Here is a 144179-nt window from a genome sequence, read left to right as displayed (position 1 = left end):
GCTTAATAATTTTCCCACGCCACGTCGGCGGCTACGACGACGAACGCATGCACGGGGCGTTTTTGCGTAGATCGGGTCCACGTGCGTATTGTCCGGCTGCGACCTAGCTGCTGACGTCACACCCACCTTGCCGAAGCAACGCGTTCTTCGAAGGGACGCGCGATTTGAAGGGCACTGATGATCTGCTGAAGTGAAACGCTCGGTCTTATCGTTGTCGTATTCCTTCTGAACAACCAAGCTCGACGAAGCCACAACGCGATTCGGAAATGTACGTGGAGATGCCTTCAATTGGCCAAGCCGGTTGTAGATGCAGTGTACGTGCTTAAAGTGTGCATTTGAATAAGCACGTCCCACGCCTCGGGAATGTGAGTGTACCTCCCAATTCTCAGCCAGTGTATCTAGCGTACACAAAAACACAGAGCATGAAAGCTTGGTGAGATGTCATTTGCGACTGGCGACATGTCCGCGTGACATTTGCCGTTCTTAGGGCCGCACTAATTAGGGGCGTAGCCAGAAGCATTTTTTAGAAGGGGTGGGGAGGGGCCAATTATTTTATGTAGGTTTGTGAGTACATTTTTATGTGTGCATGTGTACATATACATGCGAGATTGAAAATTTTCTGAGGGAGGACAGCTTGAACTTCTCCCAAAACATTGAGACACCCAAGAAATTAAAACAACAATGTCTTAAGAGAAAGTAAACGGCTTTACAAAACGCACACCGATATTGTTCGAAGAAAAATTAGCATATTAACATAGTTTTAAAGCTATAAGATATTGCTATACATAGCAACAAGCAGGACGAAAAGCAGGGATAATCGTTTTGTCAAGCCTCATTTATGCGCTTCCATCGGTCCCAAACGGTAGCACAGTTTGTCGATGTACATTGTGCTTATCTATGAATGCGCTACGTACTACGGCAACTAAAAAGTCCAAACTAAAAAAGCAACAAGTTTAGGGGAAGATAGAGGCTTGAAGTGGTGCCAAGTCATTGAACAAATTATGTCTCTGGAGCGAATGTTTCGACTAATAAAAAACCAGTTCACTTATCGAGACCATGGCTACAGCAACGTTTTCCGATCGAGGAAGTCTCATTATTAGAGCTACTAATTCTTTTATTTCTGTTATGAATGCCTATTACGGCCACTTGGCGCCGAGTGGGGAAATGAGAATGCATGTTCCAGAATACGACTTGAAATCGAGTTCTCATCGAATAGCTGCACTAAAAATCATTATAGAGGAAGCTTTCAAAAATATGTGGCGCAAGTTTATATAACTACTTCCCGTAGAACTAGACAGCCATATGCTATAGATAGTGAATGGTCCGTGGTCACGCAGCGTAGAATATTTTATCATCACCACATGATGGCTCTGTGGCTCCTTCATCGACCTCTATACTTTTCTATCATCGATCATACCGCATTTCTACGTTCCAAGTAGGCGTTAGCCAACTGAACATCTTCTCTTGTTACCCGCATTGCATTGCCTTTGTTATTCTATTTTTCTCCGAACACATACGCGGTTGAACACCTGGCCACCGCCTCGGACGTGCACAGAGCCTCCTCTTAGTTTCACTTTCCGGCCTCGTGATGTGGCGTGAAATTAAACCCGCGAAGCTACAGCCAAAGGCACGAAGACAGGCTTAGTATACGCCCGTTGTAAACGTACGGCGTGACGCGGCCTTGCGCGTTACCGACGCGCTTGCTTCTACGCGCCCCGAAAATAAGCGTGTGCGCGCGTATAAATGGCGCGTTCGCGCCAACAAAACAAAAAGTATTTCTCCGGTCTCGCACCAGACGCCATGCGGCCGAGCCGGTCCATGAACGACGCACACGTCCCCAAACGATTCTGCGTGGAAGATAGTTGCCGATGCCGAATTGTACGCGTAAACTATACACGCAGACGCACCAGTTGGGCACTTTCACGGTGTCGACGACCAACAAAGAAAGCGACGAGGTTGCTTTGGTCGTCGAGACATTCATTATGAGAGTTATGAGGGCCGTATACGCCATGTATATGGTGGCTTGCCGAGCTGCAAGGAGAAAGAAAAGAAATCGTTTCCTCTCGTAATTAAGCAAACAACAGTGCTCAAAGCGTGACGTATAGTGTTCTTTTTCCTCCCTCGAAGCCACCGCCATGGTTTGAGGTGTGCCGTAGGCGTCGAATTTAGCAACTCCCGTTTGACCCGCATTCTGTGGACAGCCCTCATTGTGATTGACAAGCGTGCCGGCATGCTGGAGGTGTGGGGTCTATCCAATTTTTTTCTGTGTACATGCGGTACACTACACATACCTCGCTATTGACATAGAGGCGAGAACAGGTTGTCCACTTTTGTTGCAGGCAAACAGTGCCACGCACTCTGAGAAATCTTCAACAGGTTTTCCTGTTTCGTTTCGGTCCTTCAAAATGTATTGTAGCTCGTAATAAGCAAGTCCCGTCTGATCGGAGCGAAAACTCGGACGGTTCCACACGTGTAGGGAAGTTGCAGTAGCATTGGCAAATCTTTTCAGCGGAAGCAGACTTGGGATGTAAGTTGGAGAGGTCCATTCGAGTGGAAGATAACTTTTATCCGAACGAAATGGGGATGAATGGATGTGTCACTTTATTCGTTAACGTTAAACCAAGTGAATTCTACAGACAACGACATGAAGGGCACTGTATCAAAAAATTTTTGCAGCTTTTCACTGCATTATAGCAGTTAAAACATGTAGGAAACTGAAATCGATGAGAAATCAGCTGGGCGTCGGTGAGTACGGAACCCAAAACTTTCAACTACGTACATCGCATAAGAGAGATAGTGAAATCTGAATGCAAAAGCAAATGAAAGACACTGAAGTTGACCAGAGGAGATCTTCAATTGACTACCTTTGGGGAAGGGAAAACGTGGATGAAGAAATAACAGAGGAGACAAGTCTTTGACGACACTATATAAGGTCATTATCACTGTCGCCGTGGCATATTATGTGCTTTAATGCCCCCGTAAATGTGATAATGCCGATGCCACAACGTAAATGCCCTCGTGACATTTACTTCCAGATAGCTGTCTACTTTCTTGATAAAGTTGATCAGTCACTGCAGACGTCGTTTCATTTATTTAACAACATCGCTAACTGCTATGTTCTGAGCGTATTCCGGAGTAAATTGGCCACACGTGACGCAAAAGAAGCACATCTAATCACGATGAGCTTCGGGGTCTGCATACCTTATCTCAGGTGTGATCACTCGTAGCCAGAAGATCACAAGTAGAGCAGGTTTTCGATCAGTAAGCAAAAGATAAGGAAATTATGCACGAAGGGTCGAGTAGAAAGCACACGTGGGACTAAACCTGCATTTGCTGCATTGGCCAATCCGGCAGAGACGAACTTAACTCAAGTTGGTGTCGTAAAAACCGCAAGCCTTTTAACTGTGCGTCATGCGACGTTCCATTCGCGAGTTGGTCATTCTTTCTATATTTCTGGGTACTTTCCCCCCTCCCCCCGGCTGTGCATACATGGTGTCTTAGTTTCCTCGTGCATTTTCCCCTTACTCAACTGTACGCCTGCTTCTGGATAGCCACGAAAAATGGTAAAATAAACTAAGCGCTAAACCAATTAGCGTCGCCAAGGTCCCGCCGCACTTAGCGTAAGTCGGGACCCACGCTGCGTATGAGTCGTTAGCTCGGCTGACCCATTTCTGGACTAGAAAAGCGCGGATAAGATCAATATCATTGTTTGTTCGTTTTATGACCCTTGTTTTATTTGCTGTTTCTGTCTTTTCTCAGCTGTGTAACCAAGGCGGACTGAGCCGGTTCCAGCGTTCTGGTGAAGGTCGCCTTGACGTGCGCCAAGCAACAAAAAGAACAAAACCGATGGGCTTCAAGAAAATCGAGGTGAGGTGCAAGAAATGATAATAGCAGAAAAGATAAAAGAGCAGCGTTGATTTTTTTGTTGGCTTCTCGATTAATTAGGCTACCCAACGTGCGAGTGGTAAAATCCTCAGGAGGTGACCAACGGTTAGCCAAGAAGGCATTCTTAATAACGCGATAGCCTTACATGCCACATCGAACGCGAAACTGTATCGTCTCGGCGCCATGGCGACGTTAACACGGGCGATGTAAAAAAAAATTATCACGTGATGGCGTCTCCATATGGTGTCATAATGTTGTAAAGGTCCCCTCAATTTGTGTCGTCTTCGAGTCGTCTTAAGTGGTGCGTAAAGGATACCGCGAAATTACCAGCTCTTACCAACTATGGAGTATATATACTTTTATAGTAGCAGGAGTAGTAGTAACATTAGGTGTCGTCCTCCTCCACCGTTTCTTCTTCCTCTCCTTCTGCTTTCTCTTCATCTAGCTTCTTCTCTTTTTTTTCCGATTTGAGGTTACAAGAGGGAATGTACACAGAGGGAATGTATCATTTCCCCGTTGTTGAATCTTGACTCTCGCGCACCCCAGGGGGCACTGTATACTTTGCATGCATGGGTGTGGCCGAAGTCTACCGAAGCAGTTAATCAATGTTGCGCAGCGCACGTAAGCAAGCCTCTCTCGAATATCTGGCCATAAGAATAGATTGATGATGGTGAAGTGCATCACTTTCCTGTACAACCAAGCCAGTTCGGCATATCTATACATCTTATAACATCTTCCACTGTTTACAAACACGCGCCCTTGTTGACATCCGGTTTCCTTCACCGATGTGCCTTAATAGCATCAGTTCGCAAGAAAAAGCTTCGGAGATTAGCCCGCTAGTTTTTTTTTTTTCGTCCTCTATTTGACACTTTTCGTCCTCTATTTGACAAAATATATACGAATAAATGTTCTTTTGAGCTCCTCCAAAACTATAAGAGGTTCCCCTGAACTTTACGCTCATTCTTTTTATCTAAAAGAACTAGAAAAGTATTTTCTTTACTCTTTAACAAAACTTGAAAACGTGCCTTCATCTTCGACGTTAGGAGCTCGTAAAGGAGGACCGGAAGTTTGCTGGGGTGCAATGCTTGCAATCTTTAAGTAGCTGTGCGTGCGGCCACGGCTTTCTCGTGCTCATCAGCAGCCACCGGGCTTTGCCACCTGCCCCAAATGTCACTTTCCGAAAATGTCACAATGGAAACACAAAGTGAAACCCTCAAAAAATAATGACGCGCTTACATTCGGATTAATGTACACGTGTCGCATGATACATATGAGCTCGAAGCTCACTTCAGCTATCACGTGTCATACACCCACTGAGGTTCTGTACATTGTTACTGTCTCACAAATTCCGACGATCGATATCCACAACATTTTCTCGCTCAAAAGTGATTAATCGTACTCGCGAACGAGGTTCGTGCAAGCGCAAAGTTCTCCTCGCATTCTATCGCGGCTTGCAGAACAAACAAAAACACGATTGTCTACCATCTCGGACGCCGTTGTCGGATAAATTGCTTTCCCGTTGTAACAGCCGGGACGGAACGCCCCGCCAATAAAACTACCGCGTTACATTGTCCTTCAATCTCGATCACGTGCGTGCCACTGTATGTGCGTGTTCGTTGCAAAATATGTGGGGCGAGTACGCCCGTAGCGTTGGCGCCACAGGGTACGCCTCCGGCACCGACACAGAGCCCGCGTGGAGCCGCTTTTTGTGTATCCGCATTTACGCCTCAACCACCTGCCTTTAAAAGCCCTCGGTGTTCCCGATAGCATTTCGAGAAAGAGTGCTAAAGTGAACGAGCTGCTGAGTGCCACATTAGGTTTCACATTGTCGTCGTCTATTCAAAGATTCCTTCTCTTTAGACGCGTTTTCGAAGGCTTTTTTTTTTCTTTCCCTTTCTCTTTTTTCTTTCTTTCTTTCTTTCTTTCTTTCTCTACTAACTCGATTTCCGCCTTCTTTTATGTTTTCCTCGCTCCACATGATTACTTGGTGTTATGCTTGTTGGTTCTTTTTCATTGACGAGCGAAATATTACTCTACAAAATCACTTCTACACGCAGCGGAGTAGTCAGCCGGTTTCTTTAGTTCTCTAGGCCTATACTGCCTCGCTTTAATAAAAAAAAGTTAGAAGCTTGTACCAATATATGCTCAAGCCGGAAATGCTCCGTAAGTGGTGCTTTCAAAACGCTTCAGTTTATACAAGACTCAACAAAACAGGAAACAGTATTATATGATACCTTCCTGCCCAGATGCGATGCACAGACGCGGAAACGACCACGGAATTGTGAAGGTGGCGGCCTGCTGAAAAGAGAGAGAGAGAGAGAATCGGTCAAGTAGGAGACGCCTTCTCGGCCTCACTTTCTGACTTTCACATTCTGAATCTTCTATTTCGATTTGCTTTGTTCCCCAGAATTTTTTCTTCTTTTTTGTTTTTGCGAGACTTTGAATGCGTGCGCCACCTCGATAGCTTCGTTCCGATAATGTGTGATTCACTCGGATCTTTATTTTTCTCAATTGTGATGGCGTAAGCCGATGATCACGTGAAAGCGGCGACGCGTTATTGAGGATGTTTTGAGGATGTTGTTGAAGAGGTCTTGAGGATGTTCTTGGGGATAAGTATGCTGCTGAAGGGGCATAGTGGATGTTCTTGAAGATGTGGCTGTAGAGGTCTTGAGGATGTTCCTGAGAATGTAGATGTAGAAGTCTTCTTCTTGAGGATGTTGTTGTAGAGGTCTTGAGAATGTTCTTGAGAATTTTGTTGAAGAGGTCCACAGGATTTCTCGAGTATGTTGTTAAAGATGTCTTGAGGATGTTCTTGTGGGTGTTCATGTAGAGGTCTTGGGGATGTTCTTCAGGAAGTTGTTTAGAAGAGGTCTTGAGGGTGTTCCTGAGAATGTTGTTGGAGAGGTCTTGAGGATGTTCTTGGGGATAAGGATGCTGCTGAAGGGGTATTGTGGATGTTTTTGAAGATGTGACTGTAGAGGTCTTGAGGATGTTCCTGAGAATGTAGAGGTCTTCTTCTTGAGGATGTTGTTGTAAGGGTCTTGAGATTGTTCTTGAGGATTTCGTTGAAGAGGTCCAGAGGATCTCTTGAGTATGTCGCTAAAGAGGTCTTGAGGATGTTCTTGTGGATGTTCTTGAGAATGTTGTTGAAGAGGTCTTGAGGATGTTGTTTAGGACGTTGTTGTAGGAGTTCCTGTAAAACGAAGCGCGTGGCATGCGCTTCCGTCTCTGAGGTGATAAGGTGTAGAACCCAAGGCGACGGGTAGGTGCCAGCACCGTGTCATCTTAGCAAAGCGTTGGAAACACTTGCCTTTTCGTGCAAGCATTGCATGGTCAGCGCAGCGTGATAAACGTTATGGTCCTAAGAATTACTTATGTGTGCCTTCTATAGTAAAAAGACACACATACAGAATATTGACGTGTTGTTATGGTGCCTCAGATATGCGCATATTTCATCTTTAATTGACAATCACACAAGTATGAATGCTGAAGCTTGAGCAACATTGGTGGGCCCTGCGGATGTGGTCAACCGTTCGAAGTATCGTTTGGCCACTTAAGTGTCGTTTACGGTACCATTAATGTGGGATAAACAGACAAATGTACCAACCGACAGGCAGGCTGGCAGGCAGACGAAAATTTTTGCGTCGAAGGTCCTCAAGGAAGACTATCGTCTTTAAAAAAGCAATGATGCTGCCTATATCATCAAAACGAACCTCCGGCCTGCACAGGTTCATTATGAGTCTCATGGATGTTCTTGAAGATGTGGTTGCAGAGGTCTTGAGGATGTTCTTGAAGATGTTGATGTAGAGGTCTTCTTCTTGAGGATGTTGTTTTAGAAGTCTTGAGGATATTCTTGAGGATTTCGTTGAAGAGGTCTAAAGGATGTTCTTCAGTATATTGTTGAAGAGGTCTTGAGAATTCTTGTGGATGTTGTAATGCTATTGAGGATGTTCTTGAGGATGTTAAAGAGGTGTTGAGGATGTTTTTGAGAATGTTGTTGAAGAGTTCTTGAGGATGTTCTTGAGAATGTCGTTGTAGGGGTCTTGAGGATGTTGTTGAAGAGATCTTGAGGATGTTCTTTAGGATGTTGTTGTAGATGTCTTGGGGATGTTCTTGAGGCTGTTTTTAAAGAGGGAAGCTTTTGACACCGTGACATCTACAAGAACCGCGCGGATGGCTTCCCGCAATCTTTTACCTGTACAAGTGTGGGCCTCTTAGTTTGTTCGGTGCAGAACAGACTATCCCATCTTCATCGTCACTATCATCGTAAATAGCAGAATAAGCATCTGCGCGCCTCTGGAAGTACTCACGAGACAGCTTCACGCTACCACTATGAGACCAACGATCTCAGAGAAAAATTTCATCGAACCCTTGCTAACATGGTAGTCGTTTATGTCCAACCAGACCACAAAAACTGGAATACTCTTCTACCATTCCTGACTTACGCCTACAACAATGTCGTTCTGCTAACAACTGGCATCTCACCGTTTTACCTCATCTATGGACGTCCCCCTACTACTTTTCTCGACGTCTCCTTCCTTAACAGCCATATAAAGTCATGTCAGCCTTTTAGTGAATATTACATTTCCCGCCTGGCCCAATCTCACCACAAGGCTCGCATAAATACTGAAGTAAAACAGCACGAGTGGAAGAACATCTATGGCACATCTCGTCGCGTTGTGTCTTTCCGACCTGGCGACGAGGTGCTGCTTTAACGCATATACGCACTCCTGGGCTCTGTGACAAATTCTGACCACAATTCATCGGGCCACACATAATTTTGGAACAGACTTCGCCGATCAATTATGGTGTGACACCACTTGTCACCCCAACAAACCGCCGTTACCACAACACCGAGATTGTCCATGTTTTTCACATGAAACTTTTCACACGACGTTTCTCGCCACTTTGACTTACGGCGGCCGCGGTGTCTGCTTCCAAGTGGGAGAAATTAGTGTGGGTGTTTGTTATGTACATCTTCCTCATACCTGCATGATCATATTCACCATCATCCGCTTGTCTCCTCATCGCTCTGTGTGTCATCATCATCGTCACTGTCTGTGTTCAGCCTCTGCCCATTCGTTTTGCGAGATCTTCCCTCGAATAAACGCTGTCGCAACCAAGACATCATTATATATATATATATATATATATATATATATATATATATATATATATATATATATATAATTTTATACGGGCTCGCTTCACACCATTCTTGCATAATTCGTAAAATTTACACTTGTAAATTCGCAAATTCGGTCGGTAAGTGCTATAGCCTGCGCATGATTGTTCAATAGCATCAAACTCTCGTTAATCCGTATTTGGATGGGACGCAAACTGCTTAATTCAGACAATCCTCAAAACGCGCCGCCCACGAAACGCCGCAAAAGTGGGACGCAAGGGAAAGAAAATGGCGTTCGCGGACAGGCTAAACGGCCACAGACTTTTAGAAAGACGCGGTCGCCACCCACAATCACGTTGTCGGTGGGGAACGAGGTGTACGTTCGCAAGAAATTTTGGATTATTACTCCTTGATTAATACACGGGGATCAACTGAGCCTCATTCACACTGCGAACGACGTCGCAAATGACGAAGATTGAAGCTTTTGTATCAATTGTAAACAAAATAGTGACTGGATTTGCATATCTACAAAAAAAAATGAAAGCTTATCAATGTCATAGACAATGGGTTATTGTTCTTTCGCTGTTTTCTATAAGGTGGCAACTGGTCAATTCGAACAGTTTTAGTGGCCCCGCGATATCCGAATTAACGAGTTTCGATTGTAATGGCACGAAGGGAACAGGGAGGATTTAAAAAAATTGCTTGAGTGGAAATGATTGCGCAGAAGTGAAGCCGTTCCTGTAGCAAGATAGCGGTTGTGGGGCCATCTTACTAGGCGCATGATAAAGTATCACCGTTCAGCGATTTCGTTTTTCTCGCAAGCCCAGCAAGTTTAATGTGGGAACTCTTTCGGGCCACATATATTGCTCCAAGTGCGTCTTAAAGTTACTAGTTTTCCGTAGTGAGCCTCTAATTGGAGGCAAAGTTCTTTGAAGATTCAGTCATCCACACTTGTTTCTGTGTGTTACTTCATCGGGAACAACTATCCTTTAATATAGAACTAACGTAGCATTTACATAACGTATCAAAGCCACTTGATCTTTAAGTGGGCACTATCAGAAAAGAGCATGTTTTCGCCATCCTGGCAGTGGCTTCACTTCTGCTGGCAAGGCATTGCAAGAGCTTCCACTCCAGCAATTTTTCTTTAATCCTCCTTGGCTGGGAAGCACATGCTTCTTGGGCTCTGACGTGTCTTGAAAATAAGAAAAAGACGTTTTCGATTTCGCACTTAGCACACACGCCCGTGCTACAGCATTGTGATGGAAAGCTTATTTAAAAAGTCTGTGCCGAAGACAAAGCTTTCTGTCATAGTTTGATTATGGAGTTCAAAATTCTAGTAATCGCAATGTAATTGATTGCATGCCCGTCTGTAAAATTGGAGTATTCTTTACGGGTGTTTTTGTCAGACGCAGCTAGCACCCTTCCTCCTATTCGGCTCCGCTCGTACCGTGATGACATGGGTGGTGAATTCACACGTAAATATGTTCTTCGTTCACCATGTATTGTGCATATGTAGACATTGTTTTTGTAACAATTCCTGTTTAGTTGGGTAAGTTGTGTATGTTGTGTTCCGTTTACATATTGCCGCGCCCGAAACAAAGAACGAAGACGATGTGCGCGCCAACAGCCTCGTGAAAAGGAGGACTGAAGAAGACGACGTACTTTCGTTTTTGGCTCGCCTGCTCTTGGCTCCTGCATAAAAACACACGCCGTCTGTTCTCGGACTCAACGTCTCGGTGCACTGCTTACGTTGAACCGCGACACTGGTGGAGGTGCTTGGTTGTAAGCCTACTGATGCTCAACACCCCATCTGGGAGCCGTTCATCAAGTCCCGACACGCAGCCATCTGTTACGACACCAGTGCACCGCTTCAGTCAGCGGTTGCTAGGCCTATCTCCAGAGCTGACCTCCTTCGACGAACATTCTACCAGGCATTACGTACCTCTACCAATGGCCTCCGCTAGCCAGCCACAGTTGGTCCAAGGGATACAAGGCAGTCCCGTTTCCAATCCAGCCCAGGTAACACTTCTTCAGCCACTTGTGCCTAATCGCTTCAGTGGTGCCCCACACGAAGATGTTGAAGATTGGCTTGAGCATTACGAACGCGTTGCCGACATCAACCAGTGGAATGCTCAACAGAAGCTCGCCCGCACGTATTTCACTCTCGATGACGGCGCTCACACGTGGCTTGAGAATCGAGAAGGCCGTATATCCACATGGGATGACTTTCGTCAGCAGCTGACTGACACCTTTGCTAGCGTCGACCGTCGAGAGCGGGCTCAGCAGCTGCTCGAGTCAAGGCTTCAAAAACCTAACGAAACTGTGGCAATGTTTGCTGAAGACGTGACGCGCCTCTGTCGTCGGGCTGATCCCAACATGTCCGAGGAGAAGAAGTTGCGCTACCTTATGCGTGGCGTCAAAGAACAACTGTTCGCTGGACTTGTGCGCAATGCCCCAACTACCGTGGCCGATTTTATAAGAGAAGCCACTGCCATTGAGCGTGCTCTGCACCAAAGATCGAGGCAATATGATCGCTCGTCCACTACCACCCCAATCAACGCCGCTTCAGTGACTCTGGACAATCAGGGCTCCCTACGTGACCTTATCAGAGATATTGTCCGCGAAGAAATGCAGAAGCTTTGGACTCCTCCAGTGGATACACCAGTGACCGCCGTTGCCGCGGTCGTTCGTGACGAACTTAGGCACGCTTTTTCAGCAGCTGATCTCGATCGCGATCAGCGTCAAATGAGTTACGCCGACGCTGTCCGCCGACCACCACCCGTCCCGCCCATTACATCATACTACCAGCCACCTACAGCCGCACCTTCGTCGCAACCATTGCAGGAGGCTTTCAGACGCCAGCCCATGTCTCCGATGTCTCCATGCCACCAGCCACCACTTGCCGCGCCTTACTCACCACCACGAGAGGACATAAGACGCCCACAATTTCGCAGAACGGACGCTTGGCGCACCGTCGATCGGCGCCCTCTCTGCTTCAACTGTGGTGGTGCCGGCCATATAGCTCGCTATTGTTGGTACCGCGACACATCGCTTCGCCCGTCTCGGCTAGGGTACGACGGTCGCCGTGCCAATGACGACTACATTGTTCGCCATGACGACCCTGGTTTTCGAGGACCTTCAACAACGTGGTCTCCCTATCACGAGTCGCCTCCTCATCGCCAGCCCGATTCCGCCCACAGGTCACGCTCTCCATCCCCTGCTCAGACAACATCACCGAATCGACGTACTTTTGCTGACCTGCGGGGAACAAGGTCACCCAGCCCTTACCGGGGAAACTAAAGGCGGCTACCTCTCGGGGTAAGGTCGCAGCCCGACCACAAGACGATAAAAAGTCCCCAGTACTGCCGCGACAGAACGACTTGACGCCAACGAATATTAACAACGACGAAATGGTGAGCGCCGACCTCCATGTAATTATTGACGGAGAGCAAGTGACGGCCTTAGTCGATACGGGTGCTGATTTTTCCATAATAAGTCGCAAGCTGGCTGATCATCTTAGAAAAGTAAGAACGCCATGGACAGGACCACATATAAGAAGAGCGGGTGGTCAATTGCTGCTCCCTACTGAAAGATGCACAGCAAGAATCAGCATAGGGGACTCTTCTTTCGTCGCGACTTTCATTGTTCTCCCAGAGTGCTGCAAAGATTTAATTATAGGAATGGACTTTCTCAGGGAGCATGGCGCAATAATCAACATCCCGGACCGCGTGGTTTCATTTTACGAGAGTGCTCGTGTGACTGATCCTACATTACCAGAGCACAAATCCTTTCGTATCAAAGACCACAATGTAGTCGTGCCGCCTCGATCATGTATCCTCGTTTCAGTAGCATGTGACGTACCGTTCGACGGTGAAGGAGTCGCCGACCAAATAACCTCGCTGCTTTTCACTCACGGGATTTCCGTAGCACGAGGAATAGTCAATGTCACCGACGGCCGAACGAACTTGCTGTTGACCAATTTCACCTCCGAGCGACGGCACCTTCCAAAAGGCACAACGTTGGCACATTTCGACGAGATCGCAGATGTTCATGACTGCTTTTCAGCACTCAAAGCAACACCTGCACAAGACCCACGTGACCTAGCACCTAACCTTGACGTCAGCCCTACTTTAACTCAGCAACAGCGGGAACGCCTGCTTGTGCTGTTAGACGAGTTCCACGACTGTTTTGCGTCGACCTCGAAAGTTGGCCGGACGTCCTTGACCAAGCACCGAATCATCACAGAGGACACGGCTAGACCAATTCATCAAAATCCGTACCGTGTGGCTTCAAAAGAGCGAGAAGCGATAGAACAGCAGGTAACAAAAATGCTTGAAGACGACGTCATTCAACCGTCGAAAAGCCCCTGGGCATCACCTGTTGTTCTAGTGAAAAAGAAGGACGGCAGCCTGCGTTTCTGTGTGGACTATCGAAAGCTAAATCAGGTTACAAAAAAGGACGTGTACCCGCTTCCCCGCATAGATGATTCGATTGACACGCTTCGAAACGCACGTTACTTCTCTTCCATGGACTTAAAGAGCGGATATTGGCAAATTGAAGTAGACGCCAGGGATCGTGAAAAAACCGCTTTCGTGACGCCAGACGGACTCTACGAATTTAAGGTTTTACCATTTGGCTTGTGCTCCGCTCCTGCTACTTTCCAGCGTCTCATGGATACCGTTCTTTCTGGCCTTAAATGGAGAACCTGCCTAGTATACCTTGACGACGTCATTGTGTTTTCTACAACGTTTGACGAACACCTTGAACGATTGCAAATGGTCTTGCAGGCCATACGGGCCGCAGGCCTGACGCTCAAGCCGGAAAAATGTCACTTTTGCTTTGAGGAACTGCAGTTTCTCGGCCACGTCGTCAGTTATGCAGGAGTTCGTCCAGACCCCGAAAAAGTTGCCGCCGTCGCACAGTTTCCAACGCCATCAGATAAGAAGGGAGTGAGGCGTTTTCTGGGTCTCTGTGCATATTATCGGCGATTTATTCCAGATTTTGCACGCATTGCGTCACCTTTAACTCGTCTCACGAGGGATGACGTTGCATTTGTTTGGGGTGACGAACAGGAAGATGCTTTCAATGACTTGCGGCAACGTCTACAGACGACCCCCGTACTTGCCCATTTTGATGACACAGCCCCTACAGTGCTCCATACTGACGCCAGCAATGTTGGCCTCGGAGCTGTGCTCTTACAGCACCAGGATGACGAGGAAAGAGTGATTGCTTACGCAAGCAGAACTCTGTCACGCACAGAAGCAAATTACTCGACCACTGAAAAGGAATGCCTGGCCGTGGTGTGGGCAGTTATGAAATTTCACCCATACCTGTACGGCCGCCCAAGGTTATCAGTGACCACCATTCAAGGTTATCAGTGACCACCATTCGTTGTGTTGGTTGAAAGATCTTTCCGGGCGATTGGCACGCTGGAGCCTTAGACTACAGGAGTTTGACATAACGATGGTGTATAAGTCGGGAAAACGACACACGGACGCCGACTGCCTATCTCGATCACCAATAGAGTCGGCTGCTGCTTTTGATGAAGAAACAGCATTCCTCGGAATCCTCGACACGTCAACCATCGCAGATCACCAGCATGACGATCCTGAGCTACTTGGCTTGATTAATTATTTAGAAGGACGAAGCCAGAATGCACCCAAAGCCTTTACAAGAGGACTATCGTCGTTCTGTCTGCGAAACAATGTCGTTTACAAAACTTCTCGTCAGACGGGTCCACCTACCTGCTTGTCGTCCCTACCACTCTTCGATCTGAGGTGTTCCAAGCGTGCCACAACGAGGTAACATCTGGACATTTAGGCTACACGCGCACACTGAGCAGAGTTCGAGGGAGATATTACTGGCCTAGACTCACCGCTACCGTGAAGCATCATGTTCGGACCTGCCTCGATTGCCAGCGGCGCAAGTCACCTCCAACGAAACGAGCCGGTTTGCTACACCCTGTCCAGATCCCGACAACGCCGTTTCACCAGATCGGAATGGACCTTTTGGGCCCACTTCCCACCTCTAGTGTTGGTAACCGTTGGGTTATAGTGGCGACCGACTACCTTACTCGCTACGCCGAGACAAAAGCCATCCAGAGAGGCACAGCAGAGGAGGTAGCCCGGTTCTTCATAGAGAACATTGTGCTGAGACACGGTGCGCTATCGATCGTTATAACAGATCGCGGAACCGCATTCACGGCCGCGCTTTTAGATCATGTGTTGGTGCTCAGCGGTACTATTCATCGCAAATCGACAGCTTACCATCCACAAACCAACGGGTTCACCGAGCGACTTAACAAAACTCTAGAAGACATGCTTTCAATGTATGTGGACTTCGAACACAAAAACTGGGACGAGATTCTCCCTTACATAACGTTCGCATACAATACTGCGAAACAAGAAACCACACGGATGACCCCATTCAGCCTTGTTTACGGACGAGAAGTAAGAACGATGTTAGACGCGATGCTGCCACACGAATGCGATGACAACGAAACGAGTGCTGACGCGTTTACTCAACGCGCAGAGGAAGCCAGGCAGCTCGCACGTCTGCGAATATACAAACAGCAAGAGTACGACGCAGGCCGCTATAACCAACGTCATACACCTGTAACGTACGAAACCGGGGACAGGGTATGGGTGTGGACACCTGTACGAAGACGGGGACTATCCGAAAAATTGCTCAGAAGGTACTTCGGACCTTACCGAGTGCTGCGACGACTAAGTGACGTTACCTATGAAGTCGTTCCGGATAGCCCAAACTGTTCAAGGCGTCGCCAGCACCGACCTGAGCTTGTGCACGTAGTGCGCATTAAGCCATACGTCAGCGAGTGACTTTGCGAGGCACCGTCACTTCTACAAAGTGACTTCTTGCGCAAATTACTGTCTCAGCTATAGCATCGGGGCGATGCTCTTTTAAGGGGAGGCAAATGCCGCGCCCGAAACAAAGAACGAAGACGATGTGCGCGCCAACAGCCTCGTGAAAAGGAGGACTGAAGAAGACGACGTACTTTCGTTTTTGGCTCGCCTGCTCTTGGCTCCTGCATAAAAACACACGCCGTCTGTTCTCGGACTCAACGTCTCGGTGCACTGCTTACGTTGAACCGCGACAATATATACACATATCTTTTCGTAACAACTTTTGGTGTGTCTGTGGATGTTGTGTTCTGTCGCAATGTTCTGTTGGATTGTAATTGATGCTCACTGTCTGTGAAAATAAATTTCTCTAAACAACAATATGTGAATCTGTTCCGACTTGGTGCTTTTCGCGTTTCTTTTTGTCTTCGTTTTCTTGAGTGATTCATGTTCTATGATAATATTATGTGCTGTGTGTTACATCATGTCTATGTTGTGTTGTTTGTGCACGCCACTGAGGTGAATTTGTTGCAACAGACAGTTTCACTCACCTGAAATATTGGTACCAATTTGCAATAATTTCCCTGTCTTGCTCTGCTCACAGTAGAGTACCTAGGCTAGTGCTCTAAATTGTTAACCTCTGTTTCTAAACACACTGAACGAGTGTTTGCAAAGCTAAGCGCTTCACAATGTGCGATTTGACACGATCGAGTTATCGTACGCGTTATTTCCCCAAAGAATGCAATTTTGTCGACAGCATTCCACACCGTTCAGTTCAATACGTCTTGTTTTGTTTTTAAGCGAACTTTAGGAGCCCGGCTTATCGCTCATCAACGTCCGACTTCACATGGTCACGCAGTGGGCAGTACAGGCCCGAAACAGCGCCAACCATAGTCAAAACCAGTGCAAACTGAACTAGGAATGTCTAAAATTATATAAACTATAGAAATGTCCTAGAATTATTCGCTAAACTTCCCCAACAATGCAAAAACGCTCCCGGAACGGGTGGCTGATACCAATGCCAACCCCCCGTAGTGAGTGAGGGCCAATCGCGAAGGCCATGCAAGCAATGAAGCATCCGGTTTGCTACGCAGCAATTAGGATAAAAAATGGGCAATCAAGACGGTTTTCAGATGGAATGAAAAAGAGAAGCAGAAAAACTTACATACGCACAAGATAATAAATACATACGCACAGGATAATGAAAAACACCAGGCCTGCGCGGAAAGCGCAGCACAGTCAGAGTGAAGGCTAGAAAAGTGGCCTTTCAAAGCCTTTTCTAAACCCTCATTAGATTCTTTTCTAAACACTCATCATGGAATCACAAAAGGTTGAACAAGATGTGGTCGAATGGCTTCATTAACCAGAAAGCCTTATACAGATGAAGGAATTTTCAAAGGACTGTTAACTTTGACGCTTTTTAATTATTTTCTTTTGTTTATGTTTGTCCTTTGTTTGATGTATATTTGTTTCTAAATGTTGTAAGTACGCAGGCAATCTAGAAAGAAAAAAAGAGCGTAGCTCAGTGGTATAATACTGGGCTGGCACCCAGTGGACCTGGGTTTGAACCCCATGTGTCTTCGGTGCTAGGTTTGCCATCAAGTCACAAGAACCAGCGTAGCTCAGTGGTAGAATACTGAGCTGGCACCCAGCAGACCCGGGTTTCGAGCCCCACTGTGTCTTTGGTGCTAGGTTTTTTTTTTTTCTAATTTCGCCCAATGTGGTAGCGGACACCGGCGGTGGCGGCGGTGGACAACTGCGTGTGACCCGAGTTGTGATCTCACAACAGCTTTCACTGTAAAAACGGAGTAATACACACATGAAGAGTGTACTGATTACAGTCGATCAGTAAGGCCCCTCCAAACTGTGGTGTCTGACGACGCCATAAATTTCAGGGATCAGTGTGACGTCATGATGAGATTACACGATGAGGTACCACAACAAGCGGTTCCCTCACTACCCTGTTCTCTCTGGGTCACGTGGCTTTTTGTACCACTTCATTCGCCGGCCAAGTTTCGCTCAAGTTTCCCGCCAGCATCGAGACAACATATCCTAGCCGTTTCTTTGCAGCTCGTGTTTATATACAAAACTATGACGAGCCTACCGTGCATGAAAAAAGTTTTTAAGCATGCTACAGACACAATGTAAAGTTCCACCTATATGTACCGGACACACCACTGTCTGAAAGCCGTGGTTTAAGCACGCGTCAGGACTTACGATGGTTGAAGGTAAACCAACGCGTCCGAGCGCTAAAGCGTTGGTTAATCGCTCAGATGCTGAGAGATTAAACTGACCGACAATTTTACCGCCCGTGGTGCAGTACCCCCACCAGGGATTGTGCCGGTCTGCTATCGTTCCCTGCACTGCACAATTGTTCATTGTCCCGCGCTGGAAAAAAAAAACAGCTGTGCACAGAAAGGACAATCACCAGAGCCGAGCTTACGGTCATCGTTTTTTCGTTCTGAAGAATGGTCGTCGGTTATCAACTGCCCCACTTTTTACGCGCTCTGTCTGGCTATGCGGTCGTGGACAACTTTCTGTGGCAGCAAAGCGAAAGCTTCCGGCGTGGAGTAGTTGCGTTTTCCTTACTGCTTCCAGGCAGCCCAGTAGAGTTTCACAGCACTTGTTGCTTTTTAAAGCGTATACAATGAGTTATGATAGCTTTCACGGGTGAAAGTTCTCTGTTGTCGAGAATACTGTTGAGCATATGAAAGGAATCAGTTAAATTAATCGCCGAATGACGTACATCTTGTGTTTTAATAAACATTGCCGGAAGCTACAAAATGCATATGGCCTGCAGGTTAGTGTATTTGATTAGAAGCATGATCTTTTTAATCGAAATTGTTGAAACATGGTTACAATAAAGTAAGGAATTAATTGATTGATTGATTTGTGGGGTTTAACGTCCCAAAACCACCATATGATTATGAGAGACGCCCTAGTGGAGGGCTCCGAAAATTTCGACTACCTGGGGTTCTTTAACGTGCACCCAAATCTGAGCACACGGGCCTCGACATTTCCGCCTCCATCGGAAATGCAGCCGCCGCAGCCGGGATTTGAACCCGCGACCTGCGGGTCAGCAGCCGAGTACCTTAGCCACTAGACCACCGCGGCGGGGCAAGTAAGGAATTACAAATCCACAATAACTGACTGTATAAATTACGCACGCAGAAAGCTGAATGTTAGACAAGCAGTCCATTAGGATACGCAATTTGTTGAAAAGAACACGCTCGTTGCTCATTCTAGTAATACGTGCATGAAATTTTGTGTCATTGTAATTACCCATTAGCTCCAAATGACACCACCAATCACATCTCCATTGTTTACGTAAGACATAAAATGTAGCTAAGAAAAAATAGTTCTATAGAAATCAAAGCAAGAGCAGCATTTTTTTTCTGACGGGACATACATGCAAGTAGATTGATGAATTGTTAGGACCGTTCCAACAATCTTTTAGGTCCCTTCCTAAAACATTCACACGCGTAGATTGTGTGAAACCCTCGCAAACACTGAAGCTTAATATGCACGACCATACTGTGCACTGCCTTTCGAATAAACAAAAAAGGCACCCTGCAGGGGGTGGCCGCCCCTTCTCGTCACATATTGTGGGGAGAGGGGGGCGAAATGTGCCCTAATCTTTGGCTTTGCAGGGTGGGGCCATGCTGCAAAAAATATTGCATGTATTGCAGTCTGATAACAGTGCAGTGCAGTCTTTAACAGTTGAAAAGACTGCAGTGTATTGGAGTTTTGGTTTTAGGCCATGGCACGTTTTTTTTTTTTTTTCCCCTCTCCAAACCTTGCTGGTGTCTTAGATCTTTCTCTCTCTCTCTTATGAGCTGCAAGTGCGTCACTGCTGCCTCAATACGCAATCTGCTTTCGCCCAAGCCTTTCCAACCACACTTTTCGTTCACGCGCTCACGTTCGCAGTGCGCGCCAAGGAGCGTCGTAGTATAACCTCCTTGGGGTGTCCAAGGCCCTCACCTGCATCCTGCGGCGTTGTGCTGCTCTTATTGACTTTCTGCCGTCGGTTTTCTTTTCCGTTTTGCCATATTTATTTCCTGTTTTGCACGAGCTTTCTTTTTCTTCCGTCTCCTGCCGTGGCGACTACGTGTCACTCGCTATCGGCCGCTACGAAGCGCTCCCGGCGGAAACGGCGACAGCGGCGCCTAATTTCTCTCCTGTCGCATTTGCGATTCTTCTTTTGCCGTCGGTCCAGTTTTTCCAGGCTTCGACGCGGCAGGAAGAAAGGAGGTGCTTTACGAGGGCAGCGTGAGGGTCGGTGGAATGGATCGCACGGAGGAAACCCGGTTTTTCAGCTTTTTCGCAGCGGGTGGGGGCCCGCGCAATCTAGAGGAACCCGCCTGCGGTGGTGGCCTCTCGTTTCCTGCGCCGCTCATCAGCTGTTGCTACTCGTAGCCTCTCTTTTTCTTTTACTTTTTTTTACCAAACTGCGACAGAATAAACGCATGTCCGGCGATTACAAAGTGTAGGAAGACGTTTCTCGGCTGAAAACACACGAGCGGAGCACATAAACGTTTTTGGACGTTGAAAACTGCGATCAGCGCAGCGTTCGTTACAGGGACGAGAAAGTCACGCTGCTCGCGTTGGTTCGCTGCTCCCCATAGCTGGAAAACAAGACATTGAAATTGAGATTGCCAGCCATGCGAACGTATTTTTGCCGGTAAGACCGTTCGCCGGGGTGGAATGAAGGAGTGTTTGACTCCACACAATCATTGTAAATACGGTACTGGAAGGTGTGCGGAAGTTGTGCGAGGCAGGCATGTGGTCAATAAAGAGAAAGTACAATGGCAGTTCTCCTGACGTCTCAAACTTCTTGCGCCAACTGAGGTATTGGGAAAGAAATGAAAACATGGACTGTATTGAAAGTTGCATGCCCGATATATATATATATATATATATATATATATATATATATATATATATATATATATATATATATATATATATATTGGGCATTTGTTACAGCGTGTGCATTTTGTACAGCGAAGAGAAGAGGAGGAAGAGACAAATCGGGATGATGTATTTAAACAGAGCACAGAAAGTGCACACGCCATTTGCTGGGAACTTCTTACGTGTCGATTCACTGGCTGTGGGTTTCGAAGTCTAGCAGCATTTATAAAAATTTTTAAGAACGAACCCTGTGGAAGATCATAGGCAATGACTGACCCTAATAAATGTGCTCAAAACATATTTTTTGTATGAATAGCCTGTGCCTTTTGATGATAGTCAGAAATTATTTTCAAGAAGCATTTCCAGCTGTTTTTAAATTATATCGACCTTGTTTATATCGCATTCTGCCTAAAATTCACTCAATATGGCAGTAAGGAAAGTCTGCTGAGCCTTGAGAAAGCGCAATATGCGTTCGATACACGTTGACAAATGGGAAAAGAGCAGAAGGAGTGGCATGACATGTGGCTGCGTCTCTAAACTTGTTTGTGAATTGGCCCCGCTGCGGTAGTCTTATGGTTAAGGCACTCTGCTGCTGACCCGCAAGTCGCGGGATAAAATTCCGGCTGCGGCGGCTGCATTTCCGATGGAGGCGGAAATGTTGTAGGCCCATGTGCTCAGATTTAGGTGCACGTTAAAGAACCACAGGTGGTCGAAATTTCCGGAGCCCTCCACTACGGCGTCTCTCGTAATCATATGGTCGTTTTGGGACGTTAAACCCCACAAATCAATCAATCGTGAATTGTAACCGACTGTCAAGACCTATGATGAAACAAACGCAATGTATGAGAATAAAGAAACGTAGAAAAAGAACGTGAGTGGGTCTCTCGTGGCTTTCAGCAAAAATAAGTAAATAAAGGATTTTATTTGTTTAAAACTGTTGTAAAGTTGTCGCTATCGAACATTTTCCCCAAAAGTCTGGCACAGCTCATTCACACCAGTGCCTTTTTGCAGTGACAGTGAATCGCTATAACATTCCACTTTAGCACGCCGTGGTTCCCTAGCTCGTAAGAAGAAGTGTTTCAGCAGATACATATCGAAAGCTCATGAATTTGATTATTTCTGCAGCCTATTAATTGGTGCTATACCACACTGGGTTTCGTCCATAATAATTTTTGTGAATAGGCTTCACATTTAACCACTAACATTTGAGCTTAGATATTCAAGTTGTTAATATCGCTCCAGTTTATTTACGTAACCTCTTTTTTTTTATTTCTAAACCATTTGACCACGCCTTTTAGGGCTGACATTCCGGTGTGGATTTCTCCTTTGCACTGAAAAACTGATGAGAAACGACTAAATATATGAGTGCGTATGTTTTTGCTCATTTTTGCACACGGGCTTTCTTGGCGAACCAGTTAGAGCCGTACGCTTGCATGGTGTACACCTAGCCCGTGTACGTATGACCTTATATGCGAAGCTTACGAAATGTACGATATGTCTGTATTTATTTTTGTATCGATTAAATTAAGCAACTTTTCAAAACGTATGATAGTTCTCGGTGAAGTATCCAGAAACTACGCCAACCTCAAGAACGTCACGCAAAGCGTTTTTGATCCTACAGCTACGCCATCTGTCGAATAAACTTAAGCTTTATGGGCATCCTCTGAACCACTCATTTCACAGTACTTATAATCCAACAACGCATTCTCTGTGCGGTTCTCGTTTGACACACGACTAGCATCCAGCGTCATATTACTTCCGCGTGGACTGGTCCCTCCTGTGTTAGTATGGCCATACTTATTACAGGTTGTTTCTTGGTTCACTGCAAAGGCGTTGGTTTCTTTATGCAGTCAACCCTATAGGTTGGCGTGTATGCTACGATTGCATCGGGGCGTTCACACTCGGGCGTCGCCTACAGTAGCAGCTGCTATAGGATGCCCCTTGTGAACACACTGCGGTTTTAACTTCCAGGACCTCTCAATAGAGTTCTTGACTGACTGACTAACTTCCTTATACAGCCGACCTCCGTTATGCAGTCATTCGCATTTGTTCCCTGTGATACGTTCCGCGTTACATTTGTTGCTACGTTTTCATCATCATCATCATCATCATCATCATCATCATCATCATCAGCCTGACTACGTCCACTGCAGAACAAAGGCATCTCCTATGTTCCGCCATTTAACCCGGTCCTGTGCTTGCTGCTGCCAATTTATACCCGCAAACTTCTTAATCTCATCTGCCCACCTAACCTTCTGTCTCCCCCTAACCCGCTTCCCTTCTCTGGGAATCCAGTTAGTTACCCTTAATGACCAGTGGTTATCCTGTCTACGCGCTACATGCCCGGCCCTTGTCCATTTCTTCTTCTTTATTTCAACTATGATATTCTTAACCCCTGTTTGTCCCCTAATCCACTCTGCTCTCTTCTTGTCTCTTAAGGTTACACCTACCATTTTTCTTTCCATTGCTCACTACGTCGTCCTCAATTTAAGCTTAACCCTCTTTGTAAGTCTCCAGGTTTCTGCTCCGTAGCTAAGTACCGGCAAGATACAGCTGTTATATACCTTCCTCTTGAGGGATAGTGGCAATCTACCTGTCATAATTTGAGAGTGCTTGCCGAATGTGCTCCACCCCATTCTTATTCTTCTAGTTACTTCAATCTCGTGGTTAGGCTCTGCGGTTATTACCTGCCCTAAGTAGACATAGTCTTTTACAACTTCAGGTGCACTATTGCCTATCTCGAAGCGCTGCTCCTTTCCAAGGTTGTTGTACATTACTTTCGTTTTCTGCAGATTAATTTTAAGACCCACCTTTCTGCTCTCCTTGTCTAACTCCGTAATCATGAGTTGCAATTCGTCCCCTGAGTTACTCAGCAATGCAATGTCATCGGCGAAGCGCAGGTTACTAAGGTATTCTCCATTAACTCTTATCCCTAACTGTTCCCATTTTAGGCTTCTGAAAACCTCCTGTAAGCACGTGGTAAATAGCATTGGGGAGATTGTGTCCCCCTGCCTTACACCCTTCTTGATTGGTATTCTGTTCCTTTCTTAATGAAGCACTATGGTAGCAGTTGATCCCCTGTAGATTTCTTCCAGAATGTTTATATATACTTCGTCTACGCCCTGATTCCGCAGAGTCTGCATGACCGCTGATATTTCTACTGAATCAAACGCCTTCTCGTAATCTATGAAGGCTATGTATAGTGGTTGGTTATACTCTGAGCATTTCTGTATTACCTGATTGATAGTATGAATGTGGTCAATTGTTGAGTAGCCTGTTCGAAATCCTGCTTGTTCCTTTGGTTGACTGAATTCTAATGTTTTCTTTACTCTGTTAGCAATCACCTTTGTAAATAGCTTGTATACTACAGAGAGCAAGCTGATCGGCCTGTAATTCTTCAAGTCCTTGTCATCTCCTTTCTTATGTATTAAGATGATGTTAGCGTTCTTCCAAGACTCTGGTACCCTTCCCGTCAGGAGACACCTCGTAAACAGGGTGACTAGTTTTTCTAACACAATCTGTCCTCCATCTTTCAGCAGATCTGATGTTACCTGATCCTCACCAGCAGGTTTGCCTCTTTGCATGCTCTCCAAAGCTTTTCTGGCTTCTTCTATCATTACTGGTGGGGTGTCATCTGGGTTACTGCTAGTTCTTATAGTATTAAGGTCGTGGTTGTCTCGGCTACTGTACAGATCTCTGTAAAACTCCTCCGCTGTTTTAACTATCCTATTCATATTGGTAGTTATTTTGCCTTCTTTGTCCCTTAGTGCATACATCCTACGTTTGCCTATCCCAAGTTTCCTCTTCACTGCTTTGACGCTTCCTCCGTTTTTCAGAGCGTGTTCAATTCTCTCCATGTTGTCAACATGGACGTTTTCAACAACCACTATATAGGGAGATTCAGCGCCAGTGCTCCTCTCTATGTCCATATATTGTCATAAAGTTCGCGCTGCTCATTTGCACTATATAGTATCATGTATTTGTAGACATAAAACCAAATTCACACAGAATTACATCTGCAATTTTTCTTGTCAGTCATTGGCTTCCTTCGCCTATTTTTCCATCTCTATATATGATTGCCCGCAATTTATTTCGTCTCTCTTTGTCGAGAGGGGGTGGGGGGGCAGGGTAGAAGCTTGGGGGTTTTTTATCATTTTTTCTTTATATAACTCTTCTTCTCCTTCTGAAATATTGCCTGAAAACTTGCAATGGCTACCGAAGCTTGCAATCGAAGCAAACGAGATGCGAGCCCAGCTCTGAGCGATCCGGCAACGAAAGCGCGAGTACAACCGAAGGTGTTGCATAAGCCATTCGCTTTCACCCTCAAGGTTCGGCCCCGCTCAGCGCATCGGCATCCTTCTCCTTTCAACGTCGTCTTCATCGGCGGTCCTTGTTTTTCTTCTTCACCTTGGTTTATGTTTACGTAATCGCCCGTCAGGTACTACGTGCGCGCTTTACCGGCCAGCTGGGCATTCGCGCGCCCTTCGCATGTTGTACAAGCACACACGCTTGAGTTACGGGTGTAAATAGCGCGCGGCTGTGCGCGGCGATAGCTACGACGGCCCACGCACGGCCGCACCACGCCTGTGCGATGACTGGGCGCGGTGTATACGTGGTCGCTGCGTTACTTTACCCGTACGGCCCAGCGGCCGAAGCGTTAATAATGAGACGCTCACGAGTAGGTGCGTGTAGCAGCCGCCTGATAGACGATGAGCACGTGCTCTCATGGTCGTCGTTGAAATAGTGGAGGGAAAAGTCGTTGTCGGAGGACTAAGGTACGGGTGCCTCGGAGAAAGCAAACAGGCCTGTCATTCGGAAAAGATGAAATAACAGTGCGAGCTTTGACATTTTTTTGTCTATAGTTGTAGGATGCAAAGAAGCAGAAATGCTAATGGCTTGGTGCTTCTATTAGAGGTGCACTATTACTTCAAGTGGGAAAGGTTATCATTACAGAAGTGGGATGTTCATTGAAGAATGGCATTATCTAGGAGGTCGGTGAGTGTGCTGAACGAAGCAACTCATGTGATCAACGACAGACGCAACCTTGAAAGGATGAGAAGTTGTCGAAGAAGGCCGAAGCATGGGCATGCCCTTTTGTTGCTGAATGAAGCTGTCTTTCGAAGTGCGCTACTTCGTCCATGATAAACACGGAAAGTGGTTGGAGCCAGGGAAAGTCACAATTGTATTTCTTTGTTCAACGACCTCTTCTCGCTTTTGTATATAGCTATATTTGAAAGGTAATATGTGTTTTTCATAGGGCTTCGTCGCAATTTCTGTTGGCTGTTATTCCTGCTGCTGCTGCTTGGGTTCTGTTACTTCTGAACTTAATGGGGGTGAGAGTATTACAGCGAAAGCTGTTATGAGATCACTTTTCTGGTCACGCACGGCTGTTGTTGTTGTTGTTGTTGTTGTTGTTGTTGTTGTTGTTGTTGTTGTTGTTGTTGTTGTTGTTGTTGTTGTTGTTGTTGTTGTTGTCCTCTGACGATACCACCGCCTGTGTCCTTAACCACGTCACGCAAAATTAGAAGAAAAAAAAACCTTGCACGAGTGACACAGTGGGGCTCGAACCCGGCTCCGCTGAGTGCCAGCCCAGAATTCCGCAACTGAGCTATACCGGTTCTTGTGACTTGTCAAACTTGCCTTAGGCAGGCTTGGTATCGGGAAAGCAATCGTGTTATTTACGACCTATAAATAGATTTGAAACAACGAAAGAAATATTAACCAGTCGTCGCACAATGCGCATAGCCTAAAGAGTGGGTCGTCCAATGCTCCAAACCATCACAAAAGCTTGTTCTTGTTCCCTTATTAACCGTGGCGCATACCCATTTCAGCCATAATTGCTCATCGTCGTCAGCCACTGCATGGACAATTGGCACGAAATTCCTTGCAAGTGTTTAGTGGATACCATGCTTCTTAGAATAATGACGAAAAATATCATAGCGAGTGCCGACCTACAAACCAAAGGTTTATTATTAATGCCCTGGTGGGTACCAAGCAAGTGTGCTTGCGGTAGTTACCCAATGAGTGTTTTGAAAAGGCTCTGTAAAGCCGCTCTTCTAGCTTTCGCTGTGACTGTGCTGCGCATATACCGTGCAGGCCTGGCGTTTTTTTTTTTTTTACGTTGTCTTTACCTTCTGTGAACGGTTATTCCGAATCTATTATTTTGCTGTGCTAAAGTGCGCCGATCCCTTCGTTCAGTGCATTCAATAGCTTGAAAATACAGCTTGAATTGAGGCCACATTCTCGTTTAGTTCAAGCAGCCCACTTACATTGGGGTCGTCGTCACAAATTCCTAAACGCTGCAATCAGGAAAGCATCAGATCGTCGAATGTGAGGTTTAAAAGGATATGTATAGGTGGAAAATGTGTGTATGGTTTTGTTGTAATCCGAGCATCGCCGCGGTAGTCTAGTGGCTAAGGTACTCGGCTGCTGACCCGCAGGTCGCGGGATCGAATCCCGGCTGCGGCGGCAGCATTTTCAATGCAGACGAAAACGCTGTAGGCCCGTGTGCTCCGATTTGGGCGTACGCTAAAGAACCCCAGGTGGTTGAATTTTCCGGAGCCCTCCTCATCGGCGTCTTTCATTATCTTAAGGTGGTTTCGGGACGTTAAACCTCACAAATCAATCAATCAATTGTCGTAATCCAACCGCATGCACTGATCTTTTCAGTTTGAAATTCCACTAGGAGACATGTATATATTGCTTCGTTTGTATTAGACTTCAAGGCTAGAAAAATGCCTTCTTTTGTGAGCCGGATCACTGATTTGTGAGAAGCGATTCTGATATCTACTCTTACAAGGAACATCGGATATAACGAACTGCAACAAGGTCTACTGTGCCTGCACCCACACGCCCAATCTCATGCTTTCCTTATCTGCCCATTAGAGCAATTATCGTAGAAGTTCCCACGCATTATCGGCAATATCGCCAACCTCGTCAAACACTCTTTCTTTCCCAACGAAAACGAGCCCCATTCGTACCGTGTGACTCTATACGCGCGACATGCAACAAAAGCCTTCCGCTAACGGCTTCGAGTCACCATAAAGCCACGGTCATTTGTTGCGGAGGACTCGTTGCATAAGTGATTCCTTTGCGTCGTTGGCGCAACCTTCAAACGCACCGTGGTCGTTTCGAGCCCGCGTATGCTCCGTTTCGCCTTTTCGGCGTACGAGCTGTCGACAATGAAACACGCCGACGTACAAGCACGCGCTGTCGTACCGCTCGAAGACTTCTCGCCGTCTTTTGCCAAGGACGTCGACCCTGCGTTTCTTACCGCGGAGGCCGTTTCGATTCAATGCTCGGGACTTTATCGATATCGCGACTTCTATCGCAGCACCCCGCGTCCACTCTGTCGTCGGTGGCGGTCACGACTAACGTAATGGCGAGCACACGCTTCGGCGCCTTCACATGTATGTATACTTGGCTTGTATAGCTCCACCTGTGAGTCAATATATACATTCGTTTCTCACTGGAGGACACCATCCGTTATTCCTTGCCTCAGCGGTTCTTTTTCTTTCTTTCTCTTTTCTCACGCGAATAAAAAAAATTAGGTCTCTGTCAGCAAGTCCAACTTGTTAGGCGGAGTGAGACAAATGCGTGTCTCGTTGCAAGCTGCGCTTTAGTGTAGAAATGCTCACGCTATGTTTCCTCACCTTGTCACCACTCAATGTTGCCTGGTGCCATGGGAACGGAGGAAATGGAGCGCTTTCTTTAGTTGCTTTTCTCTTGAATACAGGCGCGAACGCACAGAATTTTCGCCGGCCTGCAGGTCAATCATGTGACACACTCAGTGCAAGGAGAACAAGGTCGTGTATTTCTGTGAGCCTCTTTTTTTTTCCTGTTTGAGTGCGTTGTGTTGTTTTACATATAGGTGCACCTCGAAGACACCTGTATTTTGTTGATGTCCTGTTTCTCTTCACGTGAACAGTGATTTAGGGAGATTAAGATCTTCCAATCATGGTTCGCCGTCACTTGTTTTCCTGTTCTTTTTTTTTCTTCCTCCGATAATGTTTTTTTTTTCTAGTCTTACGCAATACCTCCCCACAGGCAGTCAATTTTCGCCTAATATGTATGTGTCTGTGCTGCATAGCTCCTTGTACTCGCTTTTGCAGTCGGTGGTCAGCCAGCGATAGAACGAAGGGGTTGTTTTGATGTAATAACGGTGTGCACTATATATGTATACACCATAGAAAATAGCGAGGAATCCTGTTATTCATTATGAGAAAAGGTCATGTGACGCAGCAGTTTCGTGAGCATTGTTTGTCTGAGAATTGCGGCAGCTTATAGCGTACTGCTATATACGGTCAATGTCGCAGTAAAATAACAGTGCATTCAAGTGACGCTCGTTTCAAACTGTAGGCTGCCATGACCTAACCATGAATGAACTTTTGAGCCAATGATATTATCATTTTCAACAGCGCGTTGATGGAGTGCGTTGATGCGTCAAGTTAGGGGAGGGGGGGGGCGCTTGTCCAATGAATCTAACTAGCAATCGTGTAATCAATCAAGGCTATTTGCTCACTTTCGCAATTATAATCTGCTGATAGGGAGACAGAATACAAAATTACACTTCCTCCCCACAAAGAGTTCCTGAAGAGATGGCTTTGGCCAACGAGCACACTGGTGATACCGCGAACCAAAAATATCGAAACCCGAACATTCGCCGAAGCCTCTCGTTTAATTCGGGGATCGCGATAGGAATTTTCCTGTACACTGCTGATTTCTTATTCAATAAAGCCGTCTCTATAGATACACGTATCAGGCAGGAAGCAGAATGTTGTGCTCAAGCCTATACGTAGACTGTCTTGTCGGTGACGCACGAAGAGATAATCTGCTGAATTTTTCATTCATTTTATTCCACGGATCGAGGAACACTTATTTCCACCTAAAAGCCAGAAATATTTGCTGTGCATGGGTTTAATTTCCGACTCCCTTGAATGCGAGCAGCTCGCTATGCCTTGCTTATATATTACCAGGATGTGCTGTAATAAAGTGTCAATGCTATGGTGTTATACCTTTTAGAGAGAGCCTGTGGGTGGCTATTTTTGTACGCGTTTTTCCTGAGTGCCAACAAAAAAGTATGCGGCGCAGCAATCTTACGGTTCAGCTTAGTCTCCTTTACTTTCTGATAACTGTCACTGAAAAGTGGCTACTCGGTTTGTTGCACTCTGGCTTTCGTATCGGAAGCAGCAACTCCGTACACCTCATTTCAAATGTTTAGAAGTAAACTCACGTGCTGTAGATTCGTGTATCACCTCTGGTTCGATGAAATAATGTCAGCTGACAACGCGGTACACATGCCACCGCACACATTTCCTATCGATTTTTCGCGACTGCCATTTTCCTCGATCCGTATTGCACGCTGGACAGAGCCCTCCACCCCTATAGCAGAAATTTCCTGGAATGGGTGAGCGCCACTTTAAAATTAAGCGAGACAAGAGCAAACGTCTTAGGCGGAACACGAGGCTTACAAGGTACAGATTGCGTGTGCACCTTGATACAAGGCCTCCGCGAGGAAGCAGGAAAGTATTTCTACGTATGTGTAAATAGTGTCTTTTCTTACTTTCTCTCTTTTTCTTTATTTCCTAAAAGTCATATCGTGCTCGTTGTATCCTTACCTCGTGGTGGATATATATATATATATATATATATATATATATATATATATATATATATATATATATATATATATATATATATATATATATATATATATATATATATATATATATATATATATATATATATATATATATATATATATATATATATATATATATATATATATATATATATATATATATATATATATATATATATATATATATATATATATATATATACACGCGACTCGCTTTTGCCGCTCTTGTCAAGTTGGGGCAAGGCGGAAAACGTGTTTTGGTCTCTGGAAGGACTCAACGTATAGTGCATTGATACCTGTTTAAACACTGCTTATTCTTTACTGACTTCAGCACCGCTGCACACTATGTGGCTTCTCAGTGCACGATTCACACGCTGCGTTCCACATACTGCTCTAGCCAGCAACGTGCGATGGAAATGTTGAGTAGTTGCAACGTCGTTTTTTTTTAAAACCTCCTTGGTCGCAACGAATATTAGACGCGTGGACGAAGGAAAGAGGCGCGAAGACTCTGCTGAAGATGCAAGATCACCAACTAGCCCGGATGTAAACTAGTCTGATCGAAATCACCACTCGCAGTGAAGCTTGCAGACAATATATTAGTTCCGCGTGCGGTGTAAATTGGTATTGAGTGACTCTGTCCGCTAAGCCGGTATCCAGCAACTCTTGTATGTAGAGCTTGCTTGAAGATTCTCCGCACATCGTGCCATCACCTTCACTTTCTTTTAACGGAAGGGCAACCTTGGAATATGTACGAGCTTTCTGCATGTCTGATACCATTTTTAGTGAGTGAGTGAGTGAGTGAGTGAGTGAGTGAGTGAGTTGGGGAGTGAGTGTGTGAGTGAGTGAGAAGGAGGGAGCGAGCTAGCTACCTTGCTTGCTAGCTTTAGCTTCCGTTTTTTGAGTTTTTTGGAAGGTTCAGTTCGGATAAAGCTCACACGAGCGGAGAAGCTCAAAGACGCCATGTGTCACAAAGCGATGGAGAAACGAACAAGTACAAAATATGCAATGACACTTCACGACACGTTATTGGTGCCTACAGTTTAGGAAACAATGAAAAGAAAGGGACCATTTGTGCTTACAGAGCGTGCGTCGTGCTCAAGCTCACGTTGAAGCTAGAACAATTTCCTACTGTTTACGTTTTCTCTTCCTTTATTCAATGTCGCATTGTTGTTCTTCATTGAAATGAAAAGTAAATGGAGTTATTGTCTCCATTACAGAACAAACAATGAGGAAATAAAAATAATACATATACATATATAAAATCCTACACCAATGAGCCCAAAAGTTCTCTTTTGGGCACAGCAACCACATAGTCACGAGGCGCACATTCAGCCTAGTCCACCCAGTATTGATCTCAAAGCTTGGTGTCTTCAAAAAAAAAAAAAACGTTGAGGCACTTTGATAACTTTGTGGTTTATTCTAGGTGGTAGTTGGCCTTTATTTATTCGACCCAATGAATGCACTATAGGAACTGGGTGCCTGGGACGATTATCATTTGATCTTCACTAAGAAAATCACTGAGCCTTATGCTTATTAAAGTTGTCCCTCTCTGTTCTCAGAGAGTAACATTGTACGCAGATATGCAAATAACTTCAGTGTTTATGTTTTCGTTTTGTTTTTGTTTTTTTTTTTGTTTTTTTTTCAAATGTTCCGGGTCACACATAACAGTCTTGTGCTGGAAAACTTAAGTCGTGATTACCGACGTGGCTTGCCCGTGTTCATTTTGCGTGGATTATCTGAATTTACCTCATGGGATCCTACATACACGGGCCCCCGTTTCTTCCTTCCTCCAAGACCCGCGCGCCTCTGCATGCAGCCTGCGGCGGGGGACACAGGTAACGGAGTTGCGCCCATCCTCCTAGTTGATTACCGGCTGGCACGCAGTAAACGCGGCGCCGGCGGCCCAAGCTATTCACCTGCGGAGGCCCGGAGCCGCACCACTTGGGCCCTCGATCGCTAGAGGGCGCATTTTCACGTCTGACATACCGAAAACGACGCGTGACTGACACACGTCGGCACGCAGCTGCCATCTCCGCGGGAACGGCGCTTGCATCGGTTTGTGAACGCGCAGTCGTGCAGCCTGAACCGTTCGAAAGATCATTTCTGCAACTTCCATTTCGGCACGGACGTTCTGCCTGACGTAAGCCAACTGTTGGCTGTGTGCCTACACCAGGTGAGAATGTCGTAGGACTAAAAATTCTTGATGCTGATTGAGCTGCAGCATGTGGAAAAAAACAAAAAAAAAAACTTTGGGGAAGTCACTTATGAATGTCCGAGAGATGAAGTGCATAAAGCGGAATGTAACAGTAAGATATCAGTTTATGTTCAACGTTGAGGGACTTGGCTGATGTTGTTACGGTAAGGATACGAACTCGAAGGAGTAAACAAATATATTGACAACTGGTTAAGCGAGCAGCACTAACGATACTGATCAGCTAACGCCAGTCTTTACAACTAGTTGAGCGAGCAGCGCTAGTGATACTGATCAACTCACGCCAGTCTATCCCTCTTTCTCGTCCTTCTCTTCGTCTTCTTCGGCTCGATTCCTCTGGTGCGTAGCACTATCGAGGCTCTGATGAATAGAAAGTGTAGGTAGGTCATGTTGCTTTGATCTACCCGATATGGGTATCAAAAGAAAAACAATTGATGAAAGTGGAGCACTGAACCAGTGTGGCAAACTGAAATATTATTTTCTAGTTCACCTCTCTTCCTTTCAGAGAGGGAGAGATGATTAGTTTTCTTCCTTCGTCTCGGTAAACTGCAAGTCATAGTGTGCAGCTTAATGATGCCGAAAAACTGTGATTACATATACGTTCATCCTGCTTTGGGCGTAAAGTAGGGGTTTAATGTTCATTACCGTGATAACACTAATGAAGCCTAGTTCAGGTGGGACTTGATAAAATAAAGTAACTGATCTGAGCCAATGCAGCAGCCGGGCACGCCCGCGTCGCAATGTTCACATAACGAAGCACGTAACAATGCTCTTGGATTGCTTTCCTCGCTGTGTGCACAGTGGCAGCCACAACAAAGACCGAGACGCCCAGCAGCATCGGTGAGGAGCCCAGTCGGTGTGCCACCGCCCGACTTCCTCGCCGACGTTCACGGGTCAGGGGCGGTGCTCGGTCGAGCGGTGCCGGTCTCCTTTTCCGGAAAGCGCCTTGGGCGGCCACCCTCCCTGCTGTCGTGAACGCGTTCTTCAAACGCCGGCATCGTCTTCTGGGGCGCCTTCTTCGGGGCGCGCCCTGCATGCTGTGCCCGCAGGGCGGGCGCCTCACCAAGATGCCCTTACCTGCGAAGAAGAGGGAGGGAGACTGAAGCCTGTGGCGGCAGCTGCAATCAGCACAGACAGACCGACATGTACCCGAATCTCCTGGAGCGGGCAGGAGGACTAGACGCCGCATTTTTCTAGCTCTGTTTCTGTTTCCTTTTATCTTTTTGTTGTGTGTGTTCCCGGAGTGCTGATGCCGGAAATGGGCACCTGCCTGCCCACGGCGTTTGGATTGGCATGAGTAGCGAGTTTGTTTTGCGGCCATTTAGAGTTGTCCGTGAACCGTAAACTTCACAAAGGAATGGAACGGTGGGGCGCCGAATGTTTACGGGGTGTGGAATCGCCAGAACAAAAAAAAAAGCATAGACTTGATGCATTGTGAGCGATTGTCGATTGTGTGGGGTTTGGAAAATGCGATTTTGGACTCCTATGGGTAACCGACTTCGCTCGCTCATCACTTCCTGGCTGCGCGAACTTCAATCTTTTTTTTTTTTTAATTGGTTCTTCTGCCACGTATAACCTCTCTGGTCAGCAATGGTGTACGTGGCGTATGATTCAATTCAAGTAGTTAGACTATTCCATTTTAGTTAGGACCTCACCTTTCTGCATATCTGATGTATATGCTCTATTTAGAGGTGTAGCAAACTACATAGCTTCCTTTTGTCAGCTTAGGAGATGTGTAATTCGAATATAGGCTTCTCGAAAAGGCAAGGCAACTATTACTATATGTCATATTAGCTATACCCATGTACAGGTACTTTAACAATGCGACTCCCACTTCTGATTTTTTATCAAGAATTCTTAATTCGCTGCCATCCAACTAACCGAACGCTCACCTGATTAGCCACGTATTCTTTCATCAGCGGCAAACTTTCAGTGCGCTGAGCTTCAAACAAGACATTGAGGCATGAAACACTTCAGTTAGGACTCTGCGAACGCAATACGAACAAACTAACGAGAGAATAAAGACGCCGACACCGAAAAGCACAAAAAAAACTGAGGAGGTTAATACCGGTTTATTATGTAGCAAAAGCGAAGCGATATGCGAAAATGAACAAGGGCGCAACGATCATGCTGTATCACGCCTTCTTTTATTTATTGTTAATGTGCTGATAGTTTTCCATGGTCAATCGAGACTCGTTTCAAAAGAGTACTCAGACGAGTTTTAAATATTTATGGATGGTCGCTCTAAATAAGAACGTTGGTGTCCACAACTCTAAAAACATCAATGTGGCACCAGGGAATACATAGAATGTACTTTGAATACCACTACCTTTAAATAAAAATTTAGGTGTTCATGTCGATAACGAAGGGGCGCCTTCTCAGCGATGTATCATTTTAATGTCACCTCACTGGGGGACAGAAGCTCACGATGCTCTTGAGACCCGCAAACTACAATGAGTGGATTATCCCGCAGTGACCCCGAGAGTTAAATATGTGATTTAGGCAGCGCGCAGGATGCAAAGTTCTCAGACTCAGTGTAACTGTGTTGACTCGTCGAAATAATGTGCATTGCGGTGGCACTGGCTTGTAAATGCACAGTCATGAAAACTTTAAAATTAAAGTAAACTATTTTATAGCTGTTTTTCTGACTCCGGGGTGGAAACAGCATTAATGCCGCATATCAAGGAAACAAGAAACGTACTTTTGAGATCTCCCAAAATTGGTTGAGTACTTCTTTGAGCTTGGAAAAAATGAGTGACAGGTCATATAGATAGTTAATACAAGCAAGGCCCTCTTGAGTCTCATAGAAACTTGCGAAACAGGAAATGGAGAGTTCAGAACAGTCAACCCTGCAATTATCAAATAGAAATGACCATCAATTTGACAAGCGTACATGTACCATAGGCAATGTCAGCCCCCGTACAGAGATACAAGCACTTAGTTGACAGGCGCAGATGTATCGTGTTCCTTCAACACGTGTGTGGGCACCAAGTACCAAAGACAATGTTTACTTGGGTGTCAAGTCCCGACATACACCAAAGCAGGTCAAACACAATCATTCGCATGCCGTAGAAAAAGAAAAAAAATACAAGTCTGCTTGCTTAAACATTAGACCACAAAGAGGCCGAGGAAGTCACTCGTCTAGCACAGAGGCTGTCGTTTCTCGCTGCAAACGGTGTCAACGTCTCGCATTTGTCGAGGAGTGGCGCGTTTAACGAACCACCTATATGGACACGTCTTCAGCGAGAGGGCGTTTCCAAATTCGTCACCTCACGAGCGCCCGTCGCGAAAGCGATTAAGGAGAGAGGGAGTAAGAAACGGATAAACGGTCTAATCAAGAATGCGACGGGCCTGCGGTCGCCCTCCTTTTTCGTCCATCCAGCCGGTGCGACCTTGTTCTCATTTGCAGAGTGGAGTCGTGCGGCACACACGCACACGTACTACACACGCGACGCTGCAACGCTCCATTGGAACGCTAGAGTTCGCGTCACGCTATACATACACACCGCATTGGAGTCACTGGAGGCGTAACAGTTTGTTAAAGCAGGTACGCCTAAAGCTCCTAGAGTTGTAGGGACTTTAGGGGCACCAGCTGCCGCCGCCTCGATTGCCGATGGTGGCGGTGACCTTGACAGATGGGGGCGACCTTTGGAAGAGAAAAAAGTAAAGATGCTGCTGTCTCATACTGAGGAACTACCGAAGAGATCGTTAAAGCGAGGCCGTAATGCACCGTTAGTTCTTCCTCCTTTCCACACACGCTAGCAGAACGCCACCAGGACACTTGCTCGGCAAATGACTGCTGCTCTTAAGCGATTGCGTGAGCTGACTTTCGCTGAGCCGGCTCGCTAACTGCGGAGGAGTACACGTGCTCGTGGACAAAGCGAAATGACGTGACTGCCCATTCGTTATCGCGTGAGGCGTGCGGGTCTTCGTTTCGGAGAGGACAGGGTAACACTTTGTTTTTCCCAGAAAGACTGCCGCTTTTCAATATGACTCGAATGACGAATGCGGTATCTTTGTCGCTCTCAGAGGAATTAAGGAATCTTTGCGTTGCTAAAACACTGAATCCACTGACGACATGGGTCTGCGGAAGCAGTCTTATAAAGGAACTACCCTGAATCGACTTTAATTATATTTACAGCATTTAGAATGTGGAGACACTGTCATGCTTAACGCATGACATTACAGCATTTAGAATGTGGAGACACTGTCATGCTTAACGCAGTGACTGCGAGGATAAGATCCGTGGTGCATTCATTCTAAGTACGTTGTCTAAGCTTCCCCGCTGTCGGGAGAAGTGATCTTATAGGTCAGCGCCATGAGCTCTTCGCTGCGCTATATCGTAACGTGGCTAATGAAACATTAAAATTATTTCGCATCTAGCGGCACCACAAACGAATGAGAAAGGAGGTCCACAGATTTGAGTGCTTTGTCATGGAACTTTTTTTTTCCTTTAAGGTTCAGGACTTTCGGTAGGGATTTCTAACAACAAATTTTCTCAGAATAAAATTCCCTGCCGCACTAAAAAAGGGAGAGAGAAAGGTTATTGGAACGACAGACTATGGACGTCACCAGAGAGACTTCTTTCCCTCATCGCCCCTAACCGTTATTAGGCAATATTTAGCGCCAAGTGATAAGGACGAGAAGGGAGAAGACAACACGTGCGCCGAGATAACGTAAGTTTACCAATTCTTTGTTCATAACAGGTGTACGAGTTCACATGAATTGACATGGCTTCACCTGTAGTAATTTGCATGCGTATAGTTTCTCACTGCAATTTGGAGGAGGGGAGCAAAGCTTTAATTCAGTGTCTCCCCCCCCCCCCCGTTTAGTAAAGTCCATGAGACAACGTGCTTCACAATCAATAAAAGAATTAAAATGAAGCGTCGACGTGCTTCGCATAATAACCTTTGGTTCCTGCATTTCCTGAAGTGAACATAAGTGAACAGTTCTTGTAATGCTACATCAGCGGCCTTCGGTGGCTATTTTAGCCAGACTGATGCGTGGTCATAACCCTGCTCTTTGAACAATTACAGGACAAGTACTGCAGTGTAAAAGTACGAGGCGCCCCCCCCCCCCCCCCGGGTGATTTCGGGGCGTGGTCGCCTCCTGCCCTACCCCACCCTGTGAGAACCATGCGCAAGCCTACGTCTATAGCCAAGTGATAAAGGAAAGAATGCTTACGCTCTTTAGGAACATAACACGTCAATTAGTACCAAATCGCACGCTTGTGAATGGCACGTACTGGAAGTTAGGCTTACACCAACACCATAGTTTCGTATCAAAAAGCAACATGCAGTGATTTGATAACACGTTACCCTTTTCATGATTAGCTACCTGCAGTAACCATGCACGCATATTTTGAAGACGGTTCGTCTTACCTCAGGTAGGTCTGTCTACAATACAGCGACGTGTTGGCTTCAGGTTAATAAAAAAGCTATCCAGGGTTAGTTGCGTGTTATTCGTCTTCAACCATGCAGAACTTGACCAAGCACGCAATTGCGGAGAGTGTGGCTTGTGTAAAATGTCGCAAATCAGTGGGCAATTGTTATGGTTCTCAATTATGTAAGTCCAAGCTGAGCATAATTTTTAGCAAGCGTTTCTTCATTTGCATGTTAATTACGCAAGACATACAGCTTCACATGTAAATTTTCTCTTCTCAAAGCGTTCTTTCTTTAAAGCGTATAAACTTGAGCTGTTTGCTACTATGTTCCTTCTTTCTCGCAAGCTGCAATATTCCCAGACAATGAACCCTTTTCACGACAACTCTACCCATCGACGCCATCGAGGATTAGGTTACCAAGGGCAGCCAGAGCGTCGTACTCGTCTCAATCAAGAAATACTCATGAGCCATTTACCAGCATTCGATCACTCGTCGATGCCAGTAATTAGAATGACACCCTACACTCGTTAAACAGATCGCATGTCAAACCCGAGCGCTAAGTAAACGTAATCTGCCCCACCTTTGAGCTGCCCTTAAATCTGTTTAAATGCACCGCTCCTACTTATTCATTCCGGTCACGCTCCGCCGGCGTCGGGTCTCGCGTTTCAGTGACGTCACCAATGCGCGGCATTGTTGCGCCGTTCCCGATGGCTGCCCGCTAACTTCGTGGCGCGTATGGATGGCTGCGTGCGGGTGTGTGTTTGCTCTAGACAGCGAGAAGTGTACTTCAGACAATGCTGTTGTCCAGTGTACGGGTACGTTCATGCGTAAGTACGTGCGCGGTGTGTGTGTGTGTGTGTGTGTGTGTGCGTGCGTGTGTGTGTGTGTGCGTGCGTGTGTGTGTGCGTGTGTGTGTGTGTGTGTGTGTGTGTGTGTGTGCACACGTAAGGTTGTGTGAAAGTACGGATACGTGCACGCACTTTATCGTACTACATGTGTGATCATACGTTTACAAAGTCAACCACATGTAAGCCGAACACCTCTTCATTATTCGAAGTCAGTAAAACTAGAACACTTATTCTGCTTCGTGAGGAAATTTATGTCCGTTGTACAGCATCTAATAAAGGTGTCCATAAACATAAGAAGATTTTAAAGCAGAGCTCATATGCTCTTAGTTATGCCTTTACGCGTTTGCAAAAAAACTGTCATCATTATGAATGACCTCCATCTTTATATATCGTGTGGAACGATTGAGATGCGGGGTTTAACGGTCCGAAACCACCATGTGATTATGAGAGACGCAAACAGCGTGTGAAACGCGACAACCATAGCGAGGTGCACTGTCTTCGCCTTCTAATTTGTCTTCTGCTTTGCTCCCCGTAAACGTGCGCCCGGCACGAGCTCACCTGCTGCTGCGATTTGTCCGGAGTGGGATGCAATAACTCGGTTAGGCGAGGGAACGAGTACACAGTGAGAGAATAAAAAAATAGAAAGAGAAACAAAAGAAAAAAGTTGAAAAGAAGAAATATACAGGGAAAATGGAGGAAAAAGAAAAATATAGAATTGCAAAAAAACGGTTACACAGAGACAGAGTAAGAAAGAAACAGGTGAGAAAGATCGACAAAAAAAAAACTGAGCACGTAATAAAGAGCAAGAAATAGAAGGAAGAATGGAGTGAGAGAGAAAATGGAAAGTAGAAGAAAGATATGAAGATCAAGAAAAAACATAGATAGAAAAAGAATGAGAGAAAATAATTACAACATATAGATAAATAACGTTAGCTGCCCAGCTCTAACAATGCTCTTTCAGGCAGGGCGCCTCTTCTGTGAATTGTCATTAATTTTTTAAATAATTTACTCATCGTAGCTTTCTATGAAGTATTGAAAGCTAAACAAACGTTTCGCTTATATGGGGCCGACCCTGTACAAAGCTTACGTATTAAAACGCGACACAATTTTTTAGCATGACAATGTCTATGAGAGATTGCTCGGAGTGATTGCTCGAAGATTGCTCGAAATATTGCCGCTGAAGGAAATGCTGACTGTCATGTAAGTTTTCAAGCCAAAATCACGCCGATATGCCCCGAAATATATACGCTGAAAACTGCATTACACGCAGTACGTGCATTATACACAATAAACCAGACACTCCCAAGCGTGCTTCGCCGTGTTTCCAACACTCTACCATAGGAGTGTTTTGACAAATTGAAACACCCATGTCATGGGTGCTGTTACCTTAGGGTGTTGGTTCTACACCTGGCAAAGCACCCTTAAAGGTGCGAACTGGTTTACTGTGCATGGTCCTAAATTTCGTATTCATTACGTGTGCATTCATTATAATTGTATGTAGATTTAATATGTGTTGTACGTGTTTGTGCAGAGCATGAGGCTCATCCAATAGCGGAATACGTAACGGCCGTATTATGGGCTTATATCTATAGGGTATGTCTTCACCATGTAGGTATAGAGTATGTTTTCACAACATACTTTATAGATGTAAGCCTAGAATACGGCCGTTACGTATTCCGCTATTAGATGAGCCTCATGCTCTGCAGGAGTGTCCCACCTAACGTCTTCTTTGAAAATACAAACCCCGCCCGAAGTCGCGCGTCAAAATATTGTCGCGAGAGCAGGGTTTCGCGGAAAACCCTGTTCTTTTACGGCTCACAAGCGGAGCAGTCAAGGTCGGCCCCGTTCGGGATTAGAAGGGGAAAGCTTACTCGGAAAAGCGTCTAGCAAGAGGCAGGTCCGGCGCCACCGTCTGAGTTTAAGCCATTGTTGGCAGGCACGCGTGTCATTGAGAATGATATAGGGACGCAACCACTTAGCCTGACCGAGACATAGTGGCGGCAGGTAAACGACCATATTCTCCCGCGCTGTTGTTAGGATGTCGGGGCGCCTCGCTGTCGCATGTACACCTGGTAAGCGCAAGGAGCCCAATGGTGTATTCATCGCTCTTAAGGACTCTTCTAGGAAGCAACAGTTAATGAAAGAACTGACGCGGCCCGAGCATGGGAACGGCCGCCGACGGTAGTCGGCCGAAGGAGGCAGCACGAGTAATGTTGGGCAGCACGGCCTGGCATGGGAGAGAGTGTCACGTGAGGAGGACCTATCCCTTTGCGTGTTACATTTTGGGGACAAGGTTTTTACAAATGTAGTGCCTTTTATGAAAGTGTTTCTGTGATTGGTTGTGATGCTGCGAGTCCCAACATATGATTGGTTTTTGTGAAGACTCTTTGTTCGACCAAGGGTTAAAAAGAGGATGTTTGAATTTGAAAAGAGAGCGGAGTCGGGGTCAACAGCGGATCTCACCACCGGAGACCAGCTATGCAGGCCGTGGGGTATGTCACCATTTTCTATGTTTTGTCTTTGTGACCCAGTGCATTTTGTAAATTGAAGTTGTGTCAGCTAAATAAACCCCCAATGAGTGCTCCCCGAAATCATCGTGTTGACGTCTCATCGATTGCCTCCGCGGAGTTTCACGCACACTTTGAAGAACCCCGACGTTTCGCTACAATATCTACGCAAACGAAAACTGTTAGAGAGCGAACTCATTAGAGTTTAATACTCATTGTGAAAAGAACGCCAAATCTCAATGCTGCACTAGTGAACTGTGTCTTTTATGCAGATGCCCCGATCTACAAATAGCTTTCATGACGTGAGCAACAAACACATATTCCGGACCATTTACCCGGCTTTCCCATTCAGTGGCTATGAATTGATACCCGATGAAACTAAGCACTCAAGGTAATTAAGTTATTTCAATTTGAAAGAAAATTGAACAGGTGACCACCTGCACAGATCATCCTATACTGACATAATATTTCTCAATACTGAAAAATATAAGCAAAATACTCATAATGTTTCGTTGTTTCAGTGAAAGTCTAGAACATTTTTGTGTTGCACTACAGAGATGAAAGCGCAAAAAAATAAATCTTATTATTTAAGAAGTGGCCAGCCAAACAAGCACAGCGTGAAGCCCGTGGACGGACAGAGAACGCATGGTTACTTATGAGGAAATTACAAAATATTAGACTAGGAAGGGCTCGTTTTCCCCTGGCACAAATCTCGCTAAGCAAGCAGTAGGCGACAACATGAAAGCCTCTTACAGACGAACACGTTCCGGAATTCGGTCGCTTATCATTTTTACTACCCGAGCTATACTCATAAATACGCACATTTTGTCAGCAAACTTAAGGGTGGACCTAAATCATATACCGTGGGCTTGTGACAGAGACAAAAGGCGAAATAGAACAATCGGTAAAGAAAAAGAGTCGGAGACCGCACTGCTAAGCCCAGACCTTCAGGTGCAACTTCAAGTGCTTCGGCAAGCCGAGGATCCCGCCGGAGCCCAAAGACTCATAGCTACCAGCTAGGGAAGGAAGCCCATGCTTCCCACTCTTGCCGTTTTAAATATAAGTCATTTACTCCTCCTGATATTATTTAACACCGAAGTTATAAGCCGGGGGGTATGCTAATTTTTTCCGATGTACTATTCATTACTATTGGAGCTGAGGTATGTTTCGCGCCCTTTGCACGTGGCAGTCTTCTTTCCCAGTGCTTGCTCTGTGTAGTTGTTCTTTTGAAACACCATTTTTGAGGGCAATAACCATTACCTATAAGCTTTTTTTTTTCATTGCTGCACTTTTGGTGCTGTCTGAATATTAGTAGACAAAAAGTTGTTCAAAAACTTAGACTGTATCGTTCTCTTGGTAACGTCATTATGGTTCTATACGGTTCTTCTCCACATATCTAAGGCACACCTTGCTTGCGCTTTCAAGACTGTCTTAGCAATAATGCTTGTGTTCTGAACAGAGCGAATAACATAAAGCCCTCAGAGTATTACGAGCTGAATGCAGGAATCCACAAGAAATCTTATTCGTATGTACAAATCCTGCAGCTCAACCACACTAGATCACAAATAGTAAAAAAGGGTGTCTTTAAGTCGACAGTTTATTTCTGAACAAAATGTTCGCGAAGTTCTGCATCTGGCCCAGTTCTTCTCATGTTTCATTTAATCGAACTGGATGCTTTCGGTTAGATTTGTTTGCTTTTTTGGGCTTCAAGAAACACAACGCGCACTTTATTGGTAAAATTGTACTGTTCACGCCTGAACAAAATCTATATCACTAGAAGCATGCTACGAGTTTAATCGTACGCCTCACAGACTGTTTTCTAGAGTATGTAGGGATAAGCTGAACACGCCGTGCTTGTAGCTAACTCGCCGCGCAATGGGGAAAACCTAACTTGAGGAGCTATAGCTGTAGTCCAACGCTGAGTCCGTTGATACCTAACAGTGGTCTAGTTGAAGGCACGGTGACTTCTTGAGACGCCTGCTTGGCACTCCTCCGCTGACCACGCTGGGGGTCACCTGATCTACATCATCGCGGTGGCTTCGGAATGTAAACCTCACTGACTTCAAGGACTCGCTAGGCGATATTAGCTATCCAGTTTGCGTAACTTGGACGCAGCTTGCTTAATTTGCGAAGGCACCACCGAGCGCGGCTACCGAGGCGGATTGGTGTGCGCGCAAGCGAGCATTCGCGAGCACTCTCCCATCCCGTCGTCGTCGGTCCACTCACGCATTCTACAGCCGTGCGAGACGGAGATGGGCTTTCGTCCCTGGCACGGAGGCGTCCTCTCTGCCCACATCGCTTTAGAGGCGGTTACTGCAGCGGCAGACGAGTCGTCCTTGGCGCGCGCTTCTACGCCGTTACCGCATATGTGTGGCTCTAATCAGCTCGAATGAAAACGCGGATTTTCCGCTTGCAGCGTGGACACGCCAAGGCTGCTTGTAGCGATAGCGCTTTCTTTGGGCATGTTAATGAAACGACTGCCAGAAGCGGAGAATATGCATTCGCCGGTTTCTCTGGTAAAGAAAGAGCCAGACGGGCAGAAAAGGCGAATCAAACACCAGAAGGTTAGCCAGCTAGGTGGCACCTGGTTCGCTACTCATACACTGGTGGACGGGCATAGTGGAGCTGGCACAACGCCTCGTGGAAGTGGTGTCAATTGATTATGCCATTATGTAGAGTGCTTAAATACGGCGTATGGTTTACTGAATGCCTCTCTTATGCCAGATTCAAAAAGCTTAAATGTTGAGAACGCCAGCTGGTGTCCGTGCTCATGTCATGCAAGTTGAAATGTTCGAACCTAACACGTACAATTATCGGGCAAAAAATAATTTGGTGCTGGGATTTTAAATAAAGTAGATGGTATGGTCGCTCGAGCACTAAACAGCTCGATCATGGACGAAGTAAATTAAAATTTACCGAGTTTTGACTAAAGATCACACGCTCTAGGACTGTACTAAAAGACCACAGGTACTAGCTCCGGAACCCTTTCGTTGCGGTGGGCCGCTGTCTTGAGCAGCCCCAACGTCGGCGAGCAACATCGGGCCGTCCAACAGGGCCACGAGGTGGCGTTGAGGCAAGGTCTCTACGTCCAGGCGTGGGAGACCTAGCTATGGTCCAGCCGGCAAAATCAGGAATAACCACCAAGTTGTTATCCAACCAACCTTTGCTATACTTGTAGTTTCAGCAATTCGCCACGTTTCTTATGCAGCACGTTTAAAAAAAGAAGAGAAGACGTTAAATAATGCGTATTGCTAGAAAATATCCAAAGCTAGTTACGGTGACTCATGGAGTGATGCTGTGGAGGAGAGGTGTGTGTGGGAGGAGGGGGGACATCTTTGCTACCAGCGCTGAGCGAACCCACAATCTCGGTGGCCTAACGATTTCGAGTCTTCCATTAGACGACTATTTGAAACCATCGTTTAGAGGAAAACATGACGGCAGGTCATGCAACTAATCTTTGCGGAACCGGTTTCTGTGCGATTTCAACAAACGCCACAAGCATCAAGGACAGTCGACGAATCTTGTTTTCAGTATTTTCTCTGACGTCACGCAGCGTAAATGCGATTGACTTCGATCTAGTAACGATGTGTAAAGTGTTTGAAAAGGGGAATGCGAAATAAAAAAAAAAAATAACGGACGCCGGTGTTGTGCTCAGTACAACACTAGCGTCCATTTTTTGTCCTCTTACTTTGCCCCCCTCCAATGAGGCACCTCACACATCGTTACTATGTCACACCATCAAGGTCACACCATCAAGCCATCAGCTCTGGTTACTTCGATTGATATATTATTTAGAAGGTTGCTTCAGCGTTCAGCCTTCATGCCGCGTGGATGAAGCGCAGCGAAATGTGACTAAGCGGTAGAAACTGGAAAACACGACACGCACCTTCGCACTTAGGCCTTCCTGTGTGTATAGAAGAAGTGTTAAAAAATTTAGAGTACTTCGTACTCTACCATGGGAGAGCATACAGCAGTCACCGTTACGTTGCACATACTTGAATTTCAGAGTGGCAAGACTCAGCCACAAGGTATACTGTAATCAATCATCGATTCGCCCAACTTTCTACTTTCCTACGTCTATTAAACTTTGCCGCAGTCATATTCGCAGGGCGGGTGGCCTTGCACTCGCACTATCGGGGTGTGTATACGCGCACCATCCAATGGCGCATCGCGGGAACTCTTCGCTCAATTCACCGAGTGTTTCATTTTTATTCTCCAGCGCACGGGGCACGATTCAATTGCGCCAGCGGGGCGCCTGTTCCTCGTGCCTATTCTCACCCCGCTGTTTGTGTGAGCGCGTGTTTGCGTGGCCGTGCACACTCCAGGAGCAACTGGTATATGTCGTGCATGCGCAGTACATACGAATGTAGGGAGGAAACAAACCTTTGAGGCTAGAAACGCAGCTTGTTGGCCGGTTAAGCCGGCTATGGCGTGTGAAATGGAGCGAGTGCGCGCTCACGAATTAAGGAAGCACGCTATTTTTTCCACATACGAGCGCGGGACCGGAGGCGGGCTCCGCGGCGGCAGCGTTGACACCGAGCAACCTGTTTTCGCCTTCTGCTGGGTCAAGGGTGTTCACCCCCGGTGCCACGTCGGGAATGTCGAAGCGACGAAGGGTTCGGGAAACGAGGAAGGACAGCTGGGGGCAAAAACAAATCCAATAAACACCAAACGTATAATGAAAAGAAGAGAGGAATGCGCACGCACTCTCGGCGAGTTGTGACATGCACGCGTCGTCGCATTTCGCTCCCTGGCCTTGAATTGCTCGCTATCCACGGCTCAGCGCACGTTCACCATGTCTTAGTTTACTTCGCCAGATTTATACAGATTCGGGCCATTGAATAGGACCATAGAGGTGGCTGATAGGCATACCCTTGTGGAATATATTTACCCTTTCAGGTAACTCTCGGGTCGATAAAAACTTTATTTCTAATTTTGTTTGGTGATGAAAACATTGATTGCAAAGGTGTAAATTCCTGAAATAGTTGGCTTGCTGCCAATGCCATGACCACACAAAAGATGAAGGCGAAGCACTGGAATCGAACTCGTTCGCGGGCAAGTTGGTTAGCAGTATCTAAGAGCTTCAGACTGGGGTAAATAAGGAAAAAGTATATGAGCTAAAAAGATGACCAACAGGCCGGGAGCTAATGGTTTAGCGCCCTACCTGTTGCTTCCTTCTCTGTCTGCCTCATGAATTGAAGAATGCTAGTCGGTGTAAGCTTAGTCATGGCTGATGCGAGCTAGTGCTGGTCATTGATGTCTAAACTATTACTAATGCTGGGCATTGTTAGCTAATCAACTGCAATGGTCAGCCAGTTAAGCATTGTGTTGGTTATTATTAGATGATGAGTGGTGCTGCCTTAATAATGCTAAATGTTAGTTAATGTCGGCGAATGATGCGCATTGTCTGCCTTGTGGTAAAAAAAGGACAATTTTCATTATTTGTAAACAAAATTTAACCTCACGTTTCTTGGATGTCGTCAGCTATCCGTGTTATGACATCATCACTTCCAAGATGCTTTATTCTTCACCTACGGAACATTCAATGACAACATTGCATCTCCCTCACCACCAAGTACTGTGGTATTATGCTATCGTGGGCGATATTCCTGCTCTTGGTACATGTACTCCTAGGCAAGCATATCTCAGTAACGTACTTTACTGAGGATAAGATTGAACTTAAGGAATTCATCAAAGTATCTGCTTGTTAGGAGGGCTAAACCCACGCAACCAATCTATCGGCGTTTTGCATATCCGGTGCTAGGTGCACGCTTCCCTCAGCGAACTCCATAATAAATTTCGCACAATACACACAACTTTAAACTCACGGCTCTTTTTGAAATGCATATCCATTTGCAACGCACACTAATATTGTTCCATGGTATCGTTCGTTCGTACCTGTTGTTGATACCGTTGGTATCGTTCTATGGTACCGTTCCATGATTCCGCTATCTGGTATATTAGCGCATCATACCTTGTAAATTACCTGGTATATTACCCGATAGTTACATTATAAATTATTCAGAAACATCGTCAAAGGCTACGGGAATTTTTTTTTGTAATGTCCTCCTAACTTTCCCTTAGAAATGATTGAACAGCTCAAGGCAGGTATGTTCACCTTACTCATATAAGCTCCGCTGTTCTGGTCTTACCTATTTCTTCAACGTAACTACTCGGGCGAATGACATCATTACACCAGACGCGTGAAGAATAATAAAATATACCAGGAGAAGCGTTGGCATGAAGGTTTATCGGGGCATGAGATTATAGCGTCACTTTATCCAGCCAAAAAACAATATTCTAAAATTTCAGACATCTCCTCTTTATGTGTCAACGTTAGAAACGAAACAAAAAGTATACTCGCAGCAGTCTCTTTTATTTTTTTATTTATTTTTTTATTTTGGTGTAATTCTTAATAGTCTTTTTGCCAAGGGCCTTTAAAATACGTAGTCGGATTATATACTTTCGCCTGTATCTCGTAAATGAAATACATGACGAAAACCTTAGAAGTCATCAAGTTGGTGAACGATTTTTCACTTTTCTTGTGCGTTTTAAATAGCAAGAATCTTCATACTATATATCGACCATAGTATTCACTGAGTCTAAATAATCATTTGCGACTTTGTATATGATGTCTTCAACCGTTTTTTGCCGTGTGGAATAGGAATATTCCTGTACATGTGTTTTTCTTTTCCATAGGGAGGATGGCGGTGGCGGGGGGGGGGGGGGGTGGATGGTGAGAAAACTTGTTGGTGGTTGAGTATCGCTGGTGTGTGATTGTGGACTGGATCACAAGCAACGTGAGATGAAAAGAGAGGAATCTGGAGTATCACTCAGCTAAGGTTTGGAGGTGGAAAATGATATAGAATGCATTGAAAATTTTTGAAAAAATTCAAAGCCTACATTTCGTTCAACCCTAATATTTCTACCTAACATTAGAAAACCCACACATCTTGTGGCACGTTCATGCGGCACGTTCAGTGTCATTTTTAGAGTGCAGTGATATCATTAAACAACTTTTTTTTTCTCTTTTTTTGTGAGATCGGAGCTTACCGAGAGAGATGGTTGCTTCTTAGACTGCTCATTTGGTGTTTTGAGGATACATTTCAACTGGTAAAGCAACCTTTGTAAACAGGTATCTAAGAACTGTTGACGTACTTCAGCTCTCTGGATTGTACGACATCATCGATCCCTACCTTTTGCTTCTTCATGCATGGGTACGTCATTGTTGGTAGTGTCTTTAGGATGAGCGAATCTGCTAACTTCGTGTGGTCTGGTTTCTCTCTATCTGTGCCCTGCGGCTGTCGCGCATGTTCACTGCAAAACCCTAACACCAAGAACATGTTTGTTGCTGGTCTGCTGTCTGCGCAACTTCACTCAGAAACAAGAAATGGTAACCCGAGTCCAAAATGTGCGTAATGCAGAGCACTATTCCTTTAATTAAGCAAACCCTCTAGGTACGCCTTCTTCCCTAGAGTTTCTCATTTCAAACGCCTACTTGGTCAGTATGACCAGTAAGCGACAATTTGGTGTTACTAAATAGGAATCATTAAGGATAACTAACCGACAATGGTGCCAAGAGAAGTATAGAAGTACAGGGGATGTTATTAGAAGTTATTCTAATGTAAATTTGAAGAAAGAAAATTGGACGAAAAGATAACTTGCCACCAGCGTAATTCAAACCTGCGACCCTCTAACAACGCGTTCGATGCCAGTTCGTAATCGGTTTCCTTTGCAACGTTACGCCAACAGACAAAATAAGTGCTCCATACTTAACATAGTGGTAACAGGGGGTACTGACTGACGCTACCACGTTTAAATGCATATATATACATATATATATATATATATATATATATATATATAGCATCGAACGCGTAATTCGAAGGTCGTAGGTTCGATTCCTGCTTACAGTTGGTAATTTTTTCATCCACTTTTCTTTCTTCTTATTTACATTCCATTAATGTTAATAACTTCCCCTGTACATTCCTTGGCATTACTGTCTGTTATATCTCATTATTATTGTGTTAAAAACACGGAAAAACGAGCCCTTAGGTATACACTTCTTTCCCTTATATATATATATATATATATATATATATATATATATATATATATATATATATATATATATATATATATCCTAAGGAGGAGTGGATGCAGGGATGGCCATCACTGTAGCTCGGTGGTAGAGCATTGAATGCGTTATTGGAAGGTCGCAGGTGCGTCCCCTGCATGTGGCAAGTTACCTTTTCGTCCTGTTTTCGTTGTTCACTTTTACATGACAAGTACTTCTAACAACATCCCTTATTCTTCTGTTGGCATCATTCTCGGTTGATCCCCAATTATGCTGTGCCTAACAAAGAAAACGAGCTCATAAATTTACACTTCTTTCCTTCAACATATCGTCACTGACCCCTTAACATGCAGCTCGCCCATCTTGCATACGGTCTCATAGTGCTGTAAGCCAATGACCTAAACAGTATGGCACATTAATTTATGCGGTAGTTCCGCAAGCATCATGCTTGAGGTGGAGTGAGTATCCTGGTGCGTCCGTCACCGGACGAAAAATGTCATAGGTGTTCGAGACGGGTATGCAGTACGCATTTACTGCTCCATACGTGACCCGGGTACCACATTACTTCAAAGAAGTATATGACGTCATGTGTGTCGTTGCTTTACTAACATTCTTAATAGCCTTCTGAATAACATTCCAAATAGCCACTGCCTCATTAGACTATGGCTATTCGAGTGCACCCATAAAGTTGTCGATTCCTTCTGCATACTTTTTATCGAAAATCCTCTTACGTGGTGATCTAAGGGTTGTTGCACTACTAGGCTCGTCTACTAGTTAGATGCATGTTCAAGAACGCCAGATCGTCAGAATTTCTGGAGCCATCGACTTCAGCGTCCTTCACAATCCTACGTTACACCGCTTTAGGACCCATCAGTTATTCGGTATGACAACGCAATATTTATTTTGTATTGTGTGAGAAAGGTAGACGTTATCAATTTCCGGCAGATCACTGGGCTGGGCTCCCACCTAAAGGCTAACGGCCTGTTTTCTATTGGTTCATTTTCTTTACTCGGATTTGCTTGCGACTGCGTGGCCATTGCACTACAAGGGACCGCGACGAAGTCGCAGGGAGCGGCCATGTTTATATGTAGTATATCCAGTCACCTGTATCTCAAGCCGCTTACCGCGTAGTAAAATAAATCAGTCTGTCGACCAACAACAACGCTTCTTATCCTGCATCCAACGGAGCGTGTACGAGGCGCCTCTCAAGGCAAAAAAATAACCCAAAGCCGGTCCGCACCGACGACTTTTCATTTCCAGGAAGTGGCCTTGTGGCCGTGCTCGTCGTGACGTCATTGTCTGGTCTCACTGCAGACGACGACGACGATGGGCTTGCCGTGCACGAAGCCATCTTCCTCCTCCTCCTCCACGCGCCCTGCTACATCCGCCGGACCCTTCCCCTCGGCCCATTCTGTTCCCCGAAGCTGCAGTCTGTGCGATGCGACGAACGCGTCTTCCTCTTTTCTCGCAATATCGAATGGCTAACTGTAGCGCGTTTCACCACGCTTACTCCATTTTGTGGCATAACGGGTGGTGGGGCGTATCGAGATTAGGAACAAAGGCGACAGGACGACCTCTGAGCTTGCAATTTGAGCAATGCACTCGGCGACAACTTTTCTTGACAGCACTGTAGAAGCTGCAGAACCAAAGCACATGCCTGCTAGTGCGCCGAAAAAAAAATAGTACTTAAGTTTTACGTAAGTAAAATTGGGAACAATGGGACATGACACCCCCCTCCGTCTCCGCCCCTGTTCCTTAATACCCTGCGCACACCTATACCACCTCAAATTATGTTGAAGCCACAACCTTAAGTTAAAGAAGTCCAAGAAAGTGAAATCTTAAGCGCGCACATAAAAAGATGTATCTGTAATTTTAAAGTGGTATTTTTTCGAACAAGTGCATCAAGCGTTCCAGTGTAACCCGGTGACTGAACACTAACCGACATATACAGGGATTGGCAACGAAATCTTCGGCATATGAGGCAATCGGTAAGCGGTGCTATGAAATTACTTTTCACGAGTAGCCCAAGTAGGGAACTACAGTGGAAACATCGCACTTACAGAACAAAACACACTCTACCCGCACGGAACTTAACCTCGCCGAAAGGTTTTTTTTTTTTTTACTAAGACCAAACATCTATGGTTTCTTCAGGCAGCCATGAGATTGCAAAAGTTACCACCTGATGTACAGGCGGGTTGAACATCGAAGACGTCGTGGCGCTTTAGTGATACTGCGAAGGTCACTAGAAGCGTAAAGTATCACCTTTATACATGATAATCGGCAAGCCTGGCAGACCGCGATGTTTTGTGTAGTTCAAATCTCTGCCGTTCAAGTGCAAATTTAGTCGCGGGAGCAGCCTTTGCGTGACATCTGAGTCTTATTTTGCGTGCTTACAACGCAAACAGGATGCAGTACATCGATAAAATAACAGAGACACATAGTTACAGCGTCGAAACAGTTATCTGCATATCCTGCTGACATTTCACCACCCTCGGTAGGACACAGTGAGTAATTTTTTATGTAGCTATACTTCTAAGCGGCCATCGCAACGTTATCAGACGAAAACGTGTATACTTGAGGGGCATTATCCGCTAAAAATATCTTACCATCTTTTTTTCAACTCGAAGATCACCTAATAAGAAAAGCTCGCATGTATATGATGAAAATAATCGAGAACATTCAGTACGCCATTCTCAGATGCTGCTTCTCTCTACATCATTGTTGTTTCCCACTCAAAAAGGACAGAATGTTTTCCAGCGATGAGCATTCCTACGGAAACTGGGACTTTTTGAAGTACAGACGCTTCAATGTTATGGCAGCTTCAAACGAAATATACATGTAGGTCAAAGCCTACTGATGTTCTGAGTGGATATACACGAATATTAAAAGCTTTTTGCCTATTTCGATATAATCGTAACAGAGCAGTAAAGAAAATGCGTTTCTCGAAAATTTGAAATTGCAGCTTTCAAATGAACCAGCTTTATTAGAAAACAAAATATTGTAACGTCTCCAGAATGCGACACTGCGAAATATGGTTACACATATGACACTTCAGCAGTGATATTTTGCCCAATTCGTTACGATGCACTTATAATAATATTTTTTTATTGTGTGACCATTTGATGAGCTCTGCCCAACACTCACTCAAGAATGTTTGACACTGAAGCTCGAATAAATGTATAAAATATAAAGTGAGATTGTTCATTGCGATGAGATGAGAAACTGCATTTCTATAGGGACCGTCCCCTACCTAACGTCCTTGTTCGTTTTTATCTTGGTGTACTTAATTTAGGTGCGCGCTAAAGAACTTTTCAGAGCCGCCCCCCCCCCACACACACACACACTACGGCGTAACTTATAATATTACGATGGTTTTAGAACGTTAAACGGAAACAATCAATATTATATTCTCTTACTGCTGATCGGTGCTCTTGGAAGCCTATAAGCTGTGTGAACCAACTTGTCGAAGACGCAAAATCATTTTGAAGCCAAAGCCATACGCTCACCGTTGACCATACTTGCACAACGCTTTCGCAAAGCACTTCCTGAGATCGAATCTGGGGCCGAATTCACAAAGCTTTCTCTTTGGCTACGCATTTTCTTAGCCAAAAGTTCTCTTATCTGGAGGGATTACTATAGCGCGGGTATGAATTTAACTTATTCGGCACTTAAGAGGGCAAGGAGGACACACGATAGCTGATGAAACGACAAGGAAAGAAAGAAGTGTGTGCCGATAATATCAAGGTAGCACGCAAAGCGTCTAGCATCGAGAGTATACGATGACAGCCAATGATTTGCTGCATCTAAGTTTCAGTTCCGCGAGCGTCTGCTACAGCGCTTACGGGATGCCGCGTACGTTGTAATAGGCGTTTTGGCGGGCTGTGCAAAGCCAAGCACTCGCCTTTCATCAACGACTGTAGCTAAAAACGAAATTGCTCGATGGCCTTAAGTCATCGAGCAATCCATGCACTATCTCGCCAAGTACAAGTAAACAACACTCCAGGTGTACCACATAAATGAAACCACACATAAATCGATGCATGCAATGTTTGAAAATGTGCCTCGAATGTCTTCCCCTATTTAACGCGACCAGTTAACTTACATTTCATTGAAGCTGCGCTGCTACTTAACTAATTCGGTGCAATCTAGCACGGTGTAGTGGTGAACGTAAGGGTGTTTTGTACTTATAGTCAAAGGTAGCCTTTGTTACAATAATCTTATTACAAGACATATGAGCGACTTTGGTGCCTGCAGACAAATTGTGCGGAAATAGATAACAGCAGTAATCAAATGAAATTGTGAGCGCAATTTCGCTGGTTCCATGCACCGCAGCATTTTTATAAAGCCGGAATGCGAGAACGTGCATACGCTTACGCTTAGGTATATGTCTACGTAAAATGAGGGAGACTCGTCGGGAGGTGTCTCAGTGCTAATGCTTTTCACAAAACACGGTGCAAATATTTCGCCCAGCGTTGTTTGAGTGCGCAAAGCAAGGGACGTGTATACGAGTCTTGAGGTCGAGAGACGTTATCACACGTGCGAAAAGGATGAAAAGAGAGAGAGACTCTCGTTTCGGCTTCGCGAAAGCTTGAAATTGATAGATAATAAAGACAATTTTCTGGCCCAGCAGACGTCAGGGAAAGTCTCCGCAAAACAGGGTCAGATGCTCGGAGAGCATAAAAAAGTGGAGTACGCGTTATATGAGAGTGACAGCCACTCAGAAAGCGAGATGAAGTGTGACTGTCCTTAGGTGTGAGAATCAATGCTAATTAAGAGAGTTGAGTTAATGAGCCAAAACTTTCCTAAATAACGATAATGAAAGCAAACTGAGCATTCATCTAGTGAAAGTGACACTAGTGACAGTGAACTCATAATAGTTGATTAGCCTTGTCACAGGCCGATATATATTTTTATTTTCTTATCTATATTTGGAAAACTACGAGAAGGTAGCGTACGTTAGAGCCGGCTATCCCAACGTCATGACAGTAATGTACAAGAATAAATAGCGCACGGTTATACAATCACACGTGGCGGTTTATATCTTCTAGTAAGCTTGGGAAAACGCATTCTAACTATTTTTTCTATTTTTGACAAAGTTTCACGGGACGTTTTTGCATTTGGCTTCATTCGGAGGAATGACGATATATCAGCAATAAGGCGAACACAGGCACTGCTGCAGTGGACGAGCGGTTACAGCGCTCAACTACAATCTAGGAGGTACTTGGTTCGATTCGCAGAATCACTGAGCACTTTTTTTTTTCAAGAAGTTGCCCGGCCTGACATTATGCGTGGTGGCGGGTACTAAGTTTCTGAGAAGTAGGCTTTCGCACTTGCTTCTTTCGCTCCCCATTTGACCCAAAAGCGCTGTACTGTGCTCCTTCAAAAATTAAACAATTCAGGGTTCATAATTTTCTCCTCCATCCTCTCTTATTGCAAAAGTGTCCAGTGCTGAAATACCAATATCATACCTGGTATATTACTTTTCACGTGTTTGGATATTCGACCAGCAATCAGTCTTCACGGTGTTTTGAAGAAAATCTACACATGCAGTGAGCTAACTGCTTGCAGCCAAGTTGACTGCCTTTGTAGGGACACGCTTTCGTGCTAATTTGGTGGGCATCATCACATGCAGCAAGACCAAAGAGCACGGACAGTTAGAGCTGATGCAAACAGAGTGATTAGTTTGTGTCTTCTCTCCCGCTATTTGTCATGCTGCACGCTTCAGTGTAATGTCGCTGTCAATGGTTAAAATGAACTATAGCAGTTAATCGAGTTCTGCTGAGAGGGTCCCGTATTGTCCAGAATGGAACAGAACAATGGCAATTTGATTTGTGTGATAAAAAGATACCCTGCTTTTGGCTACTAGAATAAATTTCTAAACTGAAGTTTATTTTTTATTAACAACAGTTCCAGTGCAGATGAAAGGTGCATGGACAAAAATCGTGTATTCAGCTTGACTAGGTTTGTGACCTTAATTGTAATTGCGAACCGGTATCACAGTATGCATAAATATCACACACATATACAACCACGGGTGATAGCTTGCTTATTCTGATTAAAATTGAAAGGTTCAAATCGACATATTCAACCAACGCAATGTGTACGAGATATGCCATGTAGAGTAGCTATGCTCGAAACTAATCTTCGCAGGTTCGTTCCATTTTACCCAATTTCTTGCCCATGAGTGTAGGTTGGTAAATGAAACTTCTTTGAACACATATTCTGTGTAAGGTTACATTTATTTTTAGGCAGTACAAAACAAATTGAAATGTATAATGGCTCAAAAGAGAAATAACTAGAAACAAATTCAGCCAAATCATTACCAAACTTACTCACCAATGATAAACGAATTCTCATTTAAAAGATACATACATACATACATACATACATACATACATACATACATACATACATACATACATACATACATACATACATACATACATACATACATACATACATACATACATACATACATACATACATACATACATACATACATACATACATACATACATACATACATACATACATACATACATACATACATACATACATACATACATACATACATATACGCACGCACACATATACATATGTACACCCATACATACATACATACACTCAGGTGTAAATATTAAAATGAATGGCTATAAAACAACAATTCTAATACACTCATTTTGAATATACTACAGAAAGTAACTTACGAGAGATATCCACCGGCACTGTTATGTCTGAACACGGTGTTTCTCGAATTATCTCGTAAAAGCTTGATGCATAGTTTTCTGCTGCTGCCCAGTGACAAGCAGTTTTTATAAAATACACAAGAATAAAGCCCTTGACAATGTCATGCTAAAGAAAAGGGCTGTGCATCAATATTTTGTACATGTCTGCAATATCACTCTGTTTATTTACATAGCTTGGCTCATTCACAACCCACTAACAAAGCATGTTAGGACACTTGGGCTGAAAGTTGGCACAGCACGAGTAAATTCTAGACAAAACATGAATAATACAATTATAAGCTACTAAGCTCCTTGGTGCAAACAGTGTTTATATTGACAGCTATAGGTGCCATTTCGTTTCCCCAAAACACTTCTCAAAAGTAGAATACACTTTATTTAGCTAAAAGTTTCTATTCTGGCGCGTCGGGGTGGCTCAACGGTGGAAGCGACACTTTCGGCCAAGAAAACAAAGACCAATTATTTTTCCAGTTTGTGAATTCACCCCATGCTAACATTGAGGCAGCTGGTAAGAGTGCTTTTGGAGAGAGGAAACCACCACATTCCCACCAGTTGTGGCCTTGGGTGGCTACTTCACTTGGACAAAAATGATGAAAAACACTCGTCAAGAAGACTTCAAAGTTTGCACATCAACACAGTTCCCATACAGCTGTCTATTAGTCTGCTTGAAAAATATTGAGTTTACTGGTGGGCAAAGACTGTACACTATGTGAGGTGATGCTCCAGTGCACTGCATGTATGTCTTGCTGCTGGCCTCAACTGCGATGTTGCTCAGCACATAGGTGTAAAATAACAACTAATACTATGCCACTGCAAAGTAATTATGTGTCATTTGCATAAAACAGGGACCACAATAAAAGAACATAACATTTTCCTTCACAAAGTTAAAAAAATGTAAATAAATTTCCACAGAGTTTTCACAGTTCATCTCAGGATAGTAATATTGATTGTAAACACATTCTTACTTCCACTAACAAACTATTTTAAGATGCCAGATTCAATATTAGAGTATACCAGCACTTTTGTAGGGCTAAACAATTGTACAGGCACCTAGAAAAACACAAGTGAATGCATGGTATAGCTACATATAAAAATAAGTACTTTTACTTCTAGTCTGAGTAGAGCTGCATAGATGATAAGTCACTTGCATTACATTATGAACAAACCTATCCGAGCAAAGTATACATTTAAAAAGTTACACTTACACAGTAGATAAGTAGACTGTTGAAGGACGGACAAGCAATGGGATAATACCCAAGCACTAAAATCTTCTGTTAAGATATACTAGGAGTAGTGATGATCTACTTCCTTCCAAATAAAATAATCCACATAGATTCACTTCCCAGAGCTTATACACTCATGGCATCATTGGTGCTATACAAATGAGTGTACACTGAAGGATTACATCGACTAAGTACATGATTACTGCATCCATGGCTTTACTTCTTGTACTACAAAGAATGCAGACACAGTTACCATTGGCGACCATGGATGCTGTGATTTCTGGCATGTAAATGTAGAGGCACGCAGGCACTTAACACACATGTTAAAAACTTCAGCTCAAAAATATTTGCCTACTAACACTACAGCAGTCTTTAAATTAGTGTCATAGTTTGGTATCTTCCATGCAAAAATTAAATAATATTGAATGCAAGCAAATGAACATCTGAATAATGCACTGCTAAGAAGTTAAGCAGCAGCTGCTCCTGACATCACAATGTGCTTTCTGCTGTTGTAAACTTTGAGCAGAACAGTCACTGGCAGTCCCTTTATACTTGTTGGTCTTCTGTGCTCTGTTCTTGATACACTGTACATGACCGTGGAGCACCAAACCCCTTGTTACTGCTGGAACCTAGAAAAATACAGATCATTGTTACAACCATGCTACATGCAAGAGTGTATAGTTGTCAATTATGTGCTCATATTTACAGATATTGTATTTTCAGAAGCCAATGACAAGCCTCAACACACACACAAACAGTGAAGACTGAAAATATATTTAATATGATACAAGAGCAAAACTACAATGTTATAGATGAAGGCATGAAACTTCTGCCAGACATAAAAAGCCAATAAAGTTTCTTCTATTTTGACTTTACACTAGGTGCGAGAAGCAGACCACAAATAAGTTCACTAAGAAATACAAGTTAGACTGCATTACAACGCAACAGCCAATGTTCCTAACTTTGAGGCTGTCTAACATAGCCAGCTCACCGTACTGCGTATAGGAGCAAATGGGCAGTCTAGAAGACACAAAGAACTTGTGGATTATGAGTGTGCTTGTTGCTGACGTCTATTATTCTAAATGAAGAAAACCTTTAAAAAATGCACTTCATGAGGGGAAATAATCATACGCAACAAACACAACGGGCTCCTAGAGGTGCCACCAACACTCACCATTATTGTTGATACCAGTGTCTTGCCGGATGGATATGCTGCGTCCTGCACAGAACACCAAAGGAGCGCTCCATGACTTGGATTGCATGTGTGCTAGCTGCATCGCTCTGCTGCTGAAATAGGCTAGCAACAGACAGAGAAATGAGAAGCCATGGCTTTGAAACACACTGAACGTCACCTTTAGAGATCAACAATGCATACTTAGGTCAGGTACAATTTGTAGAAACATATATATCACTATGCAATCGTGGTGAACATGTTCGGCTGAAACATAAGCAACAGCACTGAGAGAGAAAAAGCTACATTAGGTAAAAGATTCAGTTACTGGCCCTATGTCATCTGAAGCTTCTTCAATAGGTCTTTCTCCTTACAAGTTGTGAACAGCCAGGCAATTTTCACCCACTTGCTATTTCCTTCCAGAGCACTTGATCCACAGAGGGAGTCACAAGCTCGAGAGCTCAATAAGGAATCAAAGTATTTGTGCTCGTTTCAAAGCACAAGCTTTTGAGCCTCGGATTATTGGAGTTTCATTCATAAGCTGCAGGCTTTCAGCTTTCAACATTCTAAATTATCTTGCAATTTAGTTCTATAAATGTTGAATAAGAATTATGTGTAAGAATATTACAGGTATCCACTGAAAGCAACCATGCTTGGGTTTTCAATTTGTGCACAGTAAGTGGTGTTCACGTAATCGTATGTATTAAAGAAAAACTAACCTTGCAGCCAGCCGTTAGGCAGTTTTGTGCGCTCGAAGCTCCCAAGCAGATCGCAGTCCTTCCAGATGAGGCTGCCATGCATGCTTCCACGCCCCATCCGCTGAATGATAACAGTCCCAGCAGTGACATAGGCTTGCATAGTTAGGGAGAACGCGTCCTTCCTATTTTTGTACAGGTGCTCCAAGTAATGATGAGGATTGATGGGCCAGAATGTTCAACCGTTGAATCACAGGACCTTAACGAACCAATCTCTGCGATCTGTGAAGAGCCAAAAACGAGATATTTTAAAACAATCATTAAAGCACTCACTTCTAATACTTATTTGAGGAAGCTATCACTTCGTTAATGTGACCAAAATCTGCTATAATCACTTTGAAATAAACTGAAGCCTCATGTAAAATTTACGTACCGCAATATATATGTCCTACTGAAGTATAGTACTAGCACAGTTTTAATCGTCTATAGAACTAATTTTCCAAAATAACATAAATTTTTTAAGTGCAACCTGGCTTCTGAAAAATGAATTCACATTAACTTTCCAACTATCAAACGTGGTCAATCGACAGGCCCAACCTCATAATCAAACAAGAGCTCACTTGTATCAAATCACAAAAAACTTTTTATGTATTTGCACCATAATATATGTATGTATATAACAGTAGTAGTATATTTTTCATGCTTCAACTTACCATAGAGAAACATTACATCTGATGGCCTTAAAAACTTGCACACGTTATAGAACTGCGTGAATTATAGTACTGGTGAAATTTAGTTCTGCAAGGTGAACTCACCGATGGCAGCATTTAGTAGCCGTCGGTGTCATGAGGAACCAAGTACGGCCAACAGGCAAAGGGCATCTGCAGACTGGAAGCTGCCAATGACAGCAATGAAGGGCTGGCCAGGCGTGCACGTCCATTGATAAAGTGTAAGAACTGGCCATGACCGGCTGTTGTCAAGGCTCTAGTGCCGTGAAAAACGATGGCCAGACGAACTCGGAAACCTGTAGTTAGGCGATACTGGCCTACAACTTCATCCAAAGCAAGGCACCGGTGAAATCTTTGCTTTTTCTGGGGGCCGAAGGGAAGCTTGACGTTCACGGGCTCTCGCTGCCACATAGAACTCTCAAGTTGTTACCGAAGAACAGTCTAGGCGCGCTTCCAAAGTAACACAATCCACAACAGAACGTAGCATCTCGCAGTTTTGGTTGATCACATCACAGCGCTAGGACTATGGTTATCACAAAAAGGAGAAGTGACGACTTAATAAACAAAAGCGCCAAGCTGCCCCACCACAACTTCGCCGGGCAAAACAGTTATCAACGCTGTCTTTCAATTTTCGGTCACACGAGCACAGCTTGTTCACAAGTCTTGGAACGTCAACACAGCACCACTGTTCACAACGAACATCGTTTCACTCCCGAACAGTACATTGCTCTCAAGTAAATAGAAGCGTACGGGCTAACTAGTGGCGAAGCAAGAACCGAGCGCGTAGTTCATACGTTTCCGTACGTACTTGGGGTCACTGAAGTAACTTGTCAAAACGCTGTCAATCCGAAATGTGGCACAGCACCCAACTGAGAGACTGGAAAGTCAAGCGAACGAACTGTTACCGGCACACAAACACACACTGCAGGCTTCTCGAGTGCTAGTTGCCATCGATACATCGACGCCGATCCCCGCTTGATAACCACACCAACGCACAGGCTTCGCTGCGCTTCACCGTACACCATTGCACTGCCACAGCTTTCCACACTGCTCACACGCACTGAAAGAGCTGCTGTAATCACAACACATCCGGTCAAACGCTGAAGTAACTCGTGCGAGAAGCATTTGCTGAAAGTCGCACCGACCGATATGCTGTTTACGACGCCATGTTGTTTTCGACAACTGCACCGCACGAAAGAGAGATCTTAGAAAGTACTTGCACTATTTTCACGGCGTGAAAAAAATTTCTCCTATGTGCGAGGAGGGTGATATGACGAACAGGACAGGCGTGCCAGATGAAAGAAGTGTTTTGGCAACGTCACGGAGTGAGCTGATGTGGAGGGTATTGCTTCACAATCAATCACAAGCTGTGCCTGTCGGCCAAGCCGTCGTCTGCTCGCGTTTGTCGTCTGCTTCGATCAGAGCATGCGACAGGGGATTCGCCTTCGCAACGCTATTATTCTCAGGTCAAGTGGCCGCTGCGTCGAACAAAATACATGTCAGTGGCTCGCTCTACCTTTGAATCATGTTCGTGCGCCAAGTTAAATGGCTGGTAATTGACGCAGGGATGAATTCAGCCAAGGTTTGCTCCAGAATCGTGAGGGTTTGCATATTTTCGGTGTCATACAAAGTTACTAGGGTCATTTTATTCCGATTGCTTGCCATATTATCATGGTCCATATCGGTGTCTGAACAGTGAGGGTGAAGATGCATGATTTGTTTGTAGTTCCATGCGTAATCACGCGCACCCCTAATAGGCTTTGGTTTACAAAGTACGCTTTGTTCCAGATCGTCCCAAAGTGTATCGACAGCTGTATTTCAGAGATCGCAACCATTGGACAGTTAGAGGCAATGAAAGTACACTAGAGCACAAACTTTATGAACCACTCACTGAAAACTTCCTCTCATTTTTATTTCCAATAGCGTGCAAAGAATGTGCTCCCATTAACCTCTTTGGTGGTAATTTCCACCAATGAGGCAAGGATCTTTAGTCGCACTTTTAATTGGATGAGATGGGGCGCAACACAACAACATAACAAATAAGGTTGATCCTATGTCATGTCGCGTTCGAATGCACCGACCATTCACGTATCACAGTGGTTTTCATCCAACCACAAATCTTTACATGCGTAGTTTTATGCCATTGACGCCCAATAGAATTCTTCAATTACTGCGACTTCGAACTTATTGGACGGTGGTGGTTGTCAACACCATCCACTGCGTACAAGGGAAACAACACGCGAAGCTCAAAGCGCCGAAAGAAATAAAAACGCACCAGCAGTCATCAGGCAGCCCTTAATGGGCGTGAATTAACTCAAAACCAGCCAGGGCACCAAAGTATACCGCTGCGGCAGCAGGTTCTAAGTAGCCACATTGTTCCTAAGAGTGGTCCGGACCACTCTTGGAATTTTCTCTCAGCCATGCTGTTTTTACGCACAATTTCGCTTCGTGAATCCACTTACGAGCACTTTTCAGTGACGTAAGCAAATATAGCAACTGCATCACCATCGCTGACATGTTCCCTGGCAGTCACAGCGCGCTTTATTTGCAGTGGCCGATGTGACAACTATGGCCTCTTACGATGTTTTTTCGTTTCGTGAATCGACTTACGCAACAAAATTTCTCTTTCGCAAAAATGTTTTCGTAAGTGAGTTTTGTGAATCCGGGCCCTGTTTCGGATAACCTGCCCGAAACTGCAGAAAACCTTCCTGAAAGCCAGTCAGGGCTTCTTTGAAACAGTAGGCAAGACGAACGAGGAACCGAGAGCAAGACCTGTCACGCTCACAATGACTCTACCACTTGAGCTGAGCAATTCGACACTGCAGGCTATTCCGTGGCGAAACAAAGCAGCTCGCGTCCGTTTTGAAGGAAGCGTTCGATTTTGAACCCGCTCATTGTCTTCTCACAAAGGGCGAAGTGCAGCTTCCCTTTCACGTTCGGGTCGCGCTCGCGCGATTCTCGGGGCCACGGCAGTTAGTTGCGTGCAGCCTCTTAAACGGGTAAGGTAGAGCTGCTGTATATGCTGCATACCTTTAAGTAGCAGAGCTGCGCGTAGCTCTGACTTTCGACTACAGCTATGCGGCGAAGCCGCTTTTTTGTTTTTCCAGGCGACGTGCTTTCCGTGTCGAAGATCGACATGTTTGGCACACCGAAGATTGGTGACGAAATTGACCGTCGATTACCAGAGTCAATCCAGTTCGCAGCAGTGGTCGCGTCAATACAAAGATTTGCCCGAGCGTCAGCTTCTGCGCTATCAACCATGCACAATACCCCATGGTTGCTAGAGGTATTTGCAAGACAGACATGTAACTACGCTGCGTAAAGAAGCCATACTGCAAATCTAGGGTCGGGCTTTCGACTGCTCTGTCTACTGACGAATAATGTTTCACTCTGCAGATTGTTATTTAAAACAGCACATAAATGGGAGACCAGTGAGGGAGGGCGGGAGGACCAAATAAAGGCAGGGAGGTTAACCACATGCACGTTCGATTCGCTACCCTGCACTGGAGTAGAGGAACAAATGGGTGATAAGGGATAAACAAGAGATAGATTGATAGAATCCCGCACACGCTTGGTTGTGTACACTCGAAGGAGTCTCCTGGACACTTACGGGGCTCACTTTGCTCTTCTTTTCCCTTTTATAACCACAATCTCCTGGTGGTCGCACAGATCGAGTGCCACGCTACACCGACGCTGACTTCAAGAGGTTTTATCTCATGAATGCGAAATATATAGCCAGAAAGTGACCCTGAATGCACGTAATGAATAAGGTCAAAATGAATGTCTAAAAGTTACATGCTACATTCAAAGCTACATGTAACCAGTGGTCTCACAAAAAACCATCAGGCTTTGGATGGGGCGTTAATCTTGCAAATATGTCATCAAAAGCTTGCAAACTTAAGCCATTCGTTCACCCTTGTTTATCATATATATTCCGTATATTCTTGTTTATATATTTTTATATATTCTTGTTCATATATATGCTGTATATTCCGCATTGCTAGTTTATACTGGTATTTATGCTCTCGTCCTTTATGTGTCAGAGGCTCACGGGACGGCCTAGTGCTCTCCCATAGTACAGTACCAAGTACTCTACATCGTTCACAAGTTTTTCTAAACACATTTAATTATGCTCTCTCCCATAGTACTGTACCTAGTACACTAAATCGTTAACCACATTAAGGGGCGAAGCTCCTTAAAGCGGCACCCATTCGTCCCTTTTCGTAGTCGTAGTGCGTAACCAGTCTTACGTTCTGACCTGCAAGGTGGTGCCGGTGGGAGATTTCTCCTGTGCGTTGTTGAAAATTAAAAATTTGCGTGTGCGCATTAACTACAAGCCGAATTCTCCTGTCTCTCGTTCCCCGTTAGCAGCTATTGGCATGTACATTGAGCACTATCGGACAAGAAAGAGTTGCTACGTTATACTCGCTGGGCGTAACCTTCTTGGTTTTAGAAAGGTTTAGAGAGTGTTGGGTCGCAGCGCCACGAATACAGTGAACTAGTATATACCATGAACTCGAGGTGGTTAAAGGTGAGAAGTAGACACGAAGCGCGAGCCGTAAGAAAGTGTGCGTGTACCACCTCTCGTTTAGTCCTTGGAATGTCCACTGGATGGCGGTGCTTCTATATGCGGAATATATCATGAAAAGAAGCGAGATGGTGGTACTTTGAGTGTTGACTACATGAACAAACGGACACACAGACAGATGCATGGATGGACGCATGGATGGCTGCACGGACGGATGGACGCATGGACGGACGCAGGGGCGGATGCAAGGACGAACGCAGGGATGGACGCTCGGATGCACGTGCAGACGCACGTATGGGTGGATGGACGCATGGACGGTCACACAGACCGACGCATGGATGGACAGAAGCAAGAACGAATCGACGGACGCATGCTTCGCCCCACTCTCCATCATTTACCCGGTGGATATGCTGCCTTTTAGATGCGGAAGCATCTTATACTCGCGCCTTGTAGTGCGCCGTCCGCGCCATCCGCGCCGTCCGCACCGCTTCTCGAACATTCGACAGCTGACGCGCGCGCATGCGCCGTCGCGCCGTCGCCCACTCTTCCACCATCTGTGCATCCCTTTCTCCTCTACACACCGCGCGCGCTTCACTCCTCCACCATCTGTGCACCCTTCCTCCTCTACACACCGCGTTCGACATCTACAATTCTCCTGATTCTCCAGTGGACGCGCATGTGGCGTCGCGCTTCGAGAACATTCAACAGCTGACAGTGCATGCGCCGTCGTGCTGTATATATACTCAAGGTCGGCGCTCGCTCGCTCAGTTGCCGCTCGTCGGTTGGTTTGTATGGCGCGTCGACGTCCAAGGTCGCGGTGAAATGAATTCCAACGAATCCACAAACACAATGATCGACGTCCCTTCGACCAGCGCCGCCCTTTCGCATACGTGTGTACGTGTTCACTCATTTAACACCCCCTCCTACAACCACGTTAACCAATTTAGCCATCGACCCAAGTAAGTCGCAATTTAACACCCCATTTCACAACCACGTTAACCAATTTAGCCATCGACCCAAGTAAGTCGCACTTTAACACCCCGTTAACCAATTATATGGTCCGCATCCTCCTCAGTGTTCCCCCGAGGGAAGCTGCGGGCAATTTTTTTTTCTACACACATTTATGCTTTCGTCGCAGAGTCTTTTCTTCAAACAGGTCATTTTTATTACCCACGGGACGGCTTTATCCTCTCCCAAAGTAGAGTACCTAGAACTCTAAATTGTTACCCACTATTCCTAAACACGCGTGCTCTCCTCCTTTGTGTATCAGAGGCCCAGGGGACATCCTAGTGCTCTCCCATAGTATAGAGTATACAAGTACCGAGTCTAAATCGTTCACAAGTTTCAAATGCGAAGCATTTCTTAGCGAAATTCGGTGACTTTGAGCGTATCTATCTATCTATCTATCTATCTATCTATCTATCTATCTATCTATCTATCTATCTATCTATCTATCTATCTATCTATCTAGCCGCCTACGACTTTTAGCTGTTCTGACCGTTTCGATAAGGGTATCGATAGAACTTGGTATGGCATAACATCACTATATGGAGAATATATTTGACTAGTCATAACGTGAAAATAATGACATGTATGTCATGAATGTCATGATTTACAGTTCATGGTCCTGTAGCTCTTGCGGTGGTTTCGTTCACGGGGCATGCTGCAAAACTGGTATGGTACGGCATGATTTCATGGCGAACACAAGCGACAGACCCTAACATGAAAATCATGACATGCGTGTGATGTAACAACATGACTACATGCCACGCTCATGATGCGCTCGCGGCCGTTTTGCTAGCGTCCCATATACCAAGTTTTGAATTACGGTACGTGAATGGATGACAAAAGCATGGAACTGGTGCAAGCATGATAATCATGAGATGCGTGTCACGTAACAACGTGACTACATGATGCGCTCGCGGCAGTTTAGCTAGCTTCACATAAGCCAAATTTTGCATTACGTGACGCCAATGGATGACGGAGGTATGTGACTGGTGCAAACATGATTATCATGAGATGCGTGTTATGTAAGAACATGACTACATGCCACAGTTTAGGTACCAATACATTTCGACGTGACGCGGTGCGCGTGCTCGCCGTGAGTCACCAGCGTTGATTTCGTCGCATTACACCGGCGTTGCCACGCCAGGCGCCGGTCCTGCCAAATACTCGCAGGAGCGCACCACGCTGCGTTGCTTTGAAGCATGCGTGTTTCAGCGCATCCAGCGTCCCACCATCGCGAAAAGGAGGAGACGCAGTGCTTTCTGTTTCGTAACGCATCGCTGCGAAATGCAGCATGTCGCATTTCGCACCGGTGGCCGTCGGGCCACGCCAACGGACGCTGGTCGCACCGATCGTGCCTGGCGATAAATTACAGAGTGCTCGGGTTTATTAACGTGGCGTCACTGTGCCTAGCGCACGCCCATCGTGCGCGCGAGTCAACGCTACAATCGAGTACATTGGGACCATCATGATGCGCTCGAGGCCGTTTAGCTAGCTCCACATATACCAAGTTTGGTGTTACGTGACGTCAACGCATGACGAAAGTATATGCCATCTAACAAGCGTGTCTTGTAAGAACATGACAACATACCGCGCTCATAGCGTGCTCGCGGCCGTTTCACTAGCTTCACATATACTAAATTTGGTATCACGTGACGTGAATAGATGAAGGTAAACGACACATCCAAACAAGATAATCATGACACGTAAGTCATGTACAGCATTATTTACCTCCTCCTCGTATCCTTGTGCTGATTTTAAAGTGACATATCAACTTTCCTCATTCGTGCTTCGCATATCATCGATTCCCACAGTACGTGGGATCTGCCAATTTTTTAAACACATTCATGCTCTCTCCCATAGTAGTGTACCTAGCACATTGAATCGTTACCCACTTTTTCTAAACACACGTCTGCTTAAAATGCGAAGCATTTCCTAGCGAACTTCGGCGACTTTGAGCGTATCTACCCATCTATCTATCTTGCCACCTGTGACTTTTAGCTCTCCTGGCCGTTTAGCTAATGGTATCGATACCAAACTTGGTACACCTTAAAATGACTGCGTCAAGAACATATTTGACTAGTCGTAACATGAAAATCATGACATGTATGCATGATTTACAGTTCATTGTCCTGTAGCTCTTGCGGTGCTTTCGTTCACGTGGCATGCTGCAAAACTGGTATGATACGGCATGATTGCATGGCGAACACAAGCGACAGACCCTAACATGAAAATCATGACATGCGTGTCATGTAACAACATGACTACATGCCACGCTCATGATGCGCTCGCGGCCGTTTCGCTAGCGTCAAATGTACCAAATTTGGTATTACAGTACGCGAATGGATGACGAAGGTATGTGACTGGTGCAAAAATGATAATCATGAGATGCGTGTCATGTAACAAGATGACTACATGCCACGCTCATGATGCGTTCGCGGCCGTTTCGATAGCGTCACATGTACCAAATTTGGTATTAGAGTGCGTGAACGGATGGCGAAAGTATGTGACTGGTGCAAACATGATAATCATGAGATGCGTGTCATGTGAGAACATGACTACATGCCACAGTCAAGGTGCCAATACATTTCGACGTGACGCGGTGCACGTGCTCACCGGCGTTCATTTCGTCGCGTGACGCCGGCGTTGCCATGCCAGGCGCCGGTCCTGACATACACTCGCAGGCACGCGCCGCGCAGCGTTGCTTTGAGTCATGCGCGTTTTAGCGCGTCCGGCGTCCCACCTTCACGAAAATGAATGGATGGATATGTGGGGCTTAACGTCCCAAAACCACCATATATAATTATGAGAGACGCCGTAGTGGAGGGCTCCGGAAATTTCGACCACCTGGAGTTCCTTCATCATCATCATCATCATCATCATCATCATCATCATCATCATCATCAGCCTGACTACGTCCACTGCAGGACAAAGGCCTCTCCCATGTTCCGCCAGTTAACCTGGTCCTGCGCTTGCTGCTGCCAATTCATACCCGCAAACTTCTTAATCTCATCTGCCCACCTAACCTTCTGTCTCCCCCTAACCCACTTGCCTTCTCTGGGAATCCAGTAAGTTACCCTAATGACCAGCGGTTATCCTGTCTACGCGCTACATGCCCGGCCCATGTCCATTTCTTCTTCTTTATTTCAACTATGATATCCTTAACCCCCGTTTGTCCCCTAACCCACTCTGCTCTCTTCTTGTCTCTTAAGGTTGCGCCAACCCTTTTTCTTTCCATTGCTCTGTACAGAGATCCGTACAGTAGCCGAGACAACCACGACCTTAATACTATAAGAACTAGCAGTAACCCAGATGACACCCCACTAGTAATGATAGAAGAAGTCAGAAAAGCTTTGGAGAGCATGCAAAGAGGCAAAGCTGCTGGTGAGGATCAGGTAACATCAAATCTGCTGAAAGATGGTGGACAGATTGTGTTAGAAAAACTAGCCACCCTGTTTACGAGTTGTCTCCTGACGGTAAGGGTACCAGAGTCTTGGAAGAACGCTAACATCATCTTAATACATAAGAAACGAGATGAGAAGGACTTGAAGAATTACAGGCCGATCAGCTTGTTCTCTGTAGTATACAAGCTATTTACAAAGGTAATTGCTAACAGAGTAAAGAAAACATTAAAATTCAATAAACCTAAGGAACAAGCAGGATTTTGAACAGGCTACTCAACAATTGACCACATTCATACTATCAATCAGGTAATAGAGAAATGCTAAGAGTATAACCAACCACTATACATAGCCTTCATAGATTACGAGAAGGCGTTTGATTCAGTAGAAATATCAGCCGTCATGCAGACACTGCGGAATCAGGGCGTAGATGAAGTATATATAAACATTCTGGAAGAAATCTACAGGGGATCAACTGCTACCATAGTGCTTCATAAAGAAAGCAACAGAATACCAATCAAGAAGGGTGTAAGGCAGGGGACACATCTCCCCAATGCTATTTACCGCGTGCTTACAGAAGGTTTTCAGAAGCCTAGAATGGGAACAGTTGGGGATAAGAGTTAATGGAGAATACCTTAGTAACTTGCGCTTCGCCGATGACATTGCATTGCTGAGTAACTCAGGGGACGAATCGCAACTCATGATTACGGAGTTAGACAAGGAGAGCAGAAAGGTGGGTCTTAAAATGAATCTGCAGAAAACGAAAGTAATGTACAACAACCTCGGAAAGGAGCAGCGCTTCGAGATAGGTAAAAGTGCACTTGAAGTTGTAAAAGACTATGTCTACTTAGGGCAGGTAATAACCGCGGAGCCGAACCACGAGATTGTAGTAACTAGAAGAATAAGAATAGGGTGGAGCACATTCGGCAAGCACTCTCAAATTATGACAGGTAGATTGCCATTATCCCTCAAGAGGAAGGTATATAACAGCTGTATGTTGCCGGTACTTAGCTATGGAGCAGAAACCTGGAGACTTACAAAGAGGGTTCAGCTTAAATTGAGGACGACGCAGCGAGCAATGGGGTTTTAACGTGTACCTAAATCTGGGCACACGAGCCTACAACATTTCCGCCTCCATCGGAAATGCAGCCGCCGCAGCCGGGATTCGATCCCGCGACCGACTGAGTACCTTAGCCACTAGACCACCGCCGCGGGGCTCCGTCACGAAAAGAGGGAGACGCAGTGTTTTCTGGGTAACGCATCTGTGCGAAATTCAGTGTGTCGCTTTTCGCGCCGGTTGCCGTCAGGCTGAGCCGACGGACGCTGGTCGCGCCTGGCGTCAGACTATAAAGTGCTCGCATTGTGCTAAAGTAGCGTCACTGTGCCCAGCGTGCGCGCTCGTCAATGCTACATTGGAGCACATCGGGCCTTTCATGATGTGCTCAAAGCCGTTTTTCAAGCTCCACATATACCAAATTTGGTGTTACGTTACGTCAATGGACGACGAAATATACGACTGGTGCAAACATGATAATCCTGACACGCGTATCATGTAAGAACTTGACAACATACCACGCTCACAGCGTGCTCGCAGCCATTTCGCTAGCGCCACATATACTAAGTTTGGCATCCCGTGACGTGAATAGATGACGTAGGTAAACTACACATTCAAACATGATAATCATGACACGGAAATTATGTACGGCATCATTTACCTCCACCTCGTAACGTTGTGCTGATTTTAAAGTGACATATCGACATTTCTCATTCGTGCGTCGCATATCATTGATTCCCTCTGTACGTGGGATCTGCCAATTTTTGTCATCATCGTTATTGTTTGTCTATAAGAAAATGCTTTTTTGAAAGTTATTGACGTTTGTGACAATAAATTTTTCTAAACAGGTGAGGAGGAATTCCTTCGACACTGGTCCTGCCCTTTTGTGTTGGTCTGCGAGGGACGTGTAAAGCTTGTTTTCAGGCCCATCTGGTTTTGCTAGGTTAATGTTTGTTTAGTTCTCACACAAAGTGATTGATATGTGGGGTTTAACGTCCCAAAACCACCATATGATTATGAGAGACGCCGTAGTGGAGGACTACGGAAATTTTGACCACCTGGGGTTCTTTAACGTGCACCCAAATCTGAGTACACGGGCCTACAACATTTCCGCCTCCATCGGAAATGCAACCGCCGCAGCCGGGATTCGAACCCGCGACCTGCGGGTCAGCAGCCGAGTACATTAGCCACTAGACCACCGCGGCGGTGCAGTTCTCACACAAATACCTTGTAAATGTTATATAAATACGTAACATATAGATATTTAAGCTTTATTTGTGTGTTTTTGTTTACCATGTACATATGCAAACATATCTTTTTATAACAATTTGGTGTGGATGTGTGTATTGTGTTCATAACATAAAAACATAAGCATTGTGTTCATAACATAAAAACAAAACATAACTTTTTGTAGCATTTTTTTGTGGGTCTGCAGATGTTGTGTTCCGTCGCGATGTTCTTTTGGATTGTAATTGATGTTCACTGTTCGTGAGAATAAATTTCTCCAAACGCACTTCGCTGAAGTCATGTACGACCTCGATGGCTTGCTGCTCTCCCATAGTATAGAGAACAAAGTACTCTGAATTGTAAAACACTCTTTTCTGAACACACATTTATTTCCCGCGAAATCCGCGTAACTGGGATGGCTTCCTGCTCTTCAATAGTAGAATACAATATACTCTGAATCATCAAACACACTTCTAAACACATCTAGTACCTCAGTGAGTGGCCGTGGTGGTACTGTGCCGATTCCCAATTAAGCGCTGCCTTAAATAACTCCCGCCAACGAGCACGCATAACAACCGTTTCGCTTTGCCTCTAGCTTTCAGGAGCTGCGAAGTTTTGCACCGCTGAAACTCCACGGTGTGGCGGCACTCTATAGAAGTGTAGCAGCTTGGGCTAGTTGGTATGGCATGACGATATAGTTATAGCGCGAGAACAAAACGACAACACAGAGACATTCGTGTCCTTCGTGTCCTTCTTGCCTCTGTGTCGTCGTTTTGTTCTCGCGCTATAACTATCGTCAGGCACTCTATAGTTTGACAACTATACTATGACCCAGCTGCTTCGTCCGCCAGATTTTATCGAAAAGCTGAACTACGGAGCGTCACCGCCGGCGTGTGTGCTGCGCTTCCTAAAAACCTCGGCCCACTTCGCTGGGACAAAGGGACGCGCGTACGGGGGTGGTAGAAGAGTGCGCGCACGAAATAGTACGCCTTTTGAAAGAAAAAAACGAAACAAAGAAGGAACGCAAGCGAGAGTTCGTTCCACGCTTTTGTCATTCTCGTGCGTGTGTCTGTGAAAGACCAACGCTGGAAGAAGGCTCATTGGCGGCGACGGCACCTGTGCCGCCTTGTTTGTCGCTCATCTGGACGAGACGCGTCTCGCGTGCTGTTTGGAGACGCTCATCGACAAGACGACCGTGGGAACTACTAAGGAAATGGCGCTCGCGTTCTCTTCGCGTTGCTTTGCTTTCTCGACTGTCTCTTACAGAGATGTAGGTGACGGGCCATTGTTGGACCCGCCGCCGCTTTCGCTTTCTCTTTGTTTGTCGCGTGAGGCCGGAGAGGAACCGGAATTACGCGCCAAGAGGACCTAGAGTGGTGCGGCGAGGACACGAAAGAAAATAAAACGGATGACAAAGAGTTTCGATTTCAGGATGATGACCTGGCCGAGGCGTGGAGGCGTGAGCTATAGCCAAATGGAATCAGCATAGGTCGGCAAAAAAAGTAATAAATATTGACATCCCAAAGCTGCAATATCATCATGGGGAACGCCGTGTAGTGTACGTCCCAAAACTGCGATATCATCATGAGGAATGCCGTGCAGTGGAAGACTACGGAAATTTCGACCACTTGGAATTCTCTAAGGTGCACCTAAATCTACACTGGCCTCAATCATTTTAGCCTTCATTGAAAATGCAGCTGACGCAGTAGGAAATTGGTCTCGCAAACTTCATATCAGTAATCGGATAGCCAGTAGACCACCGTAGTGTATCGGCGAATAAAAAAAAAGAATGGGGCTTAGTGGAACACCGACTCGCCGAGTTTTCTCCAACCACACCCGTAATCAGACTGGCTAAAATATTTCTCAACCGAGCTCATTCGGACTGGGAGTCACGAAATTGTTCCTAAACGTGACTATAACTTTTCCTCTGACTCATGGCTCCATCTCAGTCTGACTGGGTGGACTCGCGTGTGCGTTTTCCCACACGGGGGAATGAGTTGTCCATGCGTTTAGTCAAAAAATTGGCAGATTCTACGTACAGTGGAAATCGATGATATGCGAAGCACGAATGATAAAAGCTGATATGTCACTTTAAAAGCAGCCCAACGTTACGAGGTGGAGGTAAGTGATACCGTACATGCCTTGATGCCGTACATACTGTACATTGTGCGCATCCTGAAATGAGAAATGCTGGAAAAGGCGTCGCAGTTCACGTGAATTCCAAGAAGACCGACCTCAGTTAGGACCTTGTACATTGCTCTGGGTATTTATCACAGAGTTAAAACCTCCAAATAAAAATACGTAATATCCAACTCACTGGACCTGATACGTCCTTCTTCTTGCTCGCCTGAACACTGTGACTCACACCCACTGTAGAAGATTGGCTAGTAGTTTGGTGATGATGATGATGATGATGGTGATGATGATGATGATAATGTCCCAAATATTGTTCATACCGACCAAAGAAGATTGGCTAAAAATTGATTATATGAGTTAGTGAAAAATCTTCAGCATTGAATATTTATGAAAAAAATGAGCAGGTCCCACGTATACAGTGGGAATAGATGACATGCGAAGCATGAATGAGAAATGCTGAAATGTCTCTCTAAAATGTCTCTCTGCATGAAATGTCTCGCTAAAATCAGCACAACGTTACTAGGCGGAGGTAAATAATGCCGTACATGACTTCCGTGTCATAATTATCATGTTTGGATGTGTCGTTTACCTTCGTCATCTATTCACGTCACGTGATACTGAATTTAGTATATCTGGAGCTAGCGAAACAGCCGCGAGCACGCTATGAGCGTGGTATGTTGCCATGTTCTTACAAGACACGTGTGTCGGGATTATTATGTTTGCACCAGTCATGTATTTTGTCATCCATTGACGTCATGTAACACCCAATTTGATATATCTAGAGCTAGCAAAACGGCCGCGAGTGCATCATGAAGGGCCTAATATACTACAATGAAGCGCTGACACGCGCGCACGCTGGGCACAACGACGCGACGTTAGCAAAACGCGAGCACTCTATAGTGTGACGCCAGGCGTGACCATCGTTCATAGGCGCGGCCCGACGGCAACCGCCACACGAAATGCAACATGCTGCATTTCGCGCCGATGTGTTACCCAAACAACACTGCGTCTCCCTCTTTTCGTTACGGAGGGACGCCGGACGCGCTGGAACGCGCATGCGTGAAAGCAACGCAGCGCGGCGCGCATCTGCTATACATGGCAGGACCGGCGCCTGGCTTGGCAATGCCGGCATGACGCGACGAAATGAACGCCGGCGAGCACGTGCACCACGTCACGTCGAAATGTATTGCCGCCTTGACTCTGGCATGTAGTCATGCTCTCACATGACACGCGTCTCATGATTATCATGTTTGCACCAGTCATATACCTTCGTTATCCATTGGCGTCACGTAATACCAAATTTGGCATATGTGAAGCTAGCGAAACGGCCGCGAGCGCATCGTCAGTGTGGCATGTAGTCATGTTGTTACATGACACGCATCTCATGTTTGTCATGTTTGCATCAGTCACATACCTTCGTCATCCATTCACGTCCTGTAACACCAAATCTGGTATATGTGACGCTTGCGAAACGGCCGCGAGCGCATCATGAGCGTGGCATGAAGTCAAGTTGTTACATGACACGCATGTCATGATTTTCATCTCAGGGTCTGTCGCTTGTGTCTTACGCGCGAACGTGCACGAGGAAAGTTTCACTGCGTGAACTTCCCAGCCCTGACTTTGACGTTTGGAGCGCCTTCGTGTCGTGAATCCTTAAATTCTATAGCATCTCTTGATTGGAAGCGAAGCCCCAGATGACTTCTACGCGTCATTATTTGCGGTATTGGAATTTCACTGATGAGCGATTGCTCATTGAGTGATATCTTTACTGCTCTATTGATATATTAAGCACAGGTATAGCGTACTTGACATTCTTAATAGTTTTGCTGCCTGAGTCCTCGATTGGTTCCGCACGTTCTTGCGTCCGTTTTCCCATCTCTCCCCGCTTTCTTCTGTTCGACAACAAAAGCAGCACTAAAGGAGCACAAATCTAAACCAGGACATGCGAACTAAAACTTTGTACTAGATAGTTTCAGTTTTCAGTTAAGTTTTGGGTACGCTACGAACGTAACTTTGATGTACATAAGCAAGAACGCTGCATTTGTGGCCGTATATATATATATAGTGGGAACGCACTTAACTACTGTTCATTCCCACCATGCAAAAAGCGGTGCTATCAGGTACTCCACGACTTTATAGACTACACAGTATGTAGCATTCTAGACCCGGCCACACCAACCTCCCGCGATTAAGTCCAAACTTCGATCATGACTGATTTGCATTACGTACAGCACCCTTAGTACACGGACGTTCCGTAAGTCTGACTTTGCACATGCCAAAGGCACAACGAAATTGCGGAACTGGATAAGAATAAAGATAATTGTGTGGGTCTTACGTGCCAAAGCCACGATATGACTGCGAAGTACGCCGTAGTGGAGGGCTCCAGAAATGTTGATGACCTTGTATTATTCTTCTACGTGCACCCAAATCTAAGCACATGGGTCTCAGGCATTTCGTCTCCGTCAAAATGTGGTCGCCGTAGCGGGGAGACTGAATTTTAGATACAGAAAGCCGAATATTACATATGGGTAAATAATTAAGTTATCTTCAAGTGTAATGAGACCAGGATTAATTGGCACACAGAAATAAGAAAAGAAACAGCCTACTTTATCAGAGACCTCACGTGAACTTAATACTCGAGAGCACGCAAGGCATCCCACAACCTCCTCGGATTCCGGGTGATGTAAAGAAATAGCTCCTTGCCCATGCCAATGTCCCCGGGCAACTAAAAAATTGCCTACACGGTGACCCCACAACGGTGTCCTGCACCTCGCCTACGGCGTTGATATCGCGCCATAGACCGCACGCTGTTATTCTGAAAGCGTTGTTCCCGAGGCGAACGGCGGAAAGCATCTTGATGGGCGACATTGCGTTTCCACCACACAACTTTACCTCCGGGGTCAATACGATGGCTTCAACGATAAGGCTCCTTTCGCCGCCGATCGGGCAAGCCCAAGAGCATGTTAACGGTTGCGAGAGCTTCTTCCATGCTCCTTCCAGAGATCGGGAAGTCCAATCTGCCTTTGCCCCAGTTCCGGTTGCGTGAAACTGCAGAAGGAGAATACGAGACCGCAATGTTTACAAAACACGCAGACCGTGCCGTCTCTGCGACGCAATAGCGTCATGTCGTAAGTGAAATGAAAAAGTAAAGTAGAAAAAAAAGCAAGGCGCCACGTGTTGCGCACCCTCGCAAAATGTCATCACAGTCTCTTCCAAAGTGTGGTTTAGGATGTGGCGCACCAAGCAACCACCGCTGCACGCCTTAGCGCAGATGCACGCATCATAGACAGCGTAAGGGTAGAGCGCGCGTAAGAAAGGGAATAGAGGCCCCAGAAACTTGTTTCGAGTGACTTCCTAGGCGAGGACGACCACTTCATTTGAGATCGGCAAACCAGGGTCACGCGATCGTGGATAGAGGAGGCGATCATAAATTGAAGAAGCTCCTCCTGTATCTGATGCGCTGATAAATATTCCAGTGCAGCTTATCTGTTAAAAGTGCATCACTTTTCAACATGTTCGGCACGCAAGAAATACATGTGAAATACATATACGTAGGGGTTGAAAGACGTTCAATGCAAGGAGGAGGGTCGGAGCGACGAGAAATCGTCGAACAGGGAATTTCATTGCAGCCAACACGTCGACTAGCGTTGTTCGTCATACGTGGACTTGTCGTTCGAAGGCTTGTCTTTGTCAAGTTACTACGTTGACCAAGGAAAGCCCGCTTATCGAATAACAAGCCCGCAGTTGACGAAGACAAGTACGCATGTCGAAACGTGGTCTCCGGCGAGATCCCCTGTTCAACGGTTTCTCGTGCATCGGACTACGTAGTTTCGAGGATAAGTTGCATAAGCGAACGAAGATCCTAGGCGTGTCAGAAACGTTTTTTGGGAAGTTGGATGTGATATGGTATGGCGAAATGGCAAAGACTCGAAGCAGGTGTCATTCCATATAAGTATGGTAAGATAGACTGACAGACTCAGCTTAAGCGTGACAGAACAGATGGTTTGTGTATACTGCCTGGCAGTAGAACACTTGTCCACAGAATTCTCTTAGCCGAAAAAGTGGTGTACAGCTGAAGCTCTATCGCTTAACGCGACCTTTTAACATGACGCCTCTCATTCATCAAACCATAAAGCACAAATTACCCCTGACAACAAGAAATTGCGAAATCGAGCGAACCATGGGAATCCAACAGACACGCTAGCAAGTTGTGCGGTGGGCACACTTTCTGTAGCAACATCCAAGCGAGTCCGCCGGTTGGCCACGGTTTTTGAATACGTTTCCTAATCGTTCCGCTTTCTTGCGATTAAACGACTCCCGTTGACCCGCAGTGCCTCGTAGTTCATCGCGTGCATCCTTTTGCCCAGTCCTGCTAGCAGACTCGGGACACGGTCCGCGCCAGTAGCGGGTCAGCCCAAGGGGCCACTCACGAATCTGACCTCTCACGAACCGCGGAGCTGCGTGAGAGGACACGCGGAATTCCGGAACACGCGTACTCCACTTCCCGGCAATGTAGTAGACACACGGGCAGCATGCAGCGGTTTATGCGTCCTGAGTTCGTCGGAGCTCGCGGGATCGGGTGAAACGAGCACCCGCCGAAGAAGAGTTGCCAGAATCGCACTGTGTGGGGGCCACGAGGGACGCGCGGGCAATCCGGTTCTCATCCCTGCCACAGGAGAGCACTTATTTATCTTGTTGCTCGATCGCCTCCGCATCTGCCGCCGCCACGGTTTTCTCTTCTCTTGGACCACGCAGACTTGTTCGACCTTGCGGCATTGAGTGGCGCGATTAAGATGCGTCTTAGGAACCGAACCCGCGCAAAAGATGATTCGATTCGACGGCGCAGTCGACTGCGAGGAGAAGGCGTGCAAGGACGAAAGAGCTTTGAGAGAGGCTGTTTATTGTTCTGAGCTATACGACCGGATTTATATGATTGCATCGGTTCTCTGTGTGCCAATACTCTATCTAAAGGAAAACGTAAGCACAACTCTTTGACGAATGATGGTATTGTGCGATCATTTCTCGAAGCTCACTGTTTGAGGACTGGGCTTATTTCGGTATTATATCACAGAGAAAAGAAAATATAACATGCTGAGTTTGAAAAAAAGCTAGAAAGAGAGAAGAATAAGGAAAAGGCAAGGAACTTAAACGAAAGCGAAACTTCTGGTCTTGTTACCCTACGCTGGGGGATAGAACAGAACACAAAATGCTGATGGGCAAAAAACAAAAAAATGACTGTCCAAGCACTCCGTACATATGGTTAACGAGTGAAAGCTGAAACGTGCGGCCCGGTGTAGCATTGGGTCCAACTCGATGCTGAACAGAAGCCATTCGCCATTAGTTTGTGGTTATTAATGAGGCTAGACACACGTTTGGCTTGGGTTTACCACAGTGTTTATCTCTGCGCAGAAGCCATTCACTATTATCGGTTACATGTTTGTGGTTCTTAATGAGCCTCGACACACGCTTGGCTTGGGTTTACCGCAGCGTTTATCTCACATGCCGCACAAACGTCACAGCCGAAGTGTAAGTGCTGCTGGAGGAACTCCAGCCGAAAGCTGGCCTTAATTCGCCCCGGCGAACGCATTCCCGCAGTCATCACCTTGACGCTGTTGTGCCCGCAACGCCGCTTGTTTGGCCGTGCCGTTGTTGCAAGCGTGTGACATCGTGAGCTAACTCGGTGGCGTGGTTTACAGGATCCACCCGCTACCAGGGCATGCATAGTTGTTCGAGATTTAGCGTGGCTTGGGAGGCTGCCGAATCATCGGTACATGGTTGCTGCCGGCACTCGAACTCCAGGGCCTGTGTGGGTTTTTTCTTTTTTGCTAGCACCGGCCCGGCGAATGCGAACTCGCTCACGTTTTCCCTGTCGGACGGTAAACTTCTCCGTGGCTTAACCATGTCGAAGCTCTTAGTAGAAATCGATGTGTGCGTGCTTGGCGTATTGGCTGTGACGGGACGGACGACATCGCTCACAACGCAGCCAATGGCGCGCATGCTTGGGTACTACGCTAAGAACGACGTAACTGATAGTACAACCAATGGAGACCGCTCGTGACATCAATTCCGAATGCTTTTTCGTTTCTTCTAGCCATATAAAGCTTTTGCTGTAAAAAGATAAGCCAAGAACAAGACGCTAATGAAAGTTTTTCGATAAGATGTTTCACACTTTATTAACCTACAGCTGCTTTTCATGAAATGAACGCAGCAGCGAGGACTTTGGTAGGGCCACATCAGTAATCAGAGTTGCATGATAAAAAATTTAACAGTTGTTTTCTGTGGTTCCCGAGAAAAAAACGATAAAGCCCAGCAGCAGGTACTGAAGATTGTTTTTTTTTTCTTTCAATATACAATTTGGAAGCCTCGTGGATATGCCATTTCGAAGAGCCCATTTGTTTCCGCAACATTGCTTCTGAAATATGTGGTAAATATATGGACAATATTTCCGCTCTGAGCGGATTCCGTATGAAAAGATATGAGAGGAGTGTCAGAATGACATGTGGAATGTTTCGCTAGGTAGGGTATACGATACACAGAGCACAAGGTCTGGAACATGAGAGGTCGAAGAGTAAATGGATTGTTCAAAATAAGGCTTGACAAGTGGAAAACGCAATAAAAACGGATTTTGTGGTGTGGGGAAAGCCGACAGAAGACCACGATAATAAAGTCAAAAGAAATGATAATTTAGAGGTTTTCATGCAACATTCATCATGAGGATGCTGTCAAATCCAACATCCAACATTTGGAGCATACTACTCCAAACATCAGTTTGGAAATGAACTGAATTCATTCCGATGAATTGCCATCCGAAGGGCGGAAGCAGCTGCGCTGTCAGCGCTGCGAAACTTATTAGATTTTAGACACCAAAAACCACGATATCTTTATGATGGACGCTGTATGGATGACCCAGAAGTTTTGACAACCTGGGGTTCTTTAATGAGTACCTGATCCTAGATACAATGGCTTCAATGTTATTTTGCCTCCACCGAAAACGTGGCCGCCGCGGTCAGGATTCGATCCCGCTGTCTCCGTGTCAGCATTCGAGCAACATAGGAACAGCCACATACCATAAATTACCGAAGTACAGCCAGAATGATACTGTACCAAAAAGACCAAAGCCTTAGATGTGTCATGAGTTAAGATACTTCGCGAGATTGTGTGATACCTGACGACATATCGCAAGGCCTTGGCCAAAAACCTGGCATGACGTCGTCAATGGCGTCTTGTTGTGAAGTCACAGATCACAGATTTTTTACGACGACTTGCTTTGGTGTTATCACCTGGCATAGACGCTTCATCAGAGGTGTGCCGATGCAAGAGGTAGCGGGTGATGTGCAGAAAGCGTTAGTGGGGGAGAATGCCATTGAATGAGAGCGTCAAAGTAATTTAATGAGAGTCTCATAACAGCATACGCTTTCTCTTTGGCTCTCATAGTGTAAGCTGAACGGAGTGTCAGTTGTTCTGGACAAGTTTTTACTGGGATAATCAGTGTTTTTTTAGTACTAGAGGACAACATTCCTGCATCAGGTACGAACACAATCACGTTGCGCTATAACTGCATTAGTGTATTTCTTGTATTGAAATAAATACCAAAGAAGTTGGTCGGGTCAATTGAAACCAGTATTTAGGAATGTTAAGCGGAGAGTTTATATTGAATAAGAAAGCTAACATATGACATCTGGGCAGTCATTTATTTGCGCCATGTGCATCACTAGTGTGAGGTCTTCTCGACAAAGCCCCGTTACATGTGTTCTTCACTCGGAAGGTAGCAAGTATCAGCGAGATAGCTTCGGTGGGCCCTTTTGAAGGATAAATTTTCAGCTACAACCTCCCATTCTGTTGTCTCTCTTTGTGAACATACGTCCACTCAAATACTGACTAAAAATTGGTGGTATACTTCCCAAGCCCTATATTTAGGTATACGGCACAGTTCATTCACCCGTCGGCGAAACTAACATCCGGCTGTCGACGCGGTACGGAACACAGCGCTGTATACGGCCTGAGCATCCTTTCGAAAAGGGTTGCCTCGCCCGCATATTCGGTGTCCGCAAACGGTGCACTTAGCTTCTCTTTTTGAGAGACTCGATGGCCCGGCGAGAAATCTTCTCCAACACGCGTTTCACGGACCACAGACAACGTTTCTCTAAGACACGCTCAGTGTCGGCCCACGGCAGAGGCAGCCATCACGACGCGCTTTAGCGGACTTCCTCGTCTTCTCCTTCTTCGGGCCGGCGTCATTCTTAATGTTGCTCGCGAAGTTGGCAACTGCGCACGCCTCAGTCGTTACGCATGAGGCCGCCGCCTGCGTCAGCAGTAGCCCGCCAGGCGGCGCCTGCTTTGTCTCTCAAGCCGATCGCAACCATTAGGCCTAGGTCGAAGGCGCAGCGAGGGTTTGGCTTATAGCTCATCTCTCCATGACGGTGACGAAAGAAGAAGACCGAGAAAGGAGGAGGGAGAACGCGGACTTCCTACGCGCGGAATCGTTTTCTCATGATGCACGCTCCAAAAAACGCCGCCCAAGAACAAGATGTAACGCAGACACGTGAGGGTTTGTATCACGAACGAAGAATAAAAAGAGCGTCTTTTGAGCGAGCAAGCGGACCATCTGGTCGACGTCCGTCCGGTATACGCATAGAAAACGGTGCTTGTGCGTTTCGTAAGAGCCGCACCGGGTGGGCTGAGAGAATACACGCCTGTAGCTTCGCCATAAAAGACGACGGCCATGACTTCGCAATGAGGGCTGTGTAACGGCGTTGATTCGATATTTTCTGTTATCATCTCTTGTATTACTTGTTCTAAATTATCGTCGAGAAAATGACATAGGCATGCTGGAAACGCATTAAGCAGCATGTACGAGCACATGAAGGCAAGTGAATAAGCACGAGCACGCCACGAGCTCGACTTCATGCATGCGGCTACATAAATGCCTCATTCACAGGCATTATGCCCTGAAAGATTTCATAGGTGAACATTAAAGCACTGACATCTTTACTACCATGATGACAGTACATTTGCAAAATCACACGTGTTTCGCCACTTTGCTGACTTTCAAGCAAAAGCTTTAACGGTATTCTGGAGCGAAATGGGATTCCACAGTTCACTCATGGCCACACTTCGCTTACGACGAGGAGGAACGGAAAAACTTTATTCATCCCAAGAGGGAAGGATGCGGTGGTGGAGTGTCGGAGGAGCCTGCCCGGCGTAGGTCTCCGCTACCCTCTTGGCCCAATCCAAGATGGACACCAGCGCGTCGCCTGGCTCATCTGCCCCTGGCGAACGCAAACGCCGCAGTAAAGCAAGCAGCTCGCCGCTGCAAGGATCAGCGTTCGTCATCGCCGCACGGTGGATGACTGGAGTTCGCAGAATGAAACGGGATGCCGCCGAGTGAGCGCGTTCCATGCTCAGAATGACGCGCTTCGCCGGCTCTTTCCCGTGAATTCCACATACACCGGTGCGAGGGCCGTCCTGTCAGAGAAGACGATAAACAAGAAACATAACTATTCCCAATTTGATAATTGATTGATATGTGGGGTATAATGTCCCAAAACCACCATATGACTATGAGAGAGGCCATAGTGGAGGGCTCCGGAAATTTGGACCACCTGGGGTTCTTTGACGTGCACCCAAATCTGAGCACACGGGCCTACAACATTTCCGCCTCCATCGGACGCAACGACTCCCGATAGACAAAGCAGCAGCGTTGACGAATTATTAGCTTGCTGCCAGCTGCCGATTCGTTGCGATGCTTCCGTTCGACAACAGCTAGGCGATGCATTATACGTATCCATGTTTTAGGAGTGAAGCTAGTCCAACCTTGTCCCTCTTCAGGCGTAACCGGCAGTATCCCCCGAACAGTATGATAGATGGCGCTGTCTCATAGAAGTATTACGGCTTGGGGGCGCTAGCCACCGCCCGATCTAAAGGGTACAGCCATATCCATATATCCATCCATCCACACACCAACTGCAGTTGAGTGAGGATATTTTAAATAGCGCTCTCCGATAGGCTGCAGTGCGAGCTTGGCCTGAGTGAGCGGGAAACGAGTGCCTCTCTCTGTCTCCTGGATCGTCGCTGTACGTGTAGACTCGTTGGTGTGTCATGAACCAAGCGGAACGGCGGGCGCGGAGGGCCGTGGCGGCTCGTGCTCGTCGCCAGACAGACAAACACACAGACGAACGGACGCATGCACGGACGTATGGACAGACGGACGGGCGCATGCATAGAACGATGGATGGATACACTGGTGAATGCATGTACCGACGGACAGATGGACAGACGCTTTGCCCCATTCATCATCATTCACTCTATGAATATGCTGGGATTTTTTTTTCATTTGATTTTGACAGCAACCCCACGCAGCTGCCTTACTGCGGCGCGTGACTTTATTTAACAAGCGCTTCATTCCTGTCAGCCTGTGATGACCAAACGTAATCAAAGGCGCGCGAGGCCCAAAAAGAATGAGAGGATTGGTTTATTGATTGACCATCCACGATTGGGCGTTGATGTTTGAATCCGCGTCACCCAATTGGGTTCGTTCAACCATAACCTTTAATTGGTCCTTTCTGTATGGCCTCTGGCGTGGTATCGGGACGCTTCCGAGAGGGCCCGAAGGTGTCGCGCCGGAGGCACCAAAGAGCAGGTTGGAGCGAACGCTGCTTAGATTTGACAGTGTGTTATGTAGTGTACAAGCGTGTAAAACGTCTTATTAGGGAAACTTAAGCCAAATAAATCAACTTAGGAGAATGTCTGTGGATCTGCTCTGTATTCGTGTCATCTCTACGGCGGCTACCAATCAGCAACAAGAACGTTACTCTAGATTATAATTTAATAGAAATAACAATTTCGCGTTGTAAAATACGTTGTGTTGGTTGATTCATTTCCGCATATCTGAGTTACGATCGCGCCACAAGCTTCTGATTCACATTGCCTCGTGGTCAAAGGTGATGCCAAAGGTCAAGTCCTGGTTGCCACCTGATGAACACCACCTCAAAGACTACTACTACTACTACTACTACTACTACTACTACTAATACCAATACTAATACTACTCCCAGTAGTAGTAGTAGTAATAGTAGTAGTAGTACGAGCCCTACTGCTATTACTGCCACTACCACTGCTAACAACACTAACACCGAAAGGGCTCAAATACTTGTCAATGTTACCTCCTCAGTATGTAAACTCGCCTATCAGAAACAAAATCACATCCTCTTGTCTCAATACGGGTCATTTTAAGACAAATATAAGGACGACCATAGTGAGTCTGTTGTCAGTGTCTGTTATTGCAAAGGAGTGACGTCACGCACATAAACTGAGAACCGCCTTTCGTAGCATCTTCACACAGCCGAAGGCTGTTCAGGTTAATGCTAAAGATGAGAGTCCTGGCGCAATAAAAAGGCATTAAAGCTGCTTCGGCAATCGATGCCCTATGGACCGAACGACGATGGTAAATTATGCCAGAGCCAACAAACGCGAGTCGTTCCTCGCGAGCCCGTAAAACAGTCGGAATCAGCGCACTCCATCCGCGGCCAAGTTGTTTAAGAGCAAGAAAGCGGGATTGAGCACGGCAGAAAGTAAGATGGATTTACAGCCGACCCAATCGACCTCAGGCCGTCTTCCGTGTGTGCATATTCAGCGTGGGGAAAGGACACTGTACAAAGGCAGGTAGACAGACCAGGTGAAAGCTGAGAAGGAGAAGATAGAGAGAAAGCAATCCGGGGGGGGGGGGGGGGGTCATTTTAGGAGGCTTTTGGCGCGCAGCGCGTGTCGTACGTACGACCTTCGACACCTGGAGTGCTTTGCGTGCCTCCAGCTTCCTGGTCACGTTCGTCCGACCACGGCAGGTAGTGCACGCGTCCCCCTTTTTTTCACTACGAGAGCAGATGATGATTGTGAAGAAAAGAAGCCATCTCTTTTTCTCTCACACACATTATTTCATGCAGCAATAGGGGCCCTATCCCTCCGCCCGAGAGTAACGCGCACCGCATGCATAGACTCTGTTCAGCGTTTGCTTGTCTTTGAGCTAAGCCGGTGGTAGCTTCCCGTCCCTTATCCTCCTCTGTGCCTTCTCCGCGCGTGAAGAGCTGAGACACAGCCCGTACACCTCGTGTCCGCCTCTTCCTCATCCTCTTGTAACTCTCTCTCTCGCAAACCTTTATGCACGCTTTCTTGCGTCGTGAGTTTTTTTCAGAACCGCAGTGCCTCCTCGCTTTTTGGCTGGCGTAAAATGACCGAGGCACAGAGCATCGTGCGTCACCCAAGCAGCCACCCCCCGTTGTCGCCGTCGCGCCGCGCCAGCCAGCTTCCTCTCGTCGTGACAGCGTGTCATCGGGCGTAACGTTTTTTTTTTTTTCGCTGTTTTCTTGACGAGTGCGCAAACTTACCAGCATAAAAAGTGACGTAGAGGCTTTTAGCGAGCAAAAAATAAAAAATAAATAAATAAAAACAGTGAGAAAGATAGCGAAACACCGTGACACTTCATACTTCTTTCCGCGTCGTCGCGAACGTGCGGCAAGGGGGCGCACTTTCCCGCGCTTGGCATTTGCCTTCAGCGTTCACTCTAGGTAACACGAATAGCCTTGACAGAAAGTTTTTTACACACGAAGTGTGACTGGGCCGAAAAATGCAAGACAAGAGGACACCATTCGTTTAATCAGCTTTCGCATACAAGAAAAATCTCTTGTTGTCATTAGCTGCGTGAATTTATATGCAGCTCAGCCTGGCATAAAGTGTGACCAAAATTTTACAAAAGAAACATGAAACAAACTTGCTCTTCTTTCATCAGAGGCGGAAATGTTGTAGGCCTGTGTGCTCAGTTTTGGGCGCACGTTAAAGAACCCCAGGTGGCCAAAATTTCCGGAGCCCTCCTCTACGGCGTCTCTCATAATCGTATGGTGGTTTTGGGACGTTCAACCCAACATATTCATCATACTCTCAAAGGAAACGTTGATCTGCAACACGATATATTATCTGTAAATGGGGCTTACAATTTAAGGTTCATGCACAGCGACTTCAAATATGATCATTACAACACAATTGAAAGCGCTTGTCCTATGTTTCTTTGTGTTTCCTCGTGTGCGTGCTTAAACCGAATTTATAATATGATTATTAGTTACAGCATTTTTATCTTTTTTTTTCTGCAGGGAAGTAGAAGTTGATTTGTCCTCAAGGCCACTTTGATTGAGAACTTTCAGCGTCATAAATGTACGCGTCTCAGGCTAACAAAGTGACGCGAACACTGATACGTTTTCTTTTTTAATGAACCGAGTTAATAGATCACTTGTAGGCGTGCTCAATGGACAGGCGCACATGCAGCGTAAAAGTTCTTTCTTTCTTTCTTTCTTTCTTTCTTTCTTTCTTTCTTTCTTTCTTTCTTTCTTTCTTTCTTTCTTTTTCAGCCTTGCCGTGGTGGTCTAGTGGCTAAGGTACTCAGCTGCTGACACGCAGGTTGCGGGATCGAATCTCGGCTGCGGCGGCTGCATTTTCGAAAAGGCGAAAATGCCATAGGCTCATGTGCTCATATTTGGGCGCACGTTAAAGAACCCCAGGGAGTCGAAGTTTCTTGAGCCCTGCACTACGGCGCGTCTCAAAATCATATGGGGGTTTCGAGACGTTAAACCCCCACATATCAACTAATCCCTTCTTTATTTTAATACATTCATTTCTTCACCGCTGTAGGACAGCAAACAGCACGCACAAGCCATGTTCAAGATGTGCCTCTCACAGTGAGTACAAATAATACCTGAGGCACGTGTGAAGCAGAATTTGACTTGCAAAACCATCCTTAGTTGACGCAAGCACACACATTGGCATATTCAGGCCTGAGAAAAGTGCCGAACAACTAAACAAAAATCGAGCTGTGTAGAGGGCCCATGATGCCACGGTCGGGCTTGGCCTGACTGTCCCAACGTGGGTGGGGCTTATTACGCGTGGAGTAGTGCACCTCAAGACTTCTACTAAAGTTTCGCATTCATCCATTCAGCCGCCTTAATTTCTTGCAGTAAAACGTTCGTTCAAACTAGCTGCGTTCTGCGCTTTCTGTCTCTTAATTTTTTTCGTGCTCGTAGAACTTGTTAATAGTGGCCAAATTTGCCTAAACGTTTGCGTTAGTGACTCCAGCGAACCTTTAAGTGAATGTCAGCCGGCATCTGCCAAGTATCCCAACTACCCGTATACAACAAGCTGGGCTTATGCATCTAAAACACGAAAGAGTCTATTCCAAGAAAGGCACTTCCGACGCTGCTATACGGAAGTTCGCCGTGGATCTCAGATGCATAGGTGGGGAAATTACTTACCGAATACAAAACGAAAAGGGAAAAAAACGTGGAGCTTCGCGTGCGACGCGATAGACCAGCAAAACGACAAGACGAAAATGAGCGCATCGTCGGCTCATCTCACGCGGCAGCGCCCACGTCACCTTCCTTTACGCGGAAGAAGACGGCGTTTTACGCCGAGGAATGCGGACTATCTGAATGCGATCCATTCCTCACTTTGCCGAGTGTCAACTGGTGTTCCACATTCACAACGCGTGCCGGAGTACGGGCGCATAGGCGAGGATAGTCCCCGCATGGAACGCGCCTCGTTTCTTGCCATGGTGCGCGACGACGAGAGTGAATGGGAAAACAAAAATTAAGTATCTGTTTGGAGGACCCTCATATACCGCATCGTTTGCATTGCGGCGGCTAGTTTATTAATCGTTCAGCATCGTTTGCGAAGCAGAGAGCCAATTAAGTCCACGGTGAAGAGTGCTTAATTGGTTCGTCGCGTGCAACTTCGGATAGTGTACGATGTAAATAATGAAAAAAAAATCACACCCACAAACAGCAAACATAATGCCAAAGAATGAACAAGAATGCTTTCTTCCCTTGCTTGAACGTGGAAAATTGCACCGTTTTTAAGGTCAGTTATCCTGTTTTTTGTTCTTCTTTTGTTTGTCTCAGCCGGTCAACACCAAAGCCGAATCGATTAAGCGATTATATATATATATATATATATATATATATATATATATATATATATATATATATATATATATATATATATATATATATATATATATATATATATATATATATATATATATTATATATATATATATATATATATATATATATATATATATATATATATAAAGACTTATTTATTTATATATTTATATATTCACCGTTTGACCGCTAAAAATGGAGAAGGAAACACGGGTTGCAAACACCAATTAAGACTTCTGAACAGGCATAACCAATAACTAAGGATTACATTAATGAACCAATGGTATTCATTCATTGATAAACGCACGGGCACATGATTTCGTTAATTCGCTGGTTAAACATCTGTCCGGAGTGCTTCAGCAGTGATTTTCTTCGATACAAATCAGGCTGCCCACCGTAACACTGACACAACAATTTAGAAGTGATTCATCGGCAACATAGCAAAACTTTAGGCGAATAAGATCTACTGAAGAGGCCTTTTGATAGGCTCGGTTGATCAGCATTGCAGCGTGTGCTCAATATTTCCTGCCGGCGTCGTAGAGCAGCTATAGATAAATGTGGGATTCAGGTCATTATGCACCTTGTTTTCGATACCTTGCCAATTATTACGTGGAAACAGTCGTAAAGCTTTACTTGTTGTTTTATGCAAGTTTTGTTATTTTCATGCACATAATTATTCACTGGCCTGAAATAAAATGTTGTGATGTAGACAAGGGTTCCGTAGTGCGAATACTGTAGGAATTAAAGGGATAAATAATACAAGCAATCATAGAAGCAAGTAACGTGAAAGAAATAATCAATTGCTAAAGGCGAGAACTTGAAATGTCGCACTTGTCAAGGTGGCACCAATTAACAAGGTGGGCGAATAAGACAGTCTAGTGGCTAAGGTACTCGGCTGCTGACCCGCAGGTCGCGGGTTCGATTCCCGGCTGCGGCGGCTGCATTTCCGATGGAGGCGGAAATGTTGTAGGCCCGTGTGCTCAGATTTGGGTGCACGTTAAAGAACCCAAGGTGATCAAAATTTCCGGAGCCCTCCACTACGGCGTCTCTCATAATCAAATGGTGGTTTTGGGACGTGAAACCCCACAAATCAATCAACAATCAATCAATAAATCGGGCAAACAAGACAGTAAAAAATAAACTTAGAGTAATAAGACAAAACACTGTTGGTATGTGCTTATGAGTAAAGCTGAAAAGACCGTGTTTTGTTAGATTGTAATTTTTCTTAAACTCTTAATTATGGGAATTACAAGGGTTTTTCGTGCAATTGTTACGAAATGTTTCTTTAAGATATCAAGTATTCTCATCATCCTCGAGTTCTTCGAAGTGTTTCTACTACGTACAAAAAAGCATTAAGTCTTTTCTCGCGCAGCGAAGCACATTATATTCACTTTCACTTTATTAAATATAAAGAAAAGGTCAAGTAAGGTTCGGCATTTCATGATATATTGCACTGGAGAACAGTGCTTTTTTTTTTTTGCTCATACATTCGCCAGCCATGGAAGCGAGTTCTGCGGTCCCGGCGTCTTCGCGAAACTCAGTCCGCTTACAAATCAAGAGAAACGGAGACAGTGGACGACAGGTTACGACGCTTGTGCGCCAGCAGATCGCCACTTTTTCCTCTGGCTACACATTCGTACTTCAACCTACATCCTATCTGTACTTGGCACAGGATAAAATACGAGGAGGATTAGCTGTAAAATACAACGATAAAGGCGAAAACCACGCAAACAGAAGGCGAAGGAAAGGCAGCACTTAGCGGTGGTGACAAGCGTACGCACAGTTTAGCTAGAAGACAAACAGGACAACGCGACTCCAAAGAGACAAAGGGAGTGGGCGCGTAAGGGTATATAAGTTGATGTACCAGTGGTTTCCACGAATAGTTGCCCAGCGCGAAGGCTTGATTAAAGAGTATTCTCTGGCGCACGCGAACGACCTTATGGCCCGGCAGTACCTGTGTCGCTCGTTACGCGCCGCTGGCCTTCCATTATTTCCCTCTCCCTTTGATTGATTCTTATTCCAAAAGGAGCGGCGATGAAGACAGTCGCTCGGAGGAGCCCGTGTCTGCAAGCTGCCACTGCATCGTGATCAAGGAAAAAGGATGAAAGCAATCTTAGGTTGACATCGCCATCTTCATTGTGGTACCAGGAACGCGGAACGGGCAACCGCGTCGTGTGCAAATGCACGGGCGCCAAACATCGGCTGGTGTGCCGAATGGAATGACGGGACAGATATCTTGGGTACGACGCTCGGCCTTTATTTAGAAAGCCTACATGGTATAGGTCAAAGAATGTTCGCATACTAAGGCCGACGTGTCCCCACCAGTCGAATGCTGATAAGGAAAACATGGCCGGCCTGGTAATCTTGCCCCCCGAGTCTCGTTCACTGATCAATACGACGGGCGTTGAACACTCGGTTTGTTCACCTGCATTGCTGAAAGGGCAGATATAACATGAAACAGGTAGAGAACGTCGGAAAAAAATGGCCCCGTATCTGCATGTAATCTGCAAATGTCGCCGAAATAGTTTGGTATCGGGGCAGATTAAACAGAATGTTTCTTTGATGTTCTACGCAAGAAAATCGGTGAATGGTACTCTGGAGGCGCTGCGTTAGAGTGCCTCGAGCGTGCAGCGGAGGCGAATAAGCACACCAAGTCACGTCACACGTGAGACATGAGCGCTATCTGGCAGTTATCTTGGAAAACGAAGCGTGTGGCGTGCCCGCCTGTCGCTGATGAGGTGTAGAACGCAAGGTGACCGGTAGGTGCTACCACCGTGTCGTCTTAGCAAAGCGTTGGAAACACTTTCCTTTTCGTGCAAGCTCCACATGGTCAGCGCCGCGTAATAAACGCTGCGGACCTTAGAATAACTTCCGTATGCATTTGCTAGTAAAAGACACACATACAGACTATTGACGTGTTGTTATGGTGCCTCAGATATGCGCAATAATTGCTTTTTAATTGACAATCACACAATTAGGATCGCTGAACATTGAGCAACATTGGTGGTCGCTGCGGATGGGGTCGACCCTTTAAAAGATCATCTGCTGCAGTTTAGAATACCGTTAAGAGCAGACCGAAATTTTCGCGTCGAAGCCAGGTCACCAAAGAAGACTACAGTCTTTAATAATAATTACACTTTCGGGCTCGTGAGTGAGAATACAACCCATACCTATTGCGTGGCAAGTAGACGTTTTATTACCACACACAGCCACGCGTCTCCTTCAGTAAACAGGGAAAAAAATACTTCCTCTGCTTGGAAAGGCAGTGAAAATAACTTTCATGCTCTAGAAACACGCGCGTCCTGTACACGCGCGTTACAATAGAGCATGCATTATAGCAGCAACAATGAGTGGTACAGGCCTGCATTGCCATCGGGCATCAGAACATGCGATTATCATAACGACTTCGTGGTTTAGTGCAGGCCACCCATTCTATGTGACTGCACGTATCCTCTCAAGACCCCGTTGTGGGAACATAGCAAGCTAGAAAGCGTTTCACGCGCATAATTGCTCGTAGTTTAAAGCATGCGAGTCATAGCATAGAATGTAGCTAAAGCTTCACTGACACGAGCCACTCTCAACTTTTATCGATTACATTGTAGTAATCTAGAATTTAACCTCATCGAGTAACTTGGCCAGTGACATGGCCAGTGACTTCCCGAGTAACATGGCCAGTAACATGAAAAAGAAAACAAAAACGTACTGAAGTTCAGAAAAACTTGTTGTGAGTATGTAGCCAAAATACGAGAACAAAAGTGAAACGGTTGATATCCATGACGTCTCCTTGTATTGATGCCCAGAAATTCCAGCGTGAAAGTTTATGAAGTAATCTTCGTCCTTCAGTTTCTCGACACATAATAAGCCTCTGCTGGTAAACTACCGAGTGGAGAGTATTCAAAGAAAAATTTATCAGCTTTAATACTGTTTCTCTTTGTTATTCATTTAAGCCACATTGATGAGTGCTAACGTATGTTGAAAGTGTATTGCTGCATATTTTGAAAGTATATTGCTCATTGGATGAGAAAAAAATTCTTGTCTAAGGTATTTTTGTAATGCAGCAGTGACGAAATCCAGTGTGTGTCTGAAAACATGTATGATATCCACATGTCGCGTCGCAATGACGCGGATTGTTTGGTTTGGAGATTGATATTGTTGTGGCCTCCAGACGAGAAGTGGAGTGTGATATATCACGCGAGACAACCTTGGTGCAGACAGATAAACAAGTGGGTGACCTAATGCGAGATAAGGCGCCAGTAAACAGATGCAGCAGCGCACGTCAGTACGAATGGCACTTGCTGGAATTCGAATTGAAGGTCGGGGGAAAGAGACTGGGATCCAGCCAGACATTTTTTGTAAAAGCGAGTGTTTAAAAAATTTTGAACTATCGAATAGTTCCAACCCTTATGTCCCCCCTCCTCTTTAAGCTGTATATGCCGCTGTAGACAGGCTAAAGAGCCTTCCCCCTCCCCACACACAAACACACAAGCTCACTCGCGTATATTGACAGCTCGACTATGAAATATTTCTTCAAAGTAATTCTCTCTAACGCCGCTGCCCTCTCTACGTTATAGTTTCATCTTTTTAGGGGCGAAGCTTTATAAGCGGCACCCGTTCGTCCCTCGTAGTAGTGCGTAACATGTCTTACGCTTTGACCTGCAAGGTGGTGCCGGTGAGAGATTTCTCCTGTGCGTTGTTGAACAATAAAAAAATTCGCAGCGTGCGCGTTAACTAAAAGCCGAATTCTCCTGTCTCTCATTCCCCATTAGCAGCCATTGGCGTGTACATTGAGCACTACCTGACAAGAAAGGGTTGTTACGTTATACTCGCTGGGCGTAACCTCCTTGGTTTTAGAAAGGTTTAGCGAGCGTTGGGCCACAGTGCCATGAATACAGTGAACATACCATGAACTCGAGGTGGTTAAAGGTGCGAAGTAGACACGAAGCGCAAGCGGTAAGAAAGTGTGCGTGTGCCACCTCTCATTTAGTCCTTGAAATGTCTGCTGGATGGCGGGGCTTCTATTTGTGGAATATATGATGAAAAAATGCGAGATGGTAGTACTTGGATTGTTGAATTGATGGACGAATGGACACACGGACAGATGCATGGATGGACGCATGAACGGGTGCAAAGCGGATGCATGGACAAACGCAGGGATGGACGCATGGATGGACGTGCGGACGCATGAACAGGCGCATGCACGGATGGGCGGATGGACGCACGGGTGGTCACACAGACAGACGCATGGACGGACGGAACCAAAAACGAATGGACAAAGAAAGGTTTAGCGAGCGTTGCGCCACAGTGTCATGAATACAGTGAACTAGTATGTACCATGAACTAGAGGTGGTTAAAGATGGGAAGTAGACACGAAGCGCAAGCCGTAAGAAAGTGTGCGTGTGCCACCTCTCGTTTAGTCCTTGAAATGTCCGCTGGATGGCGGTGCTTCTATATGCGGAATATATGATGAAAAGATGCGAGATGGTGGTACTTGGAGTGTTGACTAGATGGACAAGCGGACACACAGACAGATGCATGGACGGACGCACGGACAGATGGACGCATGGATGGACGCAGGGGCGGATGCATGGAAAAACGCAGGGATGGACGCATGGATGAACGTGCGGACGCACGAACAGGCGCATGCACGGACGGACGGATGGATGCATGGACAGTCACACAGATGGACGCATGAACGGACTGAAGTAAGAACGAATGGAGAGAGTGAACAAAACCTTTATTTGATGTTCTGCGCAAGAAAATTGGTGAATGGTATTCTGGAGGCGCTGCGTAAGTGTTTCGAGCATGCAGCAGAGGCTAGCGAGCCCATCAAGTCAAGTCACACGTGAGACATGAGGGCTATCTGGCAGTTATCTTGGAAAACGAAGCGCGCGGCGTGCCCGCCTGTCTCGGAGGTGATAAGGTGTAGAACGCAAGGTGTCGGGTAGGTGCCACCACCATGTAGTCTTGGCAAAGCGTTGAAAACACTTGCTTTTTCGTGCAAGTATCGCATGGTCAGTGCAGCGTGATAAACGCTACGGTCCTTAGGATCACCTATGTATGCCTTTTCTAGTAAAAGACATACATACAGAATGTTGACGTGTTGTTGTGGTGCCTCAGATATGCGCAATAATTGCTTTTTAATTGACAATCGCACAAGTATGAACGCTGAATCTTGAGCAACATTGGTGGGCGCTGCGGATGGAGTCGGCCGTTTGGAATGTCCGCTGATGCCGTTTAAAGTGCCCAGTACCGTTATGATGGACAAACAGACAAATGGACAGACAAACAGACAGACCAAAATTTTTGCGTCGGAGGTCCCCAAGAAAGACTGTCATCTTTAAAAGTTTGCCCCTGTAAAGCTTTCGATATTTAGGAGAGCATCTGCCTCTTTGCCTACTTTTTCTCTTTTCATCTCCTTATCTCTTTCCTTTAAAGTAGGGTAGCAAACCGGTGCGAGACTGGCTTGTCTTCCTTTCTCCTGCTACCCTCAATACTGCTATGCACCTTATCATGTGCCTGACACGTACTCGCATTACATAAACGCGTTGTAGATTATCGTTTTCTTTGACGTATGATTTATGCATATTCATCGTAACTTAGATGAAACTCATATGGAACTCATACGAAAATATGCAACGCGACTGTGAAATAATAAGGAAGAACGCCGTTGCGAAGAGCTCAGCATTACTTTCTCACCATTGGTCATCCCTTCATGTATACCGCTCAACGTAAGTGCAGAAGAATATTTTGTGTATCACACATCTCGTAATCAAGCCACTGCAACTGAGAGTCGAGCCCACAACTTCATGTTCAACAGGAGGACCACTTGGAGACTGAATTACTGCGGTGCGTGACTCTTTCTATTCACGTACCATTGAATGTAGATGTATCTTTACTTTATCACTATACATTTGAAAACACGAAACAAGAAGTGTGTTCATATTCCATCGCACGATCACATCTACTCAGTCAATAAATTTTGTATATGCACTTCCCGGACATATAAAATAACTTCTCTTTCTTTCCTGTTCAAGCTCACTATCAACAAAATTTATATAATAATAATAATAATAATAATAATAATAATAATAATAATAATAATAATAATAATAATAATAATTGGGGGTTAACGCTGTAGTGAAGAACTCTGGCAATGTCGGCCACCCTGGGTTCTTTACCGTGCACCTAAGTAATAAGCAAGCGGGCCTCGGGTATTTTCGCCTCCACCTAAAATGCGGCCGCAACAGCCGACATTCGATTCCGTAACCTGCGGGTCAGCAGCCGAGTGCCTTAACCACTAGAGCACCATGGCGGGCATATAACATTTAAATATGGAACGCAACTGTGGAACAATAATGAGAAACGCCGTTGTGAAGGGCTATAGGTATCGCATTTTGGCCATCGGCGATCGTCACCTTCGTGTACCGCTAAACGTAGATACACAAGGGTCTTTTGCGTTAGAACACATGTCGTTATCAAGCCGCGCTTTGCAACCGAAAATCGAGCCCACAACTTCGAGTTCCTCCAGAGAATTCCTGTGTCGACTGGATCATAGCGGCGTGTCACTCTTTCCATTTACGTCGCATTGCAGATATATCTTTACTCTATTACTGCATAAATTGGAAGGTTACTTGCTTGGGCGAGTTCGTAGCTTAAATTCATTGCTACGTTATTGCGCACCGCTTAAAAGGCGAACACTTATAGGAGACGAGGAACTACACGAACACATGCGCTTATGCTGTGCACTCATTCATCTCCCAAGTCTTCCCCTCTTTTTTTTTGGGGGGGGGGGGTGCAATAACCTAACTATGAATGAATTTAAAGACACGAAACGAGATCTCTCTTCATATTCCATCGCACGATGACACCTGTTAATCAATGAATCGTAGCCTCGGTTTGCATGCACTTCTTGGACACATAAGATAACGCTTCTTTCTTGCTCGTTACCGCGCACTATAAACAAAATTTATGTATAACGTACAACTTGGGGATTCTTACAGTCTTTCACCCAATGCAAATCTTAATTTAGCCTGCCGTAGAATCGCCGAGCTCAAAGGATGACCAGGGCAGCTCTCGTTAAACTGCACGTCATCACAAACGACAAGGAGTGCGGTTTGTCTTGCTACCAATAATAAACATTCGCAATGAGCTGCTACACTGATTGAATTGCATTACTTTTATAGAGGGGGCAAATATCAGCAAGCATCAGTTACTAGGATGCTCGTGCTGGTTTGAAGGTCGCGTGTTCGATCCCGGTTGCCGCGGTCGCATTTCGACGGAGGCGAAATGGCAGAGGTCCGGGTACTGTGTGATGTCGCCGCACGTTAAAAAACACCAGATAATCAAAATCTTTTGGGGCCCTTTACTACGGTGTCTCTCATAGTCACACCATGGTTTGGGGACGCAAAACCTTACATATCATCTTATCATAAATATGAGCAAACATAACCGTATCACATGATGGTGTATGTTTTTTTTATTATTTAACCTTCGGATCTTTAACTACGTAACATATATTGAAGTTGCGCAAGTGTCAACATCAAATATACCTACAGTCACCTAAAACCTGAAAGACAATTCTAACGCAATGAACATGTATTACCATTTTGTTTCGAGCTCGTTTGGAGGTGATATCAAGGGGATCTCGCCCCGCCACGGTGGTCTAGTGGCTAAGGTACTCGGCTGCTGACCCGCAGGTCGCGGGATCAAGTCCCGGCTGTGGCGGCTGCATTTCCGATGGAGGCGGAAATGTTGTAGGCCCGTGTACTCAGATTTGGGTGCACGTTAAAGAACCCCAGGTGGTCAAAATTTCCGGAGCCCTCCACTACAGCGTCTGTCATAATCATATGGTGGTTTTAGGACGTTAAACCCCACAAATCAATCAGTCAATCAATCAAGGGGATCTCGCTGTTCAGTACACATGGAACTTCAATTTTGACCGCCTCACGTCGATGAGAACAGCGTGATATTCACGACCGTTGGCGCAAACATAATTCGCAATGAAGTGCTTTCCCGGACCCTTACCTAATCGTTGGTACTGTACATTGTTCTCCCAGCGGCCTTTTCACAAAAGCCTTCCGAGCAATGCCGTGTATGGGCGCAACCTTTATTTTTCTGCGTCTCTTGGCTTTTGTGTTTCGGTCTCCGTCGCCCTCCTCGTCCCGTGCCCCCGCTTCTGGTATCGCGCCACTCTGCTGCTGCCACCGAAAAGTGGGATACGCGAAGGCGTCGGTCTGGGCGAATTCCGGCGCCGCGGCCCACGTGGCGAACGCCACGAAGGCTCCACAATGTCGACGACGCCGCGTAGGACGTCGCCAGTCGACACTCACGCCTCGGGAGCCCCGCCGACGGCGTTCCATTGCCCAAGCTGCTGTTCGCGACGCACGACAACTTCGCACGCGCAACCATACCCGTTACAAAATACCTCCTGTAGCGTGAAAGTGCGTGACATGGACTCGTGTTCAAATGGTGTGGCAATATATACAAGCCAGATCAACGATACCCCATGTTAAACGAGTCAGTCGTGAATCACATACGACATATCTTAGCGTACGCGTGAGAAAGAAGTAAAGAAAAAGTAAGAAAAACAGAGAAATGAGGAAATGGCAAAGCGCACGAAGCCCTCTCTTTCGAGCGACTTCCAGAAATGGAAAGCCCGACTTCCAATCTCATGTCTTGCACTCGGTTCTTTTGCGTTTGCCTCGTGCACAGTCTCCTTCACCCCCTTTTTTTAAAGTTAATTGTTTATTGTTATTTTTTGTTATACAGCAGGTTTACGTTGAGTATGGAATATTTCAGTACAGAGAATTTTCGAACAGATTCGCAACCCAGTCGCGCTCTTAGTAAAGCCACCGATGACGCTGTAGCCACCAACTCGTGGATTTTGTGTTTCTTTACAGATTACTTGAAGCCAGGCACGGTGACGAAATAACACAACGCAAAACACGATTTTCGGTCATTGCTGCCTGCATGTACCAATCATCGTCGTGGTCATCAAGATTTGTCATCTGTTTCACGCGAGTTCCATCAACCACGTGACGCACTCCTTCCTTTACGCCTCGCAAGTTTTCTAACAAAATAACCCCATCTAATCTTTTCCCAGTTGAGGATCCAGAGGGGGGTGCAGTAGGAGCGATCGACCCCCCCCCCCCCCCCCATCCCGCCGCCAAACTTTCTGTCAGCGCCCCCCTGCCTCACATCAGTGTTGTAGTCCACCTATTATCACCAATTAGGACAAATGACTGAAACCATTGTGAGCACACATTAATAGTATTCATGCTGCGTTCACCGACTAATATCCTAATCTCACTTGGCGTACATGTGCAGATACCCACCGGCCACGGTGCTCCAGTATAGTTACAGTGCTTGACTGCAGACCCATAGGTTGCGGGATCGAATCTGTGCCGCGGCGATCGCATTTTGATGGGGGGTGCAATGCTAGAGGCCCTTGCGCTTAGATTTAGGTGCACGTTGAAGAATCCCAGATGGTCGAAATTTGCGTAGCCCTTCAATGCCATGGTCGAAATTTCCGAAGCCCTTCAGTGCCGCGTCCATCGTAATCATTTCGTGGTTTCGGAACGTACAACACCAACAGTTATCTACAGCTACCTCGTATGTAACTATATATTATCTGTTCTACACGTCCACATGTCCATCCTTTTGAAATAAGCTCATTATTCACCCGTGGTCGGCTTTCTTTTTTTTTTAAAGCAGCCCATAAAAGCGTTTCTTAATACAGCCACCAGTTTCCTTTCCCTCCGGTAATTTTTCACTCCACCACTCACGTAGTGCGAATGACTTCCATTTGAATAAACAAGACATGGTCTGTTCCTTCAAAGCTTTTTTCTGTACCAATAAATAATGAGCAATATTTTCCAATTCATTTCGGACCATTTGTGCAAAGATGGTAAAAAAGTGTTATAATGAAATCTCTATAATTCATAACTGATTAGTTGATTACCTAACTACCGATAGGTGAAGCATCGAAGCAGTCTATGAAGACTTAAACTATGCATATGACTTTATTTATTTATTTCTCTCTTTATTTATTATTTTTACATCCCCAAGTTAAGGAGTGTAGCACGTGCGATCTCTTGGGCATCGCCAAGTGAATTGAGAATTGAGAAAACAAAACACTGTTATCGATAGCGCTGACTAAGACAGGTTAACGTTGCTTTTGTTTGTTACGCCTGATAGAGAAGAAAAATTGGCTGGACAATGCGTTTGAGTACTCTTAAAGAACGACGTGTAGAACTCTCACGCTTCGTTGTTTGAGTTCGTAATTATTTATAGCTTTCTTCAGCATGCTAAAACATATCATCCACATTGCGTGTAAGTTCCCTTATTAGTCACTGTGTTCGCTTGTGTGTGTGTGTGTGTGTGTGTGTGTGTGTGTGTGTGTGTGTGTGTGTGTGTGTGTGTGTGTGTGTGTGTGTGTGTGTGTTGTTTTTGGTTTTTCATTTGGAGCTGCAATCACTGCAACAGCAGCTTCGCTCTGCTTTGCAATATGAACATGGTCATGAAAATATTTCAATAAATGGTCGTGTGTTTGTGAAGCAGCAAATCAGTTCGCGATGTTCAACACGTCACTTGTGTGATAACACCAATATTTATTAATTTCGAAAGAAGCATTTCCTTACAAACATCATGCCAAATAATTAGCTTTCTTATTTTAAAAAAGGACTATGGTGGTAGTTTTGTCTTGTTATTAAGACATGAACAAGTATATTAGCGCATTAGACGACGATCAGAAGGTATGAGTTTTGTTGGGGCGCAACAACATCAAACACAACATACCCGACCAGTCACCCAACCAAAGAGTGCCGCTTCTTAGCACACGTTTATTCAGCTGAATGCTTCATAGAATGAACTCTTCTAAAGGTCTTCACGGTGGCACGCGTTCTATGTACTTTGCGTGTGACATGGTTTTGGGGCTTGGCACTTCGAGTTAGCGAAAAGCAGTGAAAACTTCAACTAGTGGTGACATCGCCGACAGCAGCTAAGGGCGGCTTTCAGGCTCCGGCCGCTGCTTTTTCAGGGCTTTGTTGTTTCTATTTTATTCTACTCACGCGCAGTTTGTCGCTGCAGATCAACTCAGTGACACCGATAAGACGAGGAGCGGGTGCTACGGCACGTCTTGCGCTCCCGCCAGTCCCGCTTCCGATATCTCGCTCTGTTCTAGTTCGACGCGATCCGTATTCGTACCCAACTACGTTTGTGACGCAGCTGCCTGCAGGTCAGATCCTTCCACAAGCGCGTTTTCTCCTGCTAAGTCAACCCTCTCTGCCATCCACCTTGAGTTATCTCTTCTTCGGACCGTTTCCTGGTGGTGCGAGTTCACCAATACTCTCACAACTTCTCGTTCGTGTCTGGAAGATCTGGGAGCCGATAGTCAAAGCCATAACTCGCTTTCCAGTAGGATATCTGTCACAAATCGTTTCCGTTCATCGCTTTGAACGCGTGGCACTGTTCTCCTCGTGCCAACACTGAAGGCAGTGAGAAAAAGGCAGAAGAAAGGCATTCTGTCAAAACGTTCCGCTTAATCGGCTTAAATCGCATTGCCACATTTCTTTTTTTTTTCATTATCTTATGGTGCGGTGGCCAACAAAGCAGTTGAAGTTGCCACTGTAGCCCATTGTTCTTTCTTTCTTTCTTTCTCTCCCTCTCTTTTTCTTCCTTTTTTCTCCTTTCTTTCTTTCTTTCTTTGTTTTTTTCTTTCTTTCTTTCTTTCTTTCTGTTCCTTCTGAAACTGCGGAGAAACGAAAGAATTTCGACCCACGTTTCTTAACCTTATTCGCGTTTACAAGCCCATCTACTACACTATCATGCTTGCAACTCTCACCACTTTGGTGGATCAGTGGCTAGGCTACTCGGCTGCTGACTGGAACGTCTCCGGTTCCATGCCTGCCGCGGCGGTCGCATTTCGACGGAGGCGAATTTTCAGAGGCCCGTCTATACTGTGTCATGCCAATGCACGTTGAAAAAGCACCGGATGGTCGATATTTCAGGCGTCCTCCACTACAGCGTCTCTCATAATTATGAAATAGGTTGTATTGGCGTGGCACGTACAAAAAAAAGGGTAAAGACGGCGGTGACGTTTAGAAAGGTAGGCGCTAAGCTTCCAACTGTTTCATCTCCAAAATCCATCTCATCCATCTCAAAATCATATCGTAGTTTTGGGATGGTAAATTCCAGCCGCTATTATTTTCCTCAACTCTATTTGAACTGCACCACCGTAGATTTAAAGGGCTTTTACGTCAGCTTACATCAATCACGTCTATGCAATCGCTTTCAGCTGTACGGTTCTTTAGTTGGCCTTGCAAGTGCTTTTGTTTAGAATACATGTCAAGCCAGAACATTTCATTTCTTTTTTTACTTTTATAAACGCTGTAACGAATCTATTTCAGATTAAAACAGACGGCATACTCAGGCACTGGGTTATGACTATATTTAACCAAACCATTTTCGAAATCATTGTCGGTGGCGTCGTCTACAATGGAAACCTTGTACTTCGAGCGCTTTCTTTTCACTTTCAATGGAGTAGACCCGAATATTTCGTGCACAACCTATTCCGAAGGCAAGTATTCTATAAGAAAAATGAACGTAAAAACTGGGGGACTTCACCTTTAAGAATTGAATGCGATAGTGATATTCTGTTCCCAGTGGGTACTTCAAACATTTAGTCTATGAAATATTTTTGAGCTCTGAAGTAATTTTTATAATCCCATGTTCTGATGCCCGATGGCAATGTACGCTTGTACCACGCATTATTACGGCAAAATTTTATTATGTATTGTGAAGCATGTATACGGGACCTATGTGCTTGTAAAGCATGAACGTTACTCTCACTGCATTCCCAAGCAGAAGTAATTTTCACTGAATTCTCAAGCAGAGGCGTGGCTCTGTCGTAGATCACCCACTTGCCACGCAAGCGACACATGGGTTTGATACCCACTCAGACCTAGAATTTTTCTTGTTTATTTTATTTGCATCTTTCTCAATTTTTCGGTCACGCGAAGACGATGGTTTTTCGCTCACAACCAATAATGCCGACGCCGCAATTTCGGCAAAATGAACTTTTTAACGCGGTCGCGTGAACAGCTATACTCGGCGACAACCGTTCTGCGGCAGCACAGCCAAGGCTACGGAGCCCAAGCACGCCCTTTTTTAGTACGCTTCTGCGTGTAGTCCACGGACGCTGACTTTTATGTACTGGCTGGCATAATGAGAAATATAAAAAGAAAAGATGTAAATATTATGTTCAACATTGTTCGCATTGTTATTAGGAAGCACCACCCGTGCAGTATTTTTGTTCTTCGTTGTTTCTAGTTTCCCGGTTTTCTGGAGCCATTTTACCTTTTCCCTGTCCCGCTAAAGAACTATGACGTCGCTTGGTTCCAGCAATTTCACATTGAAGCTGATACGCGAGTATGAGTGCGTGTTCATTCGGTGATCTCTATCCATCGAGCAGGGAGAAATGAAGACCGCGGTGCGTCGTGAAATATTTTGTTTCCCGCACATGCAACCACCGAGAATTTGTCTGCGAGTGATATCATGAGCTAAGGGGGGACTATTGATTGATTGGTATGTGGGGTTTAACGTCCCAAAACCACCATATGATTATGAGAGACGCCCTAGTGGAGGGCTCCGGAAATTTCGACCACCTGGGGTTCTTTAACGTGCACCCAAATATGAGCACACGGGCCTACAACATTTCCACCTCCATCGGAAATGCAGCTGCCGCAGCCGGAATTTGAACCCGTGACAAGCGGGTCAGCAGCCGAGCACCTTAGCCACTAGACCACCGCGGCGGGGCGAAAGGGGGTCTATATTCGCCTTGAAAGTGACTCCAGCTCTCGGCCAGTCTTCAGCAACACCAGCTTCCTGGAACAAAAAGTCCGACTGGAAACTGTACGTGAAACCAATGACCCTTTCACAAAATAGCGTTGCATACGTGGTCGGTGTTTCGGCTGCCTAATAATGTTGATACGATAACGCTGAAGATTTCGTATACCGTAAACACAGCTGCTGGTGCCCGTAACACAAATACCGCAAACACAAATTTCCGGAGCCCTTCACTACGGCGTCTCTCAGAATCCTATGGTGGTTTTGGGACGTTAAACCCCACAAATCAATCAATCTATCTATCTATCTATCTATCTATCTATCTATCTATCTATCTATCTATCTATCTATCTATCTATCTATCTATCTATCTATCTATAGTGGAGGCCTCCGGAAACTTCCACCATCTGGTGTTCTTTAACGTGCACTGATATTGCACAGTACACGGCTCTCTACAAAATTTGCCTCCACCTTAATGTGACCGCCGTTTCCGGGATCGAACCTGCGACCTTGCGGTCGGCAGCCGAGCATCGTAGCCACTGATTCCCCGAGGTGGACAAGGGCTGCTGCAAAATCCTTTCTTGAAGTGATCTGTGTGTGTGAGTGTGTTTGTATGTGTTAGCGCACCTCGTCAAACATAAGGGACTCTGCACGAATGACTGCATCAAACTGTAGCCTTCCTATGGTGCACCTAAGTTGGTATTAATCCTGCTTACCTTGATAGGAAAGAAGCAGAGGGCATTGTAAAATAGAAAATGAACAACAATACAAGGGTTATAAAGATGGACCACAATGCTTTCTGAAGTCAGGCTGATGATGATAATCATAATGGTACAAACGAATAGTGCAATGCTCTTTGCTTTGCGTTTTAAAATTCTACATAGGTAACTTGCAGAACGCATTTTGCATGATTAGCTGCTTGTATATATACTATAGAATAAACGCGGGTCTGCCTAGTTAACGGCAGCTCTGGGTATACTGTCGCTCGCGTGGCTTCTCTTCTAACTGCACACCGCCGCAACGTTCACTGCTTCCGAGCGTTTGGTGCATACGTGGACGAAGAATGATTTAGGTACTTCGCGTTAGCCAGTGCTTATAATACGTGTGACCATCCAATTATCTCCATCAGTTTTGTCACGGACGATAGACTAATATCACAATTATAAAGACAGCCTTGTGGCGATTCCTTGCGCCCAGCTAATGACAGCATTTCACTCCTTCAAACAGCGTATACACACATGTGCAATTAGTTCCGTGGCGTCGTGCGCTGTGCGAGAAGTACTCACATGGTCCTTGTTCCTATAGCCAATAACTACGTCGTTGGAAAAGCAGACTGCGACAACTAACAAATTAGCTGTTATTTTAAGTGCGCAGTTCTTTCCACAATCCTTCTGATAACAAGGTGACCACGACGTGGCCTTAGGTACTCACACGTAGTTTCTTTGTTTTTTTTTACCGCTTCGCTTACGTACATACGTGTACATTAAAATGCTCAAATAGACCAACCACTCAAGCAATACCGCCAGCTTAAAACGTCAAAACATGAGACTGCGAAAGAGAAGAAGTAGAGATTGCGGGACAACCGGGAACAAGTTGTTTTCGAGTCGCAAAGAAAACACTTTCCTAATTGATTTTTTTTCTATCTCTTTTCGCCACGTCTATGCGGAACGTGGAAAAACATGATATCTCGTTTCGAAACTCAGGCGAGGTCCAAAACACGTACCGGTATACGCGCGTGGCAGCGCAAGCAGCCAACACGTTCGATGAGAGCGTGGTTTTCAGATCGAAAGCGATAGAATTTCGAAAGTAGCCACTTGAATGCGAAAAGCGGTCAGCATTGCCTCCTGAATTCCACGTGAAGAGAGTGGCATTAGAGAATGAGCGACTCTGATTTCAACGACGAGGTTAGCGCACCCATAAGAGCGATTGAAGGACATGCCATCTGGGTTTATAAATATTTGGCGGTGGTACATGCTGGCATCTTGAGCTTGATGCTTTTTTTTTTGTTCTATGGGGCTCCAGGCATTCATAAATGGCAGATTTTTTTTTTTTTTTGAATTGGTCCTGCATCGTGTTTGGACGCCGTCTGAAGTTATTGCAAGACGCACTCATTCTGTCAATTGAGATGTTAAAAGAGATAACTACTGGACCCCTGTTAAATATAAACTGCGTTTTTTTCGATCACAAAATACTATACACTGCACCAAGGAGTAGTAAACATTGCCTATATGTATACTTACAAGCCTTATCTCTCCAACTTATACATATATATTACCTCTGTCGATGTGCTGTTGTAGGCCCGTGTGCTCAGATTTGGGCGCACGTTAAAGAACCCCAGGTGGTCGGAATTTCCGGAGCCCTCCACTACGGCGTCTCTCATAATCATATGGTGGTTTTGGGACGTTAAACCCCACATATCAATCAATATGTCGAAGTGCGATTCGAAAATCTACGAACGGTTATTCGGAATCACTATCCGATAAGATGGCTGCCCACTGTCGTCGAACATTTATTAATGAATGTCAGAAGCGCATATTATTTCGCAGTACGAAACTAACTTATTCTCTATACTCTTTATAATACATATGCGAACCCGGGCTTCCAAACTGTGGTCGTGAGAATTTTAACAATTCCAGAGCTGGATTGCATGATTTAGGAACAGATTTTGATGTCTATAGCCCCACCACAGCATTTCTCAGCTTGTCGTGGATTTCGTTTGCATGGCATGCGCTTCGTGTATGAACAGACATGCGACTGCTGCCCACAGTTTCAACTTATTCTCCGCAGAAAGTACAGGGAATGTGCAATCGGTGTCAAATGAAACTCGAAGAGCCAAGTGCGTGCCTCAAGCGTTACAGAAGGTGTATAATGTACGTCCTACATCCGTCAGACAAGTCCGCGCTCCACACATCTTCTTTAGCAGCACGGCGCGATTTCCCGAAAGTCCAATATTTTCGCTTCTGTTCCAGTTCTGACATTCAAAAGGAAGGCAACAAAAATAAAAGAAAATAAGAGTAAAACGAAAAAAAAAGTGCTCGGCTTGCCCATGCCGGCTGTCATCATTACCATATCAGAACTATAGAACGCAAACAAAAATATTGCATTTTAGGGGCATTGTGCATGTGCGGCCAAACCGCATTGTGCGTACCTGTCAGTGGTGATGACTTGATGGAGTGCACTACACTGTTGCAAATGCTTGGGCCACGCGCTCCGCTGTTCGCGTTTCATCTGACGCTGATAGCACAAGGTGTAACGAGGCATACACAATAAACGCTGCATGAGTGACAGCTTGATGTAGCCTGATCTCCATGCACAACATGGCGGCAAGCCTGAGAGCTAGGAGGCACAGTGTATAAATGCAATGAAAAGAATAACATAGAACAACAATATTATGCCCGAAATAATATGCACAGTAATATAAACAGTAAACAGTAAGCAACATTTCCGTAAACATGTGGTACCACACAATATATGGGTTAGTGAATGAATCTCTTTAGCTAACCAATTCTTTAACTCACTTATTCCTTGTGTCCTTTGCATACCAAGACGTACGCGTGCGGCTGTTAACCTCCCTGTCTTTTTTCTGCCAACTCGCTCTCGTTCTCACCCTGTTTTTCTCAGCGGTCGTTACACAGAAACCACGTTTTTCTCGTAGAGCGCACGTCAGAGACTCAGCGACGCAGGCGCGCTCCACCACTGCCGCCGCCACTGCAGAAGTCGTGATCCGATAAAACAGGCATCAGCCGTTATTCCCCATTTTACCGCCTATTTCGTCTGGCACGGGGCACCACTCTAGAGGCGTCAGTAGGTGTGCGCTGCTGGAGGATCTGGAAAACATGACATGCACCGCAGCCCCCCCCCCCCAACCCAATCGCACACGTCTCAACGCTCCGAGGCACCCGTGAGAAATGTGCGGAACGTTCGATGTGGTGCATAGAAAAGAAATTGGGTCCCTCCAAAGAGGCCGGTGAACACGACCTTATCGGCATCCAGACGTCAGTCAAACATGGCCCTTTTTCTTGGCAGGCTTGACCTCTTTCACTTCTCGCTGGCTTCTCGGTGTATGCCTCGCAGTCAGTCATATCTCGCAAGCCAGCGCCAGTCTGCTAACTCATGGCCTTGGGAAGGATGATGTATAAATACGAAGTAAAGTAGCGAATGGTGCTAGTTGGAACACACTCATCACGATCAGCGCACAAAAAGGACAAAAAATCAGTAGCGTGCCGTACTCTTTCTTGTGTTCTTTGTCCTTTTCGGGCGCTGATTGTGATGAGTATAAATACGATGTGCATTATGGAGTGTGCACTAGAAGTCAAAGGTACGTTCATTACGCAGCAAACTGGAAAACTGGCGCTGTAGACGAAAAACCTCATTAAGAAACATGAAATCATGAAAGCTTCAAGCATAACAGATAAAGTAGAACTGACAGGGATTTTCGAAATTAATCATAGGCGTACGGTAGCTGACATATTGAGTTGGATAGGCCTCAGCGCAATTTAGACGAAGACAAATGGAGACACACAGATTACAGACGAGCGGTGACTTACAACTAAGTTTATTTACACTTGAACAATCCTTTTTATGAGTCAAAACCTGCCTGTACTACCTATACACTGAAGAGCAAGATAAAAAAAAAACGATGTAAACGGTACCCAAGATCTATAAGCAAAAAGAAAGTGCAAATGCTTACAGTGGGTTTTGACGCATAAAAAGGCATGTTCACGTGCAAATAAACTCAGTTGTAAATCACCACTCATCTGTGTCCTGTGTGTCTCCATTTGTCTTCGTATAAATTGCGCTGAAGCCTATCTAATTATGTACCTACTCACCCAAGTCAAAGTGCTTTTGTGACATATTGAGGTATACACGAAGAGCATTGAGCATGCTGTAACTAATGGACAAAACCATCATTAATTGACACGTGGGGTCCCAAAATCTCCATATGATTATGAGAGACGCCATATAGTGGAGGGCACCAGGAATTCCTACCAGCTGGGGTTCTTTATCATTCTCTTATGTTTGAGCACACGGACCTACAATATTTTAGCCTCCATCGAAAATGCAGCCGCCGCCACCACCGGGATTCAATCCCGAGATCTGCGAGTCAGCAGCCGAGTACCTTACTTACAAGACCACCGCGTGGTTGGGCCAACAGACGAAGCCTCAAAGCGGTGAAGAGAAAACTGGGTCCAGGCAAAAACCATATGTATGCACTGCGAAACAAGGAAGGCAAGGAAGGATTACCAACACGAATAGGATTGTTGAGGTTGCCACGGAGTATTACAGAGATCAGTGCAGTAGCCGGGACGACCAAGGCGACGTTGTATGAATTAGTAGCAACCCAGAGGACGTGAATATGCCACCAGTAACCACATGGGAAGTAAGGAATGTTTTAGAGGGATTGCAAGGAGACAAAGCTGCATGCTTGTGGGGATCAGGTAACAAAAGATCTCTTGAAAGACGGTGGACAAATTGTGTTGAAAAAACAAGCCTTTTTATGCGTTGTATTTTCTACAGTGATGGTCCAATGGTATCTTGCAAGAATGTTAATACCACCATAAAGCGTAAAAGAGGGGACGTCAAGAACATAAAAATTACAGGGCGATCATCTTTCTGTCCGTATAGTCTACAAACTATATGCAAGGGTAGACGCTAATAGAATGAAGACAACACTAAAGCTCCATCACCCAAAGCATCAGGGAGAATTTTGTACAGGCTACTCGACAATACACCACATTCACGGTGTCGTGGTAATGAAATGCGCAAAAGGTAACGAGTCTTGTTTATAGCTTTTCTGTCTTAAGAGATGGAATTAAATTAGGTTGAGATATCAGCAATACAGGCAATTCGGAATCAGGGCCTCAACGGACCTTAAATAAACATACTGGAAGAAATACACAGTGGCTCCTTAGCCGTCATAGCCGTCAAAAATCGTAATAAATAAAGATCTAAATCATGGAGAGACACAATCCCCCAAATGCTATTCACCGCGTGCTTACGGGTGATTTTCAGTGGCATAAATTGAGAATAGCTTGTTATTGAGAGTACGAAGTAATATTTTGTTTGCTTATGACATTGTATTAATGATGATAATTAGGTCTGTTAATTCTCGTTCATAGTGTGTTTAACGAAGAAAACGAGCCCTCAAATTTACGCTTCTTTCATTCATCGTGTTGATGAGTAACACAGCAGACGAATTTCAACTCAAGAGTACTTATTTGAACAATGAAAGCATAATGTTGGTTTGAAAATTAATATTCAGAAAAGTAAAGTATTATGCAACTGTCTCGGAAAAAAAAAAACAGTGCTTTGGCACTGATAGCGAGGCACTGGAAGTTGTAGAGTAATGCATCTTCTTGTGACAGGTATAGCAACCGTGGAGCCGTGCCATAAAACTGAAGTAACTAGAAGAATAACAATAGCATGAAACACATTCGGCGAGAATTGTCAAATCACGACTGGCAATTTACTAATATCCCTCAAGAGTAAGGCATTTAACAGCTGCACCCATCCTACCGGCCCATACGGAAGAAGCGGAAACTTGGAGGCTAACTAAGAAGGTTCCGCTTAAACTGATTGATTGATATATGGGGTATAACGTCTCAAAATCACCATGTGGTTACGAGAGACGCCGTAGTGGAGTTGCTTAAACTGAGGAAGACGCAGCGAGCAATAGTGAGGAAAATAATGGGTGTAGCCTTCAGGGACAAAAAGAGAGCAGAGTGGGTCAGAGAACAAATGGGGGTTAAGGATATATATCAAAAATCAAGAAGAATAAATGAACATGGGCTGGACCTGCGGTAGCGCGTATAGGCGGGATGGTCGCTTTTATCATCAAGGGTAACTGATGGGATTCGAAGATAAGGTAAACGGGCGAAGGGGAGACAGAAAGTTGGGTGGGCAGTTAGATTGGAGTGGCCTTTGCCCTATGTGGGCGCAGTCAGGCTGATGATAGAGTGCGGTGTTCTCTTCACCGTACTATGCTCCCTATAGGCCAAGCTTTGGAAACACGAGTGATTCGCAGTACTGCGCTAGCACACCTAGGTCGGGGCATGCGCTACAATTTACTACAAAAGTTAGAAATTAACCCGCCCCTTCACAGTTTCACTTGGGTATCAAGCATTTATTGATTGATGTGTGGTGTTTAACGTCCCAAAACCACCATACTATTATGAGAGACGCGGTAGTGGAGGGCTCCGGATATTTCGACCTCCTGGGGTTCCTTAACGTGCACCCAAATCAGAGCACACGGACCTACAGCATTTTCGACTCCATCGAAAATGCAGCCGCCGCAACCGGGGTTCAATCCCGTGACCTGCACGCGGGTTAGCAGCCGGGTACCTAAGCCAGACGACCACGGCGGGGCTTTGGGATCAAGCAGGCAACGTGAAACCGAAATTCGTCCGTCCTTTGTACGCAAGAACTCACAGTGCGTTCTTGGCCCAAGAACTTGGTAAGCCCGTGACAGGTCCACTAAAAATGAAGCGGGCAACACACGATTGACAAAAACCAGTTGATATTTATAAACAAACTCGACCCCTCCCCCCCCCCCCCGGCTTTTTTTCATTGTCAGTACACCAAGTATCGACAAAAAAAGATCTAGTACTTTCGTGCACCGCCAAAAATGTACAACCAACAAATATCCGGCACGACTTCCTTGACGATGAAAGGAGGTCACCAACTAAGCCATCTGAGAACAAAACGGGACGTCCTCAGTAGCGTTAGCAAAGAATGCTGACCGGTGCGTTGTAGGATTTCGAGTGGCTGCATGCTAGTACCTAAACCTCTACTTCGTTTCTCAAAAAAAAGCCGACCTCCTCCCTTCCCCGTTTCCCCTCTCGTAAGCGCGAGTCACTGCCGCAATACGCCAACAAAGCTACTACAACTCTGTGCCTTTCATGCACTTACAAAGGTGAAGCGTGCCCGGTTCCATTTTGCCCTCCTTTGCGAATGTTTCTTGCGGAGTGCGCGTGAGTATAGGCTTGCCTGTCCCGCGCCAAATTGCCGCCCTGCATTCAAGGGAAATTTGCGAACAATGCGAGACTGCTCGAGGCTACCGAGTGTACACTGCCAGACATAGTAGCCTCTGCATGGACAGCTGCCGGTCACACGGTGCAGAAAATGAGCTAATATATAAGGAATTATCATCCGTGTCTGGCACGGTCAAACACCATTCCTGTTGTTGTTGTTGTTGTTGTTGTTGTTGTTGTTGTTGTTGTTGTTGTTGTTGTTGTTGTTGTTTTGTTTTGTTTTGAAAGCCACCTCGCGAGCAGGAATAGGCGAAAAGGGTAAAAATCTGCAAGATAAATGCCTAGGGCGCTATGTTTTTTGTACCCATCTACCGTATGCCTTGGGTGCCTGGTCAATCGGTGTACGTGCAGCGTTCAGCCGGTGAAATTCAGTGTGCTATAGTACGTCCTGAAAGTGACTATTGGCTTAAAATTTCTTTAGGGTCAGTGCCTCTTTTGTAGCTATAGGCTGATGGCATATAAGTGAGATAGCAGATAAGTTAATCTTTCTAACCTGTAATATTGCAAAACATCACTGCACTTTTTGTGTATACCTTCTTTCCCTCTATAGCGTGTCCTTTGGGAAAGCGTGCTGAATCTGAGATCCTGTGGTTGCCGTTTCGTCGACATAAAAGCAGCCAGAACTGAATCTACAAGTAGCCAAATTAGCGATTCCAATTTCTTTTCTTGCCGTAATTGTAGCCAAATAGAACAGCAACAATTTGCAACAGGAGTAGCTGGAGTAATAATTGTTCTCATTGAACAACATATATTACCTTTTTGAATACAGGAAAGACCACACAAACAGTATCACGATTTCGTCCTTCTTTCTTGGTCTTCAAGTCGCAGATAAGTAGCAAAGAAATAAATAAGTTATAATAAATTATATTGAATTCAGTATGCCTGTCTAAAGTTCACGTAGAATAGATATGGAGTTCTGGCCAGATACAAATTAACCCTAGAGTATTCGAGCGCCCCGCCACGATGGTCTAGTGGCTAAGGTACTCGGCTGCTAACCCAGAGGTCATGGGATCAAATCCCGGCTGTGGCGGCTGCATTTCCGATGGAGACGGAAATGTTGTAGGCCCATGTACCCAGATTTGGGTGCACGCTGAAGAACCCCAGGTGGTCAAAATTTCCGGAGCCCTCCACTACGGCGTCTCTCATAATCAAATAGTGGTTTTGGGACGTTAAACCCCACAAATCAATCAATCAATTAGAGTATTCGAGCAGAGAAGTAGGTATACAACAACATTAAGCGTTGAAGCAATACTTCTTTAACGCCGCGGGCAGAATTTGAGTTGTAAGATTTCACTTCATACTATTTCAGCTTCACAAAATGAAATTTGGTTGAATATGAAGAGTGGGGTCATTTTATTACTAATCTCTCTTTTTGTCAAATTCACATAGATACACACCCATGAGAATTAGAAACTTGTGCATATCATCAGCGCCCACGGGGAGGTTCGTGAGCATGCAACAGGCTAGCCACGTGTTGGCGAGCGTGCAAAACTTCGCCACTCCGTATTGGGAGGTGCGCCACGCATTGCACCGGGCTGCCTTGATGCACGCCATTAGGACACTGTTTATGCCTTTCTCCAGTATGACTGTCCTCTGGCTGTTTGTGCTCTGTTTAATCGATATCAAAGACTCGTATTATTGATTGCCTCAGAATGGTGTGAGTGACGGCATTAGTTATTGCATTGACAGATACGGTGTTGTCATGTTTCGCAACGCATGTGGAACCACTTCCGACATGTTTTCTTACAGATTTTAAAGTTTTTTTTATAATCCACATTCATCAGTTTGGACGATAAACTTTTTTTATTCAGCGGAAAGAAGTCCACAGAGGCCCATGCATTGCCTGTGTTCTCAGTGACGTTTTACTAGCCAACTATGACCGTAATATTCAAAACAAGCTCAGACAGACTAGCATGATAAAGTTGATGCAATAGGCGGATGACTTTTTAGTTATTTATAGCATCAACAGCTCTCGTGACGCGCAGCCTGCTGCTGAAATTGTTGACGTGTTCCTCACGGAGTCAGGTCCTGCGGAATTGACCACTGAACATCCTTCAAACAATAAGCTATACTTTCTAGAATTGTAATTCTTGTTCTCAGACAGCCATGTCTGGAACATGCGCCCAGGTTACAAATACGCTTTCTTTCTTTTTAGTCTTGGCACTCGAACATTGCTAGGCGTCTCATTGCAAAAGCTTGCATGAAAGCTGCACATGAAAGGGGTCTTTTGATCACTAAGTTGAAGCGAGTTCTTGTTCTCAAGGAGCACGTCTGAAGGGTCTAGGTTTCCCAGGAGTGCCTTTGACCACGATCGCCGAAAGCCGTGCACCTGGTTTTAAAAACAACTGCTGAACAGCTCTTCAATTAGCGACACACCGGCAACAAATCGTAGTTTTCATACTAATGTGCTCAAGGGGGACCATATTCTTCAGAAAGTGGTCAACAGGGCAGGCGTGTTGTTTTCAGCCAAAATAAACTTGGTGGCCCGTGTGACCAAGTAAATCAATAGAAAATATGCAGCAACGAACATTGGTACAAGTTTGCCGAATGTTGTGGTGGCGTTTTGTATATGATTTCTCCTTTTTCGGGCGTTATTGAGTTGGTCAATGGGGGTGGTATACGTTAATGACTGCTAGAGATAGTCAACTGCCTTTTGATTATAATGATTGCGGGACTTTCCTTTCAAATGCTGGCATATGTCAGCATACCCTCGATTTCCCTCCTTCCAAAGGAGTAATTCTTGTCTCATTCAGCCTTTTAATTGCTTTTGCACAGGCTGATTATTTGTTCAGTTGTTGTTGCTTATATACATACATATGTATATATATATGTATATATATATATATATATATATATATATATATATATATATATATATATATATATATATATATATATATATATATATATATATATATATATATATATATATATTTGTCTCGTCTTTCAGAGTTGTTTTATACTGTAAATCATGAACCAACCAGCGCCAATACGTACGCACGTATACTGTTATTCAGTGAATAGCATAAATTATTACGGAGGAAGCTTTACTCCAGTGTATTTGCAATACTATTATTATGAATCAGTAATTGGCAACCTTTCTGTCGGTTGTATAATGAGACTATAACCAGAAGTTTGTGGTCGAAAGCAGCTGGCCGTACATTAAAAATTAGGAACTTGCATTGCCCAGCGCTTAATGCCTCTCCAACAATCCTGATGGAGCAATGGGACGCCTCTCGTATGAGCAGCAGTCTTCACACTCAACTGCTGGCCGTCCGGAGAGGCCCTGACAACGCGACGGAACCTCGACTTCCAGTGCCATCACGGGCAGAGCCACCGACTAGGTCGGGAGGGGGTCCCTGGCTCCCCCATATATCAGTTCGTCAAGACTCCAATAAAGTTCTTGTCACGTCATTCCTGCGAAGTGTGTGCAGTTGCCGTCACAAACTTATTACGCCAGTGCTAGGCCTGCGTGGTACTATGTTTGCGTGTTCGACGCCGAAGATACCACCCTAGGAGAAACTTCTCACATATTTTGCCATCCGCGGGTAATGATGGAGTCAATGAAGATATAAAAAACTAGCTTTCTATTATTTGTTTCGATCTCCCGCATGTTAGAGCGAACGAAGGCTGTGGCGGAGGCAGGATACCACAGCCATGGGGGCTGAACTGCCTTCTATTGTTCTTCGCTACACAAGCAGCTCTGTTAGTGCTTACGTCTGGCATAAATAATTTCGCTTAGTGCGTTCACCTGTAGAGTATGACGGCATGGCTTCACTATTAAAGCGCACCCAGAGATACTTTCAAAATTTGTGTATGATTAAAAACAAAAAGAAATAAAAAGCGTGCACACAACACAAGTACTCGCACCAAGCGTATCCAAAGCCACTTATTGATGTGTTCAGCGCAGAAAATCGAAGCCGTTCCATCACCGTCTTTCTGTAGTACAGACAGACCTCTACAATTTCTCTCTCTCTCTCTCTCTCTCTCTCTCTCTCTATCACAATTTTAATTTCTTTCTAGCAGTGCTGAATTATAAGAACTCGGTGTTTTATTCACGAAGCCGAAGCAGCAGCAGCAGCTGGAAAAAAAAACTTGTACAAAAAGAAAACACTTCGAATACCCTCCTGTCTACGTGTATTCCTAGATTCGCATCCGACATTCGCATACACCTATAAAAACAAGAGGGCCAAGGATAATTTTTTTAGTCGTTATGCACCGAAAAAAGACCGGCTCTCGGACCTGGCTCGACTGACCAGCACGCAACACCGGAAGCAGTGAAACGAATGAGGGATAACAAAATATAACAAAAAGAGACAGCTTAGCGTATGGCGCTGGACCATCAACAAGAGGTACAGGCAAAACAAGTAAAGCACAAAAGAACGATAGGGGAAGTGAGTGAGTGAGAGAGAGAGGAGGGCGGAAGGTGGGAAAAGCAGAAAGAACAGCAGCCGTTGCTGGCCGGGCGCAGGAGGTCATCGCCGCCTCGGGGCCGCCAGGAAGCGCGGAGAATTGTGCGTATGCCGCAGGTGCTCGAATGCGCGGCCGGTAGAGTGACCGACGTTCATCCGTGCAGCGGGGGGCCTGTTTCGATTGCCCAACTCTGTAGCCGGCCTGTCCGTGCTCAATCTCATCAGTAGTATGCAGCCTCGTAGAAGATGTGTGCATCCAACTACGCCGCGTCATGCCAAAAGGCCTGTTCAGTTTTGCTTTTGCGCAAAGTGTCTGCCCTGGCCCCGAATTAGTACGGGAGCGGAACGCATGACCACGCATTCGAACGAAACCACAGTGATCAGATATTCAAACTGGTGTACATAAAAAAGGATCCAATACTTCCAATCGTGGTACATACGTTTAAGCAAACACTTTCTTTCGGACACTTACTGACCGTCAGGAATGTTGCCTGTAATGTCAACACCAAAACTTCTGGAAGACGTACGCTACAAAAAAGCTGTTTTTGCTGCTTCAGCATGAAGCCCTGAATGTACATTCCAGTCTCCTAAATGGTGCTAGCAACATGTACTTTGCAGTTTGACGGAATAGCTGGGAAACTTAAATTTCCTGAGACCAAGGGGTCTGAAAACACTTAGCGCCAATATTACTTATATGAAATATGTGGTACTATGAACTGCTTTGTCATCTTGAAGTGCTGCCCATTGCAGAGTTAAACGTCAATTGCTTTCTTGCGTGTGCAGCCCCATGGAATAGGCCTTTGTAAGTACCCAACGTCAGCTCCACGGTTCATGCAACGTTGCACGCTTTTCGCGAAGGAGCGTGAGCACCTTGCATATACGTCTGCCGATGCACGCCAATGTCTGCGCCCCCTCCTAATGTACCATCAGCCGCGCTTGCATTTTGCGCCGGTGGCGCGCATCTTCGGTGGCTTCTGGTGGTTCACGCACTGCAGCCAGCAAGGATCGCCCTGGCGTGATTTTTTTTTTATTGATATGATATATAAGGAGATGTTGGCTGGCGTGATTTCATTGTCTGCACGCCACAGCCGTAGATGAACAACTGGCGTGCTCAATGCTGCAACGCTGGTGTCTCTGTATATACCACAGCTTTTTGCGGCCTTTTCCCAACGCCGTTCATGCAATCTGCTTCATCTTCTCGGAGACGTTCTAAGACCAATATCAATATCGAATAGGACATCAATCGGATCTTTATCCTGGGCTGGATTTAGGAACGCTATGCTGTAGCAAGCGAACATGGGAGATTCGAGTAAGATGATAGATTCAGCCATTTCACGTGCAGTGACGACACCTCCACACGCCAGCCTCCATTCGTTCCAATCCATTGACCTTTTCACTTGAATGCATATATTTCCATCATTATTCTGAAAACAAAATTGTTTCAAGAATGTATGCATTTCTTTCATGAATTCAAAAACTGTATTATCTACAAAATCGGAATCTGGGCTAACGCCTCATATGGCGTGACCTGTTCATCTATGCGAATATAAACCGACTTCTCACAGTCAAGTGGATCACGAACGGCTATCTCTGAGAAACTTGTACAACGCATAGTGGTCCAGAATTACTTTATTGCTATGGCATATTCACCATGCCGGCGTTCACAGTACGGGAGTAGTCCTAAATCAAAAGTGCCCAGAGAAATGACTGCACAACTCAAAACATCTGAACTATAGCTGCGTATGGGATGGAGCGCGAGAACACACGCTATACAAGATATATCTTGGGATCATTTAACAATCTAGTATTGTCTGGTGCTGGCATGGATGCACTTGGCTCACTTGTCAGACGGACGGGGGTCACAGTAGTACCTCTGCTTTTCCCTCTCTAAAGCATTATTTTTCGTAGCATTTTACAATGTAAATATGAAACTTGAACTTGGAGACTGTTCGCACAGAGTACTTACGGGCTAAGCCCGTGAGTCATTAGCAGCAGTGCTCAGCTTTCTTTGCCCCTGATGAATCCAATAAATAACACTGGATTCCTTCGGGCCAAAGCTACAGGAGCACCGTCCTCATCTTCCGTCCGCTCAAAGGCAGTCAAAGCCGTCTTGCGCTTTTTGAGGACTACATGCCTATGTGAACACTCTAATTTCTGTGTAGTGCCACCGCTGCATACGCGTCAGCCCATTGACTGACAATCCTTGTTTTTTTTTTTTTGTCTCTTTCTCTTCTATTTCATGTCTCTCTCATCTTTATACACCCGCTTCTCATTCCCCCAGCGTAGGGTAGCAAACCGGGCATGTGCCTGGTTAACATCCCTGCCTTCTCTCTCGTTGTTCTTATCCTCCTCCTCCTTCTTTGCCCCGGAGTGATCTTATAACTTGATAGTACAATACTCATGCATTTCGCCTTGCTGAACATTGTCTCGGCAGCTTCGCTCGCACAGGTCGAGGCAACCACTTATGCCGACAAGAACGTTCTTTTGGGTATGCGGCGTGCGAAGTTTTTCATGGAACTCGCATTTTACTCGCCATCCGACATATGGTGCATAGACACATTCTAGAGTACGCCGGTCCTTTGCCGAAAAGTGCCACACGTTGATATATGGCTGTAGTCACATGATTTTCTTGAAGCAAGCGGGCCAGTAAATTTGAATAGTTCTGGTGCATTCGACTCGCTCATTTTGACAACAAAATATATCTGCATGATTTCTGACACCGTGTTATTAGAAAACAGTGTGTGAAAAAAATATACCTTTTTTAAAATACCATTTCTTTTTTGTCCCACCTATATCACAGAACTCGCTGCTATCAATCATCCCTGTATACGTTTGGGCCGCGAGGAGTGTTGTGGAACACTCTTTGTTATATTTGACGTAAAGGGGTGGGGATCTGACACACGTGGTGAAATATATTTGAAGTGAGCTACAGTGAAGCGGGTCAGTAAACTCTACAATAATTAGAATTGCGTGAACATTATTTTCTTCCATTTCAATACAAAACGTGATGCGATGTTTATGTGTGCATACTGCACAGATCCCAACTCCATTATCACGACATACTGTGCCCGTTGGTCGTACACTTGTTCTCCGACTTTGCATGATCGACAGCACATGGGGTTCTCATAGTAACTCGTCTTGATATTGATTTTTTTTCTTTGGCTGTGATCAGTCCGCCCCGTCAGGGCGTAATAAAAGCGTTCGCACATTTTGTCCAAATGTAAGCTCCCAATTAGGTAGATGCAATGACTTGTAGGTGAGTGGAGTGATTCAACAGACACGAAAGTGAAGTACGCGTAACGAAGAAGGAATGGTAATGCAGCAGCCTGTGTCAACGCTGGAAAAGACAGCAGTAGCTGTCCTGATGAAAAAACTGACCCTTTCGAAATGTTTATTTTTCTGTCGTTGTTGTTACTGCAGTAAGCATCCACGTTGTTAAGCTGTGTCTTCAGCGTATGCAAGAACGACTCTGACATATGATCAACTCAAAAAATAAAAACCGTGATCCGCTTATATTAAAAGCTGCGAATGAAAACCACGTGGTTCGGAAGAAAGTTTTCAGGTTCAAGAAGAGAAGGCCTCGATCAGACAACCAAAGCCCGATCCAACCTATTTCCAGGGCTGCTGCTCTTCCATCCGGGATTGCCAGAACGTTAGCAGACGTTTAGCGAGACCGAATATTTTTTGGCAACTCGGAACATGGGATAAGTCCCAGGACAATAGGACAAATCACTCTGTGATGTATACTGCACAATACTTTTTTTCTTGCGCTAGTTGGCACATGCTGAATGACTCGAAGAGCAGATGTGAACAGGGTGCATGAGCACCGTCTTTTTTTTTGTTTGTTCGTTTGTTTTGTACTCCTGTCTACATCCTAGTCTTTATTTTCTAACTTTACGCTGTAAATCGTGTTAGTACATTATGTTTAAACCTGCAATGTAACACAAGTTTTCAGAAATAGCAAACCTTTCTCTCCTCTTATAACCTTTGTACACATTACGCATTCTATTCCTCTTTTCTTCACGTGCTCATGCGGATTTTTAATTGTTTTTGTTTGTTCGTGAACTTCTGAAACCCACACGCAACGCTTTTCGAAACACGAGATGTTTTACATCCCCGATTTTTTAACTATATTGCGAGGGAAACGTTACACAACATTCTCTTGCTCGATTATGTTTTTCACACCTATACTAAGCGATTCCTCAGTTGCTAGCACCTGAGTATATATAAAGTACTATTTGGTTAATTTCTACACATACTACATTTTATTGAACTAAGCTTTCGTGGTTTATTATATGAACGTAAAGAAAAATAGACCACTGCATGACTACACGCCGAAAAGTTATATGCTTGTTCGGTTTAAGAAAATGTTTATTCTCCGGGCAACAGCTAGCATCGCCCACTTGGCACACACCTGTACTTTCTGCGGTCATGATTGTAATTTTTAAGTACCACGCTGGTCGCCTCCGTACCTGGTAATGACCACTTTCGTACACCTTGGCAATATGCCCCAACCCCTCAATTGTCTTCAGCGCCACAATGGCCTCTTATATGTCATCTTTGCCTAATGGCAACTATTTCAACAAACTGTTAGGCAAGAAATATCAACTTTGACGCACCAGCAAACCGACAAGCAAGGAGTGCCATTTATAAGCGACTGGTTGGTTTCTCATACATGCCAACGTTGGGCCGTCACGAGATTCCATCACGCCATTTAGAACAGAAATATTTCCTGGTTGCATAGCCAAAGTCCTGAAATGACGTATACACTAAATTGAAAAAAAAGTAAAATAAGTAATGATCTAGGCGCACTTGATTTGACCAGGAACTGTCCGTTTTATTTCGGCATAACAACAGAGCAGGACATTCTTGCACACAGAAAGGTCTTGCTCGGAGCTGTACAAGTCGATGCATCGTCAACACAACAACGAAGAGCAGAAAGAACAAACCACTCAAGTCTCGCACTCTTTCTTTCTACGCAGTTTCCCATTTGGGGTCACGTTCAGTAGCATAAGCATTATCTGTTTTCAAAGTGTTCCATCATAAGTAGCACAAACGCATTTCAATTGTGACAACACTCATTCAGTTTACTGAACTTCTCCTACTATATGTGATACTTTGCTAGTACAATACATTACTGTTAATAAACGTTTTTACCGTCTTGTATTAGAATGCAAGTGACATAGTAAAACATACTTGATCGTCAACCGTGTTCAAGAGAAAAACACAAGGATCAAAACAGGGATCAACAAACTGAAAACCGATGCCTCAGTGTCTACACACAAATCCATGAGTTAATATTCAGTTTCAATAAATGTGCACTTCACTTTTTCGTCTTCAAATTTATGAACATTTGCTATTTCATTCCAATGAATCTGCTTTCTTAGAGAAAGATTTTATATATTCCGGAACACCGATGAGGCAAAGAATATGACACATCGGCAATCGCGTCATGATTAACGTGCATGTACTTCACGCATTCCCTGACATATATGTGTAAAATGCGTCAAGTGATTGACATCAGTCGTTCATGAACGCATATTTCAATAAATTTCCTAAAGGTACACTCTTTATTGTGATGAAAACGGTAAAGCTTCGGCACGCACCATAATATTATATCAGGCATCCTAAGGACACAGACGAACGAACTGTTATCGGAGTTATTAATAAAACAGCGATAACAGCAAGTTTGCGCTATCTTTATTTCACCAAACTCATGACGGCCACAAAACATTACTATTTTGCTACCGCCTCATGGAAATTTTGATTGAACTTCTGCGCTTTCTTTTACATCAACGATAGCAGCAACAGAAAATCTTTACTAATATTTATCGAGCATGCAAATTGTTTATCATCTATAAATATGATCAACAAATTATGTTACAATACGCTGGAATAACCAGAGCTTAAATTGCATGCATCAGCAAGTGAAGCTAAGGCTTAATTTTATCAAATGTTCAAAAAACGCTTACAACTATACTGTGACAAGTACAGCTTCATCCTTTGTTTCAGAGTCCTGGTCCGTGAAGGCGACTAAGATGCTGCGTAATATACTAGTATTCTATTTCACGATCAATCACATGGTAGCTATGCCTAGTGCCCTGAAATGCAAGAAATAAAACCTGTAGTAGGTGATTAAACCTTCTGCTTTTCGAGCCCACAACTTGTCGAAGTTTACTAAGCCTTGCTAGGCGTAAGGCTAGGCTGTTCTGCGGTCGGCCAGGTAACAAAGTCAAAATTGCGTCATCGTGACAGTGATAAGCTGACTGTGATGAACAAGGATGCTTTGCTGTTTACTAGGAAATAAAGTTCTGGAACATTTTACAAAGCATTACAATAATGAATATAACGTGAAGTTTTTTCTGGACTGTTCGGAGTATGTACGTCAATGCGTCTGAACAAATGTGTTTCTCGTTCATCATTTTACTTCGTTTTTTGTTGCAGGTTTCCACAACGTAGTTGAATTTCGGAGGTAGCCCTCACTGTTCTGGAGCAGCACATGACCGATAAGCCAAACAACGTGTTTCCTCTCTTTAGGAAGAACGTGGAGGCTTCAGCCTTCAAGCCACCGGTATCAACGTTAGGCATGAGACACATGTCGTACGACCCGCCGCTCAGCATTGGACTTTGTCCGAGTTCAACGTACGGCCACCGGATCATCCCGCGGTACAGGGCGTCCGTTGTAAGACGCTTGCGCCGGTACTCTTGCCTATAAACGCGAGGTTACTTTAGTACGAAAAGCCCTAAGAAGCCCGGCGAAAGCACTATCGGCTTTACGCGGACCTCGTAATCTTTATCTCGCAAGTTTGACGGTCGGCTCACGCATTCTGAAAACGGCCACGCGCATTTGAGCGTTGTAGCCAAGGCTAAAATTAGAAACGCTGAAGAAAGACAAACGGAACGAATGTGCTCTTAGAATGGAGGAAGAGGAAACGGGTACTCCGTGCGCAACTATGGGTTGCGTACTCTTACATATTTGAGAGCAGAAAATCTGTAATGGAGTCCGCGTATTTGTGAAGGGTGCACGATTTCTAATTTGGAAAGCAGGGTACGTTTTTAAAGCAAATGAAAACTAACTACGTCATCAACAGTTTTATAAGCGGCTCTGAATTGTGACTCTCAGTTTATGAATGAACAACACCTTGCAAGTGAGCGACATTCCTGAAGCCTGCCAACACCTGCGGCGCTACAAGGGTTCGTAAGTGACCGCGTTGATCAAACAAAAACAGTTCACATATTTCTAGCATGAGCACACCAGGAACGCAAGCAGTTTTTTTTTTTTTTCATAGAAGGTAAAGCAAATGGCTGTCGGACGCCCGTATGCGCATAACTAATGTCACTTGCTTGAAGACAAATCGAAGGTTTCACTCAGCTGCCCAGAAAGTTGAAGAAGGCTAACAGTGTGCATGAATTTGCAGCTGACAAATATGAACATGTAACGTATTTCCAATATGAATGCGTAGTATTCAGCTTTGTAGCTAAATAGATAGCTAAAACGTTGGTTCTGTACATGTAAAAAAAAACAGAAGGAGGGGTGTCGGCGTCAGAACACATTCCCCTTATTCTCTTAATCAACAGCTGAAATTGCTAACCAGGCATACGGCCGTAGATCTGTCAAGGCTTGGCAGAGATTACTTGGTTCGTGCGTAATGCCATGAGTAACTGTGTATTTCTCACCATTATAAGTGACCGCCGAACACAGGTGCATTCTTGCGAGACCCTTATAATTGACAGCTACCATGCACACGCTGTTAAGTCATGACAACCAAACACGACTTCGATGACGGGCAGTCATAATAATCTGCATTTCGACACAAAACCAAACTTTTAAACCGTTTGCGGCATGAACTAAAGCGGCTTTATTTTAGCTAAAACGGGCTGTTTCCCGTTTTCTCTCTCATTAAATCAATGCATGCCTCAAATAAGTACCTATTTATTGGTAAAGATATGCAATGTTCTAAAAAGAAAAGCAGTAACAGACTACCAAGTGAGTGTCTCTATCGCTTCATTCTTAAGCGCGCGCCACCTTAAGTCAGTCGATCTTCGGATTCCTTTCTCATTTCAACTTCAGCACTTGCTTATGTATATCAATCCTATGCATTCGTCTGACTCTCTATTGCAAACGTAGCGAGAGCGCTCGTACAAGGTAGGGACACCTGAGAGTCAAGTTTGCTCTTCACGCGCAGTCAAGATATGCTGCGGCTTTCTTCCTTCCAAACGAATCCTTCTCGTAAGTGCTAGCTGGGCATTCCACAAATGACTAGCGATCGACTTTGATCAGATGAAGTCACAATACATTTCCAAGCGATCACTTGAGCTTTGAGCGCAGCTCTTAGTGGTAGCATAAGATTGATGTAAAATTAGCCAATGCCAGTACAATGGGACTGCAGCATAAACTGCAGCATTTTTTGCACGTTAACGCGTTGTTTGCATCGTCTTTCTGCTCTTTTTTGTGCATTCAATGCCAGAGAAAATAAATTGTTGTAAACGCAAAAAGATAATCTTCAAATAAGTGGTATACTATCAATCGTTGTTTCTCGATTTGGCCTACGCTTCTGAACTTGGACATTCACTAATCAACGCACAGCCAATAAGCACAGAAGGCCCATCTAGCTCATCAGAATTGATTGGTTCTCTGAAATGCGCGTTGGGGAATTACACTAGTGCGGTTTCAAGCGAACGCCTTCATATTTTCCCAGGGTTATTTCATGAATCCCTAGCACATCCACACAGGATTAGAAAGTAGGTCAGTTGGCCAAACACACACAAACAAAACAGACTGTTGGTTATTACGAGATAACAAGAGCTTAACGAAGTGTTCCTCAGTGTTAAATCTTAGCGCTGCCTTGAAGCAAACCATATTTCTGGTCGCACCCAGTAATAATGGAGCTGTAACCAAAGGCAGAGTGCTTTAATCTAAACAATTGACTTGGCCGATTCGAAGCCGGGGAACAAGTGAGCAGAATCCTTGGGTGGTATTACGATGAGGATCATCACCGATGAGTCTTAATCCTGTGGGCACCTTTCGGCCGGGCAAGGCAATCCACGTTACATGCATATATCCATTTTGGCGTGCCATCGTGCGCTTAGCCACCGTCATTACCACTCAGTCGTATAAAGTACATCACACAGAAAACACCAAACGGGGAAAAACGCACATGTTGAGGACACAGTGGCACTTCGCACACAAGCACGGAGCGGTCGCTTATCATGGCATCTATCCAGTTACATTCATTATCATAGTGCACTCCAATATACGTTGACCGCACGGACGCTCCACGAATCTTCCGAGAGGAGCACGGGCGCGAGCGCGAGCGCCAGAAGGTAGTGTTAGCCGCCGCCCGATCCAAAGGGTACAGCCATATCAATTCATCCATCCATCCAGAAGGCCGGAGTAGCGAGGGCTGCACGCCGAGTAGAGGACGACAGGCCGAGTTGGTGTGTGGCCGCATCACCATGACCCTACCCTCGCAGGGCTGCGATAGTCGCGCACCGGATAATTCAATAGTCTATCGTCTCTCTCCGTGAGGAGTTGATGAAAAGCGTGCCTTGTTGTGGAACTCGTCCCACCATTTTTCGTGCTTTTTACCAAGCATAGTTCTTGGACGATGCCTTCTTTCGGGTAAAGTTTGTGTCCGGCGTGACTGGCCTGTGAGATGGGCCTCCGTAACCATTGTTGTCCCTTAAGTCCAGGTCGCCCACGAGCTGAGCGAGCTCTCTGTCCTTCTTGTCCATACCGGAAGGTCCAGGATCGCCGTTGCCTTCAGGCCCACCATTGAGGAAGTGCAGGTTCGCCAGGCTGTTAGACCTCGACCGGTGCTCCTGCCTGATGGAGTAGGAGAAGGCACGCTCGTTTAGATGGCCCTTCCGGCGGTAGATGCCCGTGTTGAAGGGAGAGTCGGTGTCCCCTCCCGCAGAGTCATCATGGTTTCCATTGCTGCGCCTGTGCTCCTTGGGATGCTTCGAGGAGGGTGCGTGTTCGCCATTTCCCCTGTGCTTGCTTCCGTGAGGGCGGGGAGCTGTGCTGTAGTTCTGCATAAAGTATTGCTCGTGGGGATACATGCCAGGCTGGTAGGAGGCGGTCGGACTCATTGCTCGCACGGCAGGTATGTACGAGGGCTCCTCGGAACTGTACAGCATGGGCCTTTCAGGAGGCCTGCGCATCCTTTCCGAGTGGATCATCATGGGAGGTGGTGGATGGTTGCCGCTGTAGCCTGATATCATGCTGTACCCGTTAAGGTGAGGTGGAGGCGGCATGGGAGGGAGCTGCTGCGGCGAGGAATTTGACGAGGACTTGGACTTTGATTTCTTCTTAGACTTTGAGCTCTCCTTGTGACCGTTCATCTTGCTTGAGCCTGGAGGCGGGAGTGGTGGCAATGGTGGCGGCGGTGGTCGAGAGGGTATGGCGAGCTGTCGGGGACGAGACGACTTGGGGGGTCCTGTGGCGGTTGATTGAACGCTTCTTAGTGTGCCGCTGGTGTCCATGTAGACAAGTTCTCTGGGAGCAGGTCCAGTCCAGACTTTGTAGTTCCCTTCGTCGTCTTCCGTCTCGTCGTCGAGCAAGATAGAGCCACCGTTCGCGTGTGGCACGCCGTTGCTGGTAGAAGGCTCGGCCTGCTGGTGACGCCATGCTTCGACCTTCTGCACGGTGTCCAGTCCCACAACAGACTGAGCTCGCCGCGGTGGCCCGTCTAGAGCGTAGGGGTTTTCTTCCAACTGCTTGGCGTACGTACAGTCGGCGTACGCGTGGAAGCAGCAACGTACGAGGGCATTGGCCGCAGCCTCCTTTTTACAGATGAACGCGTGGCATTCGAGCACCTTGATGCCAGTAGTCCTCCTCAGTATGCACGCGAACAGCGGAGGCTGCTGTGGTCCGGCGTGCCTCGCGAACGGACTGTCTAGAGGCAGAAACTTCTCAACGCGTTCAGATCCGCTTGAGCCTGGCACAACGACGTGGCGCACCGCTGCACAGTAGTGAAGCGTCTCGATGGGGAAAAATCGCACGTGCTGGCGCAGGGACTCATCAACGTTCTCCAATAGGAGTCCGTTGCTCCAGACGCTGAGCCACGAGTCAATGCCTCGAGCAGACACGGGTCCCTGATCTGGGTAAAGCTCGCGTAGTGGCTCCTGAATGCCCTGAAGGCCGTCCTTCGTGATGTGAGGGACGGCCGAACCTAGGTATAGGACTCGGCAGCGGCAGATTGGCGTTGTCGATGCGTTGTGGGCCATAGTCTATTCTGGAGCCGTACACGGAGCCGAAATTCCGGAACGTCACAGCGCACCTCGCGGCGCTAGGCGTCACGACGGCGGCGCACACGCACACTCACGGACGACTCGATAATCCATGGAGGGCACCCGCCGGGGAAGACTTGTTCCGGTCCGGCCTCGCACGGCGAAGTCACAGCGAAGGTTCGCTTGCGCGCAGTAATCCAAGTAGAACTCTGATTACACTGAAAGTGAAGGCCAAGGGACACTTCGTGCAAACACGCACGCGCACTGGATATACTCCGCTGCTTCACACACGACAACAGTAGACGAAACGTCGCCAAACCTTGTCGGCTTCCTCGTCGGACGACGACGTCGCGCGGCTGAGAAGCCTTCGTGACCGCTGCGTGCTCGCGGCGGGGGAGCGCAGAACAGGGCAGGAAAGAGACCCCCCCCCCCCTTCGCTCTCAACTCCCCTTACTCTCGTGAAGAGCGCATGTAACACTCCTCGTCATTGGTTGAAAAGCAGCCTTTGTGACTACGCGGTCCAATGAGGGAGAGCGTTACAGCGCCGCCGACCTGGCTTCCTGCTGTACACAGCCGACGTCCATCTTGTAGCTGGCCAGGAATGCCGCCACAAAGAAATCAGAAACCGGTTCGCGCGAGGGGTGCGTTCCTTCCCCCCCAACGCTTTCGCCCCTGCACTCCGTCGGAACGACACCTGTGGGAGGAGGTGATTGCGGAACGCAGCGCCAGTCAGAATACCGGTAGCCTCTCCGCCGTTTCTCCTTCGCCACTGCCTTGTCGGAAGGGTCGCCTCTCACACCTGGGGCAGAGTAGCATTCGGGTCCTCTTGCACTGCAACAGGAGGGACTCTGCCGCTACAAGAAGCCAACAACCAGGCCCTTCTTACCGCGTTCCCCTTACGCTCAGTCAGCGCTATGAATGGCTCCGTGCTTCGTATCTTTTTCACGCGCTGCTGTGTTCGGTTACTTCAACGAAAGCTAGTGGTACAAACACTGTGAGATGAAACAGTTCAGTTCTACGACGTGGGTTAATTCAGAAGGCGCTTTGCAGCAAACAGTATTCAAGGTCGAAGCAAGCTCAATGGCTTCGGAATTGTGTAATCTACGAAGTGACAATTTGGGGGCTCTAAATACGGAAAGTACGGTCCGTTCTGCCAAAAAACGACTCGATTCAGTTCAATTCGATTTATTTAATACACAATCTGCAGGGACACCTGGGAAAAAGGCTGTCGCAGCAGCTTGACGAAGGCCCAGGGTCTCTTACTCGAGCCCTCTGCACCACCGACAATGTTTCGTGATTGACCTCAGGAGTGTGGCAGCTTGGGCTAGTTGATATGGCATGACGACAGTTATAGCGCGAGAACAAAATGACGACACAGAGACAAGAATGACCTTCACGTCCTTCTTGTCTCTGTGTCGTCGTTTTGTTCTCGCGCTATAACTATCGTCATGACCTCAGGAATTTCTTGTACTTATGCGGGATTCCATTAGCATTTCAACATAGCTTCTCGTGACGTTCTAAGACGGTTTGTTTCCTGTTGTATGCACAGCTGTATACCAGGTCAAACTTATTCACGGTTCATTTTGTGTTCGTCATATACGGCTGCTTTTTTTCTGTTTTTTTTTTTTTTGGTCCAATCTCTAATCTAAACTCAGTGTTTCTGCAAGATTTTCTGCACGTGCTTCCACGCCACACTGCACCGTGACATGACTTCAGAAGCGACAGCTATGGGGACATCGACAGTTCTCTAGTGTTGCGGCATTCAGTGATCAAATACTAAGCACTCTACAAATTTGTAATGATGCTGCTGAAGCCGCCATACGTTTTGAAAACAGTGAAGCACCCGGTTCTAAAGCGCGCAGTTCTGTGGCAAGGAGGAAGCCCTGAGGGAACTCGAATGAATCTACTTCATGGAATTGTTAGTCTAGCTTAACATACTCGGTGCTGCAATGCGTCCTTACCACAGCTGCAAGCGTTAGTGAATCTTGGTTTGGTTGAAATATTTTATTACCGCACTTACTTCATTTTAACAAAGCCTTGAACACTTTTACGAACATTTACTTAACTAACAAGAGGTAACATCGCAGTGATGCATTTATAATTAAACAACAAATGAATTTCGATTTCTCAAAATGCACTAAAGTTCTACTAAAATCATTCATAGCGCACTTCCGGAGCACGTTGCAAACTAAGCACGGTTCAACGACATTAAAATTTTTTTTAGCAGCTTTGTGAACGAATGGGTTGAAACAGTTGAAGAAACGTTCAGCAAGTACAGAATCTGTTTTTTTACTTTTTTACGGAAATATATCCAGCCCCACAGTTATCTTTCAAGATTTTCTTTCTTTTTCGTTTTCGCTAAATTAATTTTTGTGCTTGTGCTCAATTTTTGCTAATATTGAAAGGGGGTGTTCGTTTTGTCAGAAACCTCAGCTGCGACGGAGAGTGTATAAACTATAGAAATCGTACATCATCGCTAGCGGCGTAGCCAAGTAGGTGGTTTTGGGGGGTGCATGGATAGCCCCCGGAATTTTTCAACATTTCGTATGTGTATATGTGCGCGCACGCTCATATGTATGCGTTCAAATTAAAGGACCTTCCGTTTCATGTCTCCACCTCGCGCAAACGAAAATTTGGGCTACAGCCCTGATTGTCGCAAACTTTGTAAAAAACGGTATGGCTGATGAACTCTCTAGTGCCCCGTTTTATGAGACATGATAAAAAGGTTGATAGACTTCTGGTAGCTGTGGTAGCCAGCTTTGCCTTTATTGCTTTTTATAATACCGGGATTTCGGAAGTCATTCAGCATAAGCGGCTGCACTGAAGCACCACTAACAATACGGGCATGTATTTGACTCGTGTTTAGTCGCTCGAAAATAAATAAATAAATACCTGCAACGGCAGCACTTCGAAGCATGCGGTGCAAAAGCCTCCTACTGGCTTCACTTTGTTTTTCTGAGTTTCTTTCCCTTGTCGTAAGTTTCCTGCGCAAAGCCGACATTTGTTTTCATCTCGAGACAGTCGCTGTGCGACTGTCTCGGCATATCGCCCACATTTGAAACTTGTAGGAACCGCGTCACGTTCGACCTTGAAATGAAAATTCCGCAACCTCGCACCCACCTTTCCCAGTGCTGCCTCTGCAGACTTGTATTTTCTGCCCACGGGGAAAGTTTTGCGGCATCCTATCCAGTCTCTTTTTTTTTTTCTCATCACAATCCACTGTGCAGTTTTTATTGCGATTCTGCCGGCAGTTGGCGCAGCTCCATAAGTCGCAAAAATGCCCCGTCATATGACACTATTATCAGATATTCCGCTGAACAGCCTCGCCTAATGAAGCGAAATCTCACAGCATGGATGTTTAGCAGGTTTAGAACTAGCTGATGTAAGGTTATCTAGCGTTAATTTGTGCATATTAGAAACAGTGAGAAAGAAAGTAGTCAAATGGGGTATACTGTTTTAAATTTGGCTTGTGGCCATACGTTACTAAAATTTTAAACTTTTAAATGAGACGCATTTCTAGCGAATTAGTTCGATTTCAAAAGAAAAAATGCTCTTGGGATGAAGCCATTCCAAGGATCAAGCACAGTGACATGCCGTAGGTAATATCAAATTTAAAAGTAAATGTCATGCCAATGAGTTTTTTATAATGAAGAACTCTGTGAATTTGGGTCTTCAGTAATCACTGCCACAACAACACCAACGTCTATATGTATTCTATACGATGCAGTTCAGTAGCAATTGATCGTCAAAAGGGTGACTGCTGGTAGCATTTAAAACGGTCTGGCATTTGCCCTTGAACTAATTTGCTAGCAATCTCCACAGTGACTTCATAGGAATATTGATTTAGGTGAACTTTACAAATGAATGAAGGGCATAGTGAAGCACTGCAGAGGGAGACAACAAACTTAACTCACGCAGCTTAGCGAAGTTTCAATTACGACATATGAGGAAAGAATGTTTGTCCAAGCGCTTTGTTAACATTTTTTTGTTATTTGTTATTTTCGCAGACTAGCACTGTGGGGTGAGGAATAATCACTGAGAGAGAGTGATAAAAAGGGGTATAAATATATTTAATTGTTTGCTGAAGAGAGGCGGCTGGAGAAACATTCTCGGTCTTGACTCTTCTTTTCAACTCTTAAGCATGCCTTTTCCAGCAATTTTCAGCCAGTGCACGTGACATCAAGAGAAAAGGCTTCGCCTGATTTTGTCTCTCGCAGTGAGTGAACGAAAGGAAGGCATGAGCTTATGGGAACATCGTGTTGTCTCTCCGTGCATGTTTCTATAGCCTATCTAATCTCTAAAATATTTGTCTCCTAACCACAAGCAATAAAAGCGTAATAATAGACGATCTCAAAGGTTGTGCTTCTATAGTAAAGTATCTGTGTGTGCGTTCACCAACGGATCCAACGTTTGACAAAGCAGCACGATCATCAATAACTCTCACAAAACACTCACCATTTGTATCAAGGCAACCTCGTTTCAACTGATTAATGCTCTTTATCACGAATTCGCAACTGATTGTCACGCATTTGTGTATCTGCACGCACAGTACTCTCACAATAATAAGGGTAATATTAGTCAACAAATGAACGCGTGAGCCACGTGAGGCTCGTTTACTCAAGTGTTGTCGAGATTCAAATGCTGCGCTCTTTGGCAACTAACGTAACTGTTGTTCGGCTGCACCGCTAGATGGAGCATAAAGCATACGCTGAATAACGCCCGAACGGAGTGCACAAAGCGCAAGATCTGGCGGCTATGTATCGCACCACTTAACTGCCTTCGTTTTAGCGCGAAGTTCGAATGTCAGCAAGCTACAGGAAAGCTAGGACCCGTAATGCTACAACAAAAAAAAATATATTTTTTCCTCGATCACCGATCTTACGTAAGAAGTACCAGTTTCAGCCAGTTATATAGTTGCAGAACATCTTAGCTTATCTACCAGGTCAATGATAAGAGCCCTTGCAAATGAAAATCTTTGTTTATTAAACGCTAGTTCTGTTTACTACCGACGTTCTTTTTTAATTCTATGTTATTTAGGGTTTAAGAGATGTTAACGCTTTTGCATACAACCAGCTACACCTTATCACAGATACTGTAACTCGTCACCGCAGCAATCAAACGAAAAGTTCTCTATAACTGCTGAGCTTATTTTCGGGCGTATTGCGTTTGCCGAAAACCAAGTTTATTATTATTATTATTATTATTATTATTATTATTATTATTATTATTATTATTATTATTATTATTATTATTATTATTATTATTATTATTATTATTATTATTATTAAAAGTTGTACGCGGGTGTAGTGAATGCAGAGAGAGACATCAAGAACAATTCATCAACGGCGTAGCATCTGGAATGCCACTTTGAAATTCCAGCTATAAATTCTCATGATGTTAGAGCAATATTCAACTACCTGTACGTTATTGCCACGGATGTTATCTGGTAATACCGCACCAGAGGAACTTCGTGCAACTATATCCATATTAAATAGAGTATAACGAAACTTACACCAGTCGGAGGCATACGATGACATCTAGAAGGCACTTTAAAGAGAGTGATTTTCCCTCTTGCTCTCACCGATTCGCTGCGAGTGCTGCTGCGAAATTGATGCCGTTTCAGTTGAGGTGGAAGAAATAAACGTTATTGCAAGAATTCTGTTCTCGGATCATACGAGCAGTTAGCGCTCTCTGTCGCTCGCTTATCGCACTGAAAATAGCGTGCCAGTTACACATGTGCCGCCTGCCACCGAAAGAGGGCTCGCGCTGTCCGCCGCACTCGCTTGGTGTCTGCTGGGAAACATCTTGTGGAATGTTTTTTTTTTTTTTTTTTTAGCTAGTTAGTAAATTATTTTAGTCTGGCTGACAGCGCACGACAACAAGAAGAGAGATGAAGTCAGTACCATTTGCGTCTGCCTTCCTCCCATCCTCGTGGTCTGTTCGTCTAGCGCTACTGATGCAATGGCTGTTCGGACACAAAACTTTATTTTTTCGCTTCACCATGAAATAATAAATTGCTATATATATTTAGTTTCGTGCTCCCTAAAACAATGAATAACACTTGCACTTTGTAAAATTCTATCTTTTATTGGACGAAAATGAACTGGAAGAGAAATATTCCGGACACTATCCATTAGCGCACTCACTGACTGGACAATCGGCTTACCGTCCATGTAATCTGACGTATGGATGAGAGATACCTGTTGCTGAATACTTCCTCTATCTACATTACTCATTTCCCCCACAAGTACTTATATTTTTTTTTTCGGTATGCTCTTGTATAAACATGCTGTTTTTGAAGAAGTGACCCAACTAATGATCACTTTGCCTCTTTTTGTACGTGCCATAACGAAGCAGTGCATGCACGTAACATATTGAAGCGATATGTACCGGGTGTTCGAAGCTAAGCTTTATGGTTTTCTCAAAATTCAGCACTAGGAAGAACATGAAAACCATCTTTGCAGATAACTTATGTATCATGAGGGACACAAAGTGAGGCAATAAATATGGCTCTCAGTTGTCCAATTAACTACGATTTAATAATTAACATTTTAGTGACTGCAGTAAGTGGGCATATATGTATTGAATAGTAGGAGGCAGTCGCGTTTCTACACAGTTACAATCGGAAGTATTCTTGTGGCATGTCTCTGAGATATCTCTCGGCAAATTTATTCATGCTTATCATGATTGCACATGCAAGACAGTCAGCTCTGGTGCCAAGTTCTTCCCCGATAGACCGCGGCAACTGCGTGCTTCGCTAATTCTGACAACGGATCGAAGCACGAGGCGGCGATGACAGTAGCCCTTTTACTCTATACCGGTTGGCGATAGCAACCTGTGGCTGTTCTTCGCATCGGGGAGGGATAATGTGCCGATCTTTACCCCCCTGCAGACCTGTTAATGCCAAGCACAATTAAATAATTGTTTCGTGAATCATGCAAAGCTAATCGTTTCTTTTTTATAAGTTTTGCAATAAAAGGTAGCAAACTCACCGACATTATTCGTGTATACGTACACACACATACCGCCTCAAAAGGAGCAATAGGACTGGAAAAGCGGTAAGCATCAGCTGTATATACCGTGACATGCGCAATGTCGAATACGTGAGGTTTTTCGTTTACTAATTCGTTGGTTTATGAGGTCTAATGTCCCAAATCGACTCAGGTTATAAGGTAGGCCATGGTGGAGGATATCGGCCAATTTAGACCACCGGCAACTCTATAACGTGCACGCCCTGTAATCGCACAGTTAAACAGGCATTCAGCGTTTCCTCTCCATCGGAATGGTTACCACCCCAGCTGGCATCGAACTCGCATTTTTCGGATTAGCTGCCGAACACCCTCACCACTGAGGCACCACGGCTGCTATAGCTATGAGTTTGATTGACCTTAGTCGGCACTTTTATGCTCTCGAGTGGTTTATTATTCCCATTAGCGTTATTATTTTTGCAGGTCAACGGAGCGCAACAAATAATGTATACCCCATAATGTCCGTTTCGCTGGTACAATGGTTACCGCGCTCGGCTCTTGACCCGAGGGTCTTTAACTAGAGTTCGATTACGGCCATTGCAGTCCCATTCCAATGGAGGCGAAGCGCTGGAGATGCTCGTTCTCTGTCATTTTTGAAGCATTCCACTATACGGCATCTCTGATAATATCGTGGTTTTGGCACGTAAAATCTCCAGATATTATCGCACTTTACTATGCTGTGCTTTGGATTGTTATGTGTCTGCTTTAAAGGCTGATATCAGCTGTTTTTCAGTCGTCGCCGATTTTTCTGCACTTTGTCAAAGTGCGTTTCCGGAAGTATGCTATAGTACTTTACTCAAGACTGCATTCTCTCTGTGCCTCTCCGTTTGGCTTGCGCATATATACACGCACACATACTAACGCATGTATGAACATAGCTAAAGTACGGTTGAACCTATACGCCACTTCCCTCCCGAACCGAAAAGAATGTCTGGCACGCACCCCTGCCACTCAACTTTTTGCTCGAAGTAAACTTTCTAGTGGCAACACTTGTCCTGACCTACATTCTCATTGATCGTTTACCGTTACGATAAATAGCATCGACAGTTTTCCGTCACTGTTGATGAAAGATGCACAGTTCACATGTTTCCCTGCTTTATATCAAGTTTCAATTCGACTGGAGACGAAAAAAATTTTTCCGTTGTTTCTTTATTCATTATAGATGGATCTAGTTTACCCTCTTCAGGGCACCTGCTTCTTATTCACCTGGACTGTTGTTCTCAAGGGCCTCTTGTGCGCACAGTATACACACAGCACGCAATCGTGTACCGTCCCGTCATCGAACTGACATTGTACTCGATGACACAGGAATACACACCAGTCGGAGTAGTATATGCGACCCTTGACGGGACGTCATCGAGTCGTGCTAGCTCTTAGCACGAAATTAATTTTTCCCCTCCCCCGTTTACCAACGATTTATCCCGTACTTACCGTCATTATTCCGCCTATCCATCATTTCTTTATGCTTTATTTTTTCTTGCCTCTTTTTTTGCTTTCAAGTTCGTCTACTTTATTATTGATTGATTTGTGGGGTTTAACGTCCCAAAACCACCATTTGATTATGAGAGACGCCGTAGTGGAGGGCTCCGGAAATTTTGACCACCTGGGGTTCTTTAACGTGCACCCAAATCTGAGTACACGGGCCTACAACATTTCCGCCTCCATCGGAAATGCAGCCGCCGCAGCCGGGAATCGAACCCGCGACCTGCGGGTCAGCAGCCGAGTACCTTAGCCACTAGACCACCGCGGCGGGGCGTCTACTTTATTATATGTTGCCGAAAAGATAAAGAGGTGAACGGCGCACCCCACTCAACGGTTGTTATCAGCATGGTCACTCCCATGCTTCTTTTGTGTCCTTGCATGTTTGTCTATTCGTATATATGAACAATTTCTTCACGACAACGACGTGTACAGTGCTCACAGTTGGCTAAAAGACAATTTAGGGTTAAGTAACGCACATGATATCATTTCTACTATCTTCAGTTTTGGGGTAATATCAGCGTAATTTTGATTCGAAAACGTAGATTAGTGTCAACATTATCTTTAGACACCCTGCAGACTCATCTCGACATGACCCGGTAATTTCGAGCAATTATGGGTACCATGCAGTCTTAAACTAAAATTAAATTGACGTCGCGTTTGAATGTACATATATTGTATATGTGAATTTATTCTACTTACCTGAGCTTACGCATAATATATGTGACTCGGGCTGTCGGGCCCTGTTGTGTTTGCATATATTGTCTTCTACTGTGTGACATATCCTGAGTCTTTTTATTACATTTTGCGTCACATATTTTGTTTGCTAAGCAATAAGGAGTAGCCGGTAGTACTATGAAGGCATATTCGATATCAATTGCTTGACACACACACACACACACTCACACACAAAACGACGTCAATTGAAAGGACAAATCTTGCTTCTCGAAAGAGGACAACAACCTACGGGGGGGGGGGGGGGCTAGACTAAACAGAATGTGCGCGTGATATTGAAGCTGGCCATGCCATGGGCTTACATAGCGTAACAAACAATCCCTCCACGGCATCGCAACATGAAACGTGCCTACATCCGCATCCTGCACAGAACTGCACAGAACTTGGGACGAAACTGCGTCGCTACCGGCAACGTGGTGACTGACTGTAAACAAAGAGCACGTGCTTTCTTTTGAGAAGTATACCCGCAGCAATATACGAGGCAACCTTGTGATGCGAGAACGTGGAGGGACGCGAGCTATACAGCACTGTGAGATAATGCAATGTGAGAACGAGAGGTACCTAAGCCGCAAATAGACGAGGCAACCTGTGATGCACGCGCGTGATATGTGGAGAGACGATGTATACGGAAATGTGAGATAATGTCACGCATCATCGTAGCCACGCGCATCCTCATCGAACGGGCTGAACTGTAGCATTATTCGAGAACGAGAAGGGCTTTAAAAGTGAGGCATCACCTGTGCAGAATACAGCTGACGATGGTGTCCAGTGTATGTTCACGATAAGTGAGCCATGGGTGCACTTTTGTAATGGAGAGGGTCTCACTGATTTGTAAGTACGACGATCGGTAGCCATCATGCCATCTTCTATATCTTCGTCCTCATTCTCTTATATGAGAAGGGTAACGTATAACAAGGGCAACAAGAAGAAGTGTATACATATGCAATTCATGATTAGACAATTACTGAAGGCACATCTGTAAAGCCAGTGTGATTACTGTGCTTAGGAGTGTTTCTATGATATCGACTGCGGAAGAGCCACGAAGTCAGTGACTGAATCTTTATATTAGTACTTTATGAAATAATAACGAATATACTATAGTACATCCGTTATTGTATCCTGAAATGCACTACGAATATTATGTACGAAACCAGAAGAACTTGTTAAAGGTAACCGTGCGAGTCACACTTATCGCGATGATAATGACGGTATATTTTTATCGTTCTTGTAAAAACGGTGACAGCAAACACGTTGTTGCCGCGGTTACTGTGAAAATATTGCTAGAATAGACGATATAGACGAAAAAGAATTTCGAATTTGCTCGTCGTTGTCATCACGCAGATAGTTATTTCACTACGGAAGCAAAAAAACAAAAAAACAGGGCGAAACACGGGACAGTGAAAGAGACGTACAAAGCGCTGACACACAACCAATGTTTTATTCCTTACATGGATGTATATATAAATATATATATATATATATATATATATATATATATATATATATATATATATATATATATATATATATATATATATATATATATATATATATATATATATATATATATATATATATATATATATATATGAAAGTCTTCCTGGATTCCGGTCGAGTTATAAGTCACCAGAAGAAGCGAACGAGCAAACGAAAAACGATGCTTTATTGCCAAAGTTACGGCCGGGGACCGGCCTTCGTCAGGGCATACGTGCATATTACACTAACACGCACTTCTTAAGGACCAAGAAGTCACACTTCTTAAGAAGTGTGACTCGCACTTCTTAAGACGCACTTCTTAAGGACTTAAGGTATCTTAAGTCCTTAAGATACCTTAAGTCCTTAAGAGACTTAAAGACTTAAGATATATATATATATATATATATATATATATATATATATATATATATATATATATATATATATATATATAATACAACATGAACGGAGGGAGAGGAGAACCGTGAAATGAAACTTTTGTTCATGATATATTTGTATGCGTGTGAAAAACTGCAAAGAAGCAATCATCCACTTGCCATTCACTGATGCCCCATGTCTCGCGCTGTTTTTTTTTCGCTTTGTTGATACTGTACCGTTCGTCCCAAATAAGCTCTTTAGTGCACTTCTCTATGATCAATACAGAAAGAAAACTGTGCAACAGAGGACATGCATTCCGGGTTACGGCAGGCTTATTTCGATCATTTAGCCAATGACGTTTTCACAATCGTCAAGTAATATTCGAATAAGTAGTAATATATCTACAAAAAAAGGATAGGAGCTGTAGGACACCTGTTTACGAATGCATTAGTTGATGCTCGAGTAAGTGTAGCCTGAAGCTTAATCGCTCTACCATTATTCACATTGACATATTCACATAGACATATCCACATAGACGTATTGACAGGAATACAAGTAAGGAACGTTGCTTCATTAGACTTATGATATGAACGGGGTATTCTTAAAGTGCAGCAACATTCTATTCAAAATCTTGGTGGGAGCCGACAGATGAAAACAACGTAGTGAGATAATCATAAGATGAACAGGTGAAATATTCGAAACGTCGACCAGCCAGTCTGAGGCACTTCACCTGTTCATCTTATCAACAACATTCTATATACTTTCTGAAGAACAACGCCACATTCAGCGTTCTTCCAGAATCAGTACAGGAAAATGGGGATACGAGTACTTCCTATAGCGATAATAGTAGGGACGGTACACCTATAGCACCGTCCGTGACCGACATAACGGCAATCTCTATAACGCCCTGCATCATCATCATCATCATCAGCTTGACTACGTCCACTGAAGGACAAAGGCCTCTCCCATGTTCCGCCAGTTAACCCGGTCCTGTGCTTGCTGCTGCCAATTTATACCCGCAAACTTCTTAATCTCATCTGCCCACTGTTGCGAAAGACGGACCGATCCCACCGCTGCCACCACTGTTGCGAAAGACGGACCGATCCCGCCGAAGCCACCACTGTTGCGAAAGACGGCGACGCCAACACGGCCCCGAAGGCGCCACTGCTTTCAACTCCGCCGGGAAGGTCACCAGCCGTTTGGTAGCGTATGTTTATCAGCTCGCGACTGCTTCTGCGCAGAGCTGATAAGACGAGCGGACGAGACGACGGTGAGTTAAACAAGGTTTATGTACAGCATATTTACAGAGGCGTTACAATTTCGGCACTGGGGCCGACAGAGACTCGAAGAGCCGAGCTCTCCTCTCTAACACATAAGTCAGCTTTTTTCCTAAGACCGCCGACTCACACACATGTCGGCTCTCCGACACGGGGACTCCCTTCTCGTAGGACCGCCGATCGCGACGCGCCGCAGGGCTTCTTTTATTTACACCGGGTCCAACCAAAATGTCCAATCAGAAGCGCCGATGGTCGTCAGGGCAGATTCTTCCAATGGGGTGGCCGCGCCATGCGTCAGACCACCAGACACGAGAACGCCGGCTCGCTGTCACGTGCGCCGCTGACTCAATGCACGTGGGCGAGAGAGGCGCCGCGCGTGTTCACGCCGTTGAGATGTTCGCGTCAGGCGGACTGCGGGCTGGCCTTGACCCAGATTGCCTTTTTCCGAGGCACGGACGTTTGACGGGGACTCGCTGGCATAACAGCACCCCCGCCGCCAGACAATGCACCGGAAAGACGAGCTGCTTCCACGGGGCTCGGATGTCAGGTGCGCTCGTTCGCCAGGTCCCTCCAGGTTCGCCTCCAGGGCCATGGGGAGAATACAGCTCCAGACTGTTCCGGGAACACGTCCCATTTTGACGACGGATCCCAGCTCCACTGGCTTGTCGCCACAACTTGCTGACCAGCTTCACTCGTCTCTTCTGACCATCTTCGGTTTCAGCACTTGTCGATGGTTCTGCAACTTGCCAAGAACGGATCGACAACAGACCACACACGACACACGCAAGTGCCTTCGGTCACCCGACAGAACACCAGACACAGCATAATACAACATATACCTATCTACGTGTTTATCGGAATTTTGTTCCCTCTACATCAAGAGGCACATGTGGGACAAAAGACTCTTAAAATGACAACTCAATTTTTTTCCCCACGTACAACAACGTAACGAATTAGAATACCACAAAGTTGGCCCCTTGAGATCACTCTGAACGAGAGCGCTCAGCCCAGGTCGTGATGAGATCAAAATTTTGCCCCGAATCGCCAGCCAGAAACCGAAAGGTTGAGAAGGTACTAACTAAACGCACTGCTCAATGCACCTGCATTAACGTTTACCTTTCCTTTTTTTTTTAGCGAACGTCAAAGTTGCGCTGTGGAGCAACATGCTCCACCTCAGTAACCGGCCACTTTTAGGCGACGATACCTATGCGGCACCAAGAGCGGCTCACACTTGCGACGTTGCACAGGGGAACAACGATACGACTTGCTACTGATTGACTCCTCACCGCTTAGCTCGATATCGTGTTCGATCACCCTCGTGTTTCCGGGGCGGTCCGAAAACACGTCTTCAAACTCGGAACCAATCTTTCTCAGGTCCTCTTTCTCAGGTCCTCCTTCACTTAAGCTAGGCTCTAGGTTTATCTGCTCCCGGATTACTTTCGATCCCCCTTCAATTACCTCACTAGAACTCAAATTTTCTGCTTCCTCTTCCTCTGAAGCATTCAACAGCTGATTTACGACCGCTTGATGTTGAACACATGGTTTCATCAAGTTGTAAATTTTGTCCGGCCGCCTTCCTAATTTCACTTCATAATTTGAATCGCAAGGCTTCGATAATACTGTGGCGGGCCCTTCCCAATCAACCTCAAGCTTGTTCTTTTTGAACGGCTGCAGCAGCATTACCTGACTCCCTACTTCAAAAGCACGCTTCTTCACCGATTCCCCGTAGTGCTCCTTCGACAGCACTTTTGCCGCGTTTTTCTGGCTTTCCACTAGCGCTTCAATTTGGCTTTCCACTAGCGCTTCAATTTGGCTTTCCACTAGCGCTTCAATTTGGCTTTCCACTAGCGCTTCAATTTGGCTTTCCACTAGCGCTTCAATCGAGAGATCCTCACGCTGCTCTCGAATGAGCGTCTCTCGATCAACTCTCGGCAGCTCGCTCCAACTTTCCGCTACAGGCGAGAGCGTTGCAGCCCTCTCGCTCTGATTCAATGGCGCCATGTCGTCTCCCCCAACGCATACCGCGCCGGCCGCTTCCGCGACGGGCCGCTCGCGTGACTGCTCACATGACTCACGCGGAAAATTTCCTCTCTGAGGTTCCGTCGACCCGCCGACAAGGTCACTTGAGCGTTCACCGCATTGAACCAGATCAAGCTCCGGCGAAAGCTTTCGCGCTTGCGATCGCGTGAGAGCCATGCACGCTAAGTTGGGGAAGAACGATTTGCCCTGCTCTTTGAGAAGCTGCTCTGAGTTGTTGGAGAATAGATAAGGAAAACGGTCGTTCAGCGCGGCAGACACAGCCGCTTCGGTGCGAAGCTTACCGAACGGGCCTTCAATGACAACCGCGGCGATCGGTAAGCGAACACTCTGCTCCTCGGCGACTTGCCTGATCCACGCGCATTCTCCTGTAAAGTCATCCGGAGACACCAATGAAGGATGGACAACGTCAATAGTTGCCGCTGAGTCTCTAAGTGCTCGGCACGTTTTCTCATTCACCCTAATTTCTTGGAGATACGGCTCCAACAACCGAATGTTTTTTTCTGATTCTCGGATCGTTGCGAAAGCAAACTTTTCCTGACAGTTTCTCGCGATGTGCCCTTCCTTTTTGCAGTTGTAGCAGATTAGCGGCTTCCGTTTGTTGTCCGATTCAAATGCCTGTGTAGTAGAAACCTCACTCGATTTCTCCGCTTCTGTTTGCCCTTCCCCTACACTGTCCTTCGTAAGAGACGGGTCCTTCTTGAAATTACGGTGCGGAACGGGTTTCCGTTGATCAGGTTTCCTTGAAAAGCCCTCTTTCCTTTCATCCTTTTCAACGCGCACTGCCCTGCTATGCAACTTTCGGCGAGTATAATACTCCTCAGCTAACTCAGCTGCCTTATTTAACTGTACTTCCCCAAGTCTGTCCTGCAGCCAAAGTCTGACATTATCCTCGATGCAGCGGTAGAATTGCTCCAATGCAACGCATTCCACCACTTTATCGCGGTCGTCATAAACACCTTCGCCCTTGAGCCATTCAATTAAATCGGCCTTAAGACGAAACGCGAAGTCAACGTGTGACTCATTCCCCTTTTCAGCATACCGGAACCTTTGCCTGAAAGCCTCGGGTGACAACTTATAACGTCTTAAGAGCACTTCCTTGACCTCGTCATAGCTCTCAAATGCTTCCCTCGACAAGCAAGTTATCGCGTCGGACACTTCGCCGGGAAGAAGAGCTAGCAGGTTCCGCGCCCAAAGAGACCACTCCAAAGCGTTTCGCTCACAGACGTGTTCAAACTTGACGAGATACTTCGCCATGTCCTCGCCTACTACGAACGGTGGCAGTTGGTCACGAATTCTAAAACCGCTGACCTGAATCGTCGGAGAAGCTACGCTAGGCGCCTGCGAACACTGTAGGATTGCCAATTCTAGTCGTTTCATCTCTAGGCGCTCTTGTCTCTCGGCCTCCTCGCGCTCGCGACGTTCTCGCCTTTCAGCTTCTTCACGTTCGCGAGCTTCTCGCCTTTCTTCACGTTCGCGAGCTTCGCGCCTTTCTTCACGTTCGCGAGCTTCGCGCCTTTCAGCCTCCTCACGTTCGCGAGCTTCGCGCCTTTCAGCCTCCTCACGTTCGCGAGCTTCTACTTCTCGCCTTTCAGCCTCCTCACGGCGTGCTTTGATATCCACCCAGGCCTCATCGACTTCCTCAGCCGACACTCCCTCATCCTTCATGATCTCAAGGATCGCTTGCTTTCGTTTCGCACGGCCCAAAGTAATGCCGAGTTCCTCACAAATTTCGATGAGTTCCTTCACTTTAAGGTTCTCCATCGTTCACACTAGCCTCTTGCTGTTTGCCCCTGTTAAGAATCTACTTGCCGTACCCACTATAAGCCTACTAGCAAGACGCGCAAGCAATTTTTCACACTCCCGTGTTTACCCCCTCCGCATTAACTTTGGTTTCAAAGCGCTTCGACTTGGCTTGAAACGATCAAAGCTCACTTCAATGCTTCACACAGCCCTTCTCTAAACTACTACAACCTGAGCTAGAGTAGTCTGGTGAACTGAGGGGAAAACATCAGGCACTCACCGCATCGATGTCGCTGACGCCGGCCGATCCCGCAGCTGCCAACCACTGTCGCGTAAGACGGACCGATCCCACCGCTGCCACCACTGTTGCGAAAGACGGACCGATCCCGCCGAAGCCACCACTGTTGCGAAAGACGGCGACGCCAACACGGCCCCGAAGGCGCCACTGCTTTCAACTCCGCCGGGAAGGTCACCAGCCGTTTGGTAGCGTATGTTTATCAGCTCGCGACTGCTTCTGCGCAGAGCTGATAAGACGAGCGGACGAGACGACGGTGAGTTAAACAAGGTTTATGTACAGCATATTGTTGCGTGAAGGCACAAGGGAAACTAGGCGTTTTAAAATATATTTACACAGCGCCAACGCGCAAGCCAAGATGGCGAACAAGAGAGAGCGCGCGCACACGCCAGTCACCTCGTCTTCCTCAGCGCCTATCTCACTGTTTAAGTGGGGCATTGTCTCGTAACATAACCCCCGGGTGCTGAAGCACCGTCTCGGTGCTTTCTATTGTGTTGCCGAGTGGTAAAGCTTAAGGCGGGATACGTGGACAATGTCTGTAGACAGCGAAGCGGAGGCGGAGGAAGACTCGAGCGGGGCTATCTCGTATGTCACATCTGTCACCTGGCGCAATACGCGGTAGGGTCCCGAGTACCGGGAAAGCAGTTTTTCAGAAAGTCCGACGCGTCTAGTCGGAGTCCACAATAGCACAAGAGAACCTGGTGTAAAGGAAATTTGGCGGTGATGTGAGTCGTAACGATGCCGCTGGTGATCTTGCGATGCTAAAAGGCGCTGACGAGCAACTTCTCGTGCTTTGCGAGCCCTGGTGATAGCATCACGGGTGTATTCAGTCGTAAAGTCGACGGCTGTCGGAAAGATGGTGTCGAAAGGTAA

The 144179-nt window shown here is 45.5% G+C and overlaps 1 protein-coding gene and 2 long non-coding RNA genes across 4 annotated transcripts; all 3 read right to left on the bottom strand.

Annotated features, from left to right (window-relative positions):
* Positions 1–33243: 33243 nt before the first annotated feature.
* Positions 33244–132494, bottom strand: LOC142817810 (uncharacterized). 2 transcript variants are annotated; one of them, XR_012895371.1, is made up of 3 exons: positions 132371–132494; positions 76252–76407; positions 33244–33710 (listed from the first exon to the last, which is right to left on the bottom strand). It is a non-coding gene; the product is annotated as an uncharacterized LOC142817810 (long non-coding RNA). The 2 variants fall into 2 exon arrangements; XR_012895372.1 differs by lacking the exon at positions 132371–132494 and adding an exon at positions 76545–76655.
* LOC142817809 (uncharacterized) lies at positions 55321–61895 on the bottom strand. Its single transcript, XR_012895370.1, has 3 exons — positions 60096–61895; positions 59305–59562; positions 55321–58711 (listed from the first exon to the last, which is right to left on the bottom strand). It is a non-coding gene; the product is annotated as an uncharacterized LOC142817809 (long non-coding RNA).
* Positions 120439–127252, bottom strand: LOC119174453 (uncharacterized). Its single transcript, XM_037425356.2, has one exon. The coding sequence runs from the start codon at positions 126853–126855 to the stop codon at positions 125212–125214; it is 1644 nt and encodes a 547-aa protein (XP_037281253.2). The 5' UTR covers positions 126856–127252; the 3' UTR covers positions 120439–125211.
* Positions 132495–144179: the final 11685 nt, after the last annotated feature.

The sequence above is a fragment of the Rhipicephalus microplus genome, chromosome 5 (assembly GCF_043290135.1).
Source record: "Rhipicephalus microplus isolate Deutch F79 chromosome 5, USDA_Rmic, whole genome shotgun sequence".
In the NCBI taxonomy this organism is placed as follows: domain Eukaryota; kingdom Metazoa; phylum Arthropoda; class Arachnida; order Ixodida; family Ixodidae; genus Rhipicephalus; species Rhipicephalus microplus.
This window is presented reverse-complemented; position numbering and strand designations above follow the sequence as displayed.

What these genes read in the sequence shown, in the direction of transcription:
- LOC119174453 (XM_037425356.2), bottom strand. Translation starts at nt 126,855, where the DNA reads ATGGCCCACAACGCATCGACAACGCCAATCTGCCGCTGCCGAGTCCTA.